At 41.9% G+C, this 144,179-nt stretch overlaps 1 protein-coding gene across 4 annotated transcripts; it reads left to right on the forward strand.

The window, feature by feature from the left end:
• The first annotated feature begins 7,814 nt into the window (after positions 1-7,814).
• Positions 7,815-104,590, forward strand: stx1a (syntaxin 1A (brain)). Of its 4 annotated transcripts, XM_056264687.1 has the most exons (11): positions 7,815-7,916; positions 24,088-24,162; positions 30,550-30,649; positions 50,230-50,304; positions 50,986-51,062; positions 51,163-51,271; positions 74,277-74,347; positions 75,217-75,354; positions 101,077-101,187; positions 101,285-101,395; positions 104,236-104,590. In XM_056264687.1, the coding sequence occupies exons 1-11, from the start codon at positions 7,887-7,889 to the stop codon at positions 104,311-104,313; spliced, it is 975 nt and encodes a 324-aa protein (XP_056120662.1). In that variant the 5' UTR covers positions 7,815-7,886; the 3' UTR covers positions 104,314-104,590. The 4 variants fall into 4 exon arrangements, with proteins under 4 accessions (XP_056120662.1, XP_056120660.1, XP_056120659.1 ...); XM_056264685.1 differs by lacking the exon at positions 101,077-101,187; XM_056264684.1 differs by lacking the exons at positions 101,285-101,395; positions 104,236-104,590 and adding an exon at positions 102,069-102,313.
• The last annotated feature ends 39,589 nt before the right edge of the window (positions 104,591-144,179 follow it).

The following is a 144,179-nucleotide window of genomic DNA, read 5'->3' on the forward strand; positions in this document are numbered from 1 at the left end:
ACTGGTGGAGGTTCCGAGGGCAGGGAAGCGTGTCGTAGGTTGAACGAATAAGGAAACTAAGTCTTGCCTGTGGGATCTTCCACACGTCTGACCAACTGATGTTCCGGTTCATGATTCCCTCCCAGGTTGTCCAGCTTCCTTGTCGACCCTGCGCCACGGCCTTGATTTTGTAGCGATCTTCCTCCATCCTCGTCACCTCTGCTACCACCATCTCCTTCCTTTGCTTGCGATTGGCCTTGGACCAAAAGCGTGGCGTCTCTCCCCATCCTAGACCTGCTCTTCCTACCTGAACTCTGCCCATGATCTCCCGGTGTTGTAGCCGACCGACAGCTTGATCGACCTCGGTTTGGGCATTCCACTTGCGGCCAGTAGGAACCTTGGCATTTGCGTTCTTTACTGACTCGTCTGTGGACTCCCTCAGCTCGAGAACCAACCTGGTCTTTTCTTGCATGTAGCCCAACTGTATGGACTGCAGTGGCAGCTGCAGCATGTTTTTTCCAAATAGACCGGTTTCAGATAGGCACCGTGGCAACCCCAACCACTTTCGGATGAATGAGTTGGCTTTTCCATCCATCTTACTTACAGTTGATGAGGGAATCTCACTCATTTTCAGGGGCCACATCACCCTCCTGTAGAGTGTAAACTGGTAGCACCAGACCTTAAACTTCCCAGGGAGTTGGCTTTGGTCGATCCTTGCCAGTCCGTCGGAGAGCTGCTTCATGACGGTTTTCCCCATCTGTTTGTCAGATAGGTCTGCAGTGTACTGCCTCCCCAGGCTTTTGATCGGTTGCTCTGATAGAAGTGGGATTTTTTCCCCTCCAATGACGAAGATGGTATTGTCATTTCTGACTCCTCTCCTGAGGGACAAGCTCCGAGACTTGGAGGGCTTGATCTTCATTCTTGCCCATGACATCAATTCGTCCATCCTCTTCAGCAGTCTTGATGTGCATGCTGCTGTCTGAAGGAGGCTGGTGACATCATCCATGTAACTCCTCAGTGGGGGAAGCCTCTTGCCAGTTGGCAGTTTGATCCCCCCAACCATTTGCCTTGCCCCGATGAGGATTATCTCAAAGGCTGCTACAAACAGTATTGGAGAAATAGTACACCCCATCGCAATTCCTACTTCGAGCCGCTGCCATCCGGTGGTGAAGTCCTGGAGGGAAAAACACATCTGCAAGTTGCTATAGTACTGAGCTACCAGGCTCTTGACGCAGGTGGGCATGTGGAAGAATTCCATGGCATAGTTGACCAGCTGATGCGGAACTGATCCGTACGCGTTGGCAAGGTCAAGCCAGATGACATGCAGGTCGGTCTTCTCCCGCTTGGCCTTCTGGATCTGGTCCCAGATCATAGTGGAGTGCTCTACACATCCTGGGAAACCTGGAACTCCTGCCTTCTGGCAGTTGGTGTCAACATAGCCATTCTCGAGCAGATAGTTAGTCATCCTCCTGGCTAGCACTGAGAAGAAGATCTTTCCTTCTACATTCAGTAGTGCAATGTTCCGGAATTGGCTGATGTCTTTGGAGTTCGTTTCCTTAGGTATGAAGACTGCTACCGCTCTTTGCCACTCAAATGGAATTATTTGCTTTTTCCAGGCAGTTCTCATCAGATACCATAGTAGCTCTAGTACCTTGGGGCAGTTCTTATAAAGCTTGTAGGGGACCCCATTGGGACCAGGTGCGGAAGAGGACCTTGCCTTCTCCACGACTTGCCTGACTTCGCTGAGCTTGAGGGGCATGATGTTGAACTCAACTGTTGGCTTTGCCGGCTGGGGCACGTATCCTGGAGTTCCTAAAGGGACGCTCCTTTGTGGATCACTGTACTGCTCTTTGACATACTGCTCCAGTTTCTCCTTGGTGGTTTCGAGCCTGCCACTCTTCTTTTCCTCCAATAGTTGTCTGGCATGCTTGAAGGGATCCTTGAAGAAGTTGGCTCGCTCTCTCTGCTTCCGCTGGTTGCGCTTGCGGATGCGTTCAGCTCTGCGAAGCCCGGCTAGCCTTTTCCGGACCTCCTCCCACAGGACTTTCAGACCCTCTCTCTCTGCGTGGGTTGCCTTCCTCCAGTTCTTGCGGAGTTGCCGACGCCTTTGCACAAGTTGGAGGATTTCCCTTTCCCTCCTTCCCTTCTCTCTCCTGGCGGTCCTCTGTTTGGGGACAATTTCGCCAAACTTGTCTTTGCAGGTCTGGTATATTATGTCTCCAATCAGGTTAAGCTTAGTCTCGCCCCCTCCTCGCAGTGATCCCTCTAGGGTCTTGATCAGGTCCAAGTCCAAATTGCGCCATGCCTCTGCTTCATTTGACTTCGGCCACTTCAGCTTACTCCTTCTGGCTGGTTCTTTGGTCTCTTCATTTGGCTCTGTTCTGTCTAACGTGTTGGGGACTGGGTCTTCATGCACACGTGGAGGCTCAGCCTCCACCAGGGGACCTTCCTCTGTGACTCTCATGCCTTCAGCAACGTTAGGTCCTTCGGCTCTGTGGTTTTTTCCCTGGCTTTTGGTCCTTCTTGTCTCACCTGCTAACGCAGTGCAAGGTTGCTGTTGGCCTTTCTGTCCACACTTCGCTTTCCCCTGATGAATCCGTAAGCCCCTAAACGTGGTCACTTTCTCCCATCCACATGCACACTTTCTGAGGATCTTCTCCTCGTTTACTGGAGTTCTGGTGTTCTCGTTGTCCATGTTCGTTGCCGTCGTCACCGTGTGGTCTGTCCTGTTGGGCCCATCTTTCATCCCACCTCTCGGAGGGCCCGCGGGTTGTTTCTCGTTACGTTTCTTTGTAGTTAGGTTTCAGTAAAGTCACTCATGCATCTTGACTGCTGTGTTTGCTCAGAGCGCTCATCATCAGTCTTTGCTTGTCTTGGTTCTTCAGAAGAGTAATCCAGTCATCTGTATTAAGATTAGGTGTTCTACTGTTCTTCTCTTCTAGTTGTCGCTGCTCGCCCAGTTAGCAGCATTGAGCTCTGTTCTCTGTGTGCATGGTAGTTTTTCCTCATAGCCTATACAAGAAGATCATGCAACAGTGTAAACAGAAAGAATACAAATACATACATATTAAGATCACAAGCAATATTGACATTGACAACTTTCAAAATTAGCCAGCCTAATTAGTAATCAGAAATTATGTAAAGACTAATTTATTTAAAGTATAAATATGATACCTTATGAGTATCTTTTTTTTCTGTAATTTAAAACATATACTTAATCAATTATATACATGTTAATAACACAACTAAAGGCTAAATTATGTGAACAAACTTTGATGTTGGCTTGAGAAGCCTGAACCTCGAACCAAGACTGGAACTCAGGTCGCCCTGAGCACAGCTCCAGCATCACAGCGCTCGTTGCCCACTGGGCTATTGCTCTGACTTAAAGCTCATTTTCATCAGTTATATTGTCTATGGATCGTTACATTTCGTTACGTTACAATTCTGCTTGTTTTAAATCAGATACAGATAAAGTAGCACTGCATTTGAATGCATTGGCGATAGAACAATTTCTAGAGTGAATTAATCATACCTGTAAGTGCAGCGTCTCTTTGCTATTAGTAGTGAAGCTGTTATTTTAGTCAATAAAGTTTTAAATATGGATATTTTTCTTACACAAACGCATCGCTTCGCTTCAAAAGGCCTTTATAACCCCGCCAGAGCCGTGTGGATTACTTTTATCATGGATGGATGCATGAGCATGATAGACTTAAAACAGAAACGGCCATTCACTGCCATTATAATGCTCGGAAGAGCCGGGACATTTCTTTATATAACTCCGATTGTATTCTGAAAAAGAAGAATGTCATATACACCAAGGATGACTTGAGGGTGAGTAAATCATGAGCTAATTCTCATTTTTGGATGAGATCTTTTATGGTCTGTGTTAGGTGCTTTTAGCACTAAAGCTCTAGGAGTTAAGAGTTGAACATTTTTGTCTCAGAAATCAGAATAATAATATTTAGTTTAAATAGGTTAACAATATGTTGGCTTTCCTAAACCAACATAATTATTTCCTAACATTTGAACAAGATTACTATAATCTGTACTATAATATAGAGGTAATTCTATGAAGATTTACAACAAAAGTTACAAAACCACTTACCAGTTGCAAGGCTCTTCAGCTCCCATATCCATTCACCTCTGCAGGTTTATGTTTGCTTCAATATTTGCCAGATTGTGTCCTTTACATTGACCATCAGCACCAGAGTAATTACCTGAAATATTTTAAAACATGGTCGGTCAACATACAACGATATTACAAGCACATACAATATTTGCTAGAAAACACAAAAGACTGAAAACGTTTTAGACTGAATGCTCTTTCCAATTTTCCCATTACCTCTTTATGAATTACTGAAATATTAACAACTTTTACTTTCAAATGACATATTAAGATTAACACTTTTAAGTAGCAAAAAAGTATTCGTACCTTTGTTGTAGCCTAAATGGAGAGTTTATTGTGTTTACTGTGTTAGCTATATTCATCTTCAAACAGGGAGTTTGGAGTCTGGATTAAAACAAATCTAACCGTTAGCTGTTATTCAAAAGTAACATACACTCAGATTTTATGCGACTGTCATACAATTCTAAGAAAGTAAGATCTAACACTGAAAGACATTGATATCAAGGATAAGAGAAAGCTATGTAAACTGAAAAATACACACAAAAAAACTTACCGTTGTGAAAGAGTTCTGTTCCGTTGACCAGGAGTTCTGTTGTTTGGGCCAATGTGTCAAATAGCCAATTTAGACAACGGACATTTTGCGCCGATTTCTTCAACAAAAACGTTACTTTCTTCGCGCTGTTTGTCGATTTCAAATGTTCTTACGTCACGGGAAAATCACGTTGTGATTGGTGGTTTTAAACGTCAATCTACAGTGGTCACCAATCAGCTTCTCGTCTCTTGTAAACACATTTCGCGCAACAGTTCACACAGTTCAGAGTAATATCCTCAAAACACTTCACGAATGCTGTTTTGATAATGTTCCTCTTTTATGGAACATTATGCTAATATTTTATGGGTTAAAAGAATTCTACAATCTGTTACCTAAACAGCTTCCCTAAAATATCCTTAAAATGTTATGAGCTTTTATTAACACATCATATTATGAGATTTTATTAACACATCATATTATGAGATTTTGTCATCGCAGGCCAATAATGTCCTCAAAACATTTGATGAATGTTGCTTTGATAATGTTCCTCCTTTGTTTTTGTGCCAATGATTTATAAAAGATAACAACATCCCTAAAAAATCCTACAAATGTTTCATGCAAAATGTTCTACTTTTGTTAAAAAGTCATTTGAAAGGAATGTTTTATTAAAAATATTTTATCATCACAGGACTAAATAATATCCTCAACATTTTACGAACGTTGATTTGATAATGTTCCTCCTCTGTTATTATGGAACATTGTACCAATGTTTTATTGAGAACATTGTATGATCTGTTATCTCAACAACATTCCCAAAACATCCACAAAATGTTACAGTTATAATGTTCTAGTTGTGTTAACATGTCACATTACAAGAACGTTTTATAAAAAACACTCCATCATCTCAGGCCTCAATAATATCCTCAAAACATTTTACGAACGTTGATTTGATAATGTTCCTCCTCTGTTATTATGGAACATTGTACCAATGTTTTATTGAGAACATTGTATGATCTGTTATCTCAACAACATTCCCAAAACATCCTCAAAATGTTACAGTTAAAATGTTCTAGTTGTGTTAACATGTCACATTACAAGAACGTTTTATAAAAAACACTCCATCATCTCAGGCCTCAATAATATCCTCAAAACATTTTATGAACGTTGATTTGATAATGTTCCTCCTCTGTTATTATGGAACATTGTGTCAATGTTTTATTGAGAACATTGTATGATCTGTTATCTCAACAACATTCCCAAAACATCCACAAAATGTTACAGTTATAATGTTCTAGTTGTGTTAACATGTCACATTACAAGAACGTTTTATAAAAAACACTCCATCATCTCAGGCCTCAATAATATCCTCAAAACATTTTATGAACGTTGATTTGATAATGTTCCTCCTCTGTTATTATGGAACATTGTACCAATGTTTTATTGAGAACATTGTATGATCTGTTATCTCAACAACATTCCCAAAACATCCACAAAATGTTACAGTTATAATGTTCTAGTTGTGTTAACATGTCACATTACAAGAACGTTTTATAAAAAACACTCCATCATCTCAGGCCTCAATAATATCCTCAAAACATTTTACGAACGTTGATTTGATAATGTTCCTCCTCTGTTATTATGGAACATTGTACCAATGTTTTATTGAGAACATTGTATAATCTGTTATCTCAACAACATTCCCAAAACATCCTCAAAATGTTACAGTTATAATGTTCTAGTTGTGTTAACATGTCACATTACAAGAACGTTTTATAAAAAACACTCCATCATCTCAGGCCTCAATAATATCCTCAAAACATTTTATGAACGTTGATTTGATAATGTTCCTCCTCTGTTATTATGGAACATTGTACCAATGTTTTATTGAGAACATTGTATGATCTGTTATCTCAACAACATTCCCAAAACATCCACAAAATGTTACAGTTATAATGTTCTAGTTGTGTTAACATGTCACATTACAAGAACGTTTTATAAAAAACACTCCATCATCTCAGGCCTCAATAATATCCTCAAAACATTTTACGAACGTTGATTTGATAATGTTCCTCCTCTGTTATTATGGAACATTGTACCAATGTTTTATTGAGAACATTGTATAATCTGTTATCTCAACAACATTCCCAAAACATCCACAAAATGTTACAGTTATAATGTTCTAGTTGTGTTAACATGTCACATTACAAGAACGTTTTATAAAAAACACTCCATCATCTCAGGCCTCAATAATATCCTCAAAACATTTTATGAACGTTGATTTGATAATGTTCCTCCTCTGTTATTATGGAACATTGTACCAATGTTTTATTGAGAACATTGTATGATCTGTTATCTCAACAACATTCCCAAAACATCCACAAAATGTTACAGTTATAATGTTCTAGTTGTGTTAACATGTCACATTACAAGAACGTTTTATAAAAAACACTCCATCATCTCAGGCCTCAATAATATCCTCAAAACATTTTACGAACGTTGATTTGATAATGTTCCTCCTCTGTTATTATGGAACATTGTACCAATGTTTTATTGAGAACATTGTATAATCTGTTATCTCAACAACATTCCCAAAACATCCTCAAAATGTTACAGTTAAAACGTTATATCTTAGTTTACATTTAACGTTATAGGAACATTATTTGAAATGAGAAAACATCCTTAAAACATTCTTTGAACATTACATTCAAATGTTTTCTTTAAAACATTAACCAAACTTGTAGGGAATGTTAGCCAAAGTTCTGAGAACGTTCCCTGCTAGCTGGGTATATATTCTCTTAAATGTTATGAAGAAATATTTAAAGAAAATCCATGAATTTAGATGCTTTTGCAAGTGAATCGATGTCTGTATGTTATTGCATGAATACAGTCGTAGTTTTCCTGTCATGTCGTTTTCGCCATTTACCCCATCATCCTAATGCCTGATATTTTTCTTTCACCTATTTTTTTTTATTATAAATTCTTATTCTTATTATATTAATGTAACTTCTCAATTTGTTGTAAGATGTGTATGTTAATCATGTAGAATTTTCCTATTGTTGTTGTTCATTTGATGTATTTGTCCCTGGATAATGTTCTTTATGTAATTGTTATCGAGCATTAAAACAATAGATTGTGGTAACTGTATGGGGCGTGACGCGTCGCGCGCAGGGTTGGGGGCGCGCCTCGCCTCACTTTAAAACGACGCTCTTCTCAGCGAGCGATAAACGCGTCAGACTGACTGAATGAAACATGAGGGACCGCACGCAAGAGCTCAGACGTGTAAGTATATGAGTTTGTTCAGTCAGACTGAACTTTACATCGATGCTATGATGAACACGCACAGCTCATTCTGTCGACAGCGTGCTTTTTAGAAGATTTCATATTTCAGAATCTTTTAGATGTTTAATGTGTTTGTCGTGTAATAGGTGTAATTAAGGCGTTGTTGTGTTTGAAGTTGGTAAATATGAGAATGAGCACTATATGAACATGTTTTATTATGTAGGCTACTTTCACAATGACTGATGAAGTTCATGTATGGCGTTGAGCAGAATAGAAAGACTGATGAAAGTTCAGAAAATGTTAATTCCTGAGTTTGCATGACTGCACGTGAAAAGAGCTGATGTTTATTTACCACGTTATTTGAGACTTAAATTGAATGTTAATGTTAAAATATATATTTTTTTCTGTACGTGTAGACGTCTCATTTATACGGTAGGCTATAAGTATTATTCTGTATGGATTGATCTGAGTAGAGCACATTAATCATTAACCAGTCTTTCCTCACTATCACTGAGTAAACAGAGGACTAGAGAGGGATTCTGTCCTGTTGTGATTCTGGTTGTGTCTCATGTATTGACACACTGGCTTTACTTCTGTAGTTCATGTCAGGTTCAAAACAGCAGCCCACTGCTAGTGTCATTACATATGACACATTGTATAAATGAACACTTGTTATCGGCCACCCCGTGGAGTGTCTTCTCTATGACCTATTCATGGATCATGGGTGTGAATTACAGGTTGCGAGCAGCAGGATGAAATATCTAGTGTGTGAGACGCTGTGATACTGCTCTTCTTCTGAGTGTGTGTTTGTGCTGGTTTAGGCCTGTCGTGGTCAACTGACTCCCAAAGCTTTTCATATTTTGTGCGTCGGTCAGTTCACAGCAGTGACAGAAATGAACTTTTTCATTAAGGGGCAGTATTTGCCACATTAAACTGATTAATGTTTTAAAACTTATATTTTGAATATTGAAATTTGAAATAATTCAAATAAAATATGAAATGATACTTTAAATATTAAACTAAAACAGCCAGCAGGTGCCGGCAAATCACTTTCTTAGTGAGTGAGTCATTAATCTATTCAACCCGTTCCTTCAAAGGTTGATTCATTCAGGAACGACGCAAGTGACTGTCGTTTGCTGCGTCCCAATTCAACTACTTAAACTCTTTTTAAGTTCACAATGTTGTTGCAGCTAAAATATAACACAGATAAATTTAAATGCATCTTTTCCATCAGTTTAGACATTGATTATTAATGACAAACCCATTTTAGGGTGTCTCTACTTAAATGCCCATCTCACAAACTCCACCATGTTTGTATTTCTTTTTATTTGTGTTTTTAGTTCTGAGCCAAATCCTTCTCCAAAACAAGGATAAAGTAGTGCGCTAGGTTTCTGGGCCCCCTGGATAATACGTAATCTGGGCACCAACCCCCAATTATCTTCTTGCCACTTGTAACAACAATCATTATCTATAAGCATATCAATTATTGCATATTTAATAAGAGACAATAAAGAACTAAATTTGAAAGTTTATTAAATTAACTGAAATTATGCATTTATAACTAGGGCTGGGTATCGAGTTTGATACATTTTAGGCACCGCCCGATTTGCCTCGATACCATCGAGTAATCAAAAAATGTCTTGTTGTACCAAGTTTCGTACCGAACAAATTGTAGGCTATGAAAACAAAAACAGTGATAGATCTATTAGGAGTGCAACAGATCCGTACAGACCAGGCCCCACGGTTTGGCACGCATGTGATTCACTGTTTAATTGCAAAGTTTAACCATCACAGAGCGAAAGTTTTACATTTGCACATGTTTTGTCCGGCCAATTTAAACATTCAAGCCATTTTAAACCGCATGAACACCGGTTGGTGTCAGTAGGGCTGCAACTACCTATTATTTTGATAATCGATTACTTGGTCGATTATTTCTTCGATTAATCGGATTTTAAAAAGCCCAATTTTCTTTTTATTGTATTTCTTTTATTGACAAAACACACTATTCTCCATCCTGCCCAATGCTGTCCTTCAAACAAATGTGCCAACTGAATGCTAGGGAAACATAGTGATTATATCTCTGCAAAAGAGCTATAAAGCAAAAGGACAGTTTAAACATGAAAACATTAAAAATGAAGATAATAAAGAAAAATAAAAACTCAGTTTTAACAGATAAGAGGAATGTTCTGCAGGAACAAACACATTCACTCTGGACACAGGAACCTGTTAATGCCATTTCTTAATCCTGTAAATGTAAGAAACGTCTTACATTTATATTCAAATACACGCTGTTATCCCTTTACAGATACCATGTTGACTTTTAAACCTAAATTTAACGTCCAACAACAGATATTTCAGCTAAATGAATATTTTTGGGCTGAATATTAATTGTCTCCCTCTTCACGCTGTCTGATGCGCCGGTGTCAGTTTGAGTAAGTGCAACACTGGACAGTACGAGATAAGCCAACAATTACAACAGTTGAGGAAGATTCACAGATGGCAGACAGTGAATTTATTTATTTGTGAGTTAGACGGTTGCACACCTGCAAAAACAAAGTAATCTGATATTGACTCAAATAAACTACAGGTAATGGGTGGTAAGTGGTTCTCATCAATGGCTTTAACATTTGAATAATAATTTGGTGGACTTGTGTAATAAGAAATGATAAAACCATTGTTAAACATGCATTCTTTCTGGAGTTGCCTGGATGTATTGTTAAAGTTTTTAACTTGCTGTAGCCACATTATAATAGAAATCCAGTTTAATATAGAATCTACAAACCTACATTACTCTGCATTGTGAAGAGCCAGTGTCAAAGTCCAGCACACTTCTGCATGCTTGCAGACAGTTTTCATAATGCATTTCAGAATGGTGGTCAGTGTCTCTTCATAATACAATTATATGAAATACCAGGGGCCGTATTCACAAAGAATTTTATCTTACCACTAGGAGTACTCCTAAATCGCACTAAAATATTTTAGCTAGGAGTTTTCTCTTAAAAGTTATTCACAACGCCTTTCAGACCTACTCTTAGTAAGGAAAAATGACAACTCCTAAACTAAGAGTGAGTCATCGTTGCTATAGATGACGTCAATTCTCATGCACGAGCTTCCTCGCAATGATCACGGTGATCACGGTCTCATCGAAATGCATATATAATGACATGTTTGTGCAGGCCCCAGTGAAGTGTAATTCTAAAAAGGCAGAGAGAGAGAGAGAAAAGTCGTGAATTCAATTAAATCAATGTAGCCTAATACCCCAATGAAAACCGTCACTTGCCTAATAATGAAAAACGACACTTGCATTAACACTTGCTTGGTTAATTGACATCATATTAGCCTAAATAGAAAAATAAACTTAAAACAAGGAAATGTTGCTCGAAGTAATGTAACTTTGAATGACGGTGGATTAAGAACTCGCCAAAACGGAAAAGAAAGCCCAACTGGACGCAGGATCAGTTACTGCTGCTGGCCCAGTTAGTGCTAGAAAAAAAAAAAACATAATAAAAGGGAAATTCGGCACTGGGATATCAAGCAAAACTAAGCGTGAGACATGGGAGAGGATTTGTTTGCAGATCAATGCAGCATTCCCGCTTGTGTCGCGGACGCCGGACGACTGCGAGAGGCGGTGGTATGCGCTACAATCCTTTGTGAATAGGTCTTAGTGAGTTAGGAGTCCTCTCGACTTCTTTTAAGCTGTCCCAGACTTAGGTGCTACTTTTAGGGCTAAAATGCTTCGTGAATTACTCTTAGTGAATAAAATTAGGAGTCCTAAAGTTAGGAGTAACACGCCCATTATTTTTAGGAGTTGCTCCTAAATTCGCCAGTTAGGAGCTACTTTTAGCCTTAAAATTCTTTGTGAATACGGCCCCAGATCGGTAAGTGGCACATACCCCTGTGCTGTTTGGTACTACTTTAATTAGAACATTTCACTTTTTGGTTGTGGCCACCAATATTCATAGTGTCTAATATTCTAAACAGCACAGCTGAATTGTCACACATTGCGTGAGTAACGAATTGAGTTCTCTAACGCGTCGTCTTGTGCTTGAATGGTTTAAAGTCACTTGAATGTTTAAATTGGCAAGACTTCAAAACGTGCTCAAATGATAAAGTTTTGTGGTGACCCAAGTGACAACAATTCTGTCAGCTGTCCCGAGCATCTTTCACACTGTCTCTGGACCATCGGCTTGCAGGACTATCTGGACTACCATCAGACTTCTCTGAGAGTAACATTTTAAGGGATGGAACAAGATTACCGGAAGGAAGGAGTTGGTAGAGATTGCATGTGCATTAGTCGTTCCTTATTTTTAATGTGGGATTGGTGCTGTTGTCAGTGTCCATTAAGTACTTAAGTCTGATAAGCTATAGTAACTCGAAGTTCATTTACCTAAGATGAATCCTGTTGAAGTGAAGTCTTCTGTAAGAGATCAGACAGAGGCTCAGAATGAGGATCAAAACTCCAAAAGAGCATTAGCGAGAAGGAAACGAGGTTAAATTCCACAAAAAAAGGAAAGGCAGACCCAATCTACGTGCACAAGATATCATTATTAATTTACACACTTGAAGGATTAGTTTATTCATAAATGGAAGGTACATAAGGGCATGTAGTTTGTGGTTTTATTTCTCTACTAAAACACTTTAACTTTTAATTTTCACTTCCGATTTGCTGCAGTTATACTGTGTGCATTCACATTTTTTGCTATTGTGATTCTACAGCATGCATCAATTTATTTTTCTTTACTCTTTTTCTTCTTTTATTTTTTCTTCTCTTAATCCAATCATTTGCTGAATCGTATTGTTGTTTTAAGATGTTCACAGAAACAAACAAATACTAGCGTACAGTTTGGACACTAGATGGTGTTCACCAGTTTACACTTACAAATAATCACTCAAAAGTAAAGAGTATGTGTGTTTGACATGTTGTCCGAGGAGAGGGCTCTGAACTGGGTATTTTGGCCCAAACCCAGAATACTTCCCCCGTATCCCTGGGTGGGATAGGAAAACAGCCACGAGTGAGGAGTCAGGGTAGTGGAGGGATGCAGAAAACTGTCGAGGAACATTGGTGAGTCGGCTACGTATATAGGCCTCCTCTCGTGCTGATTGGAGAGATCATTTTAATGTGTTCCTCACAAACTTTGTTAATAAAATATGATTTCACGAGTTCACATCAGACCGAGTAAAGAGTATTTAGCGTGCTGTCCGAGGAGAGGGCTCCTTGCTCTGTATTTTGAATAAATGGCTGGAAAAGTGATCTGCTGGGATGCTGGATTGTATCAAACTGGATTTGAGGTGTTTTTGTAACCAGAAACATGTAACGGGGCTTTGGGAGTTAAAATGAATTGATTGCATGCTAAAATCCAAATAAGGCATCTTAGGAGAGCATCAGAGGCATCAGTGTGGGGGAGTGCGAACAGCCTTTATTAATGCAATAAGCGGTTGCTTTCATTCTCACAATGAACTACTGTGCTGTTGGTGGACCATTCTTTCTCATATAGGAAGACTGCTTCGACATGAGGATAAAGCTCGAACAGCACTGAGGACGTTGAGGACTGCGGTAAGCAGCGACCTTGGTAAAATCCCCCGAATCTGATGGAGGGGGCTGCGTCGGTAAACAGTTGATCATCGATGGGGAGAGAAACCAAGTTATTATAGAAAAAGGAAAGACTTTTCCACTTTTTTTGTTTAAGGAAGGTTATCCATAAAACTTAGCTCGTTGCAGCATGAACTAGTTGGGGAGATTGGGTGTTCTAAGGCTTGAACTGAAGATGCAAGGAAGAGGAGAGATGAAAAGGCGTCCTTGCGGAATTATGCACATCGCGAAGTTTAAGCGGCCGAGCAAAGATAGCAGTTCGTGCTTAGAACAGTTTGGACTGTCTAGGAGGGTGGACGCGACCAGAATTATCCTGTCGAATTTTCCTTGGGCAATGAGGCCTGGAAATGAACTGTATCCAAGTTAATATCTAGAAATTCAATGGACATGGCTGGACCCATGATTTTTTCCTGGGCGATTGGAATCCCGAGCTCAGCGAAAACCGTATGGGACAAAGAGATCAATTATTAAACATTTTGTAAATATTCTTTATAGTTTGTTTTTTTTCATTGGTTTTCTTGAAGTGATAACATATGCTTACATCAGGGATGGGCAACTTCGGTCCTGGAGGGCCACTGTCAGAGTTTAGCTCCAACCCTGAAAAAAATCACCTGCCTGTGACTTTCTGGTAATCCTGAAGACCTTGATTAGCTTGTTCAGGTGTGTTTGATTAGGGTTGAAGCTAAACTCTGCAGTGGCCCTCCAGGACCGAAGTTGCCCATCCCTGGCTTACATGATAAGATGAAACCTAAAACGCTTTCTTACCTGCATATATTTACCTCTGACACATCGGTTTGATACTGTAATCGTGGTTTGATGATGAATGATCACCAAACAGCAAAGTACAGTCTGATTTAGAATAGTGTTTGTTCCTTTATCTGTTGCTGGTTTGAGTGGCGCACAAATTCATTTAGTGAAGTTCAAACGAGTGGTAAAAGACAAAGACAAAGACAAATATTATGTTGAAGGACAAAGAGCTTTGCATAATTTAAATGTGCACCTTGAATTTATTCAATTGTGTTCGGCAATCACTAAAGTATCACTAAACTTTTGCCATTGTGACGATGTCATAAGTTACCCCTGACTGCGGTGTGCAATAGCACCTCAATGCAGTACATAAGATCAACGGGGGGGAGTCGGATCAAGATCCAAGGGGTGGAGATGGGTAGGATTAGGGGTGGGTTTAGGGATTAGGGGTGTGTTTAGGGATCAGGGGGCGGAGATGGGTAGGATTAAGCCTTGTTTATACTCGACGCGTCTGCACGAGCGCGAGTCTCCGCTGACTGCGCGCGGACCTCTCCATATGGACGAGGCGTTTATACTTGACGCGCTCGCCGTTGTGCTATTCTGTGAAACGACAGGGGGCGACTCGGAGTAATTCTCCTCTAAACCACCAGGAATCAGCAGTGAAGAAGTAGTTTGCCATTTATTAGTAGTTTATTAATTTCTGATTCATATAAAAAGAGTAATAAATGCAGTAGGTTTATTGCACTTTCACTGCATGTAAACTAGTAAACAACTGAAGCCTTATTGAAGAGTGTTTAAACCTTAATTTCATCAGCAGGGCTTACTTCTGCTATTGTAGGCTTATTTTGTAAATGTAAGCAGTTACTTTATACAAGTGCAAACTGGGTGCTTAATGTAAATGTGTTCCTATTCACAAAATGAGAGGCTTTCATGGTCGCCCATCAATGCAAATGTCTCTGTGTATAGAAGGATCATAAACATGGTGGTCCCGACATACCAGTTCGGCCAGATTCGGCTCGAAGTCGTTCATCTTCGGATGCGGCGCCGCGCGCGATGTTACAAAAAGTGCCGTGCACACCGCCAGGCGAAATGGGGTCTTGCGCACCCAACGCGCACGACCGCCCACACCGCAATGACGTCATTTTTGCCGCGCGCACTTCGCGCTCTTGCGGACGCGTCGAGTATAAACAAGGCTTTAGGGGTGGGTTTAGGGATTAGGGGTGTGTTTAGGGATCAGGGGGCGGAGATGGGTAGGATTAGGGGTGGGTTTAGGGATTAGGGGTGTGTTTAGGGATCAGGGGGCGGAGATGGGTAGGTTTAGGTATATGTATGGTGGGAGGAGTTGGATCTGGATCCGACTCCTCCCCGTGGATTTCATGTTCTGCAGTGAGGACTAGGGATGTCCCGATCAGGTTTTTTTGCCCACGAGTCCGAGTCATTTGATTTTGAGTATCTACCGATACCGAGTCCCGATCCGATACTTCTTTAATACATAAAAAAAGAATAAAGAAGAGTGTAAAAACAGATCCAGGATGTTCCTTTTTTATTGAATTCGCCTTATTTTAACATTCAACAACTCAAGGTAGCTTGAACAATCAGGTAATAAACATAAATTCTTCACTTTTGGACTTTAGTGCAACAGTAAATATATAAAATAAATAAAAGTGCCACAGTGTTTGCAAAGGCAGTAATGTGCTTTTAGGAACTGCACTCCTAACTCTTAATGTCATCACAGTAGTACGTTTCACAGAAGGAAATGTATGTTTTTCCTAATGAAAACTAACATCTCTACCTTGTCAGGTTTGAGCCTGTTTCTGTTCTCATCAAGGACGTTTGCAACGGCACTAAAAAGTCTCTCACTGTCCACAGAGCTGCAGGGGGCACTGAGATACTGGATTGCAACAGCAGCCATAGAGGGAAACTGATTAGCATGTTCTTTCCAGTACTGAAGTGGGTCGCTTTTCTTAGGGGTGTTTTTTTCTGAGAGGTAGGTCTCCACTTGAGTTTCTGCTGATGTGATACTCACGGACCGTCCCTGTGACTGCCTCTCTTGTAAGATTTCCTCAAAGGCGATGTCCAGGCTGCTACATGCTTCATGATGTGGTGCCTTGCTCACTGGCTCTGCTGCAGCCTCATCTTCCTCTGGCACTGCCCTGACAGCCCTCCTCCCCTCTGTCTTTGCCACCTCCTGGATAAGGTGTTCCTTTGCAAGCAACAGGTTGGCTGACTTTGTGAAAAAGCTAGAAACAGATAAAAGTAACACACAATTCAAAACAATAAGTCAAGAAGAGACACCACATAGCACAGCACTTCAGTTAGGCAACTCCCTACACATGTACTCAATTAATACACAATAAAAAAATCTACCCTTAGAAGTTGAACTAAATTACCCAAACTTGACTTTATATAAACATGATGTACAAAAGGTGCATTTTAATTTTACTATACTTGCCCATCTTTGTATCTGGGATCTAGAAGAGTGGCGATGTAGAAGAGTGGTTCAGTTTTAACATCAGCAAAGCGCTTCTCCACTGCCTCCAGCAGAGTCCTCTTCATTGTTTTTATTCCCTGGTCATCATCATCCTCCCGAGACAGAACACGTCTGAGGACTAATGAGTGAACGAATGACTTAATGAATGCATGGGGTTATAGTTTGCTTCAAACAACATCAATAAATGTTAGTATAAAGTAAATAAATAAAAATACAAATGACCTGTTATGGCAGGGATCACATCAGCTGCAGTTGCAGTCTCCCTGCTCACATCCCTGGTCAGCTCTTCAAAGGGGGATAGCACATCAGCAGTCTTATTCATCAGCTCCCACTGGTGAGCTGTCAGTGTTGCTGGTAGAGTGCGCTCAGCAGCAAACACACTAAGAGCACGTTTTTGTTGCAGCAGGCTCTGCAGCATGTAGACGCTGCTGTTCCATCGTGTCTGCACATAAGATAACATGATTCACTTTATTTTTGTGTAAATTAGATGCAGAGCACGTAATGTAGTAATTGGTGGCTTACTAAATCAAGTGTATGAAAAATAATAATAAAATAAAAAAATACATTAAAGAATGTTACGAGAGGAATCTCACCTGTACATCTTGCTGTAGGCGCTTGATATCCATATTTAGGTCCATCTGTATGTCTTCTAGTCGAGAGTAGGCCAACGGGGAGTGTTTAAAATGGCCTACAATCTTCCTTGCGTTGGCCAGGGTCTCTGTCACGCTGCACTGAGACAGCAGGCCCTCATGCACACAGAGTTGAAAGGAATGGGCGACACAGCCCACACTCTGCACCCCCATATCCCTCATAGCTTTCTTCATATTTGCCGCGTTGTCACGCAAAATTACGTGGACCCGTTGCTTGTCAATTCCCCAGTTGTTTAGCGTCTTTTCCATCGATTGCTGGATGCGCTCAGCGGTATGCGATCCGCGAAATTCCTGGACATGTAGGGTCGCACGGCGTAAAACAAAGCTTGAGTCAATCCATTGTGCGGTAAGGCTTAGTAGAGCCATGGAAGCTACGGACGAACTCCAGATGTCTGTGGTGAACGAAACATGGGGTACATCTGATAACAGGACAAGTAGTTTGTCAGAAATCTTCTTATAAATGGCTGGCAGAGCTTTCTCTGTGAAATAGTGGCGAGACGGCATTTCAAATCGAGGTTCCACGTGCTCCATAAGCATAAGAAATCCAGGGTTCTCTACAAAGGCGAATGGCAGGACACTCATTGCGATCATTTGTGCTATCCTGGCTGTGATGTCCTGCGCCTTCGCACAATCAATGGCATTTTTTCTCTCCTCTTCAAACTCTCCTGCAGCGTGAGCTGACTCGTCTACGGCTGGGTTGCCCGGGTAAACTCGCTGTATTGTGTCGGGTGTTTGTTTTTGAGATGCCGTATCAGGTTTGTTGTGTTAAATGTAGCCTTTTCCTTTCCACCTCTTGAGATCCCAAGTTTACATATCTCACAGTTTGCTATGGCAATGTTGTTGTCATCAACTTTGTAATATCTCCAGACCCGCAGACATACTCCCGCTTTCTGCTTCAAGCTGCTTCTGTCTTCTTCTTTGCCAGCATTTAACCAATAGCGTCTCTGCAACAAAGTGATGTCATGGCGCACGCGTTGCTGTTTCTGTGTGGAGTCAAAAGGGTCTAACTCTGTGCCACCGCATAACTATAGATGTGTTAAAAAAATACTGAGAATATATATACATATATATCCGAGTCCTGATCGGGAGGTTACGTCCGATTCCGATCGAGTCTGAAACCACGTGGTCGGGCCCCGATTTGCGATCTCTTGATCGGATCGGGACATCCCTAGTGAGGACCATCTCGCGGTGTGTGCCCTGTTTGTTTGGTTTATCTGTTTTCTATAAATGTTTGTTTTTCATTGTTTGGTTAAATGAGTTTGGTGACTTTTTCTAGATAACTGATAAAAGACACCAAGAGTTGTATTTCTTTATTTGGAATTCACATAAATGTATTAGTTTTATCCTCATTTGCAAAACTAACCTTCTGGGTTCATGTCTGCAGCATGGTTCCGGGGGTGGAAGTTTAAGAGGACGTGAGGCCTTCCTGTTCCTCATTTTATACCATGCCAAAGAATTCTGGGTAGTGTAGGCATAGTCCATTTCTCAATGTGAGCAGGGGGTTATTGTTTCGTGTTTTATTGTGTTTATATTGATAGTATTTAGAAATCTATGTGTTAATAATTTGTATTACTTTCCTTGTATAATTGAGGTTAATGTATTTTGAATATTATTTTCATTTAAGTGTAGTTGTGTATTATGTATGTGAACATATTATTTATATTCCCTATTATTGTCAAATGGTTGAACCTTTCAGTATAAAGGAATGTATTTTTGTCTGTTAAGGCAGTTCTGGTGAGGGACCTCTGTGAGGAGGGTCATCTTCAGTGTTTTTGTTGATGTTATTTTGATTTATGATTATTTTCCTAAAGTCAATAAAAAAGTTGAATTGACTGCAAGCAGTGTCTCCTGCCTTCGTTCTGGTCGTGTCCCGAAAGCCATGAAAACAAACTGCTTGTATGATCAATTTATTTTTAGACATTTTTTATTTAATTTTAATTCATTTTAATTTTATTTTTCCATACATATCCAGACCTGGAAATTACTTAAACCAAATTCAAAACATTTCCAAACTGCATGGGAACCCTCAACATAACAGTTTATTTTCATCAGTTATCTGTCTATGGGTCGTTACATTACTGTACATTTTCAGTAATGTTACATTTCTGTTAGTTTTAAATCAGATACAGATAAATTCGAAGAGGAAAATTACATTTATTTGAATGCATTAGTGAGAGATAAATTGCGTGTTTGTAATTTGTCATGCCAGTCTGTGCAGCATCTCTTTACCAATAGTGAAGCTATTGTATGTAGCATTTATTTGTCATTTTAACTGACGGAAACGGAGTAAAGAGTGAACTTCAAAGATGTCTTATCCTGAAACCTCCTCTAGTGGACAGGACCTCTATTACATCCTTCGGAAAAGATATAGCAAAGCAAGTCAAAACAGTCTGAGCTGAGTTTGGTGCTTGTAGCATTAAAGCTCTATAAGTAGCAGTCAAAAAGGGACAGAAAATGAGAAAGATTTGAGCTGTGCTTTTACGGGGTTTGAGCAAGCGGGGGTGGAGAGTAAGAGCTGGCCGGGACTGCATCTGCCGCGAGGCCCAGGCTTGCTGAAGGCCTGCTGCGCCAGCCTAATGCCGGACGAAGGCCCGTTCCATCGCCCGAGATGCGAGCTTGGGGCTCGATTGGCCTTATTGTCCATTTCTCTATGGCACGGAAAGATTGAATGGGCAGGAGTAGAGAAAGCTGAAGGAAGGACATGGCGGATGTTTCACCCACAGTGGCGAGGGTATGCTTTGGCGTCTTGGTGTGCGGGGAGTCATTTGGTTGGGCTGAAGTCCCAGAGATAATTATATATATTCCTCGAAGACGACAGATTCTTCATTGGATGGGAAGAGCTGGATTTTGGACATGTTGGCATTCGTCGCTTCAGCCGAATTAACCTGAAATGGGGTGAGATGGAGGGTGTACGACGCGTGTCCAGCAGCTCTTGTAGAAAGGAAAGTACCAGCGGTACTTCACATGAAGTAGGGTCTTGGCTCCGTGCTGAGCGCCATTTGGAGAAAACAGACCACTTAAGGCCGTAGAGGCATCTTGTCGACGGAGCTCTAGCCTTAGATATAGTGTTTAGGACTCTCGCTGGGAGGTCTGTAAGTTCCCGATGATGGGCTACACATGCAGGGCCCACTACTCGAGCTGGGAATGCTAGATTGGTAGATGGGAAAGGAGGTCTTTCCTCAGGGGTATTGGCCATGGGGCTGTTGCTAGCGGCTGAATCAACTCAGGGAACCAAGGCTGTGCGTCTGTCCTCTCTGATCCTTTTAAAGTGTAAATTGCAGGTTAACCACCACAACCAATTAATGTGTAAATTAAAGTGCTCAATGTGTACATATGTAAAAATGTCTGTCTTAAAATGCGTTAAAATAACATTTATTGGGGTTTCTTCAAAGGTAGCATGTTTTTTACCGTAACTGGGTGATGACGTCATAAGAGGGAGCGCGGGCGGTAATGCACCCACTCTGTGTGTGCCGGTTGAGGGAGAATAAAACGATTCTTTTTAGGAATTATTATGGGAGCGCACTTTGCGCGCAGTCATGCCAAACCATGCACGCAGTAGCCCGCTTGCTTTTATGTTATAACAGTGATCAGGAGCATGTATGCTGATGTGTATGGTGGCGACACGTAGGCTAACTTGAAAGTATTTGGAGGTACAGAAAAAAAGTCTTTTTGCGGGTGGGAGCGGGACAAAACATAAATGTTGCGGACGGAAGAAAGTAATATAGAAAGTAGTTGATAACGTCAGTTATAACGACCCACGTATTAAAAAATAGTCGGGTTTAAACTGGGCTCGGGCTCATAATTGCAGTTAATGTCTCGGGCAGGGCCGGACCGGGCTCGGACACAGCGGGCTCGGGTAGGGTCTTGCTTGATTTTTTTGGGCCCGATCTAAGCTCTACCTCGGGTCACTTACAGGCACGAATCAGCCGTTTGTCCTTGGGGAACTTGTGGAGCCTCTCCCCCGATTTTTGATGTATTCGTACATCCCGCACAAACACAATAGTTAACCATTTTTGCTAGCTAGGTCTCCAATAACGTAACTCCAGGCCTGGAGCATAGACAGTAAAAGCTTGGAGTACCTTTTATGACGTCATGCTTAAAACCACTGTAAAACGGACCAACTTTTCATATTATATTCAGCATTTTGGTATAAAAAACATAAAAAAAACAATGGTGGGTGGTTCTTATCTTTATGTTTAGTAAGCACATTGCATTATCTTCGTGAAAATTTTTACCTGCAATTTACACTTTAATGACCTGAGGGAGGAGCGCGACTGAGGGAAAAGTGTAAAAGGGAAGGCTGGGCCATTTGTGGGCCAGTGCATCCCGGCTCTTCAAAAAGAATATTGGGCAGTGAGAGTTGTCTTCGGAGGCAAAGAGGTCGACCTCTGCCCTGCCGAAAATACTCCAAATTATTTGAACCGTTTGGGGATGGAGAACCCATTCCCCGGGGACACAATGTTTCGGGACAGCACCTCTGCTCCCTGGTTCAGTGTGCCCGGCACGTGCGTCGTAGGTTGCGTTGTGCCCAAAAGAGGAGACGTCTGGATAGCCCACCCTGGTGGTTTATATAGGATTCTACCGCCATGTTGTCTGACCGGACTAAGAAGTTGTGTCCTATTACTGTAGATCTGGCAGGAAGGTTTGAGGGCCAGAAAAAACGGCATCATTTCAAGGGAGTTTATATGCAGCCGCTTTTCCGGAAGTAGCTGAACAGTCGGAGAAACGCTAATTAAATGTCGGTTTCACTCACTGATTTCGGCCCTCCAAAACCATCTCGGCCCGAAACCAAAAACAGCTGTTTCAGCCAAAAGTTTTCAGTAACCGAAATTTTGGTGCATCCCTTATTTATATATATTTTTTTTTTCCCAAAAAGAATAGCAATACCCCCACTTTAATTAGAGCCATGACTAAAGAAAATTTTCCCTCCCACCACATTCTCCAGTCTATCTCATCTATCTCTCTCATCACTATGGGTTTCTTGTAAAAAAAATAATAATATTAATGTTTTTGGTATGGATACATTTAGATAAGACTGTCACTCCTTTTGTTTTTGTCCCTCCATCCATTTAGTCCCTATTTTAAACTCTCTGTGTAAAGAGGGAAAAGAAAGAAGAAAAAATAGGAAGACAGAAGTGAAAACCAATTTAAGATAGAAGAGAAGAATCACCCTTTGTGACATTAAACATTGGATATTACTAGTCCTTTATTTGGACATTTTCCTCTCCTTAATTTTGTTACAATTTTCTTTACTCTAAACCTTTTTCTTCTGCAAAGTTCATCAAAACCTACTGTTTTCTGTATTTTCATTACTAAAATTAAGAATTTGTCAACATCTGGGAAAAACTCTCTCACTTAAAGGGGTCATATAATGGTACATGCACTTTTACAAGTTGATTGTACTGAAATGTGTGTTGGCAGTGCCTGTACACAACCATCATATAATGATAAAAATCCATCCAGTGTTTTTGTTTTAATCTCCGTATATGTTTTCCCCTGCCTCAAATCGAGCCGTTCGAGCCTGTGACGTCACAAGCTCGCACGCCCCTCCCACGATTGTTGATTGACAGCAGCGTTTCAACACAGACCCGCCCTCGCACATGAGGTAGCTGTCAATCATAGTCTGCGCGGCGCGGACCGGACCGGCGCGGTCATTGTTGATATGCTGGAGCACTGTCTATGAGCAGAATGGCGTCTAAGCGATTGTGGTGTTCTGTTCTTGGGTGTAATAACGAACACAGTCATTTTAATGTTCCTAAATCCGAACCGCCGAAGACGCAGTGGCTGAGTTTGTTTTCGAAGGGAATATTCCCCACGAGCAACGTCAATGCTTTCATGTTTGCGCGAATCATTTCTCACCAGACTGCTTTATAAACGAGGGTCAGTATAAAGCTGGATTTGCTAAGAAGCTGCTCCTGAATAAAGGATCGGTACCAGCTATTCGTGTTCCTGCTGAACCTCCAGAAGAACTGAAGTGAGTGTAACGTTTTATTAAACTTTATATTAATATATTAATCTTTGCAAATCGCTAGCTGCACGCTTCACAATGAATGCGTCTTAGGTTTACACTCAGGGTACATTATGGCATGTTTTCTATGTACGACGTTCTCAATATAATTCATAATCCCCCGTTTATAATGAACAACGTGTTATGGTTATTGTGTTATTGAGTTACAAACGGTGTACGCACAGAACAGAGAGGCGGGGTGAGCAAAGCTCATTATCATTTAAAGGCATATGCACTGAAACAGCGTGCTGAAAACAGAGCTGTTTTTGACCAGGTAAAATAAGTGTTTTCTTACAATACTAATGAGAATTTTTAATTAAAGTATATTACAAACTTTTAATTTAGACCCTAATGAATCTTATTAGCTTGTACAAAAATGGCATTATATGACCCCTTTAAAATATTGTGCCAAAAGTTTCATCCAGAAAATCATTGATTTCTTTTGCAGTGTACAGCTGTTCATCTTTACACTAGAAGGATATCTGACATATCATCATCTTCACCTCTTTCCTCCATTCCATGACCAATTCCCTCTTCCTCTGTCTGTGAAAGAAAAAAGCGATCATCGCTTTTATCACCAATACTAGCTGTTTCAAAAGTACAAATGACTTCAGATTTCCCCTTCAACACTCTTTTCATCATTTTCCTGATCTACTTCACTTACTCCCTGTATTTCTGTTCATCAGGGAAAGGACCCGGAAGAGGCGGATGAGGTGGTCGTTGTTATTGAAAAGGGTTTCATGGACGAGTTCTTTGAGCAGGTTTGCATATTTACATTGCCTATTTACTAATGAAATCCACTGAAAATCCTCAAACTTATCCAGACTATCAGGGCTAGGTTTGAAAGAAAGAGAGTTGAGGTGAGGCACTATTCGCAAACGGCCTTGGTCTTTTGCATTTACTAACTAACTTACTAACTAACTAACTAAAGGGACTCAGGAGAAACGAGGGGTATCCAGAAAGCAGGCTATGTGACTTACCTGGGTAAGCTAACCTTAATTAGCTAATACCCCCCTGGGAAGACGAACAGGAACACAAACCAACATAATACACAACGAGAACATACAAAGAACTGAACCAAACAACAGGCTAAATGAGGAATAAAACAAATCAACCAATGAGTAACTGTAATGATGGCACAGATACTGAGGAATCCATTTGCAGCTTTAATGAGAATGGTCAAACAGGCAGGGTAATCGACAGCAGACAGAAGCAGCGAAGGTAACACAGAGAAGGTCGAGGTCACAGGCAATAGTCAAGGCAGGCAGAAGTATACAAATCCAAAGGGCAATCCGGGTCGAGACAGGCAGAGAACAGTCAGAGGTCGGGGTACACAATCCAAGATCAGAACACAGAATGGCAAACTCAGAAATAAACGCTTGTTATTGAAAGACAGGGCAATACAATACTTCGCAGAGAAGTGGTGTGTGGAAGTGGCTTTTATGTGTGTGTAAATGACATGCAGGTGTGTGTGCAATCAGTATGGTGCAGGTGTGTCGCGTAATCAGTCCCAGGTAAGCGGCATGATGGGAAGTGAAGTTTCTAAGGATGGTTAATATTCCGGGGAAGGATCCCTCCGGTGGCGAAGAGGGAGTGGAGCGGAAGCCTGTTCCGTTACAGAGCCCTCCCCCTGCGAGCGGCTCCTGACGCGAGGAGGCAAATGACGCCGGGGTCTTCCACGAGATCGAGGGGCCGGTTTTTCCGGATGCGTCCGGTGAAACTCCTCAGTTAGAGTGGAGTCAAGGATATCTCCAGAATTAACCCAGGATCGCTCCTCCGGACCGAACCCCTCCCAATCAGCCAGATACTGAAGGACCTTGCCCCGGCGCCTGGAGTCCAGCAACTTGTGCACGCGGTACGCCTCCTCGCCGTCAACCAGGAAAGGTAGGGGATTTTGAGGCGTGGCTCCCGTCTCCGACTCTCCTCTCGGACCACCGGCAGGTTTCAGAAGTGACACATGGAAGGTGGGAGAGATGCGATAATTAGTGGGAAGATCTAATCGAAATGATACTGGTGAAATCTGTCTTACAATTTGAAATGGACCAACATACCTGGGACTGAGTTTGCGGCATGGAAGGCGGAGTCTTAGATCTCTGGTGGATAGCCAAACCCACTGACCGATGTTGTACTCAGGGCCTGGACGGCGGTGGCGGTTAGCTTGCTGCTCCTGTCGTCTGACAGCGTGGAGCAGGTGAGTGTGAGCCTGATCCCAAACCTCCTCGCTCTTGTGTAGCCACTCCGTAACAGATGGTAGTTCAGTAGGTTCACCCGACCAGGGAAACAGTGGGGGTTGGAAGCCGAGGATACACTTGAAAGGAGTAATTCCTGTGGCGGGTTTGACCAGTGAATTCTGGGCGTATTCAGCCCAAAACAAGTATCTACACCAATCTGCCTGTTGTTTCTGACAGTAGGAACGGAGGAAGCGGATGACGTCCTGATTCAGTCGTTCAGTTTGTCCATTGGATTGGGGATGGTAACCAGAGGTGAGACTGATGTTAATGTGGAGGTGTTTGAAGAATGCGGTCCAAACCCTGGATGTGAATTGAGGTCCTCGGTCTGAAACTATGTCTTCGGGCAGACCATAAAAGCGGAATACTTGATTACAGAGGAGTTCGGCTGTTTCGAATGCGGTAGGCAGTTTGGGTAGGGGTATGAGACGACAGGCCTTGGAAAATCGGTCAACAATGGTGAGTATGGTGGTGTGTCCTTGGGAGTTGGGCAGATCAGTGATAAAGTCAATAGCGATGTGGGACCAGGGACGTTGTGGCGTAGGCAGTGGTGTTAAGAGACCCGCAGGCAATTGTCTGAGTGATTTAGATGTGCTACAGTTGGTACAGTCCTGAACGTATTTGGTGGTGTCAGTCAACAAAGTAGGCCACCAGAAGCGATTTTGGAGTAAGTGGATGGTAGCAGTGATCCCGGGGTGACCAGAACTTGGTGTGGAGTGAACTAGCTCGAGGAGTCGGAGACGAAGAGAGTCTGGAACGAAGAGGAGACCAGTTGGGCATTCAGATGGTGTTCTTACTTGAAGGTTGGCTTGTTGGATCTCCGTGATAATGTCCCATTGTACGGGAGCTACCAGCAGGTTAGTATGAATGACATTCTCGTGATTGGGATTTTGAGCTGTTTCTTCCGTTTGACGAGAGAGAGCGTCGGCTTTGGTATTCTTGGTACCAGGTCGATAAGTCACCGTGAACTGGAATCTGGTGAAGAATAGAGCCCACCTAGCTTGCCGAGGATTCAGACGTTTGGCAGAGCGGAGATATTCAAGGTTCTTGTGGTCAGTGAGAATTGTGAAGGGTTGACTCGCTCCCTCCAGCCAGTGACGCCACTCCTCTAGTGCTAACTTCATGGCTAGTAGTTCGCGATTACCCACGTCGTAGTTACGTTCGGCCGAGGTAAGTTTTCTGGAGAAGAAAGCACAGGGGTGCATCTTGGCTGGATTGCCCTGTCGTTGGGATAGTATTGCACCTACCCCTGTGTTGGAAGCGTCTACCTCCACAATAAATGCTTGTTCTGGATCTGGATGACGGAGGATGGGTGCGGATGTGAAACGAGTCTTTAGTTCTTGGAATGCTTGATGGGCTTCGGTGGACCAGTTCAGACGAGCAGAGTGACGTTTAGTCATGGCGGTTAATGGAGCTGCGATGATGCTGAAATTTCTTATAAACCTCCTATAGAAGTTGGCGAAGCCCAAGAATCGCTGAAGTTCCTTGATAGTTCGAGGCAACGGCCAGTCCAGAACTCCCCTGACCTTCTTCTCGTCCATGGCTACCCCCTCCTGGCTGATGATGTATCCCAAGAATGATGTGCTGGTCTGATGGAACTCGCATTTCTCAGCCTTGGCGAAAAGTTGGTATTGAATTAGACGTTCCAGAACCAGCCTGACCTGTTGAATGTGTTCCTCCATGGAGTTCGAGTAGATTAAGATGTCATCGATATATACAATCAACCACTTATCCAGCATGTCCCGGAAGACGTCGTTCATGAAAGCCTGGAACACGGAAGGACTGTTAGACAGCCCGAAAGGCATAACCAAGTATTCGTAGTGCCCACTAGTGGTCGAGAAGGCGGTCTTCCACTCGTCCCCCTCTCGGATGCGGATCAGATTGTAAGCATTACGCAGATCTAACTTGGTGAAGTACTTGGCTTGACGGAGTTGTTCCAGAGCGGCAGGTACCAGGGGCAAGGGATACCTGAACTTCACAGTGTTGTCGTTCAACCCACGGTAGTCGATACAGGGTCGTAGTCCTCCGTCCTTCTTTTTCACGAAGAAGAATCCGGCCGATGCTGGTGAGGTTGAAGGTCTAATGAACCCCTTTGCTAACTCCTCCTCAATGTAGCGTTTCATGGCCTCGGATTCAGGTCGAGACAGAGGAAATATTCTTCCCCGGGGAGGAGCAGCCCCGGGGAGAAGATCAATGGCGCAGTCACTGGAGCGATGTTCTGGTAGTTGAGAGGCTTTCTCCTTACTGAAGGCTTCGAGAAGATCTGCATAGTCGAGTGGTACTTTTGATCCTTCTGGATCTGACGTGGAGGTGTCCGGACTGTGAGTGGAGATTCGAGTGACACTGGATAGACAGCGGTTTTGACAGGTGGCGTCCCATTGAGTTATCTGACCCTCCCTCCAGGAGATGTGTGGATTGTGATTCCGTAACCAGGGGAGACCAAGTATGACGGAGTGATGAGGGGATTGAATGACGTAGAATTTGATATTTTCTGAATGGAGTGATCCAACGTGAAGTTTGACGTTCTCAGTGATGCTGTGAATTCTTCCCTCTCCGAGGGGTCGACCGTCTAGCGCCTCCACTGCCAAAGAAGAATGACAAGGGTATAATTCGAATTTGCCCTGCACAGCGAATTTGTGAGAAATAAAGTTACCAGCCGCTCCTGAATCTATCAGAGCGGTGGTATTGATCACTTTATCCCGAAACACTAGACGAACTGGTATGGTTAGGCTGGATGTGTTTGAGTTGGTTCTTATGCAGTTACTCACCGATGAAGTGCTAGAAGAGGGACGAGTTGGGCAAGCGACCCTCAGGTGTCCGGATTGACCACAATACAGGCATAAACGGTTCTGCATTCTGCGTTCACGTTCCTCGGGTGTGAGGTGAGTGAACCCGATCTGCATGGGCTCGGGCACGGAGATGGCTTCCTGATGATAGCGTGGCGGGACACGAGCTGAACGTCTGGAACGGATTAAATTATCAACTTGGATGGCGAGATCGATATATTCGTTTAGGTCTCTTCCCTCATCCCGGCAGGCTAGTTCAGACTGGAGTTCGGTGGTCAGTCCCTTCCTGAAGAGAGTCTTTAAGGTATCCTCCACCCAGTTGGTTTGTGCTGCGAGTGTACGGAAAGAAAGAGCATATTCAGCCGTTGTCCCTCTTCCCTGAGTGAGAGTTAACAGTTGTTCTCCAGCACTTCCTCCTGCAGTGGGGTGTTCGAAAACATGACGAAACTGCTGAAGGAACTCACTGAAAGAGGAAAACGATGCTCCGTCTGTTCCCCAGACCGCGGTGGCCCATTCCAACGCCCGACCCGTGAGCAGCGAGCAGACGAACGCTATGCGGCTCGCATGAGTGGTATAGAGTGAGGGTTGTTGATCAACGAAGAGGGTGCATTGTAGTAAGAAACCTTTGCATTTAGTGGTGTTACCATCGAATTTCTCTGGGAAAGCAAGCCGAGGGTTGGCTGAGGCGCTCGGGATGGCTGGAGATGGTGGGACCTCTTGCTGCGGTGCGGCGGGAGCGGAAGATGCGTTTCTCATCTCTGTACGCAGTTCTTGTAACCCCCGAACTAGCTGCTCAGTGAGGGAAGTCAAATGGTTCAGTTGATGGTGATGTACCTCAAGACGTGAAGCTTGATTCGTGAGCTCCGTGGACAACTGCAGGACAGCTGCTGGATCGTTGGGTGGCGAAGTATTCTGTAATGATGGCACAGATACTGAGGAATCCATTTGCAGCTTTAATGAGAATGGTCAAACAGGCAGGGTAATCGACAGCAGACAGAAGCAGCGAAGGTAACACAGAGAAGGTCGAGGTCACAGGCAATAGTCAAGGCAGGCAGAAGTATACAAATCCAAAGGGCAATCCGGGTCGAGACAGGCAGAGAACAGTCAGAGGTCGGGGTACACAATCCAAGATCAGAACACAGAATGGCAAACTCAGAAATAAACGCTTGTTATTGAAAGACAGGGCAATACAATACTTCGCAGAGAAGTGGTGTGTGGAAGTGGCTTTTATGTGTGTGTAAATGACATGCAGGTGTGTGTGCAATCAGTATGGTGCAGGTGTGTCGCGTAATCAGTCCCAGGTAAGCGGCATGATGGGAAGTGAAGTTTCTAAGGATGGTTAATATTCCGGGGAAGGATCCCTCCGGTGGCGAAGAGGGAGTGGAGCGGAAGCCTGTTCCGTTACAGTAACTATAGGACCAAAAAAATCCAGAACTAAACACAGAGATTGAAACCGATCTTAAAGAAACAAAACTACACAGACAATACATGACACAGATGTCCTGAGTTCTACTAGGTTCTGTTTCCTAATCAGCTACACATGGAAAGACTATAATAATAATGCAAGATGAAGACCACACATCACATCAGACACATCAATGCTGCTATAGAACAGACACACAGAAGAGCTTAAATAAAGTCTGCAGTTGTGTTCTGTTTATGAAATAACACTGATTGCATCTTTTAACCACTTCGCTTGTGCCATGAATATCAGTTCTATGGGTTTGCTGGCAGCTTCAATATACTAGTTTTTTATTATTCTTTTTTTTATACATGTTATAGCCTATTTAGATACACATGCATACTTTTGCATACTATGATTTAATTGAGTGGATAGTTTAGCCAAGTCTGGTTTCACATATGATGACTTGTGTTTCATGTAGGAGGCACACTGCATCTCTGTCTTTGAGTTTCTATGAAATGAGATATTTCTCTGGCTCTTATTCCTTCACCATAATGAACATTAAGGCTGAGGTTGAAGTTTAAATCCTTGGAAATTGGTTGAAGCTATAATGTGCTACGATTGTTCAGCACCACATTGTCATTATCTGATTGGTTGTATAGACGTGGGTGTTAATTTAGTGTTAATAACAACATGAATTTGATCAGTTCTGATTTCCCTCTTGTCTCTCAGGTAGAGGAGATTCGAGGGTTCATTGACTCTCTGACAGAGAAAGTAGAAGAAGTGAAAAGAAACCACAGCACCATCCTGGCCTCTACAAACCCAGATGAGAGTAAGACCCTGTTACACACTCACAATAAAGTCTTTCATCAGCAACCTCCATAAAGTCAGAAACGCACATGGAAAAGATCACAGTCCTGTTATTCAGCTTCACCGTAACAAAACATCTATGTGTCTCGGTAAGAACTGAAGTGAAAATTTCACTCGGTTTCAGACATCACGAGTTGAATTTCTGTGTGTGTAAAAGTCTGTACAATGTTTACTCAATGTTTAGTGCATTAGTATGCGTATTTTGTTACTACATTGGTTACATAATTTCCTATATCATTCTCTTGCCTTTCTAATATTGTGACACTGTATTTAAAAGTGTCATGGCATGATAAATCAAATTTGTCTTTGTCTTTGTACTATTCAAATATTCTGCAAGTTTCATAGCTTAAAACGTCCTCCTTGTTATAAACAGATGTCACATTGGGGAAACATATTTGCATATGCCCGCCTCCAGAGCAAGACATCGACCAATAGTTATACGTCATCACACCATAGACACCGTCCACTGGCATTCAGTCTCTTATCGGCTGAGATTTGCCTACACTGGATGTGAGCTTTGTTTCAAAAGCAAATAGAAGCCATTATAATCACTGAATGCGCATCTACACTCACCTAAAGGATTATTAGGAACACCATACTAATACTGTGTTTGACCCCCTTTCGCCTTCAGAACTGCCTTAATTCTACGTGGCATTGATTCAACAAGGTGCTGAAAGCATTCTTTAGAAATGTTGGCCCATATTGATAGGATAGCATCTTGCAGTTGATGGAGATTTGTGGGATGCACATCCAGGGCACGAAGCTCCCGTTCCACCACATCCCAAAGATGCTCTATTGGGTTGAGATCTGGTGACTGTGGGGGCCATTTTAGTACAGTGAACTCATTGTCATGTTCAAGAAACCAATTTGAAATGATTCAAGCTTTGTGACATGGTGCATTATCCTGCTGGAAGTAGCCATCAGAGGATGGGTACATGGTGGCCATAAAGGGATGGACATGGTCAGAAACAATGCTCAGGTAGGCCGTGGCATTTAAACGATGCCCAATTGGCACTAAGGGGCCTAAAGTGTGCCAAGAAAACATCCCCCACACCATTACACCACCACCACCAGCCTGCACAGTGGTAACAAGGCATGATGGATCCATGTTCTCATTCTGTTTACGCCAAATTCTGACTCTACCATCTGAATGTCTCAACAGAAATCGAGACTAGGCTTGCCGTGATAGACGGTGTTGACGGTGTTACCGGTTTTAAGCCCCATCACCGGTGACATCACTTTCCCACCGTGACACCGCGATGTCTTGACTTTTTTAAAGTATTCGTTTTTGCTAAAATATTTATTTGAATTAATTAAAAATAATAATTATCAATTATTTAGTTCAGAAGAGAGCATACATTATAATTAAAAACTGAACTGCGCAGTGCGTGCCAAGAGCCAGTCACGTCACAGATCAGCAAGCATCAGGAGTCAAATTCCATTTAGCACGTGTGGAGATGAGAACGAGTCAAATTACAGAAAAGCAAGATAATGGCGGAAGATTTGGTGTCAAAACGCAATGCAAAAGCGCCTGTTTGGCAATATTTTGGGTTCAAACTAAATTCAAAAATGGAACCTGAAAACGTTAATGAGCCAATCTGCAAACTTTTTCGTGGCAAAGGTTGCAGCATCTGGAGGAAACACAAGTAATTTATACACGCACCTTCAAGCGCACCACAAGAATGAGGCTGCCAATATGGGCACTGCAGTAAAACATTGACCGCAGAAGCCAGACACACTGGTACAACAATCAATTAGTACTGCGTTTGCGCGATGCACCAAATATAAGAGGGACAGTGTGAGGTGGAACAAATGCACTGATGCAGTGACCAAGTATATCTGCAAAGAAATGGTGTCTTTCTACACGGTTGAAAAACAATCTTTCAAAGACCTCATAACAACACTCGACAGCCAGTATGAATTGCCCGGGCGTTCATATTTCTCTAACACCGCTATCCCACGTGCCTACAACCGTGTCCGTGGTGAGCTGCAACAGGCTGTTTCAGCAGTTGATTATTTTTCACTCACAACAGACATGTGGTCCAGCACAAAAATGACACCTTACATGTCACTGACTTTCCATTTCATTGACACGGAATGGACACTGGTGTCAAAATGTCTCCAAACAAGTTTTTTGCCCGAGGACCACACTGCTGCTAACTTGGCTGATGCTTTGCAGGAGGCTCTCCATGACTGGGGATTAAAAGAGGATAACGTGTCTTGTGTCACGACAGACAGTGGAAGCAATATTAAAGCGGCTGTTCGTAATTTAGGCTGGCCGTGGTTAAACTGTTTTGGGCACAACTTGAACCTAGCTGTGTCCAACACTATTGAGAAGACGGAGAAAGCCCGCACAGACCGCGCCCTCGCAGTTTGTCGCACCATAAACGGCTTCTTCTCTCACAGCTGGAAAAGGAGAAGGGAGCTGAAGAAAGCCCAAGTCCAGCTTGGCCTCCCAGAGCACTCACTCGTGACGGTAAGTTTATTCTTAGTTCTTATAAAAAAGCCTTTAGTATAGTAAATAAAGTATAAAATTATAAAACACTAAAAGCTAGTTTACTTTAAATATATTCGGCAGAAAACCATTAGGCTTTGTTGAACAGTTTAAGAGAGTTTTTTTTTTTCGTTATTGAGGCTATGTATAAATGATTTATAATAAATCCTAAATAAAGTAAATGTTTGATGCAGTTTTACTTTGTTCTGGGCTATATAATTTAGACTTTAATAGTCTACCACATCTTTTTTTATTTGTCATTGATAATAATAATAATAATAATTGGATTTATTTTCTCATTGAGGACTGTGCAACTCGCTGGGGCCCCAAGCAAAAAATGATTGATAGGATGCTAGAGCAGAGGACGGCCATCAATCGAGTTCTAGCTGATGACCATAAAGTCAATGTGAGCATCACATGGCAAGACGAGGATGTGTTGCAATCGTTGAACAAAGCGTTAAAGCCAGTGAGCGAGTTTACAGACGTTCTGTCCGGAGAGAATTATGTAACCGCGTCATCTCTTCTACCTGTGCTGCGTCTCATTAAAGAGGACACATTGGCCCCATCGGATGAGGATGGACATCTGACAGCCAACCTGAAAGCCGGCATCATGTCTATTTTAGACGATAAATATAAAGCTCTGCCAGAAGCAAGCCTGCAGCTTATTCGCAAGACAACATTCCTGGACCCGTGCTACCGGGGTGACTACGACCCGAATGTTGAAGAGACCAAGAAAATGATAGAGGATGAAGCGGTCATCCTCGGTAGGAGAGCGCAGTCAACGCACCCCGTGAGAGGAGAGGGAGAACAAAACGAGGAAGCCGACGTCGAGCCGCAGCCCAAAAGAAAAAAAACTCTGGCAAGTTTACTAAAAAGAAAAGCAGGCACTGCGACAGTAAATCTGACTATTCCAGAAAAGGTGCTGACAGAAATCGCCACCTATGCTCAGGAGTCCCCCATTCATGCAGAGCAGGATCCTCTGGCCTGGTGGAAAGAGAACCAAAGTAGGTTACCCCTGTTGGCAAAGATAGCCAAAAAGTATCTTTGCGTGTGTGCAACAAGCTGTGCATCTGAGAGGGTGTTCAGCATGATGGGGAACATAGTCACCCCCAAAAGATCCCATTTTAAGCCAGAGATGGTCAACATGCTCGGTTTTCTGGCAAAGAACATGTAGACTCAGTCTACATGTTCTTGACTGCAAGACTGTCTTTGTCATGAAGTCTGTCTTTGTCTCAACTGTCATGTTCTTTGACTCTACTAGACTGCAAGCAATGTTAATAAATGCCAATTTATAGTGTTTTACTTTTTTGTGCTGTCATTTATGTAGGCTAAGGTCCTTTTTGAAGTTTTTATGTTATATTCGTCTCTTATTTATTTGGTTTTATCTTATTTAAACTTTGTGTAATTTATTTAGGCCTATTTTATTTTCTTATTCGTTAATAAACGTTTTATGGTTCTTATTTGTTTGGGCCCACAGTTTGCCGATTTTCACTTTTTTCAGCCTATGCATGGGGTTATTTTTATTCGTTCGTTATGCTAATAAAAGTTCTGTCTATAAATAAAAGTTTTATTATCAGCGAGTTTTTTTTTCTTCTGTCCATTCAAGCAATTGACGCTGAATTGCCAATTGACGCTTATTTCGAAAGTGAAAGTATAACGCTCACGCATTTAAAAGCTATTAAACACCCCTGTTGTTAACATAACGTTAACAAAAAAAATCTAACTTTACCTAAATGTAGCATGTTCACACCTCTAAAATGTGCATTGCTCCAGGACCAGGGTTGGGAACCACTGCTCTATAGCCACAACTGCACCAAGACACTCTCTGTGCAAGCACATGTGGTCCAACTGTAGACGTCACACTGAGTTCTTGTCTGGCTGGGTTGTGCTCTTGTGACTGACACACTAAATGCCAGTGTTCTCCTACAATCACAGCAGGGCTACTCTGTTCTTTAATTTACCCAGAGTAAATGACTGTACTCTGTACTGACTCAGGAAGTATTGATGGATAGCATAGCACTTCAGTCTCACACTCGTTTCACAGAAGCAGGAAAGTTGTATACATCTCAGAAGGCATGAGGGTAAATGTAAAAGATGCATAAATTATGAGAACATTTCTGGGTGTACTGTATTTTCTTTTAATACATTATACAGAATAACAAGAGACACAGGATTTCTTCTTAAGATTCATCAGTGGAAAGAATGAAAAAAAAGAGGAACAAAAGGAGGAAGAAGCCAAGCAAGAGAAAAAAAGGACGAAACGTGGTTTCTGTCAAGACTTAAGCATTTGAAATGAAATGTTGATTTAAAGCTGCATTCCGTAAGTTTTTTGGGTTAAAAATTATCCAAAATATTTTTTTGAGCAAGTACATAACCAGCCAGTATTCAACACTATCTGCTTGCCTTAGATCGATTCAAAACGGTAAGCTTGTAATAATGTTTTTAATTCCTGTGGTACTGGTGGATTTCCGTGAGAAATTAAATAATTTCTTTGCGTCATTACGTCACATCTGTACACACACATCTGTACACATAAAGAAGAGTCTCAGCTAGTAGGCTATAATACATCATTACGTCACATCTGTACACATAAAGAAGAGTCTCGGCTAGTAAGCTATAATACGTCATTACGTCACATCTGTACACACACATCTGTACATACACATAAAGGAGGAGTCTCGGCTAGTATAAGCTATATTGCGAGTGAAGATGTTGGAGGTGGAGATTTATAGCCTTTTCTCACTGCACTTGATATAATTAAACTTATCAATTTGATGGCGGATCCAGAAAGGTTCAAACGACAATCACCAGTGACAACTAGAGATTCACCCGTTGTAAAATGCAAAAGACTTCGTTCGGACTTCGGAGTGGCTACCGAAAAAAAGAGACTGCAACCGGCCCATGCCAAAACAAGGATAATATCTGAAGGGCATTAAATGTAGTCAGGCAATGCTGTTGTTGTTAACATTAACAATTTGAGAACAAAGTATAATTTGCACGGTTTGACGTGATATATATAAAAAGAATAATCTGTGATTCTGAATGCCAGTATCCACACCGGCGCGGTGACTGACAGCCGCACATTCTCCTCAAAACATTGGATTCATCCGCGCTGTTCTGTGCCGGTAGCCTGGTTAAAACCAGACCATTCTCAGTTGTAACTGAGTTATGGTCTGGCAAAGCGTCATAGACAAATAATTTCATGAGGGGCGTCACCAACGGACGTCGCGGATAGACCTAAAACCTATCAGAGCGATGAAGGAGATGACGTATGCAGAGCGGTGGAGAATCTTCCGAGTGTTGTTCTTTGCTTGGTTTTTAACAAAAAGGAAACGTTCAAATCGCTTAAAACAGACGCGATAGCTGATTCGAACGAGTGATGTTCGACGACGGCATCCATCTTTGTAATGTAGGCTACAAAATCTGCTTCAAAATCCCAGCGCTGTCGTCATCGTGTAAAGCCCGCCCCAACGTTTCTGATTGGTGCCTCGATTTCGACGGATTGTAAAAGGGTTTGAATGAGCTCTTTGCCAGACTAACGTTCAAAGCAAATCTAAATTTGCCGGAAGTTGTCTGGGTTTTCCCAGGCTACTGTGCCGGGGCACAACCCACGTACAATTTATAATTCCGCTAATAACTACTCGGTTACTCACGTAACCTCAGTTCCCTGAGTTAGGGAACGAGTATTGCGTAGCTATACGCAGTGGGGGAACTCCTTTTCCTCGATTTACTGAAGCCTTTATGTAAAACGCATTTGCAGCTGCACAGCAGAACATGAGCGTCTGGCTCGCTCATTGGCTGCGCTGCGGCAACTGCATATCCAATGGCGCGGGCGCCTCTGACGTGCGACCAATGAGATCACTCTGCGTCATACACGTCAGAGCCCGCCAAGGGGGCGTGACCTCAGACTATAATAGTCCCCGAATTCGCCATTATAGCAGGTTTAACGACTGAACCGACAACTTGCCATGTTACTATAGTGCGGCTGGCTACGCAATACTCGTTCCCTAACTCAGGGAAAAGGAAGCTTTAGCTTAAGTTCTGTCAGGAAGACTCAATCAGCGCACCATGTATTACCTCATCCCTATCCAATCAGGTGTTAACAGTCACAGTATATAAGATTGGTACTTACACTTGTCTGAGTTCGCAGATGCTGACGCTTCCATTCACCTCCATCCTCCCCAACCACCACCAATACGGTACCTTCCCCTCCATTCTCCCCATCACCACCACCAGGATGGTCCCTTCCTTACCTCCAGGGGGTCGGCTTCGCCCCCGCCTTCATCTCAGGCGGGACATGCAGATTCGGCTAACCTCGCTTTGCTCGCTAAAGACGGGGCCTACGCCAAAGAACTCATAAATTTAAGCTTGCTGAGTTGTCAATAAATGTATATAGCTATTCAATTTATCTCCCGAGTCTTTCTGGTAGAACTGAGGTTACGTGAGTAACCGAGTAGTTCCCTTTCGAACGGTCACTTCGTATTGCGTAGCTATACGCAGTGGGGACGCCCTGCAAAACGCTGCACTGGATAACTGGCTGCAACTCAGGACCCCTGAGCATACAGAACAAGCCATAACCGCATAATTATGTATAAATAGACCAGACACCGCCAGGTCTAAAATAGTACACCTCAGTTAGCAATAACCCAACCTACTGTACCAATGAACCCAGACACTGGCGGGGTCATTAGTATATGAATATACCACCAGTCAAGTGGGTTTATATATAAAATTATAACCGGCCAAAGCGGGTTTATCTATATATGTAAATCTACCCGGCAACAGCGGGTTTATGCATGAATACAACCGGCCAGCAGCGGGTTGTATATATATGTGAATGTGATTGTGCACAGTACTATATGACAAGACCGGCCACCGACGGGTCTTAATCATACCGAAAGCACCTTCGCCTGCAGGGAAGGCACTTCCATATTATAGAAATTCATAAATGTGGAAGGCGAGGACCAGCCGGCCGCATCACAAATATCCCTAATGGGAATGCCAGATGACCAAGCCCATGACGAGGCCATACCTCTGGTCGAATGGGCCTTGATGCCTATAGGGCAAACTTGACCAGCTGCGGTATAAGCCATAGAAATAGCATCCACTATCCATCTAGACAGTCTTTGCTTAGTGACTGGATACCCCTTGGATCTACCACCAAAGCAGACAAAAAGCTGTTCTGATTGTCTAAAAGACGCAGAACGCTCCAGATAGATTCTCAGCGCTCTGACAGGGCAGAGAAGATTAACCTCTCCATCCTCTGCAGAAGGAGGGAGGGCGGATAACGTCACCACCTGTGCTCTGAACGGTGTTGAGAGCACTTTAGGAACGTAACCATGTCTGGGCTTGAAGATGACTCTGGAGTCATCTGGACCCAACTCCAAACATGCAGGGCTCACAGAGAGCGCCTGCAGATCTCCCACTCGCTTGATAGATGCCAACGCCATAAGGAGAGCGGTCTTCAGCGAGAGAGGTTTTAGATCAACCGATTGGAGCGGTTCAAAAGGCGGACCTTTCAGAGCCCCCAGGACCGTGGAGAGGTCCCAAGACGGCACAGACGGAGGTCTGGAGGGGTTCATTCTCCTAGCACCTTTAAGGAATCTCACGACCAGGTCGTTTCTTCCCTGTGACTGGCCAGCCACCAGAACATGATGTGCCGCTATGGCTGCCACATACACTTTGAGCGTGGACGGGGAGTGACCCGCATCCAGCAGCTCCTGTAAGAATGAAAGAACCACAGATATCTCACATGACTCTGGGTCAGCCTGGTTTTTCGAGCACCAGCTGGAAAAACCAGACCATTTTGAAGCATAAAGGTGCCGAGTCGACAGGGCCCTGGCTTCAGATATGGTGCTTAAGACCTTCTCAGGAAGGTCCTTTGGTACCCGTTGAGGGGCCAAACATGGATGGCCCATAAATCGGGTCTCGGATGCCACAATGTTCCGTTCGCCTGTGTGAGGAGGTCTTTCCTCAGTGGGACAGGCCATGGGATTGTGTCCGATAACTGAACCAGTTCCGGGAACCACGGTCTGGTTTTCCAGATAGGAGCCACCAGAAGGACTGGGCACCCGCTCTCTCTGACCCGTTTGATGACTTGTGGAATCATTGAAATGGGGGGAAAGGCATAAAGGGGACGGTTGGGCCAGACATGGGCCAGCGCGTCCCTGTTCTTTGAGAAGAACAATTTGCAGTGGGTGTTGATTCTCGAGGCGAAAAGGTCGATTTCGGCCTCGCCAAACACCTTCCATATCAGACTGACCGTCTGTGGGTTCAGGGACCACTCGCCGAGGGGAATGTTGCCCCGTGAGAGCATATCCGCACCCAAATTCTGGACGCCTGGGATATGCGCTGCTCTCAGAGAGCTCAAGTTGGTTTGTACCCATAAGAGGAGGTCTCTCGCCATCGCATGCAGGTTTCCTGACCTGATGCCCCCCTGGCGATTTATGTAGGCCACCACTGACATATTGTCTGTGCGGACTAAAACGTGGTGACCTCTGAGGTTCGACAGAAATGCCTTCAGGGCCAACCCAACTGCTTTCATCTCCAGACAGCTGATATGTAAGCTCTGCTCCGTGCTCGACCAGAGGCCGGATCCAGGCATGCCCTCGTGCAGCGCTCCCCAACCCAGGTTGGACGCATCTGCAAGAACCACTTTCCTCCTGGAAAGTGTTCCCATTGTCACCCCCTTGTGGTACCAGTTCTGAGCCCGCCAGGGAATCAGGGTTCTTAAACAACCGTGATTCACCATAACGCGCAAGTTGCCTGACTGCCATGCGTGAGTTGGCACACGGCGTTTCAGCCAATGCTGCAGCGGGCGCATGCGCAGTAATCCCAAGCGGAGTACTGGCGATGCTGCTGCCATGAGATCAAGCAGTTTCTGAAATTTCTTCAGTGGCGCGTGCTCGCGCGCTCTGAAAGTGCCTGCAAGCGCTCGTACTGAGAGCGCGCGCTCTGGTGTGAGTCGCGCTGTCATAGCTCTCGAGTCTAAAACTGTGCCCAGAAAGATCACGCTCTGGCTGGGGGTTAGTTTGCTTTTTGAAACATTGATTGTGAAACCCATACATTTTAGATGGCCGAGAATCAAATCCCTGTGAGCTAACAGCTCGATTCTCGACTGTGCCAGCACCAGCCAGTCGTCGAGATAATTTAACACGCGCACTCCCTGATGTCTCAGAGGAGAAAGCGCTGCATCCACACACTTCGTGAATATGCGGGGTGCAAAAGATAGACCGAACGTCAGAACGGTGTATTGATAAGCCTGGCCCTCGAAGGCGAATCTCAAGAATGGCCTGTGACCATGATTTATTTGAATGTAAAAGTAAGCATCTTTCAGATCCATTGTGACAAACCAATCCCCCGGGCGCACTTGTGCGAGGATATGTTTGATAGTTAACATTTTGAATGGCCGCCTCATGAGAGCAAATGTCTCAAATCTAGAATGGGTCTGAGACCGCCGTCTTTTTTCGGAATCAGAAAATAGCGGCTGTAAAAACCCATATGTTTAAGCGCGGGGGGGGGGACTAATTCTATCGCCCCGTGCCCTCTTTCTTTCCTCTGCGTGCTAGGACGACTTTGGCGGCGCTGTGTGGGACACGGCGCTTGGTCTCGGGCCTTGGCGTCGGGGAAGCAGGAAGCGCTTGGTTGCTCTTGGCTGGCGCTGGGCATCAGCCGCAGGGCGGTGCTGAGAGGCCTGTTTCGCGGGCTTTGTTGGCCGAGGCGTCGACGGGGCTAGCTTGTGAGCACTCAATGCCGAGCTAGAGCGCTTAGGCAGGAAGTGACGCATGGCCTGGGACGCTTTCTGTGCCTCGGTGTATCTCTCCGAGAACCCCTTCACCGCCGGGCCGAAGAGGCCGGTGCTGGATACTGGGGCGTCGAGGAACCTCGTTCTCTCCGCGTCCTTAATGTCAGCGAGGGTAAGCCAGAGGTGGCGCTCGAGCACGACCAAACTCGTCATATTCCTCCCGATAGCCTGTGCTGTGGCCTTGGTAGCTCTCAAGGCCAAGTCCGTGGCGCTTCGAAGGTCCCGAAAGGCCTCAGTGTCCGGGCCAGCCTCGTCCATAGACCGGAGGAGTTTGGCCTGGTAAACCTGCAGCACGGACATCGTGTGCAGGGCCGATGCAGCCTGACCGGAGGCGGAATACGCGCGTCCAGCGAGGGCTGAAGTGCTACGGCACAGCTTGTTAGGATGTACAGCTCTAGTTCGCCAGCTAGCAGCTGTGTTCGTGCAGAGATGAGCGGCCAACGCCTCTTCGAGAGGCGGCAACGACTCATAGCCTTTTTCCGCTACTCCATCCACGGAGGAGAGCGTCGCAGAAACTGCGGGGCCTCGTGTAGAATAAGGAGTCCGCCAGGCTTTGGTGAGCTCCTCGTGTACTTTGGGAAAAAACTTCGTCTGATCTCCCTCGAACAGGACCGGAGATGAAGGAGCTGGAGAGAGTGAGGCACGCGGGGACGTGGCCTGCGTGCGTTCGCTAACATCCATGCTCTCCGGTTGCCATTGGCTTCGGCGCTTCTTCTTCTTCGGCTGAAGTAGGGCCGGAGAGGGAAGCGCGGGAGAGGCGGCGTCGCCATCACGGGAGAGGCCTAGCCGAGTTCGCAGCACGGAGATAGGCATGCTCTTGCAGGCGGCACATCCGCCGGCAGACAGTGCATTCTCCGCGTGGTGAAGTCCCAGGCATGGAATGCAGTTAGCGTGTTCGTCCGCCTCGTGCAGCTTGCATCCACACGTGGCGCAGGTCTTGACACGAGGCATTTGAAACAACGCTCGTACAGATAAAAAACACAGAAATACAATGAATAATGAAAAGGATATCGCCGGATAGCCACAGGAGAGACGGCGTCAGGAGAAACACGGTTGAATTGTGTCGTCTGCTGAACTGTAGCTCGCTCAGGCTGAAGGCTTGTTCGACGGCGAAGGTTTCAATAAATGGTCAGAGCTGTGAAGTTTGTTGCTGAAGGAGTAAAATCTGCTATAATGGCAAATTCGGGGACTATTATAGTCTGAGGTCACGCCCCCTTGGCCCGCGCCATTGGATATGCAGTTGCCGCAGCGCAGCCTATGAGCGAGCCAGACGCTCATGTTCTGCTGTGCAGCTGCAAATGCGTTTTACATAAAGGCTTCAGTAAATCGAGGAAAAGGAGTTTCTCCCACTGCGTATAGCCACGCAATACGAAGTGACCGTTCGAAAGGGAACTGCAATTGCAGGTTTCGAACAGAGATGGCGACAAAGAAGAAAAACTACGGACTCCAGCTTTAAAAAAAAACTAGTTTTAAACGAATAAGAAGTGTTGTAAATCTGTTTTTAATTTAATTTTTTCAAATAAACAGTGTTTCCTCTAGGATTTTTTCCAGCCGTGGTGGCAGGCCCATTTCGCCAGGGGAGGGGGCGTGGCCCATGAGTGATATTCCCACTGGCCACGCCCCCTTATCACAGGTGTTTAAACTTCCCCTAAGCATTATAACATGAAAGGCGCCAATAAGAGCGGCAAAGCGATTATGCGCATCCCGTGCGCAGAATGATGCACTTGAAGCAACGCGAAGTCACAGCGTGCAGCGCTTCGCATTGAAAAGTTCAAAGCGAAGAGATTATATCTATCTATGCTTAATGTATTATATCTATGCAACAGTTTATTGAGCCTTTTCTTTTAACAGTTTTAAATTTCAGTTAACTTACAGTGCGCATGAAGAACAATTCATAGTGCTCTCTACTCTAGTGCTGTAGTAACAGACACCCGGGAGAAAGGAATATGATTTAGAAAGCGCTATAAACTCCAGCAAGATAAAGTAATTTTATGCAAACTATAGATCTTTATCTACAAATAAAGTATAATAATGGGAACATTGATCTTGAAGAGAGTGTCGTCGTGTTACTGTCGTACCCGAACGTGACGTGCTGTTTGAATGCTGAATGGAGAATGACTGAGGAGAGATGAGTTTCCATTAACTTTAACTTAACGACTTAAATATACATTTTTACCTCACATTATGCTATTGAATCACTTTAGAAGTCTTGGAATATAGTGCGAAAACTTTATGGTGCTTTACAATGTTTTGTATGCCTTTAGTGGGGCTTAACAATAACACATACAATATCGGACCGAGAAGCTGCAGCCGTGGCGGGATGATTTTAGGTGTGGCGGCCCGCCACGGCAGAATGAATGTAGCGGAAACACTGAATAAAAGAGTCAGTGAAATCAGATTGTGTGTTATGTTATACAGATTATATTTGTATTGTACTTACCTTGTAACTTCATGGAACAAGAGGGTAACAAGCACCATTTACCCTGTAACTACATGGAACAAGAGTATTTTAAAAAAAAAATGTTAAAAAAAAGTTGCAATAGTTTTAGTTTTACTTAAAGCTCATGTTAAAGCCTTGAAACAATGAATCCCAAACCAAAACAGCTGCACTTCTGCTATCAAAAAATGTATGCTGTAAATTCGTTTTACTTGCGCAGTACTTTGCGGGCTGTAATCTAAAGCGTTACCTTATCTAGTTATGGTGAACGAGAGGCAATTCAAGCAGTATTCAAGGCCAGGCTCGTGCTCCTCACGGTTCGGGTCAGATCGTGGAGGGTCGCAGAAGGAGCTGGCAGAAGAGCTCGAGATGGCTTTGGCCCTTTCTTGTCCCTCGCTTGTTGGCTCCAGCGCTTCCCTACGGCATACAGAAGCCCGCTCTGCAGCTTCTTCCACCCCGAGCGAGAGCCCGATGTTAGGACTGTCTAGCTCCGAGGAGGAAGATGTCCTTGACACCGAAGCGGGGGATTAAGTTCTGTGGCCACACCTAAACAGAGCTGTAGCTCTCCGGCAGTTTCCCGTGGTTGGGTGTTTGGTTGATGTTTGATTACGAGAATCTATTTATATATATTCTATAATGCTCTCATATTTGTATTCTACCCTAGAGGTAGTGGTACTACAGAAGCTCAAGTTTTCCACTTGGTCAGTTCTCCCTGAGAGCTTTCTCTAGATAAGAAGCTGACAGAGCTTCTCTCTTGGGGCCCTTTTAAGGCTATGTCTGTCCCTGGGACTTCCCTTGTTATAGTGCATCGAAGCTCAAATATCTTTTCCACTATTAGAAAATATTAGCTTATTGAATGGTGCCACTAGACAGTCAATGTAAGTCTTTAGATGTGCCTTGAGGGTGGAGGGGCATTTCCTCCAGGGGCAAGGGAGGTAGTACCTCCTCAAAAATTTTGATGAGAAAATAATGCATATTATGTATTATGTCCAACAGTGACACTAGTTGGTAAAGTTACAGCAGGAGTCAATGTCTCTTGTGCCTTCCCTGAGCCCATTGAGTTTTAACAGACCCTCTAAAGTGAGTACAGTGAGTTTGATATGATCGGATATGACTGGTTATGATTGTATATTCAATTCAATTCACATTTACTTGTATAGCGTTTTTCACAATACACATCATTTCAAAGCAAACATTTTCCTATTTACATGTTGTGATTTGTATAGTCACAGAGTGTACAAAAAACAAAGTCACATGAGACACAGACATATTTTAACCGTATAAATACTGGGAATTATATTCTCTGAGACGTACCGTACCCAAACTCTGAACAAACTTTCTGCTCCTCACCACGGCGCGTCTCAGGTGCTGCGGTTATCACTCCGCCCAAGTAGCAGTGTTTCGCCTTCAGAGAATATAGTTCCCAGTATTTATACGGTTAAAATATGTCTGTGTCTCATGTGACTTTGTTTTTTGTACACTCTGTGACTATACAAATCACAACATGTAAATAGGAAAATGTTTGCGTTATTTTGTCACTTATTTGGATTAGTATGCTAGCTGCAACCATTTACATCCAGACTTTGTGCTAAGCTAGGCTAGCGGTGGGTGCGTCAAACAGACTTATAGCACGCAGGGAGATGAAAAAGGTATGTATGGACTTATCTAACTCTGGGGGATAAGGTGAATAGGCTAAAGTCCCAAAAAGTAGGAGTGTTTCTTTAATCTAGATTTAAACTGGGAGATTGAGTCTGAGCCCCAAACATAATCAGGAAGGCTATACTTTGATTGGTTTGTTCGATAAATAAGCTCTTAAAAATCACTAACCCACAGGGGACCCATGACACATGCAAAACAGACTGAAAATTGTGTAGTTTTAGTATAGTTCTGTCATGACAACTCTAGGGAGATTGGTATGTTAATAGAGATTGGTATGGTAATGGATATGGCAATGTTAATGTATTTGGTCTTGGCGGAATAGATCTGCTACACTGCACTCCAGAGCAAGTACTGAGACTTGGACTTACAGGTGGAGCTGGGGAGGGGGGGAGGGTTCTGAAAGCATGCTGCAGACTGTTAACAGTAAACAATGACAAGTATTTGAATGTTTGAGCAGCAAGCTCATTGGCTGCTTCTGCAACAGCAACCAATCAGCTGTGCTTTGTAGATAACGACATGATTGCTACCAATAAGTTAAAGACCTATCAACCTGCATCATTCTGTTTAATTCCAGAACTATGTAATTTTTTTCCTGACATTTTTGGCGTAAACACTGAAAACATGAAAATATTAGTTTTCATTATTCATTATTCAATATTAGTTATAATATTTTAATTAAACAACTAATTGCAGTAATAGTAGATCCCATAGTATATATTTCCAATCTCTCTCTGAAATTCGGTTCTTTTCCCACAAATATGAAAATAGCTCAAGTGGTCCCTATCTTTAAAGCTGGTGAACAGAATCTTTATACTAACAATAGGCCAATTTCACTGCTTCCCCAATTCTCTAAAATTCTGGAGAAGATATTCTCCATCAGATTGGATAGTTTTATTGATAAATATGGGATCTTAAATGATAGTCAATATGGTTTTAGAACAAACCGTTCTACATCTCTGGCTTTAATTGACCTGGTGGAAGAATTAACAACCAGTATTGATGATAAGAAGTTTGCTATAGGTGTATTTATAGACCTTAAAAAGGCCTTTGATACAATAGATCACCATATTTTGCTTCAAAAATTGGAAATTTATGGAATTAGGGGAATAGGGCTAAACTGGATAAAAAGCTATTTAGAACATAGACAACAATATGTGCAGATGGGGGAGGAAAGGTCGAAGCTCCAAAATACAATATATGGTGTACCACAAGGTTCAATTCTAGGACCAAAATTATTTATATTATACATAAATGATATTGTTAAAACTTCTGATTTGTTGAAATTTGTAATTTTTGCAGATGATACAAATATATTTTGTGAAGGAGAGAATCTCCAAAATTTGTTGAAGACTGTCTCTAAAGAGTTGGCTAAGCTTAAATTGTGGTTTGACTTAAACAAATTATCTCTCAATATAAAGAAAATTAAATTTATGATCTTTGGGAAACGTAGAATTCCCGAAGATTTAACTATTGAAGTATTGTGTGATAATTCCAGATTAGAAAGAGTCTATGAAAACTCCTTTTTAGGAGTAATAATTGATCATAAACTAAGCTGGAAACCTCAAGTCAACTATATTAGTTCTAAATTGGCAAAGATTAATGGTATATTTTGTAAAGTGAGACACATATTGAACCGAGATACAATGTATATTTTATACTGTGCGCTTTTTCTTCCTTACTTGCACTACTGTACAGAAGTGTGGGGCAATACCTATAAAACCACCCTTAAGACGATATGCACAATGCAGAAAAAGGCAATAAGAATAGTCTGCAATGTTGGTTATTATGAACATACAAATGAACTATTTTTAACATTGCAGGCATTAAAATTTAAAGACATAGTGGATCTTAAGACTACACAAATCATGTACAAAGCTAAAAACAAAGTACTTCCTAGTAATATTAAAAAATGGTTTAAGGAAAGAGATAGTAGATACAATTTAAGAAGGAGAGGAAATCTCTCTCAATCAATGGCACGTACCACACTCAAAAGCATGTGCATATCTGTCAATGGGGTGAGGTTGTGGAATAATTTACCTGTAATAATTAAGGAAAGCAATCATATTGTGCAATTTAAAAGAAGGTTTAAAATGTCTATATTAGAAAAGTATATGAATTAAGGTGGACTTGGGACAAATGTCTCATTTTCTTTTCAAGAGGTTGATTTGAATTACCATACAGTCTGTTTCTTGCCATTTCATTAATATTTATATTATTGTTAGTATTACATTTTGTGTCTTTTTATTACTTTTGTCTTTCTTTCTCATTTTATAATTGTATTGTGTGATTTATTTTTAGATAAATGTACTGCAAATGATCAAGTTTTTTTTTTTCTCAAAAATGATAGATTATGATACTTTGTAAAGAGAAAACAGTAGCCGTTTCAAAGCTAGATGTATAAAAGGGGAAGGCAAATATAAGTTAGCTTCTTCCTTCTCCTTTTTTTTCTATATTTTTTCTTTTCTTTTGAACATGCTGAGATTATGTTCTTATTATTTTTTGTTAAAATATGTTCTGTTACTAATGATCATGTTCTGAAGAGGAAAAAGAAAAGAAAAGAAATAAATTATTCATTCATTCATTCATTAGGGCTATCAATTTTTCGATTCATTTTTCAACTTTTTTCTTCAGTTTAATGAATTAATGCTTTAATGCAATTAATGCAGCAGCAGGTTTTTTCCTGTTATCCTTTGTCTGTCTGTGCTACAGTATAAGATTACACTATCATTCATTCAATAAGATGCAAAAAATAACTAAAATCTCTACTGTCACTCTCTGTGAACAAACACCTGAAATGTATGAAATCCTCATTTTAAATTAGTGAAAACGTGTCAGTATCAGTACTGGTATCAGTGATACTGACCTTCATTCATAGTGCTTAGTAAAAAGATGCCATTAAACAAATATGTAAAATACACTGTCTTTATGTTGTTTCTACATAATTTTGGAGGTTCAATGTGAAAGTATTACAATATAAAAATATATAAAAACTTTAATTTCAGGTGCAATTAATCATGATTAATCCCAAATGTGTGATTACAAATTTAACTGTCTTAAATACGTTTGGTTAAACACAAGACGCATGCAACATAGCACATTGCAACAAGAAGTTATACCCAAAACACGGAAAAATTGTCACATTCACACCTTTCTAACCACATACTGTAAAACTTCAAATAATAGCCGAGTCCCAAATAGACGCCTGTCTCTTTTACACGCCTGGTGTGGCTGCAGGTTTGGGTAAATAAAGGCCGGTCTCAAATAGAGGCCGGGTCTGTTTTTTAGTTTCGGGTTGTATTTAATCCTCTAAAACCGTCAGATCGTCCGCTTTTTGGCGGCGGCCAAAGCAAATTTTCGTCCCTCCAAAGCCTTTTTTGATCGGTGAGTGATGTAGAATAGAGACTGCTGCGCCTGACAGGGCGCGTAACGAGCAGAGAGAGAGAGAGAGAGAGAGAGAGAGAGCGCTCCGGCCGCGCGCGCGCACTCTCACGTCTTCAAACAACACGAGCGCTGTCTTGCTCTCTCTCCCTCGCGCATATTAATCAAAATCAATTGACGCAATAGTAAAAGGTCGGAAGACCGCAGTTTCACATGGAGCATTTGGAGATTTTTAGAGATTAGAGACAGGCCTATACACTCAATGAACAACATCTAAACACTAAATTATAAAGGCCTGTCTCATATAGACGCCTGTCTCAAATACAAGCCGGTGCAGTTCGACGATTTGGGAAAATAAAAGCCCGGGCTACTATTTGAAGTTTTACGGTACTCGGACTGAGCACAAGGGAAACTACACAAAAACCAAGTTTGAGCCAAATCACACATTTCAACAAGAATTTACACCTGAGACAACATGACATCATGACTTTGCGTAAACATACACGCCACTTTCAAGTCAAGTGGCGTGTTATCTCTACGCATTTTGAGCTATCCGCGTGTATGTCCACGCCGAAATCTTTTGCGTGTATGTCTACGCCATTAAATGTCCGAGTGATTCCGCGTGTATGTGTACGCCGTTAAATGTCCGAGCGAAACGAAGCAAAAGCTATATCTAGATCTGTGGAGCGATATTTCTTTTCCTAGGATGGTAGGAGAAGACTCATAAATGGTATTAACCCCAGTGATGGGTAGGTTTAGGGACGGGGTTGGGGTAGGTCATATATCTATATATACATAATACAGTAATATAACGTTTAGTCAAAGGCGTTGATAAACACGCTGAAAAGCGATTATGCGTGTTGATAGCACGCCAAAAATGGAAATACGAATTGGCGTGTCATACATACGCCATTTCATGAGATCAGTCTGCCTGAGAAACAGAATTTTTTCAGATGTCTCCCTTATCTGACCCCTCTATTTCTGGTCTTGGAGTCTCTATTAACGAGCTGATGATTTGGAAGTTGGAAGAGGAGTTTGAAAATGTGTAGTGTTGGTGTGCCTCCATAGCCTGGATGCCAGCCGAGCTTAGCCCCGCCCACAACATTTGAGGTCAGGAAGTTCGGTCTGCTGTGGACCAACTATGCTCGAACCAAAGCTGTTCGGACCAATCAAATTGTCAGGGCGGGGTTTATACGATGATGGACAGATGATCAACAGTAACGTAATCATCCACGTCACCAAAGAGCGATTGGGTTGAATTAATTTACAACAAGAATGGCTGCCGCTGGAGAATTTAGATGTGGAGATTCAGCCATCGCGTCTGTTATAGAAGATATCGACAGCGCATTCATTTTAAAAGAGGAACAGAGAACCTGTTCAAGGCATTTGTCGATCCAATTGAGTGCAGAGGCATTTTGTTTCCTGGTTCGGTTGAAACACGCCCCATAATCACAGCCCAATGGAGCAGTATCAGACTCACATGCTGACTAGAGTCTGAGTATGACGATGTCAGGCTAGTGCCTCCAGGAACAGGGTTGGAAAACACTGCATTAAAAGACTACAAAATTACTAAAAAAAAATACATTGTATCAAATGAAGGACATCCTCAGTGTTTCTAGAAGAGAAGAGTTGGAAAATAATGTGTTACCTTATTCAAATATGCTGAACAGCCTACATTACATACAGTAAAATTGGAATATTTCAGTAGTTGAAGATCAGACATGATGTGCATATAAACATTCTGTCTCTCTCTCTTTTATTTTTTAACAGAAGCAAAAGCAGAGTTGGAGGAGTTGATGACAGATATCAAGAAGTTGGCTAATAAAGTGCGCTCCAAGTTAAAGAGTGAGTCCATCATCCTCAAAAACATGCATTTAAACTGCAACTATAGTCATGTTACACACAGAAGCATCAGAGAAACCATTACCACATGACTTCAGGGCACTCTCTCTTCACCTGTGAGTCACACACAGCACTGGCTTTGTTCTTAATACTTGTGAGCTGACTTACTAAAGAGATGAGTCTTTGGTTTAAAGTTAAACTCTCTGAATCCTGAACTGATATTTTCTGATATTCTGGGTATCATTAACTGGCCATAATTTTGCGATTGCAAAGAATTTGATGGACTGTAGTGTGATAAGAGCTTTACAAGTAATTAGCAGTAGTTTTAATGTGTCTGAAACGCAGTAGACAGCAAATTTAGTGAAGCTTCAGCTGGTTCAGTAGCTAATTCAATAACCCTGAAGGAAATTCTCCAAGTAATGCATTACAATAATCTAATCTTGAGTCATGAACACATGAATGGGCTTTCTGGCATTAGAAATAGAGAGCCGGTCATATCATTAGCATTCAGCGATTGTGGTATCATATGATGCATCTCTCCCACAACATCATGGCACTGATAGAAATACACACAATAACACATTCCAGAGGGATTTGGAACAAGTTTGGTTCTTATTTATTGATCAGTACTGTCTTTAGAGCATGTAAATGAATAACCACAGGGATGTCTCCAATTTTTTTAAGGTATCCAGCTGACCATAGAGCAGGAGGCAGTAAACAGTGAATGCCCATCAGCTGATCTGAGGATACGGAAAATACAGGTGAGACTCTGCATGCCAACACGTCAGTCTGCTACTCACTGATGACTGGCAGATACATGTGGGTTTGTGTACATTACTATAAGTGGACTCTGTTTTTCAGCACTCCACCTTGTCACGTAAATTTGTGGAGGTGATGTCTGAATATAATGCAACGCAATCAGATTACAGGGAACGCTGTAAAAGACGGATACAGAGACAGCTGGAGATTAGTGAGTAAACACACACACACACACGTGAGCCAGATGTATGTTCACTGAGAACGTAAGGGAGGAAGTGCCTCCTCAAAAACGTTGGATTAGAAAAATAATCAACGGTATAAAAAATAAAACCAAATGAATATTATGCAATATGAGATTTATTAGCACTCAGAAATGCTTGATTCAGACATTGCAAAATTCCAAGGTCAGTTATTCCTCGATAATACATCATATACATCGCTGCATAATAACCGCTCATCTGAGTATTTGATACTGGCGCTTCTTTCATGTGTCTTGTACATGAATGCTGACTAGAGACATGATTGCTTTATTTGATGAACAGTTTAAGTGTTGCAATTACCCCGTGTCTATGTTCAAGGACTTTTATTTTTGTATTATTTTGTCTTGATGTGCCTGTGTTCAGTCCCTGTGGGTTAGTTCCTATTTCCCTTGTTTACATTTCTGTCTTGTAAGTTTGCATATAAACCCTTGTTAATCTCCATGACAACTAATCACCTTCACCTGTCTCTCGTTAGCCCCTTGTCATCTTGTGTATATAACCACTCTGTTCATTCACTCAGTTATCTTCTGTTCATTGTCTTGTGCTAACATTTCAGGCTGGTTTTTCCTCTGTATTATTCCTAGTGTTTATTAAATGTGATGTGATTTCATCGTTCTTCTGTGTTAAGCCTTTAGATTAGCCGTTAAGCCGTTAAAATTTTGGATCTATCAAAGCAAGACAGTGCGTGACAGAACACAATACCTTTTTAACAAAGTTCGGGAGAAGCACATTCAGATAATCCACCCAATTAGTGCGAGAGGAGGCGTATAAATATTTAGTAATTGGAAACCGAGGCTTTCTGAAGTTTCATTAAAAATTGTGCCGAAAAACGGTTCATTACTCGAAGCTTTTAACACAACACGCATTAGCGACATCTTGTGGTCAGACTTGTTTTCTCCACCATATCTAACAAATCATCGCGGAGCAGAGGATATACGGTTTGAAAAAACACGTGACCGAACAAAACTTCGGAATTCTGTGACATACAAGAGTGGAACCAATCTGGGATCAATACAGTTCTATCTAATCTGATCTAAACTCATCTAAATTATCTGATCATTTCACCCAGTAGCCTGAAGCTAAGCAGGGTTAAGCCTGGTTAGTACCTGGATGGGAGACTCCTGGGATGAAGGGCTCTATCCCTCTCTCTGCTCTCCACCTGTAGCTGGTGTGTGGTGAGCGCACTGGCGCTGTTGTACTGTGGCTGCCGTCGCATCATCCAAGTGGATGCTGCACACTGGTGGTGGTTGAGGAGAGACCCCCTGATATGACTGTAAAGCGCTTTGGGTGTACAGTAGCAAATAGTAAAGCGCTATATAAATGCCTGATTTCATTTCATTTTCAATTCAATATGTGCCAATGAGACCGCAACTCGTGTCATGTGTAGCCTGGTCAATGGATTCACTTAGGCCCCATTTAGACTGCATGGTTCAAGTGACCCAAATCCGATTTTTTCCTCTCATGTGAAACAGATTGGATATGACCCATGAACGTGTAAGCAGGAAAAAACCGCATGGATTCCGATTTTCTCAGATCGGATTCAGGCCTCACTCATATGTGGTAATAAATCGGATATGAATCGGATACGTGCATTTGCGTGTGCCATGTAAGCAGACAAATCGGATATTCCCCAGTAAATGCGAGTCGTACATCTTTAAAAAAGTGACATCAACTCAGGTGGACACCACCAACTGAGATCACATGACTTATTATAGGCGCGATGGAGGACGAAGGATACACACAGTGGAGCAATGCGGAGGTTTCATGTCTTTTGAGTGTTTGGGGCGAAGAGACAGTGCAGGCCAAAATGCAGGGTTATTACAGAAATAAATCCGTGTTTGAAGACATTTCACGAGATATGGGGAGGCAACAGTGCCAACAAGGGCTCTCCTCTTTTTTCTCCGCCGTACGAGACCAATGTTTTGCTGACTTTTTTGATGACTTTTCAAAATATTGTGGAAAGCAAAACACTGGATAATTTTATTTGCATCTGCATCCATTGCATTTCTTGCTGTTTTACTTCCTTTTCCGGGTCAGAACGTCTACATTTGGTAGTTTCAGCAGTGTATAGTGTAAATGCAAAAATCGTATACGGGTCACTTTTAAAAGATGATGTAAGCGGGTCGTCGAAAAAATCGGAAATAGTCAGAAAATCGGATTTGGGCATCAAGACCTGCAGTGTAAATGCAGCCTTTATGAATAATGGAGTCTTTTTTTGTCAGGGAATGTACTTTGGGTGTAGATCGCAAAGGCCTTAATATTTATATTCAAAAACAGAATCTTTTCCAGTGTGTTGGGGTTCAGTTTTTGCTGATTACTTATCCAGCCTTGGAAAATGCTCTCTCACATGGGACAGAGGATACAGGTGTACACAAGTAGGGTTTAGCCAGGCCATGGATGTATAGATACTCCATCTTCTGTCTAGACCAGTATTCAAGTGGATCAACACAACGTGGCAGAATGGGGTCCCTACGGTATTTCTGTACTTCCACTGTAGCGTCTGCAATGTTGCCAATGTTTTTCATCGCAGTCTGGGCACAGGTGCCATTAAGAAAAACAACCATTTTAAAACGTGGGTCTTAAAGTGTTGCCAGAGCAAGGCAGCTCTTTTGTGTGACAAACCTCTCATTCAGTTGTTTGAGCACGTTTGCAGCCAGTCGTGAGCCCATATCTGATGTCATTTGGGTACTCATCTCTCGAATGGATGTTTTCAACATTCAGATCATTGGGATCACTTTGGATCCTGACACCCTTTTACCCTCTGATATTTCCACCGTGGCTTGGTGGAAAGGCCCAAGAATCCCAAGGCACTTGAAACGGTGACAGTCTGTCCTCGGCCGTGGTGCTGGATCTGAAGTGACCCATGATCTTGAGCCCTAGGGCAGTGGTTCCCAAATTTTTTACAGCATGCACCCCTTTCTAGTGTTTGACACCTGTCAAGCACCCCCCAACACCTTACTCTGGTTAAACTTCACATTTTTTATTGCAATAACTAAATACAAATATTCACTGTAGATTATAAAACATAAAAAAATTCAGCTATAAATACAAAAAAAATTACTATGACCTTTTTTTTTTGTTTTTTAGTCTTTGTCGATGTTTAGTTTTCAACAATGTCAGTGCAGAAAAGCCTTTCTCGCATAAGTATGTGGTTGCAAAGGGCATCAACACTTTAAAGGGGTCATGAACTGGCTTTTTAAATTGTTTTATATTGTTGTCTGAGGTCAACATATGACGTTCGCTTGGTTTTTACATTCAAAAACATCAAAATGAATAAGTAATAGGCTATTTTCTACCCTAGTTTTGAGCCTAGCTCAAAAACGCTCGGTTTTTATGGGCGTCTCGCATTGAAGACTTGGAAGTAAACGCCCACTGCTGTGAGTGGATAACAGTTTTGCATATTATAATGAGTTTCGTGTAATGCGCGAATCGGTGGGCGGGGCTAAACCGGCCGTGTTGAAGTAGGCGTTGATCTTCTTCTGCGGGGGTGGTGTTTTATCCTCTTTGTCGTCATAGTTCCCCACTTTGAAAAACGAGTCATTTGCTGAGCCTGGTGTCAATAAAAGCTTTTATTGGACTAACAAGGACGTTTTCAGTTCTGAAACTTACAGGATATTCTTATAATTTGATGACCTCTTAGATGTCTAAAGCTGAAGGAAAATTTGATTTCTCAGTTCATCACCCCTTTAAGTGCTTGCTTTTGACAATCCTGGATACTCCACCATTGCTTAAATCCCAGAAATCCACCAGTGACTTATTTTTAAAAAGTATGTTGTGTCTCCCATCAGATGATAACTCCATTAACTTTTCTATTGAAATGAGAGATGTGGGATTGGAGGAGTGACATAAAAGGGATTCCGAATCCATGTCTGAGATTGGTCCATAGGGGGGAAGTAAGTCGGCAGATTTTGGCTGAGCTGGTTGAGATGTTCAATTATGAGGCTTTAGACACAATCACTTAGCACAGATTCAAGGGATTGCAAAAATTCAGATAGAAGAGGAAAGTGGAGTCCACTCAGTGGAGTTTGTATTTATCCAGATGGCCCAGAAAACAATCTTTTTAATAAGTGCTTCAACATTGTCCTGGGTGTTGAAAAAGGTGGTAAAAAGACCCAGCAGACTTAAACTAAGTTCATTCAGAGAAGAAAATATGTCTGCCAGATATGCCAGCTTCTGAAGCCAGATGTCGTCTTGCAAGCATGATGACAAGTGAAACGGATTGTGAACAAAAAATTCCTGAACTTCACATCTGAGCTCAAAACTCCTTGCTAAGACCTTTCCATGTGATAACCAGCGCACTTCTGTGTGCAGGAGAAGTGTTTCATGCTCGCTGCCCATTTCGTTCCATATAGTGCGAAAATTCAGTGAATTTAACGGACGTGCCTTGATGAAGACGACGATTTTCACTATGTCATGAAGTACAGACAAAAGTTCACCTGGCATGTTTCTCGTTGCTAGGGCTTCTCGGTGGATACTGCAGTGCACCCAGGAAACTGATGGTGCAACTTTTCGGATGAGAGCCACTGCTCCTTTGTGTCTCCCCTTCATTGATTTCGCCCCGTTTGTACAAACTCCAACGCATCGCGCCCAGTCAATTTCGTGTACTCTGAAAAGCTATCCATCAAATAAAAAATATCTTCCCCTGTTGAACATGTGACAAGGAGACGGCAAAACAAAAAAATCTTCAAGAACTGTGTTCTCAAATACATAACGGACCTACACCAGAAGATTAGCTAGATTCGCTACGTCAGTAGACTCGTCGACTTGCAGTGAGAAGAATTCACAGTTTTTTTTAGCTGACTGAGGATGTCAGGAAATATCGAATCAACACGAAGAGCCACAGTATTGTCAGAGAGAGGGATTTTGTCCAGCGTCTTTGCTGCTTTCTCCTCGAGCATACAGTTTACCCTGTCTTTGGCAACAGGTAAGGCCAGATTTTCTCCAATTGTGTGGGGCATACCTTTTTTAGCTATGTAAATATCGAGCTTGCCAGATATGAAGCTTTCTGTGCATTTTTGGCAGTCCCTAAGCCTGAATGAGAGTGGATAATTTTTTTTCTTCTTCTGCAGTTCCTCCAATTTTCCTTGGAAAAAACTTGCAGGCATGTCTTGTAATTGACTATGTCTTGTTTGTAAGTGCCGGACCATATATGAGGGCTTGAGACTGCTATTAGCTAAAACCTTACCACAGACTACACATTGCGGGTTTGGACTTTCTGCATCATCAATCCATATAAACCCGTAACCAATGTAACTGTCACTGTATTTGCATTTCTTACTTGACATTTTCTCACTCTCGAATGTAGGCCTAGTTCCGCCTCTTCACCCCGTTCATTATCCTCTGAGTCTGTTCGATCGGGTTTCTCCATATATTCAGCGTCGTGGTCGGTGCACATCTCCACAGAAGATGCCGATGTAGATGGCTCACTACTGTCCCTTGATTTCTTTAAAGTGCCCGTTTTTAACCAGGTGTCCATTTTGATGAATGTAGTAAGCGAAAAAATAAATGAATACATTTTTTCACTTAGTGCCTATTATGAATAGGGCGGGGCTATTGTGACACAGACGTGCTTGTAAAACGAAATTAAATCATAAGTAATTTAAAGATTGTAATGTGAAATTGTATTTCTCAATAAAACTTTGGCATGTGAAGTTTACCTCAGTAAATACGTAAAAATAATAAAGAGACAAAAAATCTTTCCCGCCATTGCAAACATTCTCTCGCGCACCCCCGGTGGTCAGTCTGCGCACCCTAGCGTACAGAGGTCTTCTATCTCAGGAGTTGAATCAATAGCCTTCTTCACCACCAAGTTGAGACCTGCACCAGTTTTTTACACCACCAGTGACCATGCAGCTCCCTTTTCCAGAGATACCCCATTCCCCATTAGATTGGCTTTTGCCTCTGCGATGTGAGCTGTTGTGTGGGTCTTGGGGAACTTGGCCATGCACAGAACGATGGATGAGAGCTACCACTCTGAGGTCACATAGTGGCATGTTACTCTATGTGCTTCACGGCTACCATTGCCTTCAGAGCTGTCCTACTGGGGAGGATGTAGGCAGGGTCCAGCAGGCTAACCAAAGCCCTGAAGCCTTCATCCTCAACCACAGAAAATGGCTGAGTGTCTTTCACAACCATCTGGACAAGGGCCTCATCCTGCTTTTGTTGTCTGGACCCTATTAAAATTTTTCTTTTTCTTTTTTTTTACCCTATTTTTTTTTAAATAATAATTTCTATTATATACAGTGGTGGCAAAAATTATTAGAACACCCGAAAGATCAGAAAATATTTACCTTTTTTTTGCCTCCAAAACAAGATATCATTTCATAATTTTCATGAAAAATGCAGTGAAGATGAAGTGAGTCGTACTGTTTTTATCCACTCTTAACTTTTAATATTTGTTGTCCAAAAGCACATATCTCTGACATAGTGTCTATATATTTCCTGAAAACTTCCTTTGAATGTACAATAGATCTGTCCAGTTTATTTTCCCAAATTTGCTCAATGGGGTTGAGGTCCGGACTTTGATGGGGCCAGTCCATCGTTTTCAGTGTTCCAGCAGATTCCTTCCATCACAGGTAGTTCCGGAAATAGTAAAAAATAATGTTTAGGGTCATTGTCCTCTTGGAAAATAACTGAACCTCTTAAATATGTTATGTTCTAATAATTTTGGCCACCACTGTATAATCTTAAAATAAAAGTTAGGCTACTTACTGTGAGTAGGCCTTGCTGCAGCACCTGCACCATAGGGTGGGGGTGTAGGGCTATCTGCATGCTTAGCCCTAAGGTGCATCAATATTGAGGACATATTGATGTTGTACGCCATTTGTTGAGTACAAAGCTAGCATCGAACCTGGAAAAATATAAACATCAATACAATTATTGAAGAAGAATTATTATACACATTAGCCTACCTTAGTAGGGTATTCATGTCGAAATGCTCCCAAACTATGGATCGACCTCTCTTCCCTCCTCGTGTACCACCATTCTCCATTGATCTCTCACTCTTTCTCAAAATACAGTCATTTGCGTGTCTTAATCTCGAAGATAACCCTCTTTTATACATCTGGTGGTGTCGCGAAGTGCCAATTTTTTCAAACCAGCTGTCCCCATCTTCCAATACTGAATGACATTAGAAACTTCCAACGTTATCAATCACGTGGTGTTGTCATTTCGATACAAGCATCGGTAAGTGTGTGATACAAAAGTTCTTTGAAAACTGCGTTGGAGCATCACTATATATATTATAGCTGACTGACTTCTGTTCCACGACAGTTTTCCAGCATCCCTCCTCCACCCCAACTCCTCAGTGTCAATTATCGCGTCCCCCTTTTTATTACCCTGAGTCCCCCAGTTTGGAAACAGCTGACCCCATCTGTCTGCTGGGCCTTTCTGTGTCATTGGCTTTAAGCTGGAACCATAATCATCCTGCCAGCTTGGGTGAAAGACCGCTTGTGTTTTCAATCTGTTACTGCCTACCAGAATAATGTAGTAAAGCTGGCCAGCTGGGTCGCCCAGCTCTCAAAACACACATGCCATGACAACGTCTGCAGTGAAGGTCTGTATTTAGTGTATTCAGTGTTTAATCAAATCTGAGTCATGGTACATACAGATCAGAGATCTGTGATCACGTCAGACTGTTCATTATTAACTCAGTGAGCTACTAAATTAGAGATTGTCGAGGATTAACAATGGTGTATGTCACCTCATTGTTTCAGGCTAGTGATTCTCTATTCTTAATTCAGAAAGGCCAGCAGTTTCATCAGTAGATTTTTTATTTGTTTAATTATCCATAATTGCAGTCTTAGACAAACATTTGCTCCATTTGTTGTTTTTTGTCATTTGACCTTTGCATATAAACTCTGATCTTGAGCTCATAGTATTGTTAGCTTGATGTTCCCATTTTTGTGATTTTCACACAAGGCACCAAATTATGTTTTGAGTTTTGGTCACACATCACTTATGGTGAATGTGAGAGTGTCAGATTATCCCTCCCTATTTTTATCTCGGGGCACCAGCTAAGGAATTTCTCCTTAACAATTATCAACACAATGAAGTAAATTAAGTAAATTAATACCAAGTAAATTACCATTATTAAATTAATATGATGAATGGATAAAGAAATAAAATGCATAAGATGCAAGTGATTGATGTTGTTATAGCAGAATTACATTATCATATGGAAAGATAAACTGATGTTTATCTGTAAATAATACGGTGAGGAACCTTATTCTGCATTAAACAAATTAAAGGTGAACTAAGTAACTTTTTTACCTTAACCGAACAGCTTTGGAGTCATTGTAATGTTTATATTACTGATTTCGTGTTGAATGGTGGTCGTCTCGCACCCCCCTGGTGCCTGTGAGCCGCAAAACCACCCTTGCAACTTTGGGAAGTTGTTAGGAAGTATCGTGTGATATCAGGTCTCGCGAGGTAACGAATTGCTTTACGGCAAAAAAACGGATCTGATAAAATTCTGATAAAATGAGCATCAAACAGAAATAACCCGGCGCCGTATACATGTGGTGTTGGGCGCGCGCAGCTCTTAAAGGGGCCACACCTTATTTCCACTCGTTACAGCGTCCATCCTACTGAACAGGTACCGGTGTACAGGGGGAGGGGATCCGGCCGTGAGTGCGAGCCATCTCTGCGTGAGTGCTATTCACGACAGTACAAGTGCTCCACTGCGACTCTAGGGGTCGCTGTTTGACAAAAACGGAATTCTTACTGAGTGCTGCTTTAAAGGAGTCATAATGTAGTATTAACTTTGATACCCACGCTCTATTATAGTCATTTCATGCCCTTCTAAAAAAGAACATTTGGAAAAAAATAAACACAGAGCTCGTTTGACCCTTATTTCTGAATGCATTATTGTCTCGCGAGATCTGATGCGAGGTTTTGGCTGTCGTGGACGGTCATTTTAATAATGCAAATGAGGGGCGCGTTGATTGGTGGCAGGAAGGAGGGGGCTTGACACCGCAGGTAACTTCAGCATATCATTCCAAAAAGAGATCATGGCGCAAGTTGTTAATGAACGCGACCTGGCCGCGACCTACGGGATTCAACCGTAGGCTATATGTTTGAGCCAGACTCTGAACCAGAGCTGGAAACGGAAGAGGAACAACAGTCAATTGAAGGACGTCTACATCAACATGTCTCTGAATGGTAAAGACAATTTTTTTGACTGAGACATACATTAACATCAGTAACGAGCTAAAACGTTTTTTTGCTATTTACTCCCACATAAGTTTAGCTTTAATTTAATGTAGATTACATTAACGGAGATGTAGTCTACTTTATTTTCAGCTTACAGTGGTTATAGAGATTAACGTTTGCTATAATGTGTTGTTTTTGCCTTTTTTGACGTTGTGGTTTTTTAGATATTTAATAATTTTCATCTGCAGACATGTAACGTTATGTTTTTCTTTATGTTTATTAATTCTTGACTGTTTTTTTTTAATTTATCTATCCTTATCTATTATATAAACAAATCAATACAATGATATGATGGAATGATGGAACAGGGTCATTAAAAATAAATTTCATCCACTGGTCCCTGGTAGTTTGGTCAGTTTGGGGTAAAGAAAAAACATTAGAATGTGGATTATGACAGTCAACCACAGAGCAACTCACGTGTGCACTACGTTTCTGCATCTTTCTTGACTGAATATGATGGGGAGAGGGGCAGGGCGGGCCTCCTCTGCGGTGTCCATATATGGTATATCCGGCCCCGTCTTGACGTCAAGTCGGGGGAGAAATTGAAATCTCGTATTTGAGTGCGCGTGCACGTTGGCTAGTTTAAGAACCCTGGGGTAAACAAACGCTTCACTTTTGAATATCGACATCCCGGCCAATGTATAATAGTTAGTCAATCATAACATACATTGATTCTCATGGAAAAGTGAAAATTGCACATTATGACTCCTTTAAGAACGTTTTTCTTGGTTTGTGTGAACATTATTTCTGAATGTTTTCTGAACGTTCAAAACATCAGTTTTTTTTAAAGTATTAAAGGATAATTCCGGTATTTAACACTTTGAGTCTATTTTCTAGTTTGTTTTGGATGAACTAGAGTGGTGGACTTAGAAATTTTGACGATGGGTCCTGTCTCGACTTTTTTAATATTTTAGAATCGCCTCTGAGCGCTTCAGAGTGGATGTCTATGGGCATGCTCAAACATGTCCTTAAAACAACCCTTAACGTTCGTTTTCAAAACTGTGCAACTCACCGAGTGGTTAGTGGTGTTCGTTGATGATTAAAAACAAATATATCGGCGCAATGTATGCTTTCAATCCGTGTTATTTGCTATACTGGAACAATTTTTTCAGATACCTCACAACCGCGTATAAACTTCCGCTCGATATTTGAGTCTGAAGCGTTAGCACACTCCCGACCACTTGATGGCGACAACCACTTTGCCGCAGTTGCTCAGCTCACGCTAGCCTTCTGAGAGACGGAGAACCGAGCGAAAAGACTACAACCAAATGTAAACAGACCCCTTTCCGTTTCCGGTAGCGCAGTAATATCAACGAGCACTGAGTCCTCCAGCAGACATCAATACGATTTTAAAAAATGGCAAATAAAACACGACAGAAACTGTATTTCGCTACGCTACTTGTTTTGGAACATCAACGAACACCACTAACCACTCGGTGAGTTGCACAGTTTTGAAAACGAACGTTAAGGGTTGTTTTAAGGACATGTTTGAGTATGCCCATAGACATCCACTCTGAAGCGCTCAGAGGCGATTCTAAAATATTTAAAAAGTCGAGACAGGACCCATCGTCAAAATTTCTAAGTCCACCACTCTAGTTCATCCAAAACAAACTAGAAAATAGACTCAAAGTGTTAAATACCGGAATTATCCTTTAAGAAAGGTTTTTTCTTGGTTTATGTGAACGTTAGAGGAACATTCCATTCTATCATTTTGGAAATGTTTTTTAAATGGTTTAAAGAACGTTTTGTCCTAACATTTACATAACTTTATAGAACATTAGTGAATGTTAAGGGAGCCTTCTCTTTAGGTTATAAAATAAAACCTAAAACTAACCTGCAGGGAAGGTTCTGAAAAGTTCTCTTTAGATTATAAAATATTCTGCAGGGAACGTTCTGGGAAGGTCTCTTTAGGTTATATATATATTTTTTTTTTAAACTACAGAGAACGTTCTTATTTGGTTCCCAAAAAAATAACCAAATGGGAACCATATGGTAACGTTCTGTTTGTTATACACTAATCAATCAGGACTTTGAATTTCCCTTCAGTAACAGCATTTCATCTGATTCTGAACTAAGTTCTCTAATTGTCTTTCTATCACTCACAACTCTGCGTATGTCCTCCATTCCACGCTATATTTAAACCAAACATCCAGCATCTCCAGACAGCCATTACACTTTAAGGTCTCTCTTCAGTCTGAAGCATCACTGTAAAATGACAATGTTTGAAACGCCATATGAAACGATTCATATACACAGAGCAATTTTGTGGTGTTTTCTTTTTCTATTGTGTTGTTTTCTACATGTCTTGTTAGATTTGACTTGTGTGTTGTCTAGTTGTATGTTTGAGTTTGTGTTCTTTTTCCCCCTTGTGGTGGAGTTGTTTTTGGTTTAGAAAATGTAATCTTTGCTCTTTATGATTTCATGTTTTGGACTGTGTACTTCCCAGAGACTCTTACAAAATTTAGTGTACCACTACAGTAAAATGTGAATGTTAAAGTAAAGTCTTATCTGTTATTTTTGTAATTTAAAATATTTAATGCACTTGTAAACACTTGTAAAAAAAAATGTAAACACTCTGGAAAAAATTGTCAAATGTGTCATTCACATAAAAACATATAAACAGGGCAGCACAGTGGGTAGCACTATCACCTCACAGCAAGAAGGTCTAGCAAGAAGCATTAAAATTGCTGCCCCGGTTATTGCGGCTCCTCTAACAGCCCTCATTAATCTATCCTTCCATACAGCCGAGATTCCACCTGCTTGAAAACAAGCGGTTGTGCTTCCTCTGTATAAGGGCTGTGATCAGGCTGACTTAAACAATTACAGGCCAATCTCCATCTTGCCTTGTGTGTCTAAAATTATAGAAAAACTTGTTAATAAACAACTAATCAATCATCTTAATGTGAACGGTATCATCTCCAGGGCACAGTCTGGCTTCCGATCAGGGTATTGTTGTGTTACAGCTACCACTAAAGTGCTCAATGACATTACATCCGCGTTAGATATCAAACAACACTGCGCTGCAATATTTATTGACCTTGCAAAAGCTTTTGACTCCGTGGACCACAACACACTCATCCACAGACTTAGCAGCATTGGTGTCACTGATCACTCACTGGTTTGGTTCTCAAATTATCTTTCTCACCAGGTTCAACGTGTAAGATTTGAAAACCTTTTTTCCCATTCTCTACCGGTCACCAGGGGTGTCCCCAAAGGCTCCATCCTTGGCCCTACACTTTTCTCAATTTATATTAATAACATTCCCCAGGCAGTTGGTAATTCACTCATTCACTTATATGCTGATGATACAATCCTTTATGCCACGGGTTCCTCCCCTGATGCTGTTCAAGCTACCTTGCAAGATAGCTTTTTCCAACTACTGCAATCCTTTACACAACTCAAACTCACTCTTAATACCTTCAAAACAAAAACCATGTGGTTTTACCGTAAGTAGGGTTGGGTACCGAAACGCGGTGCCAATAGGGAACCGGTTCTGACGTAAACGGTAGTAACCAGACCGAATAAGAATGAAAATTTCGGTGCCTGATGGCTCTGTGGCATAAGGCGCACACACGCAAAGTCTCTCGCTCTCTCCCTCTCTCTCTCCGTGCACGCACTATACGGTTTATTGGAGCACTGTCTGTTCTGTCTCACATGCGCGCTTTTGCTCGCTCGCTCAAGCGTTCCGGGAGATTTTAACTAATTTGCGGGCATCAGGGAGCCGTTATCAATAAGCGGGAGACTCCCGGAACGTCTGCTGATAGCGAGGGGATTATTGAAGATGCAGAAGATAAAACGCTCCAAGGTTTGGCTGCATTTCACGTGTAAAATTACGCGTCAGAATGATTGTCTGAATCCCATATACACTCACCGGCCACTTTATTAGGTACACCTGTCCAACTGCTCGTTAACACTTAATTTCTAAGCAGCCAATCACATGGCGGCAACTCAGTGCATTTAGGCATGTAGACATGGTCAAGACAATCTCCTGCAGTTCAAACCGAGCATCAGTATGGGGAAGAAAGTTGATTTGAGTGACTTTGAACGTGGCATGATTGTTGGTGCCAGAAGGGCTGGTCTGAGTATTTCAGAAACTGCTAATCTACTGGGATTTTCACGCACAACCATCTCTAGGGTTTACAGAGAATGGTCCGAAAAAGAAAAAACATCCAGTGAGCGGCAGTTCTGTGGGCGGAAATGCCTTGTTGATGCCAGAGGTCAGAGGAGAATGGCCAGACTGGTTCGAGCTGATAGAAGGGCAACAGTGACTGAAATAACCACTCGTTACAACCGAGGTATGCAGCAAAGCATTTGTGAAGCCACAACACGCACAACCTTGAGGCGGATGGGCTACAACAGCAGAAGACTCCACCGGGTACCACTCATCTCCACTACAAATAGGAAAAAGAGGCTACAATTTGCAAGAGCTCACCAAAATTGAACAGTTGAAGACTGGAAAAATGTTGCCTGGTCTGATGAGTCTCGATTTCTGTTGAGACATTCAGATGTTAGAGTCAGAATTTGGCGTAAACAGGATGAGAACATGGAACCATCATGCCTTGTTACCACTGTGCAGGCTGGTGGTGGTGGTGTAATGGTGTGGGGGATGTTTTCCTGGCACACTTTAGGCCCCTTAGTGCCAATTGGGCATCGTTTAAATGCCACGGCCTACCTGAGCATTGTTTCTGACCATGTCCATCCCTTTATGGCCACCATGTACCCATCCTCTGATGGCTACTTCCACCATGTCACAAAGCTCTAATCATTTCAAATTGGTTTCTTGAACATGACAATGAGTTCACTGTACTAAAATGGCCTCCACAGTCACCAGATCTCAACCCAATAGAGCATCTTTGGGATGTGGTGGAACGGGAGATTCGCATCATGGATGTGCAGCCGACAAATCTGCGGCAACTGTGTGATGCCATCATGTCAATATGGACCAAACTCCCTGAGGAATGCTTCCAGCACCTTGTTGAATCTATGCCACGAAGAATTGAGGCAGTTCTGAAGGCAAAAGGGGGTCCAACCCGTTACTAGCATGGGGTACCTAATAAAGTGGCCGGTGAGTGTAGAATCACGATTCACTCCAATCCATTGGCTGATGGCGCGGCCGCCGCCTTGACGCTCACGTCATCGTATTATATTAGCGCGCGCATCATCTGCTCCTCAGATTTCTCTGCCGAAAAAGGAAGCTTCAAGCTTGTCGGCAGCGCGAGGAGTTTGGCAGTGAACGCAGCGTCTCGTTCCCTATTCAGAGAACATGGGTTACTTACACCAGTAACCAGAGACGTTCTCTTTCATAAGTTTACTCAAAGCTGCGTAGCTAAGACGCAGTGGGAACGAAATACCAAACTTGCCAAGCTAAGCGCTGCGTAACTAGTACAATGATCAGATAACTTACATGACTGGTTTAAGCAGACAAAACATGGGAACCTGTAGCCATGTCGATATTAGATTACCCAGGTAGTAACCTCTGTTAATCTCCAGTATTATTACATTGTTTGATACAATTAGGGCTGACTTCTAATAGTCGAGGATTCGACGATTCGATTCGGAGAGGTCTGATTCGACTGTGAACCTCATAGTCGAATAGTAGGGAAGTGTTATGTAACCAATAGGGGTGTGACTAGGGCTGTGAATCTTTGGGTAGGCAGCGAATCGATTCGATTCACGATTCATAGGTTTTCGATTCGATTCAAGAACGATTTTTGCAAATTCAGAAAGATTCGATTCAATGCGATTCACATTTAAATTCGATGCGATTCGATTAATTCGATTCGATTCTTCATTTTTTATATGCATTCATAGGATTATTTAAATGCTTCCCCCAATGGGTCTTAGTCAGGGTGTGAATTATACAGCTGCCTTCGGGGGTCAGAGAGTGGGAACAACAACAAAAAAACAACGACATTTTGTCTATTGTTAACGTTAGTTCATGTTAGTTTTTAATGAATCTATTATTAGAAAAAATATTTCCAAAGCCTATAAATTAGCATTTGTAGAAATGTAAACCAAGATTTAAAAAGGCTTTAAAAGTATTGTTAGTTCATCATGCTAACTATTTTGTAGGATAGTGTTAATGGATACACAACCTTAAAGTGTTCCTGGTACATTAAACATCCTCCATTGTGAGACTAAAAATACCATGAACTTTCCCAACTAAACCTTAACTAACTTTTCCTCATGGAATAGCTACTCTTTGCTCTCTTTATACTGAACATTTTCCTTGTGATTCTGAAAGAAAACGCGCCGGGTGTCTACTTGTGCTATATTAACGATTACGAATGCAACTTTAATGCGCATCTGATTGATGGATAAACCACGCGCTCTTATTTCAGTGTAATTTTGTTGTAGTCATTTCATCAGTTTTCTTCGTACATTGAGTTTAACGACATTAAGTTACATTTCATTCATCATTCATGATTAATCGGAAGCGTGTGCATTTTAGACACCTATTATACGTTTTCTCTTTCCATGTAATAAATGCGCACCCTTGAATAAGTGGGGTTTTACTTTAACTGCTCAGGGGTGCGTTTCCCGAAAGCATCATTAGCCAACTATGGTCGCAAGTTGGTCGCAATTTCCATTGAACTCTATTGGTAACGACGGAACTTGCGACCATAGTTGGCTAACGATGCTTTCGGGAAACGCACCCCAGGACGGGTATGACCCATTTCCGTAAAACTACAGTATCTTAACTTAAAGAAAATAACGGCGACGTTTCCACGCAACGAACGCGTTGTTTCATAGCAGTGCCCGTGTAATGATATGGCAGCTTTATCAATGGCTTGCTTTCTCGATAGAGAGCTGTCATCTGCTCATGTGAACACCAATGGCTGTCCTGAGGAGAGCTCAAACATGGACTGCTCAAAAATCAGTAGATGAGAGCTATATGGGACCGAGCGCGAGCGAAATCCAGTGAATGGTAAAGAGTGCAGCGAGTATGTGAGAGCTGTGAGGACGCGAAATGACGCCGCACAACGCCTCATTAATTTGCGTATGTAGTCATTTAATGTTTATATGTTTTAAAGCACTGAATCGCAATAGAATCGCAAATTATTCGATTCTTAGCATTTTAAATCGAATATTGACCGAAATAAACGATTCACTATTCGAAATACATGTTTCAAGATTGATGCATATGCGAATGAATCGTTACACCCCTAGGTGTGACGGTTATTAACCGTGAGACCGACGGTTATAGTTGAACACCGTCATTAGAACTCTATAACCGGCAAAACCGTGCTATTCAAATATTTTTTACAAAAATTTTTTATCATAGAGAATGTTTAAATACTAATATCATCTTACGAGGCAAGTGGAGGCGGAGTTAGTGGTGCGTCGGAGGCTGAGTGCTGGAGATGATTCGGGAGAGGTCTGTGCACCTTTACCGATCAGAGCGCGCGCTGACACGGAGTAAAGCCTTGTTTATACTCGACGCGTCCGCACGAGCGCGAAGGTCCGCACGGCAAAAAAAAATGACGCGTTGGGTGCGCAAGACCGGCAAGACCCCATTTCGCTTGGCTGTGTGCACAGCTTTTTTTTGTAACAGCGCGCGCGACGCCGCATCCGAGGATGAACGACTTCAAGCCGAATCTGCCCGAGCATGTAGGCTACTACGTCTCACCCCACCGGCTCGCAGTTTGCGCGTCTAAATTACAAAATTCATTGCAAAGTTTTTTTGTTAAGGTTTTGTTTACTGTGTGTGATTTATTTAAAACAAAGCACGTTCATTGCAACGTTTTTTATTTTTTTTTGTTAAGGATTAATTTAATGGAAAGCACATTCACTTCTAGTTGTCTTGCTGTTCATTTTAAATAAACGTAGAGCGAGTTGTCCTATAACAGACGAACAGTTATTCAACCGAACGTCTAGCTGCTATCTAAAAAAAAGAAAAACTATCAGTCGACTATGGCAAAATCTAACGAATCAGATTCGACTATGAAAATCTTTAGTCGAAAACAGCCCTAGATACAATATTGTTTTATTTGATATTATGTAATGTGAATTTTTATTTTATATTGGTTTATTTATTATTACCATATGTTACTTGTATTTATATTGTTTAAAGATATAAGTTAATATTGTGTCCAGTTTGGCCCTGTAAATAAAGGGGTATTATTTTTTGACAAAGTGTGTGCGGTTTCGTTTTCTTAAGTACCGTTTCAAGAACCGTTTAAGCACCGGAACCGTTTAAAAAATACAGAGTAGGTACAGGTATCGGATAAAACCCAACCGATACCCAACCCTAACCGTAAGGGTACTACGCCTCCTCCAGCCCTTAAAATCACCACTTGCAAGGGGGCTATTCTAGAACAAGCATATAAATACTTGGGCATCTGGTTGGAAACTTCACTTTCTTTCTCCATCCACATATCAAAGCTGCAATCTAAGGTTAAGGCCAAGCTTGGTTTCCTTTACAGAAACCGCTCTTCCTTCACCACTTCTGCCAAACTTACTCTTATTCAAATGACCATTCTACCCATGTTAGACTATGGAGACACTATATATAGGGTTGCTTGCAAGTCCACTCTATCAACTCTTGACACTCTTTACCATTCCGCTATCAGGTTTGCCATAAATGCTCCATTCAATACACACCACTGCGCTTTATATTCATGTCAAATGGCCCCCCCTTCACAATAAAAAGTGGTTATTCCACTTGTCAGGCCGCCATTGTAAATAAGACCTTGTTGTTAATGACTTGCCTGTAAAAAAAAAAGAAGAAAAAAAAGTCCCGGCTGAGCCAGGAGTTAGCAGGTTCTCCGTGATTTCCTCCAGGTACTCTAGTTTCCACCACAGTTGAAAGACATGCAGCAAAGGTAAATTAGCGATATTTAAGTGTCTGTGTGTGAGCCTGGTGATGGACGGACCATCCGTTCAGAGTGTTTTTAATGTTTTAATAACATTTTCAAAATGAGTGAATGGAATCTTCCTTTAACTAAAACTCTGGTCCTTTCAGTTTGGTCTACTGCCGAGGTTGCTGTGGCCACTGACTGTGTACGAGGTTTCTTTGACAACAGTAGAGAAGCTGGAAGCGTTAATAAGTTCATACATCAGGAAATGGTTGGGAGTTCCACGCTACCTCAGCAGAGTGGGACTTTATAGTAAAGGAATATTGCAGCTACCAGTCTCTGCTTTAGCCGAGGAGTTTAAGTGCGCCAAGGTCAGACTGGAAATGACCTTAGTAGAGTCACGCGACAAATGTGTAAGGGAGGCAGCCCCTGTGGTAAAAACTGGAAGAAAGTGGTCAGCAAAGAAAGCTGTGGAAGAGGCAAAGGCTGCCCTTCAAATTGGTGATATCGTGGGGCAAGTACAGCATGGAAGAGGGGGTTTTGGGCTCAGTTTAGCTCCTCCTAAATGGCACAAGGCAGGCCCAGCTCAAAGGAGGAAGCTGGTAGTCAATGAGGTGCGAAAGCAGGAGGAGAGGATGAGGTGTATAAAGGCCATTTCCCAGGCCAAGCAGGGAGAGTGGATGAGATGGGAGAGTGTGGAACAACGCAAGATGGGCTGGCAAGACCTTTGGTCAATGGAAGAGAGTAGGATCAGTTTCCTTATTAGGTCAACATATGATGTTCTCCCATCACCGCAGAACCTAAACCTCTGGGTAGGAGAGGATCCCTCTTGTCCTTTGTGTTCATCACCTGCCACATTAAGGCACATTTTGACAGGATGTAAGGTGGCTCTTAGCCAAGGTCGGTTTACTTGGCGCCATGACCAAGTACTGCGATGTTTGGCTTTAGCATTGGAAGACAAGCGTAACATGACCAATAAGTTGCCACCTGTTCTAGCAAAACATTACACACAGAAGACAATATTCCTCCGCCCAGGCGAGCAACCACCAAGAAAAGGTGTTAAAACCAATTTAGGTGTTAAAGCCCAGGACAACTGGAAGCTGCTAGAGACTGGAAAATGCTGGCAGATGTTGATCAACGGCTTATTTTTCCACCTGAGATTGCCACCACTAACCTACGACCAGATATTGTTTTGTGGTCCGGATCAGCACCCCTTGTTCACCTGATAGAGTTAACAGTGCCATTGGAGGATGCTGTAGATGAGGCATATGAGAGGAAGAAACTGCGGTATGCTCAGCTGGCCACTGAAGCAGAACAGCGAGGATGGAGAGTCCAGGTTTATCCAGTGGAAGTGGGTTGTCGAGGATTTGTGGCACACCCATACAACCCGGTTTCTCAGAGACGTCGGATTCAGTGGCCAAGAGTTGTGTCGCACAGTAAAGAACTTATCTGAAGCAGCAGAGAGGAGCAGCAACTGGCTGTGGTTGAGACGGAAAGATTCTGGCTGGCTGTGTACAGGCCGCCACGCTACGGTTTCAAAGAATTCTTGAAAAAAGAGTCTATTTTTTATAGTTTGCATAGTTATCATAGTTATTACAATCCCGTGTACTGTATTTTGCATGAATGAGGATTTGTGTTGGACAGATATTGTTGTGTTTTATTGTAGGTAGTATGCCAAACGGAACCATTGCCACTGAACCTGTTTTGTCAGCCTTAGTCAAATGGGTTGGTGCGTATGGTCGGTTGTTGTGTTACAGTAGGTAGTATGCCATACGGAACCGTTGCCACTGAACCTGCTTTAACGACGACAGTGGGGCTTCGACAGCCTTAGTCAAACGGGTTGGCGTGTATGGTCGGGTTGCGGTGAGATTGTGCCGTTAGAGATTGTGGTTAGGAGATTGTGGTTAGGTCACATTAAGGGTTTATGCCACTGAACTACGAGGAAGGAGCAACCTCAGCAGCAGGAGGGATCTCAAGCACAATAGAAAGAAAGAAAGAAACGCTGTACAGGTAAGTAAGCTGGGCTGAGTTGAGTGGGGGACGGAGGGGGGTGACTCTGGGACGCCAGAGTCACTGTCGAGCCCTCTTGAGGTGTCGTGGGCTAGTCGACGAAACACTGAGGACGGAAGGTACCCACTTGAAGACCCCAGAGATGTCCCCTACTCAGCTCAATCCAGACGGATGTCATGCTGATCCGCTGGGGAGATAGCACTGTGGTTGATCCCCAGAGCCAGCATCGCAGCCGTTGTGTGTGCTGACGCGCCAGGAAATATACTTCAGCCATTAACACCAGACAGAAGGAGATTCACATCACCATATGGAAGGAAGCGTAAATGGATGGAGAAGCATAGTTTACTGTAAAGCTACGTCTTAGTTGGTGCTTATCTTGGCGAAAGCCGAGTGCAGATCAGCATGAAGTTTTAACATCTACTCTCGTGTAATGGAAATCAAAAAAATTTGCGTTCACATTAACCAAGGAAAAAAACATTCAGAAATCAAGTTTTCATAACCTAATGGGAATGTTAGCAAAACATTCTAAGAACATGTTTTTGTTAGCTGTGAAAAAGCACACACAGCCATCATGATGGCAATCCATATGACCCCAGGGGATGCTTAAATATCTTCTTAAGTGAAATAACAGGTGTGTGTAAGAAAATCCTAATAATATAACCCAAAGTTGACATGAGATTAAAATGTACGCTATTTTCTAAATGCATGTTATAGTTCATATTGTTAACAATTAATTCATGCATAGCCTATGCTTGATTTTTTAAAAGTTTAATCTGGTAATGTTCAATCAAACTGTCATAACTGAACCTTCTGGTGAAAACAACACAGTTCTGGTGATGAGTGCAATATTCTGTGCGCTTAAACCCGCTGTTGCAAGCTCATGTTTATCTGCCTGCACTTATGCCCACTACTCAAAATCCAATCATTAACTGATCCATAAAACCAAGTCCCCACCATACACTCGGATGTCACAATAAGGAAGATAAAATATTTTGCTACTACGATTTCATTACAGCTTTAGCTTTTATTATTCCAAATCATTAAACAATCTTGTATGATCTGCATTTATCAATGTATTAATGAAGCAAGCATACACGTTTGACAAGTTTTGTATGATGCAAGGAGTGAATAGTTAAGCATATAAGCTAAGCTGGCATGAAAACATGCATTTTGAATCAATAATAGCAACAGGTAGAAACCTGCTATGAGGTTACAGCCAAGCACAGCTTTTTATGAAGAGTGCAGGTTTGCATGTTTTCCTGAGGTTTGGTGTTTGTCACATGACCATACTTATGGATAGACTGTTCAAACCTAGCAAAATATAAATAAATTCATGCTGAATGGAGGTAACTTTCTCCATATCTAGCAGCTTGCGATGTGATATCATTTGTTAAAGTCATGCATTCTAATTAGTTACTTTTGAGCCATATTGACTCAGGCACAAAGAAATGGATGCTTTAGCGTTAAGTTCTGCCAGGAAGACTAATTTGCTATGCCACTTATTACCTTCTCATCTATCCAATCGTGTCTAATACTTGCGGTATAAAAGACCAGTACTTACACATGTTTGAGTTCACAGATGCTAACGCTTTCATTCATCTCCATCCTCCCCACCACCACCAGGATGGTCCCTTCCCCTCCTTCATCCCCACCACCACCACCAGGATGGTCCCTTCCTCTCCATCCTCCCCACCACCACCAGGATGGTCCCTTCCCCTCCATCCTCCCCACCACCACCACCAGGATGGTCCCTTCCTCTCCATCCTCCCCACCACCACCAGGATGGTCCCTTCCCCTCCATCCTCCCCACCACCACCACCAGGATGGTCCCTTCCCCTCCATCCTCCCCACCACCACCACCAGGATGGTCCCTTCCTCTCCATCCTCCCCACCACCACCAGGATGGTCCCTTCCCCTCCATCCTCCCCACCACCACCACCAGGATGGTCCCTTCCTCTCCATCCTCCCCACCACCACCAGGATGGTCCCTTCCCCTCCATCCTCCCCACCACCACCAGGATGGTCCCTTCCTCTCCATCCTCCCCACCACCACCAGGATGGTCCCTTCCCCTCCATTCTCCCCACCACCACCAGGATGGTCCCTTCCTCTCCATCCTCCCCACCACCACCAGGATGGTCCCTTCCTATACCTCACAGGGGGTCGGCTGCGCCCCTGCCTTCGTCTTCAGGCAGGAAATGCAGAGTCCGGACCCTCGGATTGCGAGCTATGAACGGGGCCTACGCCAAAGAACTTTATTGCTTGCTGGGCTATCAATAAATGTATTTATTGTTACAGTATTTATTCTCCCGAGTCTTTCTGGTAGAACTGGTTTATGTCAATAGTTACTCAAACTAGGTTCACATTGCTAAAGTCACTAGTAAATGATACAGATACACATAAGTCTAGTCAATCCACTAGATATTAAACCATTTGGCACAGCAGGCCCAGGCCACACATTAGCTGTGTTTCCTCTGTCTGGCTGTAACTAAATTCACTGTCACTGTATCATTTATTGTAAAACATTAGTCAAATATCGATGCTGGAGTCTTAAGCAAAGACCAAAAGTTCGCTTCCGTCATGCTTATTCAGTCAGCTGGTGAAATGGTTGAGTGACGTCGTTGTATGGAGGCGTGTTAAGGGTGGGTTTTAGGGTAGCGCTGCGGGGCTACTGGCCCGACAGTGGAGACGCAACTTGATTTTGGGCTTGGTGCTTGAGATCCGAGGCTATTGGCCCCCGCACAGCACGCTGTTAGCCCTGGCTCGCACTGGGCCGACATTGGAAGAGCGGCTATAGATAGTATCTTTACAAAAATCATCCAATATACATTGTATGTGTGTCAATGTATTATTTTACATCAACTAGTACAAAGACAAACATTTACACGTACACTATAGCACAAACAAGCTATTAATATCATGTTTTTTTCTGTGTAGCCGGAAGAAATACAACAAATGAGGAGTTGGAGAGCGTGTTAGAAAGTGACAACCCCATCTTCACTTCAGGGGTGAGTGGATACAGCATCATTAACTGGTCATTACAAAGATACTATGTTAGTCAGTTGGAATAATCTTGTTGTCGGAGTGGCTGAAATGGATGGCTTTACTTTTATTGAGCTCACTGAAGGTGAGTCACGGTCCAGTTCTTGATATTGGTCTAGGAGACGTGCCACAAAAGGCAATCGGCTAATATCTATGGTAGTGGTCATGACCGCTGGCCAGAGATAGTCTTGCTTTAAATGAGTACATATATGTTGAGACTAACTTAAGTACTTTTACGGAAGAGGAAGCATGGGTACCCATCTAAATAGTATTAGTCAATTACCTCTGTCGAATGACCCAGACTAACGAGTTTGTGACCGTGAGATCCGTGTACATGGCCGCATGACTCTGAGTCACATTGGAATGTGAATGAAGTTCAATCTACGACTACAATGTAAAATAAAGAGTTAAATTGCATCATCAAATGTCTAGGTAAATAATAATTAAAATGACCAATAATCAATTGCCATTCTAACCTAAATTCTAGGTCAGGATAACATGGGAGTCAGAATGTTGAATGTTAACTAGAATTAAATACTTTGCTCACTGAAAAGACAGAACGCGCAGGAAATAACCTTCAGCCACACCATTGGATTCAGTCATTGGACCAATTGTGTGGCCCTTACAGGACACAAACACATTTGCTGGGTCTTTAGAGCTGCAAAAGTTCATATTTTGTGAGATTTGAGTTTTCAATCCCCTTCCCAGAGCATACTGCACTTTTTTGTTGTTTTTTGCGCTCCGTAAACCAGCCAGTGATTGAAGCAGACTTATGTTGGAAAACTTCAGCATCGCCACTTTCTAATATCTTTTTATTATTTTTTCCCCCCTACAGATCATCATGGACTGCAACATCACTGAACAGGCCATGAACGAGATTGAGACGCAACACAATGAAATCATCAAACTGGAGAACAACATCCGTGAGCTGCACGATATGTTCATGGATATGGCCATGCTGGTAGAAAGCCAGGTGAGAGTAGAGCTGATCACACTGATACAAATGAATCATTGAGGCTGTAACATAAAGAAGTGTAATATAAACAAATGAATCATTTTTGTTTGTTACTTTACTTGGATAATTTGAGTAGCTCACTTATTTTGGAATTGTAGCAAAAACCTATTTTGTATGATTATATATCGATCTTCTTATCCTGAGTAATCTAGACAAGTCTTTGAAGACATGCATTACATGCAGTACATTTACTTAAAATATGTAGATAGAATCACTAATTGTAAAGGTTAATGTTCTTGACATGTCGCGATGCGCTGCTCGCATCTGGTGTAAACATGGTTTAGCACAATTATATTTTTAATGTTACCCAAGTAACACCTGAGCAGATAAATATTTATCTGAGCACAAACTTTAAAACTGTGAGCAACAAATATAGTGGGTTGAACCCAAAAAGCTCTAAACAAATTTTTAGAATTAGGAAGGCATCAGTTAAGCAACAGACCATTAAAAAATATTAAATATAGGCCTACGCAAATAAAAGCTGCATCTGTCTCTGAAAAAAATCAGCAGCAATATGATGTTTTTGATTGATTTGATGTTACTGAACTCTGAAACCAGAACAAATAACTTTTTTGGTTTAAATGACCTGAATATTGGTCACGTCAAACCGCGACTGGCTTGACTCCATGTTCAAGGCTTGCGTTAAAGATTGTTGCTATATGACCAAACATTTGGTGAGCTGCCCTGTGTCCAAACCAGCCGCGGCTCGTCTGTATGGACAGAGCCCCACCAAAATATTCATCCAAACATAGACCTCCTCTATGCATTGAATTAATAATAAATTATAAATGTGTTCAGCATTCTACAAAAAATGTTTTTCAGATTTTCTAGACTATTTTAAGTCGTAAAGTGAACAGGATATATTAAAATGTAACACATGGATTCGGCAGGCATGTATTCATGATACAGCAGGGCAGCTGGCCTCCCTAGCTCTACAGCGCCCCGCACATTTCCAATGTAAATCTGTGGTGAAACATGGAACTGCAGCGTTCTCTCATATATAGAGAGCCATTGGGCCAGATTATTGTCATGTGACCTTACGTAAACCTCTCTTCAGACCAAGACTATATCAGTGCTGTGTCTGCATCAGGTCAGTAACTAGTTGGCATTAGTTTTATATGTGCTCATGTGAATAGCTTTTATATACGGTAGTTCTGCATGTGTACTAAAGTCCGCTACTGGTCCAAACCCATGGGGTTTGTCAAATAAAGGCTGTTACATGCAGTCCTGTCAGACAAGCTGTCCCTCTACGCTGGGATTTTTGATTTCCTAATATTTCCTAATTTAGTAATGGTACTATTTAGTAATAGAAATTGTATTTATTAATATTGTAACCTACCTTAATACTTCTCCCGTCTGTCATTGTCCCCTTTTCAGTGCTTAAAGTGTAGACCTTGTCTAGATTTATAGGGCCCTCTGCTTGTGTAGACCTGATTCTCATTAGCTGATCCAATAAGTGGGTGGTCTGAAGTCAGTGAATTTGTCTTGATACGATTCATCAGACTGAAACCACATTCAGTCTGCACTAGATGCTTGTGTGGAGGTATTCAAGGACTTTTATTTTGAAAGATATTTTTGTTGTTGCTTTAGAATTAAGCTGATTCAGAACCAGTGTCAGAAGAATCCTCGCTTGCCATTTTTGACACATTAGCGCCGCTCTGTGGACGCAAGCGGCACTGCAAACTCTTTGAAATTATTTTGACAGTATTTTCCTTCCTATTTGGAGTATTCAGACATTGCCCTGGGAATTATTTTTCCTTCTTTCTAGATTTTCTCTATAATTCTTTTTTTTTTGGACGCTTTGCAGTATTTTTGTTTAAAGGGGTCATATGATGGTTCTAAAAAGAACATTGTTTTGTGTATTTGGTTTAATGCAATGTGTTTACGTGGTTTTAGGTTAAAAAAAAGTCATTATTTTACACATACTGTACATTGTTGTTGCTCCTCTATGCCTCTTTTTCTGAAATTTTGTGTCTATTTTTACAAAGCTCATCGTTCTGAAAAGCGCTGATTGGCCAGCGATCCAGTGCATTGTGATTGGCCTAAAAACCTTAAGCGTGTGATGTAAATGTCACGCCCCTTACCATATTTGGAACATCAGCTCCCAAAGCAATAATGACAGGTGATAATGTCGGTACTACAGCTATCAATTTGAGTCCGAATCATTCTGAACCGGAAAATGCAGATGACCAAGCTGATCGATCAACTTTGCCAGCACGATTGGACCAGATCGTATCAGATTGGTTTAGGTCCGGACTATTCAATTGGCCGCCCCAGGGCCGGGCCCCCTGGGGGATTTTGTACCGGCCCTTTAGGCGTAATTTGCGGGTGGGACGGTGGGACATGTCCCCACCACTTTTTGCTAAGGTCGATATTGTCATGATTCTGCCATCTAGTTCTTATTGTTCTTTAATTCTTGAGGCAGGATCATGACAGAACCATGTTTTGTGTGCAAGCAGGTGGCCTTTGGTTTGGGCCATGTGCTTGTGTTGTCTCGTCCTCTGGCCCCGCCCCCTTGTTATCCTCGTTTTGTCATTATTGCTTTACCTGTGTCACCTGTTGTTATCATTAGTCTCTCTATTTAATCCCCTTGTGTTTGCTGTCTTGTGCCGGTCCATTGTGATTCTCAGTGTGTGTATCCTGTGATACTATACCTGTGTGTTGACCCTCTTGTGAGTATCTAGTGAAGAACTCTGTCTTGTACAATCCTGATCTTGTTGCTGTTATTTGTCTAGTTACCTGTCAAGTCTTAGTCTAGTGTTGTTAGTCTTTGTTTTTGCCCTTCAGTCTTGTTTTACCCCATTGTGGGTTTTGTTTTCCCTTTTTTGTCAAATAAACCTTGTGTTTTCGCAAACTGTCTGCAATTGGGTTCTTCCTTACAAGACCCTCACAGATATTGTTCCCACCACTTTTGAAACATCTCGCGGCACGAATGTACCAATAGAAATTATTAAAAAATCTCCATTAACTACCAGAGCATTCATTTCGTTCGTTTGTTAAATGAGAGGCGATCTAGCGCTGAAATGTGTTGTTTTTGAAATCAAGTTATCAAAGTGCTCGTTGCCGCTGTGATCAGTGGTGCGGATACAGTGTTCTCTTGTGGCTCGCACACAGTCTTCACTCGGACGCACGCTTCAATCCATTGTGGAGACTCTCTATTTGTTCCGGTGAAATTACAAAACAAAATGCACACAGATATTCAACCACTGATAAACATAATCGGTTTTGATGAAAAAAAAATAAAAAAAATATTCGAGTGCGGATTAGAACCCAGAAACTCTGACACGCTTGGCAAAATTCTGCCACTGGACCATTTAAATACACTCTTAAAATAGTTGGATCTATGTATTTATTCACGTGAAAATTCTCGCCACTAACAACATATATTAGACCTGATTAAACGACAGTTGACTCAGAGAACAGGCAGTTCAACAATGAATGGACAGAAATACGTGTTTATTGCCGTTGATGCGAATCTTGTGTGCATAATTGCAACGAGTGCCTTGCCGTGTGCAAGAAGTATAATTTGAGAAGGCCTTTCAAGACAACGCATGCTAACTTTGATGCTACTTTCACACCGGGCTCTGCTGCTCGGAGGCTAAAGATAACAGGGCTTACATCTTGTTATGAGCAAAGACGTCGCATTGTGTTTCGGGCCTGTACTGATCAAGAGAGAGAAACTGCGGCATCGTTACGAGTGGCATGGATATTGGGCAAAAAGAAAAAGCCGTTTACAGACTCGGAGACAGTCAAGGAGTGTATGCTGGCATCCATTGAGGAGGTGGTAACAGATGAGAAAACCTGTAAAAAAACATATCGATTCGATCAAGCAAATTCCAATTTCTGACATGTCAAATATGAGGAGAGTCGAGTCCCTTGCATCGGACGTTTTCGAGACGCTCTTGGACAAGCTGAGGAAGGCTGAGGTGATGTCTTTGGCAGTGGATGAGTCGACTGATAGTCGAGTGGTGTTGCACAGCTGTGCCTCTATGTGAGATTTTTTGATGGGGAATGTTTTCGTGAGGATCTGCTTGGACTAATTCCCATGGAGGGGCACACTACTGGTGAGATTCTCTTCACCAAAATTGCTTCATTCTTTGAGGAGAACAACCTGGATTTTTGTGCGCCCTTGATGGTGGGCAGGGATCAGGGGCTCGCCGTGAGGATGGCAGCTGTGGCTCCGCAGGTGAGATCTCTGCATTGCCTCATCCATCAAATCCTCCGGTGAGTTAAACGAGACCATGGACTCTGTCATGGCAATTATAAACTTCATCCGTTGTACCTCCAGTTTACAGCACCGCCTTTTCCGCAAGCTGTTGACTGACATGTCTGCTGAATATAAAGATTTGCTCATTCACAATGACATTAGATGGCCTATCAAAGGAAACGCTTTGAAACGTTTTTTTGTGAACAAAGAGGGGAGATTCTGGTGTTTCTCCAGTCTTCAAAATTGAAAAAAGCGGGCAAGTTTCTGTCTCTGATGGAAAATGATGAGTTTAATGCCGCTGTTTGCTTTTTGAGCGACGGTTTCTAACATTTGAACCAACTCAACTTGGAGTTGCAGGGCAGAGATAAAACAGTCGCAGAACTTGTGGAGAAACTTCATGCTTTTCAAAGAAAGCTCTCACTCTTCTCTGCTGATCTTTGTCCTGGCAAGATGCTCCACTTCCCCGTATTGAGGAAATCTGGCCTGAAAATTACCGAGGTGATGTCAGGGTTTATTGACTCATTGAAAAACCACTTTTCCACTAGGTTTGAGGATTTCAGCATCTCCAGTGAAGTGATGAGATTTGTGAAGGACCCTTTCTGTGTGAATGTTGAGGCAGACTTTGCATTGAAAGGGAAGGAGCTGGTATCGTCATTGGATGAGGGGTCTTTACAACTGGAACTCATTGAGATTCAGTCGTCAGATGACTTGCGACAGTCATTGCTGCAGGCAGGTTTTGAGAAATTCTGGACCCATGAAGTCAGCCGAGAGAAATTTCCACATTCAAGGGGTCTTGGGGTCAGTGTTGTAAATAAAGCTTAACCACAGTTTTCTAATTGTGTCCTCTTTGGAAGGCCAAAGAAAGTTGTTTGGCTTTCGCAACAAAAAACACAGCATCTTCACGACATGACGGCGCCGGCGGCAACAATAACACAGCGAGAATAAAAGTTACGCCCTCTGTCTTTACATATACATTTGGGTGGTGTTCTGAAACTCTGCGCACACACACTGACGTAGATCTGTGGAGGCGTGTTTGAACGAAGCGTTTTAGGAAGGCGTGGCTGAGCCTTAACTTTTATAAAGAATATCTCTTTAGGTTTGACACTTTGTGACTCTGCTGCTCTTATACTTGCACAAACAGCTACATAACACACTAAAGAAAAAGGAAAACAAGAAATCGCATCATATAACCCCTTTAAAGACTTTCAAATTCTTCTTGGATGGAAACTTGCATGGACTTGTGAACTGACAATTGAGTTTGCATGATTGAGTGAATCCACATTTCGGGGTTTTTTCAAGGGACTGTCTCGTCTTCTTGGAACGTTCCTGGAAATAATATTTTTCCACTTATTTTTTTTTTTCTAAACATCAATTTTCCTGTGTTTGAAAAAGGAAAAGAGATTTTTCAAGAGATTCGTTCATAAATGCTGATTCATCTATGAAACAAGTGTATTTGATTGAGGAATTGAATCATTCAAATCCAAGTTTTTTTTTAAATAATTCAGATTAATTAAACATTTTTAATAGACTTCAGCAATTAACATAAATTATGTTATTTTGTAAAGTTGTTTGTTCAGAATCGTGATCTCTATTTTTATTCTTTAAATTTTCCAGAATTGTGTAGCTCTAATACATAGCTTGTGTATGTATCATTTAGTTCTGTTTAAAGCAGGGGTGTCAAACTTACGGCCCGCGGGCCGTAACTGACCCCCGCCAGGGGGCTCAGTCCGGCCCGGGGGATAAATATGCAATATGAAAAAAAAAAAAACAACAACCTGAGCTTCAGTAAGCGGTCTGTAAGTGGCGTTTGGTTCTATCGTTTTACCCACGTTTATGGTGGCCCTGGCACCTTCATCAGCGAAATGTCTTTGTCAAAAAAGAGAAAAGTGGACACAGAGTGTCGGATTTTTCAAGAAAAATTGACCTCTTCCTATATGTTGTAGCCATGGTCAGATCTGCCATTTTCTTAAACTGCTGGTTTTGCATTCTTTTAATTCAGAGACTATGACAAAGTAAGGGTCCTGGGACTGTTGATTAGTTTACAGAGTCAATCACAAAGTCTCTCTGTTGTAATTTGCCACACTAAGCGGATGGTGACCGGACCTGATTGAATTACTGATACTGATGCGCTCATGAGGTTTCCTCTTTGATTAGTCAACAAAAGGACCCTATCCACATGTGACTTCCCCCTGGGGTTTTTCCTTACACACACAGAAGAGAATTGTGAGATTAGACAACTGGCCATTGTAGCAGTTGTTTAAACTCATCAAATTCGAAGCACACACGCTCACACGGGACTGGTCGCGAGTTCACCCCCGTCACCATCGGTCAATGAACTCTGAACATACATACATACGCATGAACACACACACATACATACTGGACTCGATCACAAATTCACCGCGTGACCAACGCTGGTTGAACTTCTGAACACCCATTTACACACACGGAACACTCTGAACACATGGGATCAAAAATCCCCTTTTGTAAATGTATAATGTTTTGTGGTTGTGTTTTCATGATTCCCTTGTTACCAAATCTGCATAACTGTAAGTTTATAATATGTAATCAGACTTGATATGTGTTTAATCACGAAAATCATGTATCGTAATCTTACTAACGTATAACTCTATCGTGCGCGATATCGTTGTAATCAGAATAACCAAAGAAGATTGAATCAGCAACTCAAAATTTAATATGATGCATGATTTTATTAATACCTAGTTTAAGAAGTATAGTGTTACTAAGTCTTTATCTGCTATGCACATGACCGGGAGGCTGTACCTCGGGAATCACAAGGTCTGACGACCCGCCTCCCTGCCAAACGATTGGATCAGACACGTGAGAAAGGCGTGTCCCGCGCCCCTTCAAAATAGACCGCCACCTTCTCCTCTTTGCAGTCTTTAGCCAGAGAGAGAAATCCCAAATTTCTTGCAAACTCCAGCCGGAGTTCTGCCTATTCTTCATCGTCGTTTTTCCTACTTTGTTTTAATCTAAGTTTTCTTTTATTTGATCTACCTCCATTTGATAGTTGACTTCGGTCAGTGTATTCACGAACGAAACAAGCCTAAGATTTATCGTTTCTCGTACGGGCCGCAGCTGAAGCAATCACAAACATCTGCCTCCTACCGGAAGACGCTCCAGACACGCCAGCTCCTGATCCGCCTTTGCCACACAGCCGCACGCAAAAGGGGACCGTTTTAAATCAAGTAACGTACGAATATCAATTAAGTGCTGCTTAAAGTTGTCTAGATTAATGTTAGAATCCTTCGGGGAGTTTCGTGGTTTTGAACTGTTTTTGAACTGTTCTGTCTCTCTCACTCTCTCTCTCTCTCTCTCACACCCACTCTCTCTCTCTCTCTCTCTCTCTCTCTCTCTCTCTCTCTCTCTCTCTCTCTCTCTCTCTCTCTCTCTCTCTCTCTCACACCCACTCTCTCTCTCTCTCTCTCTCTCTCTCTCTCTCTCCCACTCTAACTGTCTCTTTTTAAATACGTCATATTGCAATCCTGTGTTAATTGTTTGTTTTGATATGCATATTATTTACTCCTGCGTGATTTTTAGTAGTCTATATAACCCTTAGTATTGTGTTATTAAATTCCATAATCCTTTGAATCGAATCTGTCTCATGGTCCCATGCTTGAAGTCTCTGTAATATGTCAAAGGTCTGTAAAGTTGCCAAAGCTCTACCTCGGTTAACTATTTTAAGAAAGTGCCGCATCTGAAAGTGCCGTATACGAGCAAATACTTCCGTGTGGCCACCGGAAAATATTCACTCGGTATACAGGCAGGCAATCTTGTGATATAAGGAAGTTTTCGGCTCCGGTCCGCAGGACGAACCGGGATGCATGACAAACTAATTTGGAATCACATGTAAATTGATCCTGATAATTAATCTAACTTAACCAACCCAGATATTAATAATTACTACGATTAATCGTGTTAATTATTCATATATGGTCAGGTTTAGTCCATTCCCTATTTGGGATAATTTAATTTATGTATGCGATAGTGCATATTCATTAGCTTATGAATAATATTCCCCATTTGAGCTAATAATTTCCCCAAACAAGTCATTGTTGCTACCATGTTCACGGAGGTGAATAGGAAACCTGTGTGCCTAGTGTGCATGCAGCAAGTTTTGGTGCTTAAGGTATATAATATTCGGCGCCACTATGAAACTCAGCATGGCGAAAATTACAACAGCTTGCACGGAGAACTAGGGCTGTCGCGGTGAAGGAATTTCCCTTGCGGTAATTTTGAGTGGCTCAATAGCGCGATATGCGGTATTACCGCCATTTATTTATTTATATTTATTTGTTGCTATAAATACGTGTTATGATGTGGTCAGCACACACAAAAACAATGTAACCAATGTAACCGAAACTAAACAGCGTCTCTGTGCATTGAAAGGCTGTCACTCAGCGCGCAGTTACATTGTTACGCCAACGCTGTCTTTGAGTGAGTCATTAAAGCGTTCATTCAACGAAAACGTTCAAAAAAGCTGATTCCTTAAATGATAGATGTAATGAAACAAGGCGTTAATTATTTTTTTTAACTTTGAGCTCCACTTTTCAAGGCTCAGCTGGCCAGCAATGCTTCACTTTTGGGCAAAGCTGAAGCAATGCTTCACTTAATAGAGACCAATGCGTGACTCGCTGCTTTCCCCCCACGGCTGAACAGAGAAGACAGAAGGAGAACAGAGAAGACAGAAGGTAAATGAAATGTTGGTGAGTCTGCTGACTCTGTTGATTTTCTCCTTGATTCTTTTAACTCAAAGGTTAAAGGTGTAATAGATTATATTGCTCCTGTGAAAGTCAGGAAGAGTGGTAGACAAAAAGCACCTTGGAGAAACTCAACAGCTGTGCAAAATATGAAAAGAACATGCAGAAAAACAGAGCGCATGTGGCGGAAGACAAAACTTGTAGTCCATTATAACATCTACAAAGACAGCATCCATGTTTTTAATATTGAACTAGGCAAAGCTAGACAGACTTTCTTCTCAAATATTATAAACAGCAACTTAAACAACACACGCACTCTTTTTGCTACTGTAGAGAGACTGACAACCCCCCAAGCCAAATTCCCAGTGAAATGCTCGCAGACAGCAAGTGCAGTGAGTTTGCTTCTTTCTTCTCTGAGAAAATCAATAATATCAGAAAGGTGATCAGCACATCATTAAGCCGCACTCGGGTCAGACAGATCAGACCACAACCTGAGAAAGTAGTTACTATGTCTGTTTTCGAAGAAATTGATGGCAAAATTTTGGAAGAAACCGTACAGCACCTTAAAACATCAACCTGCGCCCTTGACACACTTCCCACATCTTTTTTCAAAAGTGTGTTAAACAGTTTAGAAGCAGATCTCCTAAAAGTGGATAACGCCTCACTTCTCTCTGGGAGTTTTCCAAACTACCTGAAAACTGCAGTTGTCAAGCCCCTCCTGAAAAAGAGCAATCTGGATAAGACCATCTTAAGCAACTATAGACCGATCTCAAATCTTCATTTTATAGGCAAGATCATTGAAAAAGTTGTCTTCAATCAGCTGAACAAATTCTTAATCTCGAATGGATACTTTGACAATTTTCAATCTGGTTTCCGATCGCATCACAGCACAGAGACAGCTCTCATAAAGATAACAAACGATATTCGCTTAAATACTGATACAGGCAAATTATCAGTGCTGGTACTACTCGACCTCAGTGCTGCATTTGACACTGTCGATCACGACATGCTACTTGACAGGCTGGAAAACTGGGTGGGGCTTTCTGGGATAGTCCTGAAATGGTTCAGGTCATACTTAGAAGGGAGAGGTTATTATGTGAGTATAGGAGACCATAAGTCTGAGTGGACGTCCATGACATGCGGAGTCCCTCAAGGCTCAATTCTTGCACCACTCCTGTTCAACCTGGATATGCTCCCAATGAGCCAAATAATGAGAAAGAACCGAATCTCTTACCACAGCTATGCAGACGACACACAGCTCTACTTAGCCCTATCGCCTAACGACTACAGCCCCATCGACTCCCTGTGCCAATGCATTGATGAAGTCAACAGTTGGATGTGCCAAAACTTTCTTCAGTTAAACAAAGACAAAACTGAAGTCATTGCATTTGGAAACAAAGATGAAGTTCCCAAGGTGAATGCATACCTTGACGCTAGGGGTCTAACAACTAAAAATCAAGTCAGGAATCTTGGTGTGTCTCTAGAGTCAGACCTTAGTTTCAGTAGTCATGTCAAAGCAATAACTAAATCAGCATACTATCACCTGAAAAATATTGCAAGAATTAGATGCTTTGTTTCAAGTTGAGACTTAGAGAAACTTGTGCATGCTTTCATCACCAGCAGGGTGGATTATTGTAATGGACTCCTCACTGGCCTTCCTAAAAAGACCATAAGACAGTGTCAGCTCATACAGAACGCTGCCGCCAGGATTCTGAGCAGAACCAGAAAATATGAACACATCACACCAGTCCTCAGGTCTTTACACTGGCTCCCAGTTACATTTAGGATTGACTTTAAAGTATTATTACTGGTATATAAATCTTTTAATGGGCTAGGACCTCAATATATTGCAGATATGCTCACTCAGATCATTAGGATCACATCAGCTAGAAATACCAAGGGTTCACTCTAAGCAAGGAGAGTCTGCTTTTAGCTATTATGCCAGCTGCAGCTGGAACCAGCTTCCAGAGGAGATCAGATGTGCTCCTACAGTAGTCACTTTCAAATCCAGACTCAAAACACATCTGTTTAGCTATTCATTTACTGAATGAGCACTGTGCCACTGTTCGTCCGACTGTTTTTACTGTACTTTATTTTTTATTCTAAACTGTTTTAATTATTCTTATTTGTTTTGATTATTTTAATTTCTTCTATGTAAAGCACTTTGAATTACCATTGTGTATGAAATGTGCTATATAAATAAACTTGTCTTGCCTTGCCTTGAGTCTGAGGAAACATCAATCTGTTTTCACCCGGAGCCGAGAGGCCAATGATGCGGCCGTGAAAGCCAGCTACCTAATTGCTAGCAAAATAGCATTAGCATCAAAGCCGTACTGTGAGGGGGAGTTCGTCAAAACTTGTATGCTGAAGGCTGCTGAAATTGTGTGTCCTGAGAAGCGACAAGCTTTTGCCAATATTAGCTTGACGAGAAATACCGTGGCAGACAGGATTTCGGAACTATCGGCAGATTTGGACAGCCAACTGAAACGCAAAGTGGAGTCATTTCTGGCATTTTCTGTTGCAATTGATGAAAGTACTGATATTACGGATGTCGCTCAACTGGCCATATTCATTTGTGGAGTTGACGAGACTTTGACTGTCACTGAGGAGTTTCTTGAGTTGGTGCCTATGCACGACACCACAACAGCTGAGGACATTTTCCGCTCCGTCGTTGGAGCGCTGGACAGAGTCGGGGCGGACTGGTCCCGCGCCGTAAGCCTGGCTACAGATGGTGCGCCGTCAATTATAGGGAAAAAGGCAGGTGCTGCGACAAAGTTCAGAGAGAAAGTACAAGCCGCAAATGGAGGGGGTGATTTTTGGACATTTCATTGCATTTTGCATCAGGAGGCATTATGCTGCAAGTCGTTAAAAATGGATCACGTCATGGAGGTGGTTGTCCGAACTGTTAATTTCATCCGAGCCAGAGGTCTCAATCATCGTCAGTTTGACAGCCTTCTCAGTGACTGTAACATTGCCCATGGTCTGCCATACCACACTGAAATAAGATGGTTAAGCAGAGGTGCTGTGCTGAAGCGCTTCTTTGATCTACGTGGGGAAATCGGACATTTCATGGAGGTAAAAGGTAAACCTGTTAAGGAATTACAGTGCCCACTATGGCTGCAGGACCTTGCATTTATGGTTGATATTACAGAGCACTTGAATAATCTGAACAAAATGTTGCAAGGACGCTAAAAAATTGTAACAGTATTATTACAGCATACGCAGGGGTGGGCGATATGGCAAAAATATCATATCACGATTTTTTTCAGGAAAATCACGATTAACGATTTTATCACGATTCTTTTTCATGTTGGTTTTACTATTTTGCAAGTGACTGAGCATTACAGCCAAACTAATGTCCCTATTTAAAAGAAAAAAGAATGGCAGACATTTAGGCCAAAGTGGCGAAGATAAAAATCTTTATCATTATTTTCTTTGTTATTAAGAATTAGGAACAAAGATACACATTAAGCATACACAACTTAATATACAAATGAAATAAACAGTGCTTTATTTTTTCAGCTAGGGGTATTTAACAGTAGCATTGAAGAAAGTAATTAGGCTAAATGAACAAATACGAAAATAAAACACAACATAGACTTCACTGTATAAATTATACATTGATTATTATTAAAGCTACTACTAAAGTTCTCAGTCAAGAGCAGTGAGTGATTTCTCTTTGTGTTTTGTTGTTTTATTAACATTAAAGGGATAGTTTTCCCAAACATTTTAATTGTCATCATTTACTCTCTCATGTTGTTTTAAACCCGAATAAGTTTCTTTCTTCTGTTGAAAATAAAAGTTATTTGGAAGAATGTGGCTAACCAAACAGTTGCTGTACTCCAGTGACTTCCATAGTATATATGTTTCCCTACTATGGAAGTCAATGGGGACCAGCAACTGTTTGGTTAGCCACATTCTTCCAAATAACTTTTATTTTCAACAGAAGAAAGAAATTAATACAGGTTTGGAACAACATTAGAGTGAGTAAATAATGACAGAATTTTTATTTTTGGGTGAACTATCTCTTTAAGGACAAGAGGCAGCTTGTTCACTAACTGGCTACTGTCGCTTTAAGAGCTGCACGCGACGCGTCTAATATACACGCATTTGACAAGCCGATTTTCTCTCATTTTTTTTCTGTTTGCTTTCACTTTAGACATAACCAACTTTGTTTATGTAAACCTTGTGTGTATTTGACAATATTAGCGCAATAAGACTCGAAAGATAACTTATAACGTAGTCCAGTAAACAGACGCTGTTAGACAGGCTTTTAGTGCCCGTGTGCTTCGGGTGTATGCGCTCAGAAAGCACACGTCAGAACAGCGCATCAGCACGTGAATTACATGTTTAACCAGCAAGGCTTTAAAGCACATGCAAATAATGAACTTCTGTGAACTGCAGTGTCCCGTTCCTCTGCGTTAACATTTGTTGTATGTTGAGACGGAGCTCGGCGCCAGAACTGCAACTGATAAAATGCACGATACTACGATATTTCTTCGAAAGCAGATCGTGGAGACATTTTAATCGTCCACGATCAAAAACCGTGATATCGCACACCCCTAAGCATACGTGCATTCAAGTTAAAGCTCACGTTAAGGGAGACGCAGATGGCAAGCGGTGACCCTGCTCATTTCCCCTGTCTAAGAGATGTGTGCGCAGCAAGCGTTAACCCTGACATGAGACAGTACAAAGACAAGATTTCAGGGTTGCTGAGGGAGTTTGAGAAACGATTTCAGGTCTTTAGCAAACTCGAGACAGAATTTGCAGTTTTTCACTCACCATTCACAGTCAGAGCTTCTGATGTGCCCGTTGACATGCAACTTGAAATAATTGATTTGCAGTGTAATGTAGAATTGAAGGACAAATTTGCCTCTGTGGGCTTGGACACATTTTATCAGTATCTCCTGCCAGGCTATCCTAAATTAACAGCACTGGCTGCAAAAATGTTGTGCATGTTTGGGACTACCTACCTGTGTGAGCAAGTTTTCTCAGTAATGAACATTAATAAAACGAAGCTGCGCTCAAAGCTCACACATAAGCACTTAAATGAGATTCTAAAATTGGCTGCTACTCAGGACATGATGCCTGATATTGATGCACTTGTGCGGACTAAAAGATGCCAAGTTTCAGGGGCAAATACAGAGCAAGACTAAATCCTATGGAATGCTGCAAATAAACAGCTGTGAGCCTGTAAAATTAATATTTGCTGTAGTAATTTCAGTGAAAGTCAGTGCTATTTAGCAACAGATTTACTACAAAAGAGTTTTGTAGAGTAAAATATGATTTCTTATGCATACCATATGTATGTGAGTTTTTTTTAATAACATTTTATGCATCAACAAGGAAGGGGACACATTTACTTGATCAATTTTCTGTTTAAAACAGCTGCCACTTAAGATTTTAAGTGTGTGGAGTCAATTCATGTGTTCAGAATTGCTTCCCAGAATTGGAAAATGGATTTTAAATAATTTCTATATTTTGATCTGTTTGATTTATTTTATGTTAACATGCAGGACGGTGTTTTTAAGTTCCATAAAACTGTGACTAAATGTTTTGCGACATTGTACAATCACTGTGATCAGTTTTTATGCATAATGTACTTTAATAAATGTTAAACTGAGTAATAGTGTTGTTGAAATTGCACTTACTTTTCTTAAAGCTGCTGTCCGTAGCTTTTTTTGGGTTAAAAATTATCCAAAATACATATTTGATAAAATACATAACCAGCCAGTGTTCAAAACTATCTGCTTGCCTTAGCTCGATGCAAAACGGTAAGCTTGTAATAATGTTTTTAATTTTAGTGGTACTGGTGGATTTCCGCGGGAGATTCGAGCATGTCTTTGCGTCATTACGTCACATCTGTACACATAAAGAAGGAGTCTCGGCTAGTAGGCTATATTGCGTGTGAGGATGCTGGAGGTGGAGATTTATAGCCTTTTCTCACAGCACTTGATATAATTAAACTTATCAATTTGATGGCGGATCCAGAAAGGTTCAAACGACAATCACCAGTGACAACTAGAGACTCACCCGCTGTAAAATGCAAAAGACTTCGTTCGGACTTCGGAGTGGCTACAGAAAAAAAGAGACTGCAACCGGACCCATGCGAAAACAAGGATAATATCGGAAGGACATTACATGATGTAGTCACGCAATGCTTGCTGACGTTGTTAACATTAACAATTAGAGAACATAGTATAGCTACTTTGCACGGTTTTGCGTGAAATGATAACTTATAAGCAATTGTTAGATTTGATCAGCGCGATTTACTGCAATGTCAGAACCAGAACAAAAGTGAATGTTTCTTACTAGTTCAGATGACATTTCCCGGTGAAAATTCTTATGTTGGTCATACTTCCAAAAAGAATAATCTGTGATTCTGAATGCCAATATCCACACCGGCGCGGAGACTGACAGCCGCACACTCTCCTCAAACATTGTGTTCATCCGCGCTGTGCCGTGTCGAGGGTGTTGAACTACAACCCACGTAAAGTTGATAATTCCGCGAATGACTGCAATTGCAGATTTCGAACAGAGATGGCGACAAAGAGGAAAAATGCCGGACTGCAGCTTTAAAAACTCTTAGGTTGTTCATAATATATTTTGTAGAAGGACAATTAATTTAATATAAAGTTTTTTTATAATTTACTTCTTCTTTGCACCAAAAAAGAGGACTTATTGTTAGTTCAATGTAATTTTGCTATGAGTCTGGTCTGGCCCCCTTGAGATCAGATTAAGCTGTATGCGGCCCCCAGACCAAAATGAGTTTGACACCCCTGGTTTAAAGTAATGTATAGAAGGTAGGGCCCGAAAGTGACTCAAGCCCAGGGGCCCCCACCACCCTAAGTCCTGCCCTGAACGCCAGCCCAGTTCTGCAGCGAGGTAAAACTAAAATCTTGGGTTGTGAATCTCGCTCAGGTATGTTGATTGACATGAGGAAAAGTGTCTGATGTGAAATGTAACATTTATTATGTACTGTTGAGTGAACCGGGTCTCATTTGAACGTTCTATTGGAAATGTTTTATTGTTTCTGTTTGACTTGAGTATTGTTGCAGAAAGGAAAGAGACTGAACAAAAGCTTGAAGCTAAGTGAAGCTTTATTTCTGTGATTGTATTTTTTTTAAATCCAAGTGATGTGAAACAAGGGTTTATTTGTGGTACTTACTACAATTATTTTAATAATAAAAATAAATGTAAAATTTCTGTCATCTTGGAGTAGGGGCATTCCTCCTGTCTTGTAGGCGGTAGTAGGAAAAAGGTTAATACATTTTATTACACTCTGGGAAAGCTACCGTGTACACTTTAAGTCCTCCTCACCAGTCGTTGCTAAAAAGAAAGCATATTTTATCAAGGCAGATTAAAACATATTTAAAATAACAAGTACCATATTTTCCAGACTATAAGTCGCACTTTTTTTCGTAGTTTGGCAACTTAAAGTCAGGTGCCACTTATACATCAAAATTGATTCAGACTGAGATGAACCAAGAGAAAACGTTACCGTCTACAGCCGCGAGAGGGCGCTCTAGTTGGCGGAGTTGTTCAGAAGCGACACCGAGGATGAAGAACTTGTGACCTCAGATTAACTCAGAAAAGTACTTTTACTCAAGTAATTTCCCACCTCCGTCAAAATGTGCAAAGCTTATTACAATCACTGCTTATGGCAGAGCTGACACCTAGCATCGCTACAGGCTATCCTCCTTGGTTTAGAAAAAAAAAACAATTCAAGGGCCCTTCGGTAATTGCACTCTTTTACGAGTGGACCATTTATGCATATTTTCATGCAGGCTGTCAGACTGTTCCCCTGCAGTCTGTTCCGCAAGTCTGTCTTGATCTATACATGGAAAGTGAATGAAGTTTAGATTATTTTATACTTTTGTGTAATATTTACAATTTTGATAGAATTAAGATTTAGTGATGATGATGGACTTACCCTATTCATCGCAGAGAAATCCCTCTCACAATTCACACTTGAGACAGGTATTGTGAGGGTGATTGTTGATAGGAGGGAAAGGTTTGGGTAAAGCAGATGTAGCTCTTCATACCCAGATGCCATTGCAGTCATTATGTCTAGCTGGGACTTGTCCTGAAGGATAAGAACATTGGTCAATTACAGATATGTGTGAACTACATGAATAACTGGTCCCATTGCACTAAAGGCACCAAGAATTGCAAGCTGCTGAAACCTCAGCTCCAGGTGCTGAATGAGGCTGTCAATGTAGGGCTCCATGAACTATTATCATTAGATGTGAGAGAAAATGTTAATTTAGTTTGATAATCGTTATTGTTTATTCATTCTTGAGCTTGCTTACTTGTGTCTGAAAACGTGCCCATAAGATGAGGTTAGAAAGAGGCGCCCCACGTCTCCCCCTCTCTTCTTCGGCATCGATATTACAGTTTTTTACAATCACTTTGCTACTATTTTCAGAACCTTGATGTCATTTTTCAAAACTCTAGACACAAAACTCAAAACGATAATCACTTGTAACACAGGCTGTCTAATGTTCAAAACATTGCATTGTGCATTCACATCTTTAAAGAAATCTTGCACTTGCACAATCATTGGTTCAAAAAACAAATTAACTGTGAAATACCATTGAAACATAACTATAGATCACCCACACACAAGCAACCGATAGTTTCACTGTGTCATTGTTCGTACAATCATTAAATATTGTAGAGCAAAATAGGTGATACAGGTTTCATTATGGTACTACATGTACAGTAAATACATCTCTGTAAAAGTACTGCAGTAGTAGAGAGAATATTACAGACACAGTGGAATCATTGTGAACAAAGTTTGTAATATATTGATGCAAAACACTACAGTACAATCACAACATGGTTTTTTGAATCAAAGCAAAAATAATTAGCTATGAAATAGAAAAGAAAAGACAGTACTGTAAAACATCAAATGCAGTGTTCCTCAACTTGCTGTAAGAAACTAAACAGGAGTGATTACTGTACTTCTACACTGTCATCAACTCTGTGTTGTGGATTTGGCCACAGGTTCTCATCTACATCACAATGGATGTTGGAAAATGACATCTTGGAAAAAACCTTTGGCATGGCGAGTCCAGGCCTGACACTGCTCTGCTGTGATTGGCAGAATTGGACACGCAGTTACAAGGGCCTGCATCTATACAGTACTGTACTGTCAATACTGTACATAGTCTGAAAAGGTGGTACAGTATTTGGCACCATAGACACAGTGTCTGATGAAGCATTACAGTATGATAAAATATTAGGCTACATCCATGGATATTGTAGTCTAATTGGTTTATGCTCCATGCTAATTGGTGACAATGAATCTCATTATCTTGAAACTTTCATGATTTACTGTAAACATGGAAGATTGTGTGTCTGTTTCCATACAACTATGCATTAAGAGTAATGCAACAGTTACTTATCATTTTGAGCAGTTGTATCAGTTGATAGTTAGATCATTGTAAGGAAATGAATAGACACTCATTTGAAATGTAATGTGTGAATTGCCTTTTGAAATAGTAGTACTTTGATGTTAAGTTGTGTCATATTGAACAGGTGATCTTTGTTGAATGAACAAATGATCTAAGTTTTATGTGTATTGTATCCAAACAATTGAGAAAAGGGTTAGAGTTTTGAAAAATGTGCTTTTTGATCATTGGTTGTGAGTTTTGTGTCTAGAGTTGTGAAAAATGACATCAAGGTTCTGAAAATAGTAACAAAGTGATTGTAAAAAACTGTAAGATGGGTCACCTTCTCTTTGACCTGAGCTAGAAAGGAGCCCTCGGGTTGCTGTTCACCTGCTGCTCTAATTTTTCTTAATGTCTCAATAGTAACAGGAACCTAAATAGACAATGCAAATTAAACATGATTTAATCTACAGAGGAAAACTGTCATTTAATTCTATAAATAAAAATCAATGTGACATGACAACTTACGTGTTTTTTTGATTGCCATGAAATTGACATCTTCCTTCTGGAACAATTTGGAAAGTTGTGCCAGGTAGGGTAGGATGTCTGCCTGCAGGTAAACAGCTGCAACGAATCTGTAAGTTGCACAGTATGTGTACAACCCTCGTCCCACTGGGTCCTTCTTTATATCTGCCTGCTCAGCAAGTGTAGCAAGCACTCCAGGCAGATTTCTTTGACGATTTGAAATGGCCTTATCTTGTGATGACCACCTAGTGTCCTTAACCTCCTGCGGTGGGGTAGGGCAATTAATTCAAATCCATTTTTCTATAAGGAATTTGGTGTAGCCTACAATGTGTTCACTTACTGTGACTTTCAGGTCCGCTACTTACACTGGCAGCTGCTTTTAGAGCACTAGTGCGGTTTGCACTATTCTGAAAATAAAGGTGCAGGTCCTGAAGGTGCTTTCTGAAAGTTTTCATGTACGGCACTTCCTCTGCTGCATCTTTACATGCCAGGGCCAGGCAATGAGTGTATATGGGAACCACCCACAAAGCATTGCATCTCGCAACACCGACACAGTGTTACAATATAAAACAGCACTTTTGCAGAGCTGGGAGCAGCTTGTAGCTAACACTGGCAGAGTTCAAATGTTACACCATCCTGGTGTTTCTAAAACTCACTTTTAGAAATAAAAACAACACTAAGGGACTTACCAGATTTTCTTATTAGGGTTCTGCATTTAGCTTTAAATTGATTGTCAGATTATTTTGCAGTTCTTTAATCTGAAAAGAATAAATTCACATCACTCTATTCCAGCACAGAACACCAAGCCATCAATCTGATTCCATACATGATGGCAAAAAATAAATTCCATATTTAATCCAAAGACAGGTGCATCATCAACCAAGTCTAAGTAACAACAAGACCCCTGGGATATTCATTACCATGGCACTTAACCCGCCGTGTGACCATTACCTCTCAAGAGAGATCAATGTGGAGCTGCTCTGAAATAAATCACAGTTTTTAAGGTCAGACAACAATTCATTTGAAACAGGGCCACACTCAATACTTTTCATAGTACAGGATTCCCAGTGTTAGGCCATGGCTAGCTGGTGTTTTTTTTTTTTTTTTTTTTGCAAGTGATTTGGTCAGGTTTTTGATTTATTTATTTTTCTTTCCTGATGCATTCAGGGTAATGAATCATAAGGAGATGCTTTGAAATCAGATTCCTAGAAAGATACAACTCCCTGAACAATCGATGTTGCTCTACTATCAGATGCTTCAAAAATATTGTCAGTCCTTCAGAGATGCAAGGAGAAAATATAATATTAGCAATATGAAAGAGGAGCAACATAAAATGCTAGTGCTTATCTTCCTCTGGGATTATATCTCCATATGAGAGGGATGGACATGAGACAAAGTGTCTAACTTGCATTGAGTCCAAAGCTGTTTCCTGCTTGTTGAAGCTTGACCTTGGTTGGGTGGTTATTTTGTCCAAATAGCCATAGTTGAAGGCATACAATCTTTGAGGAATGGAATCACCAGAAATTAGATTGCAACTCATATGTTAAAAAAGCAGTTTCACTTAATGCTGTGCAACTCCCTCAAGGATATTATGCATAATATCCAGCACAAAGATCTCAGATACATTAAAGTAAGTCAGGGAAGGTCGTGGGCTCACCCAAACTGCCAGGTTTTTATCTTCTGGCAAAATCTTAAACCTTCCTGGTGTTGATGCTAAAGGGCAGTGGGGATGTGAACATGTAGAAAAATTTCTAAACATTTACTTGGGTCTGTTGTGAGTATGTACTCAAAAAAATAGAATAAAAAACAAACAAACAGCAACTGACTGAGCAATATAGGACTATTAGATGGTACCAAAAGCAATGTTTTGGGATATTTCACACTATGAATTCAGTGATACCACCAGTCTGTAATAATAGTTGGCAACATCAGCACATATTTGCAAACACCCTACACTAGATGATCGTAGTCATTATTTTTGCGCACAAAGTATTTTCGTTGCTTCATAAAATGAAGGTTGAACCACTTTTGTGACATGGATTATTTAACAATGTAAAATGTACTACCTTTTTGGGCCTTGAAAGTGGTAATTATATTGCTGTCTATGGAGGGGTCAGAGAGCTCTCCGATTTCATCAAAAATATCTTCATTTGTATTCCGAAATTGAGCGAAGGACTTACGGGTTTGGAGCGACGTGAGGGTGAGTAATTAATGACAAAACTAACCCCTAAACTCTCTGTTTCTGATACACATTTGTTATGGCAAAAAAGTCCAGGAGAAATCTGAATACATCAGCAGTTCATTTCACATGATTTACAGTAGCCTTGTAATGTTGTGGCATAGGGCTGGACGATTTTGGCTAAAATCATAATCGCGATTAATCGAACAAGCTACCTCGATTACGATTATTGAACGATTATTTGATTTTTTTTTTTTTCTCATATGTCACTGGCAAGGCTTATACTGTATATGTTCACGGTTCATGTTCACATCTTTGTGATTCTAAAATAAGGAGAAACACAGATAGCTTTTAATGCTTATTTATTAAATCTTTAAAACAATTGAATCAAACAAAGCATACCATGCTTGAAATAAAAACGTCTTATAAAAAAGTCATTAAGTTTTAATGTAAAAAGAAAGTTTCCTAAAAATGTAGAAAATAGTTCATTTTGTAAACAAAATAAATTGTTGTAAATATTGCCATCTTAAAAGTAAAATATAACTTGTATAAAACTAAAAAAACTAATCCTTTTCATATTGTGTAGCATTTGTAAATGCTTGTGTTATCGAAGCCTGCTTTGTGGAGTGGAGGCACTTGTTGCTGGGCGTTTGTCAGTCTCTCTCTTCTTTCGCGTGTTTCTTTGGGACAAGCGGCTCCTGTTGCTGAGTTGACTCTGTGTTTGAGTTCCCTTTCACACAGAGATTCCGGAAAATACACAGATAAAGTGACCCGGGTTCGTTTGACTTTAGGTTCATTCACACTGCCAGTGATTTTCCGGAATCAGAGAGTGCGTTCACACACAACCCACAAAGACACGTGACATGTCTCAGCGGCGTCTATAGTTTGCTTATGAGCTGCGAAACCACGCGTGTGCATTTTTTTCTCTCTGATTCGATCATAAACTAGTGCATTACCCTCCGTTTCACGCTGGCGAACGATCAAAGCACCATCATTACAACACGGCATTGATTACGGCTTTTGTTCACACAGCGCGCGTTCCGAGACTGAACACGGCAATGTTACTATGTCCCCAACCTGGCATCAATCCCGGGTCAGGTTTGCGTTCACACAGAAGGTGTTTGTTCTGTCAATTTCCCAAAATCAACGCGCTGTGTGAAAGGGGCTCATGTTGCTTCAATGTCGCAGACTGGACGGGGCGGAGTTACGTGACTACACACGCGGTAATATGTTTTAAGGGGAAAGAACATTAACACACAGAGGGCGGAAATATTAATAGGATTAAAAAGACGAAATAACCGACAAGGTAAAATTACGTCAGTTATAGGCTCTGAATTTCGGTTTCAATTATTTTTCGATTAATCATCCAGCCCTATTGTGGCATCAGTATTATGATAATCTGGTGTTCTAATTTGTTTTTAAGTCATTATACAGAAATATTTTGAGCTGTGTTATTTAGGCACACAGAGACATCAAGAATTAACATATGAATCTCAAATATGGTGACAGTAAACAAAGCTTTTTTTGTGACGTTGAGAGTTGATCTGAATAATTGTCACCATTGTTGATATTCATACAATGATTATTGATGTCGGTGTGAGTCTAAATGATCCTGTAAAAAGGCATTTTATTCATAATGACTTAATAAACATTTTTAGAGTATCACAGCACTGCAGGAATTTCTGCAGTAGTATTCGCATATGAAATTAACAATTAATATTAAACAATTTAATCAGAGACTCTGGTAGTAATAAATCAGGCCACTAAATGATGACCAAAAATATCTGATAAGAGTTTCTCTTGCATTTTTTTGCCATAACAAACATGTATTAGAAACACACAGTTAAAGTAACCAGAGAAAAACTCATGTTAAAATGTCAAGGCCCCAACTAAAGCAAACACTGATCACCACAATGGTGACTTGAGTATCAAACTTTTTTATTTTATTTTTATTTTTATAACTTTATTAATAAAAATTTAGTATTTCAATAAAACATCAACATCTAAACCTCTGTTAATTCTCAATAAGAACTTTAGGATGAAAGAAGTAACGCATAGATTGTAATAAGTGAATATGCTGAGATCTTGAGAGATCTGTTAGTGTTTAATGTTCTGTCGGGATGTAACGTGTTTCAGTATGGTCTGTTTTGTGGGTCACTATTGTGTTGAAGAGTAGAGCCTGTGCTTCAGTCCAGGATGAGCAGAGAAACACTGATAACACCTCATGTTGCTTTATTTAAGAGGCAGTAACTGTATAGTCACTGATGCAGTGACAATTCATGCGTGTAGTTAACTGCAAGAGATTCACTTTTTACAGTCAATATCTTTGTTAGCAATAATTGAGGAAATACCTGTAAAGTAACAGTGTTTTTCTGTAAAAAGGTCAATTAAAATTGTAAAGGTTTTTTGTACTTTATTTAAATTAGGATATTTTACTTTACCTTTACGATTTTTGTTTGGCAGCCGTAGCTGACAGTCATTGGCTGTTTTTTAACCTTTTTTTTTTTTACAGTGTAGATAAGGCTCAGGTGTGGCTCAGTTTTGGGGTTTCTCAGTCCCTCCAGAAAAACGCGATTATGCGATCGCTGAATTCAATGCAAAATCAGCCAAACTCCGCATATTTTTGCGGGGGTCGCATTTTTTCAAATACTCCGCAATTTCGCCGCATAAATTGCTGATTTCCGCGCAAAATATGCGGGGCTTGCATGATTTCATAATCCCCGCATTTTCGTCGCAAAAAAGTCACATATATCTTAGCAGAAAGTTGGAAAATGTTGCGTTTGCTTCACACAAGAGCAGCCACTTCCCCCTGTTGCCATGGGAACGCTATGAAGTGACGTAATTACGCGACGTGAACATCATTGAAAAGCTGTAAAACAGGAGCACACTTTATTTTTAAATATTTCATTTATTCATTTTTACTGAAGCTGTAGCATATTCCTCTAGTAAAGCTACAGAACTGGTTTGACTCAATGTTTTGTAAGTTTAATGTGTTTATTAAGGTCTTGTAACGCGTTGTGTCGGGAAGAAAAATAGGGATAGCTCACAGCTGAAGTTATTGCAGAGGCCAGACAGACTCACGGAGGCGATTGGCATCTCACAACTCGCACTTTATTCCCAAATCGAACTCGTAACTGTCTGTCACACGTTCTACCGTCCACATCGTTACTTAATAAACAAAATAAGATAAAAGTAGCATCAAACAGAAATTACCCGCACACATGGGGTGTTCGAGGCGCATGGCACATACAAATATAATACTGCAGACAGTTGGGAGCGCGCAGCTCTTAAAGGGGCCACACCTTATTTCCACTCGTTACAGTCTGAAATAAAACAAGATGAGAAATTAAATATTTCCAGCACTTTCTGTGATGTAGTATGCTTGCTTATCATAGGAAGTAATAAGAAAGGACTCTTTACATTAAGGTAGTAGCCTAGTGAGAACAGGGTGTTGGGGGAATCACTTTTTTTTTCTCTTTTTCATCAAACCTCAGTTTTTGCAAGTTCCCGCAATTTTTGCAAGTTCCCGCAATTTTTGCAAGTTCCCGCAATTTCATCGCAAAAAATTGCATAAATATCCCGCATATTCCATCGCATTTTTAAAGAAAACGGGCCGCGTAATCAAGGATTTTTGCCCGCAACAATCACAATAAAAACTCCGCGTTTTTCTGGAAGGACTGGTTTCTGGTTTACTTATGATAATCGGTACCAACACTAAAACCTATTCAGGCCCAGTTCAGGGCCAGTTATGGGGCAATAATTGGCTGAGACTCTGGCCAGTTATGACCTATGTGTGGCCCTTGTCTTTAATCCAGGTCTGTGACACTCCAGGACCATCATTCTTTGTGGCATCTGTGCCGTGGGAAAAGGGGCTGTGTAGACCGGATCTAGCCCAGAAATTTTTTTTATGTGGGTATAGGCACATTCCACAATGAGTCATTCACTGGGCTTGGTTAAAATAAAAGCTGTATGTGGACTAACAAGAAGTTTTCAGTTTTTAAACTTACAGGATATTCTTATCGCAGATGACCTCTTATTTGTCAAAAGCTCAAGGAAATTTTGATTTCTCAGTTCATGACCCTTTTAATTAATCACTTAATTATCTCATTAACTGTAACACTGCTTTAATGTTACTAAGATTACATTCACACTGTCAGTCCCAATCCGATTATTTGTGTATCTGATTGGAATCTGATCTAAATTATTGTCTGTTCGCAACTGTTCAGATCCGTATGACATGCTGCTCTTTCTTTTTCCGGAATATCTGCATTGGTTTCTATGGTAATGAAGTTGCGTTGGTAGGTATACGTCAAAAACAACAACAACAACAACTGCAACATAGAGGGGTTTGCAATAGAGATGTTGTCTTATTTCCATCATGACACTGTGTAGCCGCTGCGCTGGACTGCAGCGGCAGAAGCGTAGGAGGCTGGTATAAGCGGCTTGGTAACACTTTACACTAAGGTTTCATTAGTTAACATTAGTTAACTACTTTAGAGAACAAGAACTAAGAATGAACAATACTTCTGCAGAATTTATTAATCTTAGTTAATGGTAATTTTAACATTTACTAATACATTATTAAAATCAAAAGTTGTATTTAGTGTTTGCCAGATTATTGGTTTAGTGAGCTGTTTTCCTGTCTTCTTTTAGGGTGAGTTAATAAACAATATAGAGAAGAATGTCTGCAGTGCTCAGGAATATGTGGAAAAGGCCAAAGAGGAAACCAAAGCAGCTGTCAAAGTCCGGAAGACTAGCAGGACGGTGAGATATAGCAAACTATCCATTAAACTCCTGTGAAATCACCTTTCTCTTTTTCTTTCCTTCCTCTCTGCTGCCGTCCATATTCTGTTCTGGTCAGGGAGAGATGATAGACTGTATAGAGTATAACGTGGAGCTTACCGTGGATTTCATTAGGGACGCAGTGCAAGAGACCACAAAGGCTGTAAAGTACCAGAGTAATACACGAAGGGTGAGTGAAAGATACGTCAGTGCTGCCATCCGTCCTGCATGAGCATTTGCATATCTGTCTCGCTTCCCGCCTTTTTTCATTCCCACTCCTTATACTGTTATGTGAAGCTTTGTCTGTGTGCTGTCCACATTATTCTAATGCAGACGGGTCGATTTGTTTTCTCATTCGTAAAAAGCTTTCTAAATCCACAATAATAAACATAAAGTATAAAAGTTTCTTCTACGTTCTCTGGCCATCTATCATACACAAAAAGACAATGAAAATCAACCAGCCACAGTTTTCCATGGCATCCAGGGGAAACTGAATCTGCAAGGTTGAGCTGAAGGGGATGTTCCTTCATCCAAAGACATGAGCAATGAGCTGAGGATCAACACATCAAGAGCTGGAGCAACTCAAGCCAGCAAAGGGCTATTCCCATGCTGACCAGATCAGTGAGGAGGAACTGATGATTCACCATGTCAGAAGCAGAGGACCGGTCCAGTGGTTTACCAGTCCCAGTACTTATAATCCAAAGGGGACATAACGGGGAGTAATTGATGACCTGTTTCATTTCTGGGTGAACTAAACCTGAATGACAAATGGTTGAGAAGGTTTGTAATCCTGTCAGAACTAAGATATCATGAATTGATGGGCTAAAGTGAAGATCTCTGCTTTCTGTCCATGTCCTCCACAGAAGTTGATCCTGATAGGCAGCTGTGTGTCCGTCTGTCTTCTCATCCTCATCATCTCTCTAGCCATTGGATTGAGCTAGCCAACAGACTTCACCTGTAGTGGTGCTCGGACATTACAAAGGGAGTAGCTTGTGCCAGGCTGGAGCTCAGGACCATCTGTTTTTATCTTCTCTTATTTGTGATATAGCCAATAAATTCAGTAGAACAAAGACACAGACATGCTGGGAAATTATGTACAGATTGAGTGTGTAATAAGATGAAAAAGCTGGTTTGTGAGATGGGCTACAGTGTGCAGTGCCTAGAAAAAGTATTCACTTTCTGGAACTGATATTTATTTTTTTAAGAAAAATATTCTATTACAGAAGTTTGTCATTATTTGTTACAGTAATTATACCCATATCTATCATTTGCAGTGGTTCTGTGTGGATACTGTAGCTCATTGTTTGTCAAGCTCAAGCACAATGAATTTGAGATCTGGACTCTGACTTGGGCTCTCCAGAACATTGCCATTGCTGTATCAACCATTCCTGTTTAGCTTTGTCTTTATGCTTGGACACATTTGTATTCCAGCAAGACAATGACTCCATCAGGTTTATATGCTTACAATACATCAAACATGGCGATTAGTCTGATGGTCACAAATCTCAGTCTTGGTCTCGCTGTATCAGACATGTTTAGCAGTGGTCACAGTCTCCCATAAAGTGCCAATGAGAAAATATGGTAAGTGCAATAGATGCAGCATCTGTATTGTTGGTGACTTTGTTGGAATGAAAGAAATAGGGCTGGGCGATAAGACCAAAATCTCATATCCCGATAACGATATATATCACAATATAGTACCTTTTCCGTAAATTCAATCAATTAATAGTTTATATATATATATATATTTACCACTTGGAAAATACTTTCTTTTAGTATCAACAAAAAGAATAGTTGATATATATATATTGAGTATATATTAAGTATATACTCAAAAAATGTTCTCCCTTTATTTACAACTCCTGGGCAAATGTTTGATTAAGAATGTAGAAATATAAAATATAAATGAAATATAAACACTTTTCAAAAACAAATAATTACAGGCCCAACATAAAATATTGCTATATAAAATACCAAATGTAAACATTGTACTTTTAAGTTTAAAATGTAGCAGCAATCAGGGCTCCGAATCTGTTCAATGAACCAAAACAAACGAACGACATTTTGACAGGAACCAGAAACAGAAACAAAATCAAATTTAATCGTTCTGAACAGACATGCTCATTTGAAATGGCCATTAACCGGTTAATAACGTTATTTTATCGTTCTGTTAAATATTTAAATTTGCCAGTCAATCAATCACGAATTCAAATAGTACAGACTGTGCAAATGTGATATTGACGCATAGCCTATGCAACGTTAGTGAAAAGCCTGCGCTCAGCTGTCGAGTCATAATGTAAGTACCTGATGCCGTAATTACGACTTCCCAGCCCAACAAACTAATACAAAAAAAAATACAACTTGTATGTTCTGCCTCAATGCTGAACCTTCCAGGTAGAGGTGCAGTTTTACTGTGATCAGTTTATTACACACAAATGATCTCCATGTAGCTGTTTACGTGACTGGTAAGAAATCAACCGCGTGCTTGTCCCAGTGATATTTTGGTGCTCCATACACACTACTGGGGGTGAATACTTTTAATAGGCACTATTTATTTCCCAACTGTTTGTGTTGTGTTTTTGCATTGATGTGTGTTACATGTCTGTGTTGTGGCATGTTTGTTATCCATTGTGGAGAGAGCTGGGATGATGGATCAACAGTGTTACACACTTGCTACACTCCTTACATTCAAAATGATGCCATCGAGGAGAGCAGCGTTGAGCTAATCGCTGCTTTCTCTTAGACCTTAATCTCTAACATTAGTCAACGCGTATTATAACTGCACCGTTTTTCAACAGATACATCATTATAAAGGTTGTGGCACGTCCCATTATCTGTAAATTCATCTACAACATGTCATAAATGAATGGAAAACCCCCAACATCCTCAAACTGCTCTCCTCGAATCTTTAAATATGCACTGAACTTTCTGCCTGGGTCATTACAGTAACTCTTCTTTTCTACTTTTCACGCTGCCTGGACTGTTTTCCCCATGTTTGTATTTGTTTTTCTTGAACTCTTCCCAACACAGAAGAAAAGCGTGATTATTATCTGTTGTGTGCTGCTTGGAGTCGTAGTTGCTGTCATCATCGGTGGTGTGTTGGCCTGAAGGACACACACAGAGCATGATGTGTTTGGACCGGATAATAAACAGACTGGTTCTGCTCTGTGTTAAGGCTGGAACACACTACAGGACTTTTAAAACCTCAACAGATTTGAAAACACTTGGCATCATATACTTGCACGGGACGGTTGCAGAGGGAAAACTGGGCATCATACACTGGCAGACTGTCAAGTCTTTCCAGACACAATCTCATGCAGAAACACACACCTCTTTGCTAGGAGACACATGACAGATGAAAACAATATGTGTTCTTCAATCTGCTCAAAATCGGCAGGCTGACTCGTCGAATCTGGGCAAAAGTCATGTAGTGTATTCCAGCCATTTACTCTGGATATTGTAGGTCATTATATTAAAATAATAATTGATTTTTTTTTATTATTATAAGACTTATAACGCACAGGTGCCCCTGAACAAAACTCAATGTACGCAATGTCTGTCACTGATACTTTGAGGAAACATATTCTCTCAATCCATAATGACAGAAAGACGCCCAGTTATAATTAATAAACCACTAGTCTTCTTTAAATTGCAAATAAAGATTTGTGTTTTTTTTATTCTGTGAAAAACAACCTGTGATTGTTGCATTTTACAACAAAAAAAGTATAATTCCAGTTCCCTATCTTCGTCATTGTGTCGATGTAGTTGGGAGTCCCAAATACCTCTGCTACTTCAGAAAGCTTAATGAGAATTGGCGAGTGGAATTCGCATGTGCCTCCCTCATCATACAGGTATAATGGTGTGTTCACACCGAACGCGAATAGAGCGTCAAATACGCGTCTATCGCGTCTAGTTAGACGCTTGAACATTCGCTCGAGTTCAAATTTTTCAACTTGCGCGGAAGACATTCGCATTGACTTTGTATGTAATCTACTCGTGCAAATAATTAAATTCGCGTTCGGTGTGAACACACCATAAGAGGAGGAGGCGGATACGAGCCGAGAGAGTCGGCACTGTCGCCTCACAGCAAGAAGCTTCCTGCTTCTGTGTGTACTTTAATGTACAATACAAGCACATGATAAATAATGGTTAAACAATTATAGAAATATTATTCATTTTAAGATTTTAAAGTGTATCTTGTTTAACGTAATCCTTCGAAAAGAGTTTGCAGCAGAAGTCACAAACAGCGAAATTATTTTAGTGCTGTCAATATTGTAGGGTGAATTCAGGTTGAGTGGGACATCAGGTAAAGTGGGACATCAGGTAGAGTGTGACATCAGGTGGAGTGTGGGACATCAGGTAGAGTGGGACATCAGGTGGAGTGTGGGACATCAGGTAGAGTGTGGGACATCAGGTAGAGTGGGGGACATCAGTGGACATCAGGTAGAGTGGGACATCAGGTAGAGTGGGGGACATCAGGTAGAGTGGGGGACATCAGGTAGAGTGGGGGACATCAGGTAGAGTGGGACATCAGGTAGAGTGGGACATCAGGTAGAGTGGGACATCAGGTAGAGTGGGACATCAGGTAGAGTGGGACATCAGGTAGAGTGGGACATCAGGTTGAGTGGGACATCAGGTAGAGTGGGACATCAGGTAGAGTGGGACATCAGGTAGAGTGTGGGACATCAGGTAGAGTGGGGGACATCAGGTAGAGAGTGGGAAATCAGATAGAGTGGGACATCAGGTAGAGTGGGGGACATCAGGTAGAGTGTGGGACATCAGGTAGAGAGTGGGACATCAGGTAGAGTGTGGGAAATCAGATAGAGTGGGACATCAGGTAGAGTGGGACATCAGGTAGAGTGGGGGACATCAGGTAGAGTGGGACATCAGGTAGAGTGGGACATCAGGTTGAGTGGGACATCAGGTAGAGTGGGACATCAGGTAGAGTGGGGGACATCAGGTAGAGTGGGACATCAGGTTGAGTGGGACATCAGGTTGAGTGGGACAGTGCTTTCAGGTTGAGTGGGACAGTTTTAGGGCTAATGCTAGCAAACACAGTGCAGCCATTTCATGAACAAAAGATAACATTTTAAAGTTATAAGTAATAATAATATGTCTGAATATAAAACTTTAGGTTGGTAACCTCAATTTACACAAGATGGCACCCATACAGAGAGGAGAGGGACAGAGAGAGAGAGAAGAAAGCAATACAGGACAGAACAGGGCAATACAGAAAAGTAAAAGACAGCAAAATAGGAAAGGAAGAAAACGTCTCAGGTTACGACTGTAACCTTTGTTCCCTGAGAACAGGGAACGAGACAATTTGTCATCGACGCTATGGGGAACACTTCAGGCGTGACAGGTGTCTGAAATCACTATCAAATCACGTCAATCACATTGATCGGCGACAGCCCGTAATCATTAACGTGAATGATTAATGTGCGACCTAGAAGTATATAAGGGCGCCTTGCAAACATGACAAATCACCTTATCGTCTGAAGGGACTGTACGGCAGGCGGGCCCTGAGGCATGGCGACGTATTGTTTTGTTCCCTGTTCTCAGGGAACAAAGGTTACAGTCGTAACCTTAGACGTTCCCTTTCGAAGGGAACTCAACAATACGTCATCGACGCTATGGGGAACGAAATACCCACTCCGCCATGCTGAGGGGAGTGCATGCCCTCAGGCAGTGACAACTGTCCGAACCAGCAAATTCAAATGAAATGCTAGAACCACTCACCCTCAGGTCACACTGGGCTGTCAGTGACATCATTCCCTACGGTCATAGCCCAAGCTATAAGCCTCACAGGAAAATCTCCATAAACATAGTTAAATGTAAGGCCTACCTGGGCCTGCTCAAAGGCCTAGGACCACAACTTCAATTAGAAGGAACCCCAGCCAATCACTATTCAGGGGAACGTACTCACCCCGAAATGCCACCAGGACGGCCTGACCTGGCGTCAGAGCATAGACACTAGTCTGGCCACTTCCTGTCTGTCCGAAGACAGAGCCTCTGGACACTTGCCTTAGGTAAGGCATCCAACCCGAGGGACTGCGAAGCTGGCAGTGAACCACTCGGCCTGGATCTCAGAGACGGGATATCCCGGAGAGTATCAAATCAAAGCACTTTATTTGTCCCCAGGGGGAAATTTGAAGGGCACATTACAGTAGCTTGCACAGGCACACTGCACAACCACACACTACATCCCACATATCATTATACATAAATCAAAAATTAATCAGAATGCGAAAAAGAAAGGAAAAAAATTAAATAAATTAAAGCTGCAAGCAGCATTTAGCGGTGTTCAAGCAGTTAAGGCCTTTAAGGCAAAAAACCAGGGACTAGTTCGCAAAAGTAGGTTTTGGACAAAAGTTGCCATATAAATTTTTTTTTGCTCAAATCGAGAATCCGAGATATACATCTTGTCCGTCTTGAGCCAAGGAACACATTGGTGCAGCAAGCTCGATTCTAAGTCAAACGGTCTAGGAGTTATGAGCAATTTAGTACTTTTGGTTGCTGTAGCGCCACCTATGGGCCAATCGGGGTCATACTCTGATAGGTTCTCCCCAAACTGAGGCCCTAGCACCTGGCCAGGTTTCAAGTCTCTAGGCCTTACGGTTTGGGCTGCAAGATGCGTTTTGGGTTTTTTTTTTTTTTCAAATAGCAATTACAATAGGTTTTCAGCACTTCGTGCTTGAACACCTAATAATAAAAATCGGCACAATTACAATAGGTTTTCAGCACTTCGTGCTTGAACACCTAATAAAAATCAGTACAAATACAATAGGTTTTCAGCACTTCGTGCTTGAACACCTAATAATAAAAATCAGTACAAATACAATAGGTTTTCAGCACTTCGTGCTTGAACACCTAATAATAGGCGACCTTTTTGACAGTTATAGCGCCACCTATGGTCCGATCTCCATGAAACTCTGCATGCTTCTTCACCATGTTATGACACATGTGCTCATCAATTTTTGTCAAGTTCTGAGTTTTTATTTATTATTTATAGGCTTTTGAGTGTATTTTGACACGCCCCCTTTTCTAAATGACCCTGTTACAGTGAACCAAAGGGCAAAATTCAACTTTTTTTTGATAATTATTAATCTAGAGAGTCCATAGAATTGTCCTAGACTGGTCTGGTTCCGATCAGGGAAAAAACCAGGGACTAGTTAGCAAAAGTAGGTTTTGGACAAAATTGGCCATAACAAATTATTTTTGCTCAAATCGAGAATCCGAGATATACATCTTGTCCGTCTTGAGCCAAGGAACGCAGTGGTGTACAAATCTTGATTCTAGGTCAAACGGTCTAGGAGTTATGGGCAATTTAGTACTTTTGGTTGCTGTAGCGCCACCTATGGGCCAATCAGGGTCATACTCTGATAGGTTCTCCCCAAACTGAGGCCCTACCACCTGGCCAGGTTTCAAGTCTCTAGGCCTTACGGTTTGGGCTGCACAATGCGTTTTAGTTTTTTTTTTTTTTTTTCAAATAGCAATTACAATAGGTTTTCAGCACTTCGTGCTTGAACACCTAATAACAAATAATAATAATAATAATAATAAAAAATAAAAATAATAAAAAATGCACATAGAAATCATTTGTTCCTATTAATGTTCATAAGCTGGACAGCCCTCGGGATGAAGGTTGCTTTCCTCCTCTGTGTCCGACAAATGACTCAGCATAGTGCTTTCCAACCCTTGCTAGCGAGGGGAGTTTCTCTACTCGATCCACGGATCAACCCAGTGTCTGTGTTTCAAAACACTGAGGAGGCCTGTGAAGGCCTAAGGACTGATCTAACTGGGAGGCCTCACGAGAGGCCTACGACCGTCTGACCAGACTCAGGAGTCCGCATGCTCACAGTGACCCTCAATGAGGGGAGCATATGGTCCCCCTGGTAGGCAAAATCAGGCTGTAGGCAGGAAAGAGGTTCCGAGAGGGAACCGGTAGCAGAGAATGAACACTTTAGTCGAGCCAGGGCGCAAGCTCGCTTTCAGCAGCTGCCTGATAAGGCCAGCTGAAATGATAGCAAGAGGCCACTAGCTTCCTGAACCCAGCACCGCTAGGGAACCACTCACAAGGAGGCCTGGAGAGGCCTACTACCTGATAGCAACAGTATGTGGTCACCTACAGGGAGGCCTGGTGATGCCTACTACCTGATAATCACAGCATGTGGGAACTCGTCTTCAGGGAGGCCTGGTGAGGCCTACTACCTGACAGCCATAATATCTGGGAGCTTTTTCTGCTACCCGATAAAAAGTCAGGCTAGCTGTCGAGTTGTCTGTCCTTGGGCGTGTCTCCAGGGAGGCCTGGTGAGGCCTACTACCTGATAGCCATCTTAAGTGGGAATTCACCTTAAGGGAGGCCTGAGTGGCCTACTACCTGATAGGGCTGGGCGATATGGAGCAAAAAATATATCTCGATATATTTTGCTATATCTCGATATTCGATATGTATCTCGATATATTTACAGGAAAATGGATGTGAATACAACTCAAAATATAGGCCTACAATCAATAGAAAATTAATTTTCCATAACAGAATGTAACCAAATGAGAAAAATTAAACACAGGGCCTGAATTTCGTCATCATTATTAATCACGTGATTCATATACAGAAACTGAATAAAGTAATCAAATGGAAAATAACACTGAGTAGTATTTTAGTCCTGAATAAATTAAATACATAGGTTATTAATCCTGATTCCTTTAACTTAAAGCTATCTTTTGTTGTATTGACAACAAAATGAATGACACACATATGGCTGCCGTCACTTTAAGAGCTAGTGCACGGATCCTGTGTTCATTATACTGGCATGCGTTTTATGCTTATTAAAGACAAAACCGACTATGTTTAGAGTATACTCACGACGACCGAAATTGACAATTTTGCGTGTTAAAGCAATATAATCCGCGAAAAATAACTTTTGTTACTGGCCAGCTGTTCTTAAGGCGGATTTTCTATGAATGTGCGCATAGAAAATAATCTCTCAGAGAGCGCGCGAGCACTGATTAGTTTAAAATCGCTTGAATGTTTAAACTGGTAAGACTTAAAAAGACGTGCAAATGGTAAACTTCAGTCACGATGCACTGCTGGCCCGATTGTGCGAGTGAATATCCATCATGTCCTGACTCCTAAACGGGACATGATGGTGTGTTTTATCGCCGCAGCTCTTGATGCTTGCCTTGCACAACACATTATGAGAGACGAGAAAGAAGCGGCACCGCTGAACACTCACGCTGTTTGTGAAATTGCGTCTGGCAGATAGTTGTTAAAAGAATGATTTGATTTTATAATCTGTGTGGATTACGATTGCGGGAATTTCCCGCATTATAAATGGGAGACCTGCGGGAATGATTAGAATTATGCGCAATACCCGCGCCGAAATTCGAGCCCTGCAATAGTTTAAAACAAGACGTTTGTAGTAGCCTTCTGATTACTGGAGTCCATTAATCGAACTTCCATGCCTCTTATATAGTAATTATATATTGTAGTATGTAGGCTACCAATTTACTAATGCAATTAATGCTCACACTCGGTTTCTCTCGTGCTCTGTCGCTCGCGCGCAGACACACTCGGAGTTCTGTAGCCTCCGGGCTGGTTGCGGATGAGACAATTGTTGAAGGAGACAACACGCGAGGTGAGGGGGAACAAAAGCAAGGAGGCGGGGGCGAGCACAGCACAGAGAAGGCAAACAAGCAAAGTGGCGAAATCAGGATTAAATATAAACAATATATCGATATATACGATATGTCAAAATCCATATCGTGTTTAAAAAATATCTCGATATATTTTAAATATCGAGATATCGCCCACCCCTAGTAACTGGTAGCTGAGTCCGGGTGACAGTTCCAAGGCGGCCTGCTAAGGCCAGCCAGCTGGGGACTCGCCTATCAGGGAGGCCTGGTTGGGCCTACTAGCTGATAGCAAGTCAATTCTGCTACAAAGGAACACCGTTGGGAACCATACTACACCAACGTAACTATTGGGCCCACCCACAGGAGGCATAGTACGGCTAGCTACCTGTAGCGGCTATAAAGTATGTCCCACAATGTTGGGACTCACCTCCGAGGAGGCCTGTTTAACCCTCTGGGGTCTGAGGTGTTTTTGGGGCCATTTGGATGTTCTGTGATGCCCTTACATTTGTGCTTTTTTCAGTTATTTATAAACATGTTAATGGCAAAGGTGTAAATTCACTCTATATAGCACAAACAGGGCTACCATAATCTGTGAGCAACTTGTATGTACATTGTTTGTATTTTTAAGAGAATATTGTTTATGCGTGGTTATTGAAAAAAATTAAAATGAAAGCTGCTGAAATAAGACCACAAAACAAATACTAAATATGTGTCCACAAGACTTTTGACAAATGGATGTTGACGCTTCGAGTTCTGGCTTCAAAATGATCTGAAAATCATCCTTCCTAATCATTCACATAAACCAATAGATTGTTTTAAATTGTGAAAAACATTTTTTTTGTTTGCCAAGGCAATATGCAGATGGGCGGAACGGCCCAACCCCTATCATGAATATTAAGTGGTTCTCAGACAGTGACCCTGCATAATAATGAGCCTTTCATTCAGGGGTGTCACACAAGAAATAATGCAAGGAAAATATATATATATATTGTCATTGCATTCTTTCTTGTATATATATAGCCTAAATATATATATATATATATATATACACACACACACACACACACACACACACACATATATATATATATATATATATATATATATATATATATACAAACAATCAAAATATAAATGAAAGCCAAAAGCACATTTTTAGTCATACCTGGAAACAAATTCTAGTCAAATGCTATATGGGCCATTCTACAGAATCTTGAAAAGAAAATAGTCTTTTTCCATAAATGTCTTATAAAGTATTATTTTTTAAAGTAGACCAATACAATAAAAATAAACCAGTCGCATTTCAAAGTCGTTCGCGAAATGACCGCCAGGTGGCGCAAAGGGACATTTATCAAAACGTAAGTGGGGCTAATGTCAATTAACAGTAAGGATGAAATTCTACAAGTTATGGTAATTTGCAAATAAGCCTACAACAAACATTTATTTTTAAACAAATATTTTTAAATATGCAACATGCACGTTTAAACAACAAACAATACAATCTGAACCAGCGCTTCTGCTCCTGTATTGAGACATGCAGCGCGTTGCAGTTACGATCCTGGTTCCAGTGGCCTTAATACATTCACGGCTTTTTAAAATGTCACAAAGCGTTTTGAGATGGTTTTGAATGAAATATTGAAGTTTATAATTAGGGTATTTTGGCACACCACGCCGAGTGGCTATGCATTATTCTAAAATCTGGCTTTATTCTGGCATGTTGAATTAGAGTTTGACAAACGCGGCGGCGCGTTCATTTGAATTTATTTTTCTCATAACAGCTAAAAGAACTTACTGCGTAATTGTTGGTCATACAGATAAGATATCATCTTTTAAAACTGTAAAAGGTCTACTTTTATTCATGTAGGCTAAAGTAGGCCTACACTCACAGGCTAACGACAAAACGTTTTCTCGCTCATGACAAACAAACGTTTGGGCATTTCTCAGTGAGAAAATTCATAGCCGAGCGGTAGAACTGACGGTTCGATCATCAAGATGACACGGGTTCAAATCCCGAACAAACATGGTCTACTGCAAATTTTATATTTATTAATGCAGAGAGATTTGTGTAGCTCTAAAACTCTGTTACACCATACAGTTTTTTGCTTATATTTATAAAATAAAATTACCATGCATTTCCATTTTACACTAAGGAACAATAGTATCCAACAGAACGACTTTGCATCTGTACCAATCGTATGAGGCCAATCGTAATTTCAAAAGCAGTTCTGTAAAAAAAGTAATTTTATATATATAGCCAATATATATATATATTTTTTTTATTAGGCCTATTATTATTATTTTTTTGATTCCCTACAACCTAGAGTTTTTAAAAACATGGTTTTAAGTAAAGTGTGATTTGCCAGGGGGACGGGGATTTCCTTCTGGTCTAAACATCCCTGCTTCTGCTGAATTATTTGAATCCCCACACCCCTCCCTCCACAGCTAATCAATGCTATAGGCTACTTCACCAATAGACCATATCAAATATAAAATAGAGATATGCAACAGAACAAGCACGTTTAAACAACGATAAACAATAAAATCAAAACCAGCGTTTCAGTTGTCCATTAGTTCAAGTGGCCTTAATGCATGCACGGCTTTTCAAAATTTCACAAAGCGTTTTGAGATTATTTTGAATGAAATATTGAAGTTTATAATTAAGTGTTTTGGCAGACCACGCCGAGTGGCCCTATGCATTTTTCTAAAATCGGGTTTTATTCGAACTTTTGCTAACGACAAAAGTTTATCTGTCGTCTCTGTCTCCGGGAACTGCGCGTCACAAAAATGAACCGAAAGCCACTTCAGCTCAGTCACTATAAGAAATCGGCTCTGTCTAATGCCTTTAAATGTCTAAATATTCAGGCTAATAAATGTTATCTGATTATGTAATCCATATGAAAACGAGAGGTACAGAGGATCTACTCAAACATGTAGCCTGTAAGCGCTTCCCAATGAGAAAATGACAAGGGTGAAAATCTCGCTCTAATGAAATGTAGCAGGCTAAATCGCCCTGAATTAAAATGTAAAAACAGATCAAATAATGTATTTGTCGAAATGTTGCGATATTGTTTCATTTAAGTTCATAATTATTCTATAGGCCTACATGTTATTTAATTTAGCAGCATTACCACGAAGCACCGTGGTTCGATATTTATTTGAATAATAAAAAAAATAATAAAAACTTAATTCACAAATTGCATGCCTGGTTGAAAGGATCCAAAGATCCCTGTAGAATTTAATATTAAGTTGAACATTTTGTTCATGACAACAAACATGCGTTTTTTCAGATTATATTTAGTTTTGCTTGGAAAAAGCTGGCCCAAACCAGTTTTATTTCATCAATTATTGAAATAATGAAATATTTAGTAATAAACTTTTATGACAGAAATTTCACTAGGCTACATGTAACTTAAATCATTTAATTCCTTCATTATCAACACTGTCTAGAATAGCGATTTAAGTGTGAATTACGACTTCTCTTTGTGTTAAATCAGCCTCAGACTCCGATAGCCTGTGGGGGGTTGGAGGGACAGTTCAGTGCTGTAGCCTATCGAGCGCGCAGGACAATAGGCCTAGGTGTTAATGTTCCTCTTTCATATGGAGAGCGAGGGAGACTAAATAAACTTGTTAAAAAGAGATTCAGCGCGAGAGAGGCAAAGAAAAACGCATGTTTTAATTTAATTATGTTGCTTTGGACAATTTTCGTTTTGTAGGCCTACTGTTTTAATTGTTTAATGTCATTTATTTGGCAATACAAATTTAAAATGTCGCAAGAATAATATTAGCCTAGTGTTTCTTATTTTGCATCGCAAAAGAAATAAACTCTAAACCCGATGCAACCCTGTTTTAAATAAAAAAAAAACACTTTATTTAAACCTTGAAATGTTCGAACTTGGTTTCAAACTTAAGTAATTTTAGTGTTCTTTTACATTACACAATAATTTAGCAGACTAAAGACGAGCAGACTAATGCACTCGGCTGACAATCTTCCTTCATCAGTTTGTGTCCTTTGTGCAGCGGCTGCGGTTCTACTGGAATGTAGCAAATTTATGTTGTAATGATAATTAAACAAAACTCTTGACTTTAAATAAGTAAACAGTTATAAACAGTTAGCTATTTAAGCATCAAGAAGGTAAAATATAAACGCTGTTGGCCAACATCGGTTAACAACATGTTGTCACGGAGATAAAGAACAGACGTAGATTCAATTGCAAGTGAACAGGTGTTTATTTAAACACAGAGAGAGAGCAGTAGTCTAGGACGAATATGCCGGCAGGATGATGAAAGTCAGACTCGATAGCGCAGGTCTCCGTGGGCAGACAGATCAGGACCAGAAGATAACCACTGTGCTGGAACGAATCCGAGGAACAGGTACAGACGGTAGTCAGGCCGCGAAAACTCAGAACAGGACGGTATCCACCGTTGATCAGGGACAGTCAAAAGGCAGAAGAACTCCAAACCGAATAAATCCAAAGCACAGGAACAAAACACTAGATCGAGGAGAGACACAGGTGAACTCCGAGAACCTCAACAACCATCTGACAAAGACAGGACGATATGACACACAATATATAGGACATTCTCATTCAACACAGCTGGCGCTAAATCAGCTCATCAGCGAGGATAACGAGCAATGCTGACGAGCCGCGCCCATTCGTACTACACACACACACATAGCGAGGGCGAGTCACTGAATCCATGAACCGTGACAGTACCCCCCCTCCTAAGAACGCCGCCTGGCGTTCTCAGACCCCCTTACCTGCCGATTGTAATCATCGATAAGGGAGTGATCCAAGATGTCCCTAGCCGGAACCCAACTTCTCTCCTCCGGACCGTAACCTTCCCAGTCCACCAAATACTGGAATCCGCGTCCCCTCCGTCTAGAATCCAGTATACGATTAACCGAATAAGTTGGTTCCCCATTTACGAGTCGCGGCGGGGGAGGAACCGGGGCAGGCGGATTAATGGTAGAACGAAACATGGGTTTAATTTTAGATACATGGAAGGCGGGGTGAATCCTCCTGTACGCTGGAGGCAGGTTGAGGCGGACTGTCACCGGACTAATAATTTTGGCGACAGTGAACGGGCCAATAAATTTAGGAGCAAGTTTGTTAGAGACGGAGCGGAGCGGAATGTTCTTGGTAGAAAGCCACACTTTTTGACCCACGACGTATTCGGGAGGCTTAGACCGGTGGCGATCGGCTTTAGCCTTGGTGCGAGCACGCACCTGGAGCAGAGTCTCACGGGCTCTGGTCCATGTGCGCTGACACCTCTGGATAAAGGCGTAAGCGGAGGGAACCGCGACCTCGGATTCCAGACTGGGAAAAATTGGTGGCTGGTATCCTACACTACATTCAAACGGAGAAAGACCCGTGGACGACACTGGCAACGTGTTGTGTGCGTACTCCACCATAGAAAGTTGTTGACTCCAGGACGAAGGATTCTTGGAGACTAAACATCGTAACGTCCTTTCCAGATCTTGGTTGGCTCTCTCGGTTTGACCATTGCTCTGGGGGTGAAACCCTGAGGACAGACTAACAGTCGCTCCCAGTAATTTACAAAACTCTCTCCAAAATTTGGACACAAACTGGGGACCTCTGTCGGAAACCACGTCTGTCGGGAGGCCATGTAAACGAAAGACGTGATCTACGACGGCCAACGCTGTCTCCTTGGCTGAGGGTAATTTGGGCAAGGAAATGAAATGGGCCGCCTTCGAGAACCGGTCCACCACAGTCAAAACGACCGTGTTACCCTGGGAGGGTGGGAGGCCGGTGATAAAATCTAGCGCTATGTGTGACCAGGGTCTCGAAGGGACAGGCAGCGGTTGGAGTAACCCATCTGGGGGTTGGTTGGAAGTCTTACCAATGGCACAAACCGAGCAAGCCAAAACAAAACTGTGGACGTCACGAGCCATGCGAGGCCACCAGAATCGTTGCTTGACTAAGAAACTAGTGCGATTGACTCCTGGATGACAAGCCACGTTGGAACAATGCCCCCACTGAATGACGTCAGACCGTAATCCCTCCGGCACAAATAATCGGTTCGGTGGACACCCGGGCGGAGGCGTTACCCCTTCTAAGGCCGACTTGACCTTCGATTCGACCTCCCATGTGAGTGTGGAGACAATTAGGTTCTCGGGAAAAATGCACTCGGGAGTAGACGGGCGTTCGGAGCGGTCAAAAATACGAGATAAAGAGTCGGGTTTGATGTTTTTGGAACCCGGGCGGTACGAGAGAACAAAATCAAAACGTCCGAAAAAAAGTGCCCACCGAGCCTGCCTGGAGTTCAATCGTTTGGCAGTTCTAATGTATTCTAAGTTCTTGTGATCGGTCCAGACGATAAAAGGTACCCCCGACCCCTCTAACCAATGACGCCATTCCTCCAACGCTAACTTGACTGCCAACAACTCTCGGTTACCAATGTCATAGTTACACTCGGCGGGAGATAAACGATGGGAAAAAAACGCGCAGGGATGCATCTTGTCGTCTGTGGGAGAACGTTGCGACAGCACTGCTCCTACCCCCACCTCTGACGCGTCGACCTCCACCACAAACTGGCGTGATGAATCAGGGGCTATAAGGATGGGGGCTGAAACGAAGCGGCCCTTCAGTTTGGCAAACACAGCCTCAGCTGTGTCTGACCACCTGAACGCCGTTCTGGGGGAGGTCAAGGCAGTCAGAGGCGCGGCTAGTTGGCTGAAGTTGCGAATGAAACGCCAGTAGAAGTTGGCGAACCCCAGAAACCTCTGTAGGGCCTTACGGGAATCTGGGCTTGGCCACTCCACCACAGCCTTCACCTTCTCAGGGTCCATCCGCACTCCCTCAGACGAAATGATGTACCCTAAAAAAGGAACAGACTGTGCATGAAACGCGCATTTCTCCGCCTTGACAAAAAGCCCATTCTCTAGCAGCCTCTGAAGCACTCGCCTGACGTGTTGACAGTGTTCCTGGAGAGACGAAGAAAAGATCAATATGTCATCCAGGTAAACATATATGAACTGGTCTACCATGTCTCTCAACACGTCATTGACGAGTGCCTGGAAGACGGCTGGGGAGTTGGAAAGCCCGAACGGCATAACCAAATATTCAAAGTGCCCCCTGGGGGTGTTAAACGCGGTCTTCCATTCATCCCCCTTCCTGATGCGAACCAAATGATAAGCATTACGTAAATCCAATTTCGTGAAGATGGATGCTCCTTGCAACCTCTCGAAGGCTGAAGCCATCAACGGTAAAGGATAAGTATTCTTTACCGTAATGTTGTTCAACCCCCGGTAATCAATACAAGGTCGCAACGACCCATCCTTTTTCCCCACGAAAAAGAATCCCGACCCCGCTGGAGAAGAGGAAGGACGAATGAACCCCGCTGCCAGAGAATCAGAAATATATTTCTCCATAGCCTCCCTTTCTGGAACAGAAAGTGAATATAACTTGCCCTTAGGCGGAGACATACCTGGTAATAAATCTATAGCACAGTCATAGGGACGATGCGGAGGAAGAGAAGCAGCCCGGGACTTACTGAACACTTCCTTCAGGTCGAGATACTCCGGTGGCACGTTAGACAGATTCACCGGCTCCTCCTGCAACATAGAACGAGAAACAGACGGAACAGCAGACGAAAGACACGAGGCATAACATTGTTCACACCAACTGGACACTGAGTTCTGTCCCCACTCTATCCGGGGCCCGTGTTTCACCAACCACGGATGACCCAGGACAATTGGGGCGTGAGGTGACTGGGTGAGATAGAGTGAGATCCTCTCCGTGTGGTTACCCGAAGTGACGAGTGTGATAACCCCAGTGGTGTGAGTGATTCCCGGGAGCTCCTGTCCGTTGAGTGCGTGGATGTGGATGGGGTGGTTCAGGGTCGTGATGGGGAGGTGAAGTCTTCTGGCCAGTGAAGAGTCAATCAGGTTCCCCTCCGCTCCAGAATCCACCAGTGCCTCGCCGTTGAAGGATCCGTCTGCCCACTGGAGTCTCACCGGGAGAAGGGTGGCGCTCGAGGGTCTGGTCCGGAATAATCCGCCCGACAGTAGTCCCCATCCTACCGCCGGGCTTGGCCTTTTAAAGGACAGGTGGAAACAAAGTGGCCGGCCTCCCCGCAGTAGAGACACAGACCTCTCGAGCGACGGTGTTCTCTCTCCTCCCGGGAGAGTCGAGCTCGACCTACCTGCATGGGCTCAGGATCGTTCGAGGGGCTGACCGTGCTCGTGCCTCTGAGACCGGAAAAGTCTCCTCCGTCGACCAAAGGAACTTGGAACTGACGCTTCGTTCCTTGTTGTAAACGAGCATCGACACGTAGTGCCAGTTCAATCAGTCCATCAAGAGTCTTCGGTAGTTCCACAGTGTAGATTTCACGTTGAACACGGTCAGCCAGCCCATGCAGGAATAGGTCCCACTGTGCCTCCTCGTTCCATTTGCACTCGGCGGCCAATGTTCGAAACTGGATGGAATAATCGGACACGGAACTGTTGTTCTGACGAAGATCGGCCAATTGACGAGCCGCCTCACGTCCGGCCACCGCGCGGTCGAACACGCGCTTCATCTCCTGCTCGAGTGCTTGGAACGAGGAGCAGCACTCGTGTTGGTTTTGCCACACCGCTGTTCCCCACTGAGCCGCGCGTCCAGATAGCAACGTCATTACAAGTGCCACTTTACTCTCCTCCGAAAAAAATGTCACAGGCTGGAGAGAGAAGAAGATAGAGCATTTAGTTAAGAAAGCTCTGCACAAATTAGGTTCACCCGAATACCTCTCTGGCGTGGGAATGCGCGGCTCAGGACGATTGACGTTGGGAGGTGCAAGGGGAACAGGCGGGGGCGGTGCTGGCACAGCGGGACCCCTCAGACGTTGTATTTGAGAGGTGAGCTCCGACACCTGCGCTACCAGAGCCTGGATTGCCCGACCCGAAGCTCCGATCTGTTCGTCTTGGCGATCCATGCGGGCGTTGTTGTCGACCACCATCTGCCCGACGTTCTCCGCACTCGCTGAATCCATGAATGGTCAGATGGTTCTGTCACGGAGATAAAGAACAGACGTAGATTCAATTGCAAGTGAACAGGTGTTTATTTAAACACAGAGAGAGAGCAGTAGTCTAGGACGAATATGCCGGCAGGATGATGAAAGTCAGACTCGATAGCGCAGGTCTCCGTGGGCAGACAGATCAGGACCAGAAGATAACCACTGTGCTGGAACGAATCCGAGGAACAGGTACAGACGGTAGTCAGGCCGCGAAAACTCAGAACAGGACGGTATCCACCGTTGATCAGGGACAGTCAAAAGGCAGAAGAACTCCAAACCGAATAAATCCAAAGCACAGGAACAAAACACTAGATCGAGGAGAGACACAGGTGAACTCCGAGAACCTCAACAACCATCTGACAAAGACAGGACGATATGACACACAATATATAGGACATTCTCATTCAACACAGCTGGCGCTAAATCAGCTCATCAGCGAGGATAACGAGCAATGCTGACGAGCCGCGCCCATTCGTACTACACACACACACATAGCGAGGGCGAGTCACTGAATCCATGAACCGTGACACATGTATGCCACATTGAGATTCGATCTCGGGTCGATTGAAACTCCCTGAAGCTTGTGTTGTTGCGTTGATCACTGAGCCACCGTTTGTACGCTGTTAGAGTTAAAGTCTTATGCTCTTGTAAAGCTTCATTGATGTAGCCTAAATGTTTTTATTGCAATGTTTTATGTTTTCATTATTTATTCAATTTCATTTCAGTATTTCAGCCTAATTTCAGTATTGTGATTATGAATTATTTTAACTACGTTTCACTTGTTGAATTCATCTGCTACCAGCTTTCAATCGCTCTGAATGAGCAGCAGATTACGCATTAGAGAGAATAAACGAACACTTTTCAGAGTCTATGATTGTAGCGCCTCTTAGCGGTAAAAGGTAGCAAATACACCCCACATTTTACCTCCGCGGTGGAACGGCTGATGTGGGCATTGTCATGGCTTTCCTCAACATTTGCGTTTGAATAGCGCGCGTTCTCCGTGGGCGTGTCAGATTAACGCGTAATGAAGTGTAATGAGCTGGGGAAAAAAATACTGACAGCACTCTCTTTTCATACAGATTACATAAACTGAGAATATTTGTTTTTTATATAAATTACTTCATTGAAAAGAAGAGAATTCAAGCTTCATAAAGAAAAATCTCTCGTGCCTGTATGACAAGTATTTGCAGAGTTAGAGTTCATTTTTCGGACGCGTTTCAGAATGGACTGCACTGACAGAGAGAAGGCAAAACTCGCATCATGTTTATTTTTCTTCATTTGACAAAAAGCACAACACTTTGTTTTTATTGTGAGTATACAGAAAAATAATATACACTAAACAGGATCGACTGATGTATAACACTTACATGTAAGATTAAAATCAACAGAGTATTTTGAGTCTCTTTTGCACTGATAAGAAAAAAAGTCTGCCTATCGCGCCGGCGCGATAGCCGACCCCAGGGGGTTAAGGCCTACTACCCACCGGTGAGCCAACTGCCCGAACCACCAAGGCCAACCATTTCTCTCGAGTAGTGGCCTACAGCGCCCTATTGGGGGCTGCCCATACAAGGAGGCCTGCTGAGGCCTACTACCTGATTGCGCAGCCTTCGTTGGCAGATAAGCTGTTTACACAGCGCCTACAACGTCCTGGTGCCTAATCACATTGCCCAAGGTAGTGTACTCAGCAAGAGAGCTTAGCACCCTTAAAAACAAGGGGAGTACAACATACGCCACTCTGCCTCAACGCAGGCCCCAGTTAGTCAGGGGCCTACCATCTATGCATGGGCGTCAGCTCAGGGCAATGCTCTGGCTACAGGGGAGCGTTCTTCGACCAAAGAAGAAGTGAAGGCTTACTTCATACTTGACCCGAGCCATAGTGGTGCGAGGTAGGATAAACAGAACTGGGAGTGAAGTACTCAGACCTACCCTGAATCACAGGGGAATACTCACACCTCACCCTGAGGTTACCAGGGGGCGGGCCTGCCAGCGGCTCTAGGGGTGACAGAAATGTATCTGTGCCCAACCTAGGGGAGTGGGGGTTGAATGAAAGCCAACCACCAACAACCCGGCGCTCGAGCAGTAGCTCAGCGAGGTAAGTGAAGCCCATACTGGCGGCCTAAATCCGTAGGCCAGTTATGCACGGCAGGGTCGGGCAGGAGACTCAGTCTTCTTCGTAAAGCGAAAGACGGCCTAACCCTGCTCACAAGGACTTATATACCACGGAGGCCTAACTGAGGCCTACCATTGCCTTATAAACCATCATCTGCACCACGCTGCATTACTCTAGTCACCCCAGAATGCAGAGAAGGGGGCGGGCCTTGGCCTAACGACTCCCATGGGAGGAGGCTGATTATACAGGGATGCCAAAAACCTACATTCACAAAGTGAAGGGTCAGAGGAAGAAATGCTAATTTTAGCAGAACGCCTCTAATATCCCTGGCACAGCCTAGGCCAGCTACAGAGGCGGCCCTGGTGAGGGCCAACCTGTAAGCATAGATCTATCTGAGGGCTCAGAGGAGCCACAGCCTACTAAAGAATATAGTCTGTATTATTCCATACAAAGGGCTGCAGAACGCTCAACCTAATGAAAAACTCAACAGAGCTCAAGGGGCGAAATACTCAGAAAAGTCAAAACGGTCCCATGGGCCGGACATAAGATCTATCTGAAGCTCTAGCGTCAGTCAACACTCTAAGTAAAACATTCTATCAGAGAGAGACCAACTAAACCCTGAGGTGGCTAATAGCCCGAAGGCTAACATAGTTATCGTTCTGGCCACCTAACGGGGAACTTCAGGGCCCTGATAATCCAAAAAAGTTCTCTTACCTTATTACCTTGACATGGCCCCATAACTCTATACAGGGAACGAGGTCTGTAAAGAGAAACATATTATTTTTTAATCACAAAATATACTCTTTGAAAGACCAGCAGCTCACCTGAGGCGTGAGAAGTGAAGACTCACCAGACAGTTCTTCATGAACATGGGGTCTACCACCTTTACATACCTGAAAGAGGCACTCTCACTAACCAAGCCGAGGCGGGCCATCAGAACATTGTTCTAACCATGAGCCCAGCCTCAGGCCTGATGTAAGAAGCGCCTGGGGAGTCGGGGAAGAGAGGAAAGGGCTAAGATATAATCACGCCCTCAGGGAAGATGATCCATGACCGACGCAACGTGCGTTTGTGCCGGATCACCTCCCTCAGATCCCTCTTCTTGCGGGAGTCGCGCCTCCTCTGCGACCTACTACTCCACGGAGGAGGCGCACGAGAGGTGACACTGGCTCTCTGGCCTCATCTAAGGTCCTCGGACCATGATAGGCCAGGCCCTCCCATCTGTCTGGGCGTGGACACGGATCTCAGCGGTATGTATGTCCTGGATACAGCTGAGCGCGCCTTCGCCTCTCTGAACTTTCCAACCACCGCCAACACGGAGGTGCCGAAAAGCTCAGAGGGCGAAACCAGCAAATCGAGGAGAAAGCCTTTCTCTTTCTTCCCGATGTCGGCCAGGTTCAACCACAAATGTCTCTCCGTGGCCAGTATCGTCGCCATCCCGGAGAGCTATATATATATTTTTTTTTTTTTTCATTTGCGGCGCAGCTCAGTAACCGCCTCAGGGGCCCCACCCCCTGGTCGAGATCCCCCAGCAGATCAGTCTGGTGTACCTGCAACACCGCCATGATGTGCAGGCTAGCACCGGCCTGACCCGCTGACGTGTATGCTCTGCCATTCAACTGGCAGGGTTTGAGCTCTCAGTGTCGATTGTTTTCCCATCGACACATACCCACGCTCTCCTATCCTCTCAACATCAGCGAGACTAGCCTGCTGATGTTGGTGGATACAGGCAGAGTATGGGTTCTTCCATGTCCTCTCGATCTCAGTATGAGATCGGGAAGAAATGAAAGGCTCACCTGAGCTGGTGGTTCTATGACCGGGGAAAAACCGCTCTCATCGCGAGCGATTTCTCCCCCAACGAGCAGCCACGGCAGCTGCAGCCTGCCCGCGGCGCGTTCTATAACACCAACCAGCTCAGCATACATGGGGCAGGGTGGCTGGGAAGATACAGGAAAATATCTTATTATTACCACCCTCATCAGCCATCTCCTGTTTGTCCGGGAGAGCGCTTGCTGCCGGACTAAGTTTTCCCTCTTTTTTTTTTTTTTGAAAAACGTCATCCAATTGCAGCTTCTCGTCAGCCGCCACATCGTCTGAGAGGATTACACCCCTCTCAAGGCGATCGGCGAGCTTCATCTGTGACATCCAGACGCTGAACCCTCTTCTCTCGAGAAGAGGGACAGGCGTGATCACAATTTGTACAGGCAGTTCCCTTGAGAACTGCCTGTGCGCGTCTTCCTTCCCAGACAGAAAAATGCACAGTTCGCGTGTGTCACCCGGCTTCAGATATCTTGAGCACGGGTCTGCACACTCCTGAAAGCATTTCATAATTACCTGATTTTCAAAGCAGTTACACACAAAACAGTCCCTGAAGACGAAAAGATGGTTTGTCATGTTTGCAAGGCGCCCTTATATACTTCCAGGTCGCACGTTAATCATTCACGTTAATGATTCACGGGCTGTCGCCGGTCAATGTGATTGACGTGATTTGATAGTGATTTCAGACACCTGTCACACCTGAGGTGTTCCCCATAGCGTCGATGACGTATTGTTGAGTTCCCTTCGAAAGGGAACTAAACCAGTGGAGTGAAGAGAGAATGGCAGGGGCTAATGAAGAATATGAGCAGGAGGTGACTTGGAGGCTTGCTGCCACTGCCAACGGTGGTATCATGAGTCCTGCGGAGAGCTCAATGGACATATGGATGACGATGACTTCATCTGTCTTGGATGTGTTCACTGAAGTTGTTAAAAGGGGGTAAAGGGATGTAGGCTTAATGAAAGTTCCATTCATTGAATGCAGAGTGAAGTTTACAATGTTACAATTTTTGCATTAGTTCCAGAAATGCATTTTTTTTAAATCCTTCCAAGTATTAATTAATTGAAGATCTCCGTTGTTGTATGCATGTATTCTGGTTTTATTTACGTTTTACACAACGTCCCAACTTCATTGGAATTGGGGTTGTGTTTCTCATGTTCATTTTAACTATAAAATAGTGTCCCACTTTCCCTAACAAAGTGTCCCACTCAACCTGATTGCTTCCAGTTTGCTGAAGAGGGTGTCAGATGGTGTTTAAAGATGAACAGTTTGTTAATAAATACATAAATTGGGAAAATTTCACCATAGTGGCCTTCATTACAATCTATTTAAACAAAACACAATTTGAATACATTCTAACTGATTTAGGTTGTTTAAAATGCAATTTACCAAAAAGTGACCCACTTTACCTGACTTCACCCTACGTTTCAGTGTATGAAAATGTAAGTAAATGTACAAGTTGTAGAAATACACATAAAAATACACACGTATTCTCGTGAGATCACGTATAACTACTAAACAAACCAATAGTGTAAATAAGAATCTGTATCTATCTATCTATGGAACAGGGGGTGAAACTGTTTTTATTAGTACTGTATTAGTGGCAGTTTAGCAATTATTGGCTTATTCTGGTCAATAAACTGAAATATCATTAAATAAGTGCCATAATTAATGAAGATATAACTTTCACTAAAGAACAGGGGACATTGTATTTATTACACTATTTTAGCAATTTATAACTGTAAAACTAGCACTAATTAAACATAGTCACTAGCTTCATATTGTTCAGTTAACCTAATAAATGGTGAATCACTGATGGTTAAATATAACTAAGTACATTTCTACACAAAAATATTATAGCTTATGGTTTGCTAAGTTGTAAATATTGGCTAAAATGCGTTTACTGTACGTTCAGTTAATCATTAATTACTAGCTTATTTTTGCTAATCGCATGAATGTGGATCCTTCAAATGTTTAATAAATTGTAAATAATGGCTAATATGTATATTAACAATATGTTAAGTTATTCAGTAATTACTAGTGTGTTCATGCTTTACTAATACATTATTGTGGAAAAGTTCATCATTAATTACTAGTGTATTTATGCTTAACTAATGCATAATTCTGGACCCTTAAAATAAAGTGTTACCATATATATATAACTTGTGTTATCATTTAAGACATTATAATAGTATTATTGTGATGTATAATTATATATTTGGGATTTATAACTATACATTCAAATGTATAGCTATAAATTAATTTATGACTGTATATTCAGGATGTAAAATTAAACATTCAGGATCTAGAACTAGATTGATTCCATCATTTCTCTAATGTGAATGAATTACTGGACCTTCAGGATATGCTGTGATGGTGCACTGCACACAGTACCGAAGAACTGCGTCATTCATGATGATCAGAATCAGTTTATTGGCTAGACCAATAAACACTGGGAATACTGAGCTTCTCCCCTCGGGCCCGAAAACCTTTATCACTGCTTCTGCAGTGGAGCCAACGAACCTTCAAGCGCTCAGCTGAACCAGAACCAGAGAGGAACCTTTACAGCAGAAAGTGCCTCTCATTGTCCTATACTATAGAGATGAAGACTGAATCTGCCTTTCTGATTGACTGCTTTTACAGGTGAATGAGTATCCTGAATAAACTGACACCACACACATCTTACAAGCCTATGAGCCAGCAGCTGGTCTCTTCTTTAACACATGGATATCGTAGATCTTGTTTATGAAAAAGCAATTAGTAAACCTAGAGTCTAGTTGATGCCGTCTTGGCAATAAAATGCAATTGGATTAACCCTCTGGGGTCTGAGGTGTTTTTGGGGTCCTTGAGGTGTTTTGACATGCCCTGACATTTGTGCTTTTTTCAGTTGCTTATAAACATATTAATGGCACAGGTGAAATTACACTCTATTTAGCACAAACAGGGCTACCATAATATGTGAGCAACATGTATGTACATGTTTGTATTTTTGGGAGAATATTGTTTATACATGGTTATTGAAAAAATTAAACTTTAAGTTTCTGAAATAAGGCCACAAAACATCCTAAATATGTGTCCACAAGACTTTTGACTAATGGATGTTGTCGCCTAGAGTTTTTTCTTCAAATTGATCTGAAAATCATCCTGCCTAATCATTTACACAAAACAATAGATTGATTTAAATTTTGTAAGACACTTTTTTGTTTGGAAGGGCAATATGCGGGGGGGCGTGAATGATCATGAATAATGCCCTGATTCACACCGGAGAAGACAATGACCTGCATAATGAGCCGCATAATGAGCCTTTCACACAGATGTGTCACTGGGTACCAAAGAATGCGAAGACAAAATATATATATATATTCTACACAATTGGTTCAAAGTTAGAGTTGGAAACATCTTGAAAAAATGTTTCCAATTTTTTTTTTTCAAAACAAATTTTGTATGCATGCAAATTGTATAGTATCCAAGGTAAACATTTCTAGTAATAGTGTAGTTAATTCTCATACTGTATTTTCAGATAGTTTTGGAATATATATCCTCTCCCCAAATTTGTCACTAATAAAACACAATAAAAAAAAGGTGACAATTACAACAACAATTACAATTTTAACAATATTTCAAGTGTAATCTTTCTTTGTAAAAAGTATACATTTTATCATAACACTTGTGTGTAACACATAATTCAGTACTATTTTATCTGTATAGTTTGATATTGTTTGTGCATCTGTATAGATAGATATCCATACATCCATCCTGGACAGTTTTGCAATAAATAAATAAAATCCTCAAATATTGTAATTGCAATTGAATTCTATTTGTGTGTGGCAGCTGCATGCAAAATTATTATTATTAATAGTAACAGTAATAATAATAAAAACAAGCTTAAAATCACCTTTTAAAGGGTTTATTGCATGAAAAACAGGCAATATTTTTAATAAATAAACAAGTGATCAATATAGTAAACAAATCCCATAGCCTACAAAGTGAAAAAAAAAATCATACTTTGACTTTGATTTAAATTCCAACATTGTTTGTTAAAGTCCAACAAAGTTAAATGTGTCTAAATAAATAAATAAATAGGCTATCTGAAAAGCTGTGTGTGTCCTTGTTTTATCAAGACAGGTTTACGGTTTGTCACAGTCATGACAAATATAACGTTCATATCCCTCAGTACACAATTCATGTGCCCATCCCTCGCAAACTCTTCATCGCATACAATGCAATCTTCACAGGACTGATTTGTTTCATTTTTCTTTTCTTTCGAACTGAAGAGCTTTCTCTTGGACTCTTTTACTGTTTTTCTACATTTTCTCTTCTTTTCCTCTTCTTCTGTTGCTTGTTTGACTGGAGTGTCTGTGAGGATGGTGCTGATCTTCCTCTTCCTTCCCTTGGCAACACTCTTCCTTTGTCCTGCCTTTGGGAAAGGCCTGACATCAACAGGGCTGAATACAGGAATGGGCACTGAGGGGCAGGATTCAGCACAGTAGCAGTGGCGGGCACTGAGGGGCCAGGATTCAGCACAGTAGCAGTGGTGGGCACTGAGGGGCCAGGGCCAGGATTCAGCACAGTAGCAGTGGCGGGCACTGAGGGGCCAGGATTCAGCACAGTAGCAGTGGCGGGCACTGAGGGGCCAGGGCCAGGATTCAGCACAGTAGCAGTGGCGGGCACTGAGGGGCCAGGATTCAGCACAGTAGCTGTGGCGGGCACTGAGGGGCCAGGAGAAAGCACAGTAGTGGTGGCGGGCACTGAGGGGCCAGGAGAAAGCACAGTAGTGGTGGCGGGCACTGAGGGGCCAGGAGAAAGCACAGTAGTGGTGGCGGGCACTGAGGGGCCAGGAGAAAGCACAGTAGTGGTGGCGGGCACTAAGGCAGTGGCTGGTTCTGGCCTGTCGGTTACAAAGGATGGAGCAAAGTCATTTTCACAAAAAATGTCACAATTATAGGGCCAGATGCCTGTGCATCTAAACCCTGACATGATATTTTCAGGGGTTACCGCCTGTGGCAAGGCTTTGCCAACAATGCCAGGTAGGTCATAGATAGTAGCATTGATACCTGGGTGAGTCTTCATCCAGTGGTCAAAATGCATGTTAAATTTACTCTTGAAAGAGCGGAACACACTTCTGTCCAGGGGCTGGAGCTTGTGGGTGCAGTGAGGAGGGAACGTCAAAAGTACAATCCCATGCTCCTTGCAAAAATTGAGTGCAGACACTGACACATGGGAAGCATGGTTATCTAACAAAAGGAGGACCTTTGACTCCTGCGATGGCTTTGAGTGGTTGGCAAAATGGCGTAGGAAAACTAAAAACTCATCCTCCTGCATCCATCCTGAACCATTTGCTGCACCAACACATCCAGTGGGTCCGTCACAGATAAAGTGTGCATGAAATTTCTTCCGAGGGAAGATAAAGAAAGGGGGAATATAATTCCCCTGTGCATTGACCACAACAGCAACAGTAACTAGTTAACCTCTCTCACCAGATGTCATGGCCCCAATCTGCCGCAAGGTTGTTGGACGCAATGATTTTTTCTGGTACTTGCACGGTGGAAACTCCGGTTTCATCCATATTCCAGATATTTTGTGGCTGCAAACCATGCTTGTCATACACGCTTTTCAGGTTCTTAAAAAAAGTGCCCACATTGTGTTTGCTGAAGCTTGAGGCCCTTGCCAGACTGGTTGCTTGTGGCTTCCTGATGGACAGTGTGGGGTTACGCTTAAGGAAAGATGTCATCCAGTCCTTTCCTGCCATCTCATTTGGCCGTCGGTGTATGAATGAGTGTGTGAATGGGTGAATGTGAGGCAAAATGTAAAGCGCTTTGGTGGCCATTGGGTCTGTGAAAGCGCTATATAAATGCAGTCCATTTACCATTTACCATTTGTCTTCCAGGACTCTGGGTATGTGCAATTAAATTGCACTGCACACTGGAAGGCAAGTTTTCGGACCTGAAAAAACAACAATATTATTTATATGTATTGTTTATTTCCAACTGACCTTGTTTAAAATGAACACTAGTAGGCCTACTATTTTTATTAAACATGAACTTCAATGAAATGTAAGGTTAGCCAACTAAATTGTATAGATTTTTTTGTGGACGCTCTCTGGAATTAACCTTTTTATTTATATATTTGTTTTTTAGTAACAATTTACAATTAGGTTCTATATTATAAATTAACCAACATGGCCTAACAATTCCAATCTCCAAGCAATCTATAGGCCTATTACTTTCTGTTTTTAGTATAAAAAAATAAAATAAAATAAAAACTTAATTTATTATGCTGTAAACTAATACAACCACTGATTTTTTTTTTTTTTTTTTTTTTTGGTTTTTAACAAGTTAATAAGTTTTTACCAAACAACCTTATTGTGAAGTGTTAGGCTATTATATTTATTTTATATTATATATAGTTTGTTTTACTTCTTAACCACCCTTTAGGGCTTAGCCCATAGTACATGGCAGTTGCTATTCTTAAATAGTCCCTGAGCTTCTTTTCCTGCTCTGCGCTAAAGACCTGTTTGTGGCGAGAATAACCGACAGTGGGTAGCTTGCTGCTACCAGCCTCCTGAAGCTTTCTCTTCTGCATGACAAAACGATGGAGAGTCACATGGCAAATACCATGTAACTTTGCCACTCCTCTGATAGACCTGCCACTATCCACATGCCTGGCAGCAATACACAGAAGGTCCCTACTCACTCCTCTATCTGTTTTCCGCTTTGGATGTCTCATTCTGTAAACAAAACTGCAAGAATTAGGCTCCCTGTTTTTATTTCAATAAAATACGTAAAATTTTGTTTTTACTCTAAAAAAAAGACTACTGCCACATCAAATAAGCTTTTGTTAGCCAATTTCTGCTCATATGTTAAATATATAACATGGGATGTTTTGTACAATACAATGACATAATATCTAGAGGTAGCTCAAGCACATCAAAATTCGCTGTTTTTGTAAACAATTCTACAGCAAAATTCTTTATTCTAAAACATTTAGCATTGAGCATTGTATTCAATACTATACACAGTTTGCAGAATGCATCAAATTACGTAGCCCATTACTTGATTACAGTTCAATGTGAGTACAATAATAATTATTTAACCAAATATATCTTACACAACATACATTTGACTATTGTAAGATAACTGATGATACGCATCTTTTCACAGTTTGCACAGTTCAAAGTCAATAGTTCAGAGTTTCTTAACACCAAGCAGCGTTGATTTCTTGGCATCTGGAAATTGTATTCGGTTTTGCTCAATGACTTGCAGAGCATACTGCAGCTGTTCTTCACACCTAACGCGCCCGGATTGTGACGCATCTTGGATGAGTGCAACACCACGTTCTGCATGGTCGTTTGTTACCGCCAGACTATTGATTATTGCCTCCGCAGCTTTGAAATCATCTCTACTGTTCCATGATTCGGGATCTTCAGACAGGAATGCATCAGGTATACCCAGCATTGAAAACAGGTTTCTGCTGGACTTCGAGACAAAGTTATCGAGCGTTTTCTATTTTATAGTCAGCATGTCCACTTGAGCGCGTTTCGGTGGATCCTTCTCACCGACCCGCTCTTCTAATGCTTTGAGAATTGCTCGCTTCGTAGTGAAATCCACCTGCTTATCGAACAGGCTGAAAAGTATCAAATCCTCCGACAAGTACCAGAGATGCCCAGCTATCTTACGTGATGTATCTGTACTGATGTCTCGATCAGGATATGAGTGGAGTGACTGTAGTAATTGTAGATCATTCCTAGGTGCGGTGGCAGCCACAGGTGCCTGAAACCAGAACTTGATGTATATCTTGGCAAGAAATATGTTAAGACGTAGCAGTCCACGAGATTCGCGTGCCGTCAGCTTGAACTGGGATCGGAATAGCCAGACCTTGATGCTGTATATGGCTTTCGCCATCCAGCGAGCTTGATGCATTGGGCCAGGGGCTCTGAACTTTGTATCAGGTGATTTCACTCCCATGAAGATTAGCATTAATTTCAGCAGCTCTCTATAATCATCTCTCGGCTGAATATCCTGCAGCTGCTGTTCACAGAATGCAATGACTTCATCTCAGATAACAGATAGCTCAGATAAGGCAAAATCATCTGAAAATGCATCATCATAAATTTTCTGATCAATGGATGACCATTGTCCTTGAAAGCGCTTGAAGATGAGGACTTCCGGTGCCTTGCTGGGTCCCATACAAACTGCAAATGCGGCAGCCAACACCAACTCCAATATATGATGCCGACAACCAAAATGTAGAAGTGGCCGTCCAAGCAGCTGCTCTAGAAGGATACAGGCTCCAGACAGTCTGCCAGTGTTGGAGCTGGTCATATCAAAGCACATACCACGAACAAGATGGTCCAGTCCCCATTCTCTGATGGCATTGTAAACTGCCTGGGCCTCTGCTTGCCCTGTTCCTGTGGAAATCTTTGGAATGGCCAACAGCTTCTTTTCCCCCATTGTTGAAACCAGAATGGGCAGCCTGTTCACCTTTTCTTTACCTGATAAGTCAAGCATCAACTTGCCATCCCAGTGGACCGTTAGCGCCGTGCTTGGTATGAATGATTCTACAATGCCAGCGGCGGTTGCTTCTCTGTGTTTTCGACGTTGACGCTGGATGGTTGACCTGTTTAGAGCAAGAGCTTCTGGGTCTTGTCCGAGAGCCTTGGCAGATTCGAAAACAATCATCATGGCAGCCCTGTCACTCAGTAAATTTCTATCAAGCATTGCTGACAGAGGAGCTGATATAATGTGATGGCGACCCCGTTTCCTTGGTGGTGCACCAGGCCTACTTGTGGTGGATAGTCCAGGATTTTCACTATCCGATTCTGATGAACTATTCTCGGAATTATTGCTGCTGCTGCTCTCCAACACAACTGACTCTGAGAGAATACTTTTTTCTTGTTCAGAACGATGGCGTTGGCTTTGCAATTTATCCTGCTTCTCCTTCTGCTTCTGTTGCTGCAGCAACAACACTTTGTCGACACCCAACATGCAACCAGGTTGTCCTTTTTGCCGCTGAAGTTCGAGGAAGAGCTTATCCTTCTCTCTCTCTTCTTTCGAGTAAGTCTCTGGATCGATTAGCTCAATAGCATTTGCATGTGCAATGTCAAACAACCCTGCAATAATATCTGTGAAAGTGGCTTCGTTAGCCCGTTGAGTCTTTGTTTGGCGATTCTTGTTCTTTTTCAACCCCTTCCAGTCACAAAATAATTGCTCAAGTTTTTTAACGGAGTCCTGTCGATGCTTGACCGGAATTCTTGCCCGGAACCAAAATTCTTCCACTCTCTGTATGGTATTGTTTGCTGCTGCTCGAATATCCTCTTTCAGAACATTGTGACGATGTAAAAAATGGCCGAGAACGATGGTCCCTGTGGGTAGCTTAGTCCCTTCAATTCCTTCCACATGGCTAACGAGATAATCTTGCGAGCGCGTAGCAACTGTCCCTCCCGTCGCCATTGGGCTCTGCTGCTTGCGATGTGCTGAAGTGCCGACGACCGCAAATCACAGCCAGTAATGACAAATACTTGAAATAAGTCACAAAAGTGGCAAAATAACACAATTTATGCTTCTGCAAGAAATGCGTAGAAGAGTTTTTCAAGGTGACCGTTATTTAGAATGTGTCACTTTATGGTTTCCATAGTGACACGTCATTGCTTGTCACGTGACACACCGCAGCGGCAGCAACAACAGAGCTGAATGAATGATGATCTGCTTTTATGTCATTTTTCCTTTTTTATTCAAAATATTCACAAATTTGTTAGATGTGGCATGAAATATCTGATATTCCGATTGTGAAATATATGCTTGTGGAAGTGTTTTGTTGTTTAAACACCTTTATAACGATCGCATTAGTTGAGCTGTATGAGCGATGGGCGCCGCCATCTTAGTTTGTGCCGTAGACGCATTTCAGAGAATCGGATCTGTTGGATTTACAACACGTGAATTCATCCACTTCTCCCGAAATACATAAAAGTAAGTGGCAGGTAAACTGGGAGAAGAATAGAGTAAACTTTAAAGTTACTTACACAATGCGGACCTGATATGAATAAAACTAATTATAATGGAAAGGATTATTGCCTCTTCCTTTGACATCAGTGTGTAATTTACAAACTCTAAATGTATTTTTTTTTTTAGTACTTATATGTCTGAAACCTAAAATAAACATTATTGTGATCGTACGTGCGAAAGGGTTAAATAAGCAAGTATGTAATTTAAATAGTTGAGATAAAATTAGGCAAGTGGTAATTATCACAAATTGAGCATAATAACTGATTATACAAAACTTCAACGTCATCGAGCCACCTCTAAATATTGTTCAAATGACCTCATATTTTGCCTGAATTATTTTTTCATGTATTGGAACAATTTGAGGGGGTCAGACAATTATAAATCAAAACTTGAAAAATAAGGGCCACCCTAACGCAGGTATGTTAGACTTATTTTAATGTTAGGTTCATGAGACAGTGATTTCTTAAATTTAAATGTGTATTTTTTTTTAACAATGACACGGGGGCCAGGAGGTGTTGCAGCAGGCTTTATGCGACCCATTGCTGGTCCAGTGAATTAGGATTACCTGCATCCGGTAGTCATTATTTGAACTGGATCGCTTCTGAACGGAGTTGTATTCTCCTCTGCAAGCTGTCTTCGACCATTCCTCTGCCTTTTATTGGAACGATGCATCTACTGTCGATCTGTACCTTTACTCTAATTGTTTGACGATCTCATTTCAGCGAACGAGGGTCTGCTTGACGACCGGAACGATAGCGCGTTCACAGCCTGTGGTGACGCATCTAAATTTACTTTTCCAGAATTGACATTAAGACTGTCATGATTCTGCCCTCTTGTCATTTTATTTCTCTAGTCTTGAGGCAGGATCATGACAGACCCATGTTTTGTGTGCAGGCACATGGCCTTGATTTTGGGTTGTGTGCTTGTGTTGTCTCGGTCTCTTTCCCCGCCCCCTTGTTATCCTCATCTTGTCTTCATTGCCTGATCAGTGTCACCTGCTGTCGTTATCTGTTCTCCCTATATTATCCCCTTGTGTTTGCTGTCTTGTGCTGGTTCATTGTGATTGATTGTGTGTGTATCCACACACGGTAATACTTGTGAGTACCTTGTCTTGAGTTCTGTCTAAACAAAGAAGTTTTCTTGTTATAGTTATTTTGTTCCTGTGAAGTTTTATGTTTAAGTCTTAGTCTATTGTTGTTAGTCTTTTGCTTTGCCTGTGCTGTTTTTCCCCCCTCGTGGGGTTTTGTTTTCCCTTTTTGTTATCAATAAACCTTGTGTGTCAGCAAACTGTCTGCAATTGGGTTCGTTCCTGAAGATCCGTGACAGAATGAACCAGCCAAAGAAGAACCCAGCAGACAGTTTGTCTTTTTCTGCCAAGCGACAATCTGATCCCCTTGAACAATGGTGGCTGTCGACTACGTCCGACATGAAGAGTGGCAAGGCACCGTTTTCCCCCCAGGGAGAGAGGTCGTTGAGAGAGTATGCCCAGGCCGTGGAAGAGAGGAGGAGGTTCTTGCCTGAGATCCTCCTCAACTCATACTTCATCGCAGGTCTCAATGTTCCTCCTCCTTTGACTGAACGGGAGGGGCTGATTCGCCGTCCGTTTTGGGAAATGGTGGACCGTTTGTGTCAGGAGGAGCTGCAGGGCTCCTCCACGAGGTCTTCACCTTCTGCCTGTCTGCCTGTTATTCCTGAGGGTCGTTTGTTAGGCGTCGCGACGTTTGGGAACCAGGTTAGCTCCTCCACAACTCCTGAGGTTCCATCTGCTTCCTTCGGTCTTCGTGGAAAACGAGGGAGGCGGACCTCGTGGGAGTCCCCTTCAGAGTCCTCAGCGACGGAGTCAACCCACCCAGAGAAAGCTCCTCTTCCGCCCGACACGGTTCCTGCTGCGCTTCCCCAATCGGTCACAGATCCGGCTATGGTCTCTGCTTCCCGCCCTAGGAGAAAGAGGAGGAGGAAGGGGGCTTCCCGTTCCCCGTCTCTTCCTTCCCCTGAGCCTGCGACGGTTCCTGGACCAGCTGCTGAGGGCAATGCTTCAGCCAGCGCTGGCCCCGAGCCAGTCTCTGCCAGCGCGGTTCCCGAGCCAGTCTCTGCCAGCGCGGTTCCCGAGCCAGTCTCTGCCAGCGCTGTTCCCGAGCCAGTCTCTGCCAGCGCTGTTCCCGAGCCGGTTTCAGACAACACTGTTCTAGGATCTGTTCCCGTCAACTCGGTTCCAGTGTCAGCTGCAGACATCGCAGGTTCAGAGTCTGACATGAGTAGCGCCTCTTTTGAATCTGATATGATGAGCGCTGTTTCTGGTTCTGCTACTGAGTACACTGACCCCTTTCCTGCTCTTCAGCCAGCCACAGTGTTGCCCATCTCCGCCCCACAGTCGCCTACATCTCGCCCTGTCTTTTGTCATGTACCGTCTCCTTCCCAGTCTAGTTCTCCTAGCACTTCTCCACATGTCACCCTGTCCCAGTCTGATTCCCCCAAGGCTTCTCCACGTGTCTCCCCGTCCAAGTCAGCCCGGATTCCTCGTCCTCAACCCTCGACCCGTAAACCCAAGACCCCCAGTCCTCCCACCCTCCCTGGTCAACCACCTATGAACTTTCTTGTTCCCCCGCCCCCCCCTCCCTTGTTTGTTATTTTTATTGATGCATCCCAACCCCATTATTGTATATTCTTGTATGCCGTTGCTTTTATTTGTCATGTTTTGTTGGTTTGTGTCTGTTTCCCAGTCTGTCATGTCTCGTGTTTGATGTCCTCTTTTGGAGCGTCTGGTAGCCGCTCCTTAAGGTGGGGGTTCTGTCATGATTCTGCCCTCTTGTCATTTTATTTCTCTAGTCTTGAGGCAGGATCATGACAGACCCATGTTTTGTGTGCAGGCACATGGCCTTGATTTTGGGTTGTGTGCTTGTGTTGTCTCGGTCTCTTTCCCCGCCCCCTTGTTATCCTCATCTTGTCTTCATTGCCTGATCAGTGTCACCTGCTGTCGTTATCTGTTCTCCCTATATTATCCCCTTGTGTTTGCTGTCTTGTGCTGGTTCATTGTGATTGATTGTGTGTGTATCCACACACGGTAATACTTGTGAGTACCTTGTCTTGAGTTCTGTCTAAACAAAGAAGTTTTCTTGTTATAGTTATTTTGTTCCTGTGAAGTTTTATGTTTAAGTCTTAGTCTATTGTTGTTAGTCCGTGACAAAGACTTGAGTACAGTGGCGAGAAGCTACTGGTTTTGTCACTACTATTGTGTTTCATTGCGAATATTATGTCTCTTTGGATTTTGTTTGTAAATGTGTTTTGAGTATTCTGTTCTATTGCAGTCTGAGACAGGGGCGTAGGAGTCATTTTGAACCTGGGGGGACAGTATTTTCTTTTTTTATATATAAAGCACTTACATGATCATTTCTAATGACTTTTGGGAACAGACTGTTGTAAGAGGGTATATGCAGTGACAGACTGGGTAGATTATAAAAACAGAGAGAGGCAATCTAATATAACTACAACCAGGGGTTAAATTGGGATTTATTATGTGGGGGGGCTCTCCCTAGGGGATTCCGGTTGGTATGCCAGTTGTTCCAGTTGTTTCTTCAACTACATACTCACTCAGGATCTTGTTTACCTGTCGACCGTTTTGCTGGGACAGGTGTATCTTTCGTGCTCGCTGTAACTGTGTCCCAGAGAAAGCAGAATTCATCTTCGCTGCGGAGATTGCGCAGACATTCGGCAGCTGAAGATACAAGTTTCATCCCAGTTAAAAGGTCTGTATCCTCTCCTTGCAGAATGATGTTGGCAGGATTGAGCAACAAAAGAACCTAGGGTAGGGCGACGATTTAATTATAGGTTGCGTTAACTGAAATGAAATGTTTCCGTCTTTTCCGAACATTGAATGATATCTCAAAATTAATGGTGTTTGTCATTTTGACAAAAAAAAAAAATATATGCCTAAATAAAATCAGGCTATTCAAACCCATGTCAGAATTAATATTACGACTATCTTTAGTCTAACTGTTTTAACAGCCTTTTTTCAAGATTCAAGATGTCAATTAATAGTAAAATTTCATCAAATTGAATTGAATAATCCTTACACATTATTCATATTATGAATTAAGAAAAAATTAGTAAAAAACTAGAGCTTAATAAAGCATTTTTATATTAAGCAAAAAGGGAATGGACCATAGTTTATGGGATTCGTATTCATAAATAAAAAAATGAAAATATGTTTAAATGTTGGATAAATTTAAGATTTACACAAAATATGTTATTAAGCTCTAGGCTACTCATTTAAAAAGTTTGATTCATAATATGTAAGGATTATTCAATTCAATTTGATGGAATTTTACTATTAATTGAAATCTTGAAAAAGGCTTTAAAAAACTAAAAAAATATTTATCCCATTTGTGCATTTAAAATTCATAAAATTCTATCAAATTGAAATGAGAATTGTTTTATCAATATTAAATGATTGAAAATTCAAATAGCTTATATTCTAATTTTATTTTACATTTTTTAAAGATAACTTTGAGAATTTTTTTTAATTAAATAAAATAAAATAAAATATATTTACACACACACACAATAAATGTCTTAGGCCTACCTTGTGAATCAAATGGCAGATGAAAATTAAGCTTTCATCTGTCACTTCCCTTAACAGTCCAACTGCCTCAATGCGAACTTCAGCTCCATAAGTCCTTACAGAGCTGACACGCTCAAGAACTGATGTAATGTCCTCAAATTAACTGACAATGACGGCAACAGTAGCCAGATGGCCTGTCCACCTCTGGTCAAGTAAACGTTTAAGTCTGTCACCTCTATATTGCAGGGCAACTGTGGGTTTACAGCAAAAGTTATAAAGCGTGTTGCATATGCTAAAAAAATCTTGAATGGCTTGCTCAGCAGATAACGCATGCACGACAACTAAGTGCAGCTGGTGATTTAGGCAGTGAACGTAAGATATCTCCTGGCCAACTTTTTCCTGCAGAAGTCGCTGCACTCCACCATATTTCCCCGACGCGGCTCCATCGTACACTTGACTCAGAATCTTAGACGCATTCAATCATGCCTTGGACAGCTCTGAAAGTATTATGTTTATGATGGTTTGTGCATCACCCAAATTTGCGATGGTCATCACAAGCAGTCGTTCTGTAATTTCCAGTGTTTTTTCAAATGAAGTAGCGAATTACAATGGAAATGTTTTCCATTCCAGTAGAGTCCCTGGTTCCGTCTACTTTCACAGTAAACCATGAATCGCCGATTTCTTTCGCTATTGAATTAGTCACAATGCTGCTCATTACAGCAACGAGTTCATTTTTAATTTCATGGCTTGAGTAAGTGGCATTTTTTGGAATTGTTTTCACAATTTCAGCCAACTGGGGGTCCTTCCTGACGCTGAATTCCAGTAATGACATGAACAGTCCACTCCCACCTTCATCCATATGATCAAAGGCCTCAATTTTACCCCTCAGGGGTAATTGATTGGACACCAGAAACTCCACAACATCAATAAGAGAAGACATGTTGTATCGATTTCTCTGTATTTGTTCTGCATACAGTAGCGTCGAGATTTCTTTATCTTTATCAATTCAGCTTACTTTTTCTTTCCACATACTATAACAAGTCAAATGTTCTTTGGAAATTTCATGTCTGTTAAATCCTTTATTTGTTTCCACGTCATGAAAGCCTTTGGTTGTAAATGCTGGGTCAAGTCCCACTCTGCGGCTGCCCGATCGAGATCTGCGTAGCACATCTAGCGCAAAATTTTCTGTAAGGGTAGCAGAAGGCCGCATCTGCTTTAACCCCCTGGGGTCGGCTATCGCGCCGGCGCGATTGTCTCGCTTTTTTTCTTATCAGTGCAAAAGAGACTCAAAATACTCGGTTGATTTTGATCTTACATATAAGTGTGATACATCATTAGATCCTGTTAAGTTTCTATTTTTTTTGTGGATACTCACAACAAAAACAAAGTGTTGTGCTTTTCACCAAATAAAGAAAAACAAACATGATGCGAGTTCTGCGTTCTCTCTGTCAGTGAAGTCCATTCTGAAACGCGTCCTAAGATTAACTGTAACTCCGCGATTACTTGTCACACAGGCACGAGAGATTTTTCTTTATGAAGCTTGAATTCTCTTCTTTTAAATGAAGTAATTTATATAAAAAACAAATATTCTCAGTTTATGCAATCTGTATGAAAAGAGAGTGCTGTCAGTATTTTTTTTCCCACCTCATTACACTTCATTACGCGTTAATCTGACACGCCCACGGAGGACGCGCGCTATTCAAACGCAAATGTCGAGGCAAGCCATGACAATGCCCACATCAGCCGTTCCACCGCGGCGGTAAAATGTGTGGTGTATTTGCTGCCTTTTACCGCTAAGAGGCGCTACAATCATAGACTCTGAAAAGTGTTCGTTTATTCCGGTTTATTCTCTCTAATGCGTAATCTGCTGCCGCACCGCGGCTGATTCAGAGCGATTGAAAGCTGGTAGCAGATGAATTCAACAAGTGAAACGTAGTTAAAATAATTCATAATCACAATACTGAAATTAGGCTACTGAAATGTAATTGAATAAATAATGAAAACATTTCAACATAAAACATTGCAATAAAAACATTTAGGCTACATCAATGAGGCTTTACAACTTTAACAGCGTACAGACGGTAGCTCAGTGATCAACGCAACAACACGAGCTTCGAGGAGCTTCAATCGACCCGAGATCAAATCTCAATGTAGCATAGGCCTACATGTTGTTAACCGATGTTGTCCTACAGCGTTTATATTTTACCACCTTGATGCTTAAATAGGTAACTGTTTATAACTGTTTACTTATTTAAAGTCAAGAGTTTTGTTTAATTATCATTACAACATAAATGTGCTACATTCCTGTAGAACCGCAGCCGCTGCACAAACGACAAAAACTGATGAAGGAAGATTGTCAGCCGATTGCATCAGAAAATGAAAATGAAGAAGCTCGTCTTTAGTCTGCTAAATTATTGTGTACTGTAAAAGAACACTAAAATTACTTAAGTTTGAAACCAAGTTCGAACATTTCAAGGTTTAAAAAAAGTGTCGGGACAGCATCGGGTTTAGAGTTTATTTCTTTTGCGATGCAAAATATGAAACACTAGGCTAATCTTATTCTTGCGACATTTTAAATTTGTATTGCCAAAGAAATTATAGCTAAATTAAACAATTAAAACAGTACAAAACGAAAATTGTCAAAAGAAACATAATTAAATTAAAAACATGCGTTTCTCTTTGCCTCTCTAGCGCTGGATCTCTTTTTAACAAGTTTATTTAGTCTCCCTCGCTGCGCGCGCCAGGTCTCTCTCGACATTAAACATTTCAGGGTAAAAACACATCATACAGCTGATAATACTGTATATGTCGCTGCGTGTCAGCCATACAAATCACGAAAAAATTATTTAGCCTTTAATTGTTGCTTCAAAGACACAGCACGCCTTGTTGAATTCACCTTACAATAACTTCAATTGAAATTTAGTGTGAAAAAAACTTTAAATAGGCTACAATAAATAAACTACAATATTTATAATTTAATAAGATATGGGGCCTACATTTGGACACAGATTTATCCTTACAATAATTTTGCCTGCTCATCAGGCTGGCTATCCGACACTCTCCATATGAAAGAGGAACATTAACACCTTTGTCCAGCAACTGTCCCTCCAACCCCCCCACAGGCTATCTGAGTCTGAGGCTGACTTAACACAAAGAGAAGTCGCAATTCACACTTAAATCGCTATTCTAGACAGTGTTGATAATGAAGGAATTAAATGATTTAAGTTACAAAGTGATATTTCTGTCATAAAAGTTTATCATTTTACATTTTAATTCGGGGCGATTTAGCCTACATTTAATTAGAGCGAGATTTTCACCCTTGTCTTGTCATTTTCTCATTGGGAAGCGCTTACATTACATGTTTGAGTAGATCCTCTGCACCTCTCGTTTTCATATAGATTAGCCTACATATTCAGATAACATTTATTAGCCTAAATATTTAGACATTTAAAGGCTTTAGACATAGCCGATTTCTTATCGTGACTGAGCTGAAGTGGCTTTCGGTTCATTTTTGTGACGCGCAGTTCCCGGAGACAGAGACGACAGATATACTGTTTTTGTCGTTAGCCTAATATGAATACAAGTTTACAGTTTTGAACGATGTAAGCTACTCTACTCTTATCTGTATGACCAAAAAATTACGGAGTCGCCTATTAAGTTATTTTAGCTGTAATAATGAGAAAAATAAATTAATCTAAATGAACGCGCCGCCGCGTTTGTCGAACACTAACTCACCATGCCAGAATAAAACCCGACTTTAGAAAAATGCATAGGGCCACTCGGCGTGGTGTGCCAAAACACTAAATTATAAACTTCAATATTTGATTCAGAATAATCTCAACACGCTTTGTGAAATTTTGAAAAGCCGTGCATGCATTAGGGCCACTGGAACTAATGAACAACTGAAACGCTGGTTTTGATTTTATTGTTTGTCGTTTAAACGTGCCTGTTCCCAGGGCCGGCTCTGTAAATCTGGGGGCCCTAAGCAGGAAAATTTTGGGGCCCTGCCTTGCTGTAAATAATGGAGTATTGCCACCGCAAACCAGCAAATACAATCTAACCCCAATCTAACAAATCTTCAATAAAGTTGTTGCATATAGGCTACAGGTGTTGCTGGAGTCTCGATCTTTGAACTTTTCCCTTTTCCACACTTTAAAAAGAGGGAGAAGTTGGACCAGTAATTTCTTTGCTTCGTTCTAAAGTGATTTAAACATATTCTTCTTTTTTCTGCCCCACTGCCCCCATCGCCCCAACACTAATGCTAATGAAATACGCAACAAGCGTAAAATGTTCCAATTTATTGAAGTAACATGTAGTTTCTAAATACAAACTAACTATCTACATCAAATAACATAACAGCAAGTTAAAAAATAAAGAAAATAAAAGTGCAGCTGTGTCATAACTTGCATGGAATTCAAAAATAGAGAAAATAAAAGTGCAGCTGTGTCAAAATATGTATCAAGTTCAAAAATAGAAAAGAAATAAAAGTGCCACTTTGCAATCTGTTAAAAAAAGAAATGAAGAGAAATCCATTTGGCAAGACAGGTATATTTAAAAAATGTAAAATAGACATAACATAGGCTACTGTGTTTGATATGGGATTAAAATGATGGTCAGTGTATGAGATATAAACTAATGATTAATTATTTTAATATTCCTTTGTTCCGATCAGAGCATGTGAGCGGAGAGCGCATTTCTGAATATTCCTCGGCTCGCTCATTCCGGCACTCAGGGTCGCGCGCTCAACCCTGCTGGTTCGAGAATATGTGGAATAAGAGCTGCCTCCGACTAAAGTTTCTTTCTAGTCGACTAGTAGTTGTTTATTTAAGCCATTAATGGACAAATCGCCCCTTTATATTGATTTAATAACTTAAATAGGCTATACAGGATAATGAGTGTTATAAAGCCGCACTCAAGCGCACGAACCGGCAAAAGTAGCCAGGCTAATGATTATGAATGTGTAAAAAATAGCAAGGAGACATTTGCAAGGAGACAATTGTTTATTAATAAACTGGTGTTTTCTGCGTCGTTGCAAAGATTAAGTTGACGATGCGGACTCGCCATGAACGAATAAAGATATAAAGGCATAAAAAGGAAAATTTCCTCCCGTTGGCGCGCCCCACCTGTCACGTCTCTATTCCCCACCAGTGGGGTGCGCCCCACACTTTGAGCAGCGACGCCGGCGACTACCATCTGTAGTTAGAAGCAGCCGCTTAGTTCGCTTATAGGGAGAGCCGGCTCTGCCTGTTGCATATCTCTATTTTATATATTTGATATTGGTGAAGTAGCCTATAGCATTGATTAGCTGTGGAGGGAGGAGTGTGGGGATTAAAATAATTCTGCAGAAGCAGGGATGTTTAGACCAGAAGGAAATCCCAGTCCCCCCTGGCAAATCACACTTTACTTAAAACCATGTTTTTAAAAACTCTAGGTTGTAGGGAACAGACCTCTCTGCCATGCGCGCGCATGGTTTGGAGCACAATATCTGTCTCGCATGCACGCTCGCTCTAGATAGATTACGGGATATTTTAACTAATTTGCGGTATAACTAGTCGATCACGAGTGGCTCAACAGGTAGATCTATAGATAAACTATATCTTTTAGGTATTTGACCGACCGGGTTGACACTTCAGCGTGAGAAATCGGGGGTGTGGCGTGAGAGCGTGAGATTTGGGTCAATTGCGTGAGTCTCACGCTCAATGCGTGAGAGTTGGCAGCCCTGAAAAAAAAAAAAAATAGTATATATATATATATATATAGGCTATATATAATTTATTTTTTACAGAACTGCTTTTGAAATTACGATTGGTAGCCTATTTTTATACAGATGCAAAGTCG

The sequence above is a fragment of the Rhinichthys klamathensis genome, unplaced genomic scaffold, assembly GCF_029890125.1.
Source record: "Rhinichthys klamathensis goyatoka isolate OS25496 unplaced genomic scaffold, OSU_Roscu_1.1 h1tg000223l_1, whole genome shotgun sequence".
Classification (NCBI taxonomy): Eukaryota; Metazoa; Chordata; class Actinopteri; order Cypriniformes; family Leuciscidae; genus Rhinichthys; species Rhinichthys klamathensis.

What these genes read in the sequence shown, in the direction of transcription:
- stx1a (XM_056264687.1), top strand. Translation starts at nt 7,887, where the DNA reads ATGAGGGACCGCACGCAAGAGCTCAGACGT. An exon ending in CCATGCTGGTAGAAAGCCAG is followed by an intron (nt 75,355 to 101,076) that starts GTGAGAGTAGAG and finishes GTCTTCTTTTAG; the next exon opens with GGTGAGTTAATAAACAATAT. An exon ending in TCCGGAAGACTAGCAGGACG is followed by an intron (nt 101,188 to 101,284) that starts GTGAGATATAGC and finishes TGTTCTGGTCAG; the next exon opens with GGAGAGATGATAGACTGTAT.